General features: G+C 38.5%; 1 protein-coding gene across 7 annotated transcripts; it reads right to left on the bottom strand.

Annotated features, from left to right (window-relative positions):
* Positions 1-34891: 34891 nt before the first annotated feature.
* On the bottom strand, positions 34892-142890 carry KTN1 (kinectin 1). Of its 7 annotated transcripts, XM_045822464.1 has the most exons (45): positions 142761-142880; positions 128838-128953; positions 112161-112713; positions 110544-110693; positions 108797-108967; positions 104423-104553; positions 99129-99245; positions 97101-97241; positions 94263-94369; positions 90924-91056; positions 89205-89292; positions 86498-86664; positions 83923-83991; positions 82563-82600; positions 81804-81894; positions 81373-81441; positions 80835-80872; positions 80603-80684; positions 79583-79651; positions 73996-74030; positions 73490-73580; positions 72762-72830; positions 71722-71759; positions 70961-71051; positions 70746-70814; positions 69617-69654; positions 68917-69007; positions 68553-68621; positions 67619-67656; positions 65138-65228; positions 62652-62720; positions 61579-61616; positions 59835-59925; positions 57695-57781; positions 54261-54350; positions 48975-49055; positions 47918-48007; positions 47698-47790; positions 46839-46910; positions 46510-46593; positions 46268-46351; positions 43527-43610; positions 41525-41617; positions 40597-40717; positions 34892-35368 (listed from the first exon to the last, which is right to left on the bottom strand). In XM_045822464.1, the coding sequence occupies exons 3-45, from the start codon at positions 112681-112683 to the stop codon at positions 35364-35366; spliced, it is 4086 nt and encodes a 1361-aa protein (XP_045678420.1). In that variant the 5' UTR covers positions 112684-112713; positions 128838-128953; positions 142761-142880; the 3' UTR covers positions 34892-35363. The 7 variants fall into 7 exon arrangements, with proteins under 7 accessions (XP_045678420.1, XP_045678421.1, XP_045678423.1 ...); XM_045822465.1 differs by lacking the exon at positions 128838-128953 and having other exon boundaries at positions 142761-142890; XM_045822467.1 differs by lacking the exon at positions 46268-46351.
* Positions 142891-144179: the final 1289 nt, after the last annotated feature.

Raw genomic sequence — 144179 nt, 5'->3', positions numbered from 1 at the left:
TACATGCATTATCCACACAATGGAATTATACAAACTTTTATAATAATGTTGTATAAAAGAATATAATGTACAGCTCTATGCTGATTAATCTGAAAACCTGGTTGAAATGAAAAATTTTCTAGGAAAAAATATATCAAAATTCACTAAAGCAATGATATAAGAAAAAATGGTCAATAAGTTTGACAACAAGCCTGATAACAATTGTAACACTTGCCAAGATTGCCCCTGGGGCGGGGAGGGGGGCACACCTGGCCTGAACGGCTCCCTACGTGAATTCTCTTCACTGTTCAAGGAACTGATCATCTGAGGGCTGCCCAAGCCTGTTCCAAAGCATAGAGCTTCCCACTTCTATTCAAAAATCTGAATACTGCTGACTTCAGAACCTAACAAAACCTTGACAAGGAGACCTCAGCAATACATTAAAAGAATAATGTACCAGGCAATTTTACCCCCCAAATAATTCAGTATTAAGAAATCTGTTCACATGAATCTCTGTATTAACAGCTCAAAGGAGAACAACCATGTGATGATACAAATACATGCCTAAAAAAGAAATTTGGTAAAATTTAATACTCGTTCCTCATAAAAATTTTTAATAAGGTGGAACTGAGAGAAGGAGAAATATGCAATTATATCTGTAACATAATAAACACTTTATATGTATTTAGAGAGATCTGGACAAAAAGATAAATATGTAGATCTCAAGAAAGCCGACTTAATACTTAATGATGAATAGCTATAGAAATATTTGCTTAAATCAGAATGACGGAAAGTTGTCCACTCTCTCTGCTACAGTCTAGCAACAGCCTGGTGATTAATGCAATTAGATGGAGACAAATAGGGGTTTGAGCAACTCAAAGCTCCCTACAAGCACTCGTGGACCCCTCTGCACGAGAGCACTGCTCTCGTGGACCCCTCTGCGAAATCAGCAGAGTGCCGACCCAAGTCCTCAGTCAGCAGGGCTTCTTCCAGACCCGCACCCCTGCCCACACCCGCCGCAGCCTGTCCGTCAGCAGGACCACGAAATCATGAATGCTGACTCGCATCCCCTTTCCCCTGTCCTTACGCCCCGATACCAGCTCCTCAGGTTTTCTTGGGATGTCTATAGCTCCCCAAGACCAACCTGTCCTTTGCAATAATAATTCCAAGCTTCTGCTCGATCTCCTAAGGACTAGGCTCTTAGAGAAACACACCCCCGCTGTGACCTTAATGAGGACCAGGGGGTTGAGCTCTGACTCTTCACTGTAGCATGTTTTCTTCGTAACACAGCAGCTTTCTAGAGACCGAATATCTTCCCTGACAGGAGGGACTGGATAGGGGGCATTTCAGGTAACAGTGGCAGATGCGTGGTGCCCGAGAAGGAATTTCTGTCCTACCTGAGCCTTTCAAAGTGTTACAGTTACTGCTTCTACCTAAAGACCTCCCTGCATGTGACTGGGCTTTTGTTGTTGTTATTGTTCATTCTTTAATATTACATTTTGTGCCTGCTTTCAAAATGGAAGTCACTTACAATAAAAAAAGAATAAAAATCACCACAAGTAAACACCAGGTGAGGACTGGGCTCCCTGGAAGCCAAGGCAGAAAAGGAAATGCAGCACATTCCATACCTCTCGCTCCTCTGCAAACTGCACTGTCGACTTCTCAAAGCAAAGCTCTTCCTGGCATCACATTCCCACGTGCACACACATGTGCACTTGCACATGGGCACACACATGCATTGCACCTCCACGCACACATGCATTGCACCTCCAGGTGCTCCTTCACAACCGCCCTTCCAGAACAAAATGATCTGATAAAAATTCTGCGACAGAGATAAAAGCCTTTGCTCATAGATTTAAGTCCTTTTATTGGAAGATACCTCCTGGGGGAGGCGGGTGCTGGCATTGTGCAAAGGCAAAATCTGGAGGAAGATTAAAAAAAGTTTAGCTTGTCCTGATCGCAAATGTGAAAGTAGGCTTAATTGGTTCCTATGTGAAACACACTCTCGAGTCTGGAAAAAAGCTCTCCACAAAGTATTCTTCATTATTATTATTCATCAGTGTCAATGTGTGGCTTGTTTTCAATTCTTCCACATTGAAGCTAGTGAGACATGATGGTAAAGGTTCAAGACAACGTGGAATTACAAGTGCCTCTTATTAGAAAGCAGCATTTTTCTTTTCAGGGTTATGCACCGCCATTTTTCTTATTCATTACTGATGCCACATCAAGCTGTGAACTTCTGCAGGGCTGAAAATAATTCATGCAACCAATCTTCTTGAACAAACTAATCATCTCTCCCCTTCAGGAAGTACAAGATATGGAATGCTGGTGATGATTATGAAGAATAACAGTATTTATATAAACCCACTAGGCTCTGTGGTATTTCTATACAGCCAAGGAAACTCTAACTGTGTTTAAGCATCTTTCCCCTGAAACTCTCACTGAGACGTCATTTGGACGGAAGTTTCCAAACACTGTTCTCAGACTCCCGTTACTCTCTCACCAAAATTAGTAAGTACCCCAAAGGGCTATCATTTACATATATTACAACCATCAATATTTGCTATATTAGAAATCAAACCTGAAAACTTTTTTAATGTATTTATTAATCTTATTTTTAAAAACCTTTTACATGTTAACATTTTTATAAAACACAACCATATTTTCTAAAACAAAACCATGAGTGAAAAAAGTGGCATTGATACACATTTTTGCACATCTCTTTAACGCCTGGCTTCAGAGAAGGTGACTGGATCCTCCCACCTGCTCCTGACCCAGTACCACGTGTCAGGTACCCCACCATCCACTCGTGAGAGAAAGAGAGCAAAAAAGGAGGCACCAAGTTACTTTTATTGCTAAAATTGTTGAGAGCCCGTAACCCCCCTGAGAGTCTCTGAGGGACCTTGAGGGTCCCGTCGACACATTTCGGTAACTGCTGATTGTGGATGAGACTGATTCCCATTAGTACGAGCTTAAGCTTAACCATCTAGAGCTAGACAAATTAAAGCTAAACAGAAGTAGAAAACACAGCATCTATTGCAAGGAGGGTTAAAATTTATTTTGCAATAGAGTAGTGGGTTATATCACATGATTCTTCAAAATATCCACAGCTCCTCTCCCCAGCTTCTCCTAAAAGGGCCCTCCCAACAGAAGCTCTCCCTGAGGGATGATTATACTCGCCAGCCAGTTGTGTTCATGCCTGGCCATCTGACTCACTTTGGCCAATGAAATGTGAGTGGAAGTGACATGTGCTACTTCTGTACAGAAGCTGTAAGGGCTATTGCATGATTCCTTCATCCCTCATCTCTCCATGGAACTCGCAAGGCAGCATGAAGCAGAGTAGCAGTCAACTCATGAAATCCACATAACAAAGTAACTACCCACTGAGATTTATGGACTTGTTCATTACTGCAGCATAATTTAGCCTATGGTGACCGATAAAGGTGGGATAGATTACAGCAAATACAGAGAAATTTACATATTAAATAAAGTATCAGAGTAATTATTCCCACATATTAAAGAATATGAAGCCAGGGGTTATCAACATCAGCATCCTCAATTTTTTCAGCAAATATTTAATTAAATGTAACAAGCACTATGGAGTCAGGACCTATGCTAGACACTGAATATTTAGGGATGAGTAAGACATGGTCTCGGCATGGAAGGCGAGTGGCAGGTAGCAAGTGTGGCTTTAACATTAGATCTGGATGGGAAGCCTAACTACGAGTCACTACTCTATGACCTCAGCAAGTTTCTCTGAGTTTTTTTATTTTCCTCTGTAAAGTGGGGATAATAATACCTACTACAGATGACTGGGAGAATTCAATGATATGATTATTTAAAATATGTAGCATATAGCCTAGCACAATGTATATTTTCTTTTTTTTTAAGTCACCTGTGTTTTTATTTTTTATAAAGATTTTATTTAGTTTTAGAGAGAGGGGAAGGGAGGGAGAGAAACATCCATCAGCTGCCTCTCACACGTCCCCAACTTGAAACCTGGCCTGCAACCCAGACATGTGCCCTGGCTGGGAATCGAACCAGCAACATTTAGGTTCACAGGCTGGCACTCAATCCACTGAGCCACACCAGCCAGGGCTGTATTTTCAATAAGGACTACTTTCTTTTCACCTTCGTTCCCCCATCTCCCACCCTCCACTCCCAGATGAGGGTCTTGGGATTCTAAACCGGGTTTCTCAGTTACTTTTCTAAATTTTAGTCTTTCCAAAAATAAAAAATTTTATATGTACAACACATACACACACACATATATATATTCATTTAAGTCTGTCATTCAAGTAATAGTTATTAAATACTATACCCATTTTACAAGTGAGAAACCGCAAGCAGTAAGAGGTTGAATAACCTCCCCAAGGTCATATGTCAGCACCACATTTTTTAACTGGCTGACAATATTCCACACTATTGATAGATTGGTTTCCTTAAACATTCCCGTTTTGATGGACATTTTCAACTTGTGTTGTGTGTCTGTAATCACAACAAAGGAACATCCTTATACAAGTACCTTTTTATACATATATAATAACATTTGTAGGATAAATTCTTAGAATTGGATGGTTAGATAAATAGAAATTTAAATTCTGATAGATAACTCAAATTGCCTTTCAGAAAGTCTTTGCCAGTTTATACCCTGCCTCTGGGGTTTGAACTTGACTTTTCCCCAGACGTTCCTCTGTGCTATCCCCTTAATCTTCCACGGTGTGTGCCTCCAGGTCAGTGTGTACCAAACATGTTCCCAACCCTCTCCTTGGGCACTGCCGAGGACAGGCTGCTGCACCGAGAGCACACCTCTTTTGTGACCCTGGTGGGTTAATGCCTCCTTTCTCTGCTTTCACCCACAATGCACTTGGGGCGTCTGGCTGGAAATGGGCTTTGTTCTGCTCTGAACTACACAAGAATAATTCATCTATCTGAAAGGTAACTTGTATATTGATCCAGAAACATTGCAGGAGTGTAGCTTTTTCATTGATTATTTCATAATGGGTCATTTCATTTCTATCTACTTCTGACTTCCCTATCTAACTCAGAAAAAAAAAAAACAAACAGGTAACCCTGAGCACATAACTCATCTCAGTGGAGAGCATTTTGCCTGCATTCACATTAGCTCGAAAAGTGACCCTGCAGACCTCCAAACCATTCAGAACAATGCGGAGATGGCTCCTCCGGCTGGCCTTCTTCTTGTTTCATACTTGGGCAAGAAACTAAAGGAGCATTTAGTTTGAAGCAAATTACATCTCATATTTTCCTGGAATGAGACAAAAACAAATCTAAAACATCTTTCAAAGGACTGAGCCCACATTGGCAAGAGCACTTGCAATCACTTCCATTGTGTGTTCTTAGCCAATTCACAACTACATTCATTGAATTAATAACGATCAGCTAGAACTCGCAAAAGCCTGATACCCAGGGCCCCATTCGAGGGCAGCTGCCCTGACATTGAAATATTTATTGATGATAACTGGATGACAGACAGGGGTGGGCTCAGCCAGAAGTAAATTCAACCTGCTTGCACAAGCACCCTAGCCAAGAGTCCTCCTCAGGCCACAGAGACACAGTACCAAAAGAAATGGGGTGAAAAGAATTTGGAGGATATGTGAAACCTAAAAAATTGAGTCCTGTAATTGTTTTGTTTCATTAAAGGTAAAAGCAAACTTCTTAAACATCATTTTTAACTAAGTTGCCAACAAAAGAGAATTTGGCATTCAACACTTTGATTTCTGAATTCTGAATTCCCCCCCACCTTTTCAAAAAATATTTGAGTGCAACCGGGCATTAGGCATTCAATCTGTTTAGAGACTAAAAGGAGCCCAGAGTGAGGAATAGAAGAGGTGGAAGGTAGAGAAAAAAAAGCAAGAGAAGGAGAAGAAATTGATCACAAAGAAAACACCAAAAAAAATTATCATATAAGATCCTTTTCAGCTCATGGCCTACCTTGTCAGCACTTAGAAATATTTAATCATTGCTTCCCCCAAGAGATTCAGCCTGTTGCTTCTACCTGACATACAGGAAAATTATAAAGCTAATCTAGCTAGCCGGGTTAATCACCTTACTGGAGCATTTATTAGTCAAGATATGCCAGGTTAAGCTGCAGTAAGAAAGAACCCCAAAATCTTAATGACCAGAAACCACAGAGGTTTGTTTTGTGCTTACACCGCTTGTCCATCTCAGGCTGCAGGGCATCCTGCTTACCATAGTCACCCAAGAACGCAGGCCAGCAGAGCAGCCAATTGCCCTTGAGGAGGCTCTTGCATCTGTAACTTAATGTTCTGGCCTGGAAGTCAATGGCACTCATGACTACCATGGATGCCATACTTAAGACAGGTCTGGCTTTGAACCCCTTCTCTGCTTCTCACTAACCATGTGAACTTAAAATGTTACTTATATACTTGGAGGCTCAGATTCCTTACCTGAAAACTGGGATAATATAATTGTAGAACCTAGCACACACCTGGGGCTGAGTAAATGAGGGGCTTTTGTCTTTTTACCACATGAAAAGATTTCCAAAGAGCGCAGTGGGTTCACACAGATGTGTGCTTTTGCTCACCTGTACCACATTATACACAAAATTCTTTAAAGTACGTATTGAACCACAATGCTGGCATGACTCCAGACTCTCGCTGCCACCTACTGTGGTTTCTAACAGTTCGACAGCTCAATTCTGTACATGGTGAAAGGTCATCTGAAGGTGACTGAAGAATTGAGTCAAGGCTGTTCCATAGTCAAGAAGATGTAACATCCGACTTTATAAGTCCTGATTCCCACTACAATCCTCTCTCTCATTGCTGTGCCCTACCCTTTATGCTCGGGGACGAGAAGGGAGAATGACATACTGCACCCCAGGACGGCATCTTCAGCAGCAAGCTTTTAGACCAGGGTCAGGTAAGTCCAAACATTATTGTCCCTATTCATATGCAATGATTACCCATCCCAACTATATCTCCCATAATAACTAAGAAAAATTAAAGAGATCCAAAAAATGGTTACTACTATAATAATCATAATAATGGCTAACATTTGCTAAGGAGTTGCCCCATGCTAGGTTCTATTCTGTAAACATTTAGAGAATTGCCTCATTTAATCCTCACACAGGCCCTAGAAGGTAGAAAGGTGATACTACCCCATCTGGCAGGGGAGAGAGCCGAGGCACCATGAGGTAGAGTACCTTGCCTAAGGTCTCCTGAGCAGTATGTGGCAGAGTCGGGAGCCAGGCCCAGACCATTTATTCTGAAGCCAGTGTCCTTAACCTCCTCACTATGGCTCTAGGTACTGTACAGTCATTGTGTTGAAATCCTGCTTATCCAAAGGAGGGAATAGCTGCTGGTGCGCTTGTTCCACAGGTCTGAGGGCTGCGCTAAGAAGCGCAGGTTCATTCAGGCACACTCTTACTCCTGTCTGTGAGAATACTCAGCATTGCCCTGACCAACAAAGACCTTAAGCATGTAAAGAAAAAGCAAAAGACAAGGGGCAGATCAGAGCCAACAGAAGAGGACCCATCGATGTTTACTGAATGAGTAAAGGGCAAATTCATCGTCACTAATTGGAGAAAACTCAGGTGGATGCTCTTCCTGTCGTAGGTAGTCAACGTCATCCCTGTCAAAATGAAGTTCATTATTTCTACTTTGTCAGCCCCTTAACACAGACATGCATGCCAGGTTCTAGAGAGTGAGGCTCACTGCACCACTGCCTGTTCATAAGCCAAGGAGGACCGTTCACGGAGCAGGTGTTAGGGAAGTGTCATGGGGCAGAGGCCGGAGAGGGAACTCATGCCTCTCTCCAGGGGGAGAAGGGAGACCCCCTGGGTGGAGCAGGTGAGCTCCATCGGGCCCGACAGGTACTATTTCCATGTTATGGAACCAATACATTGGAGAGAGAATTTAGTACCTATATTTTACTACTCACCTAAGGACATTTTTAAAATTCTGTATCTATGAATTTTCAGGGAGGGCCAAGTAGTTTGTGTTAACCCCCAAGATGTTATGGTTAATGCTCTGTCAAACAAAACAAATCACTTTCCAGATGAAGACGATAACATTAAATATAATTTTCTGAGTGTTTTTAAATGTATAACCAATTAGCAATCACTGAGTCATGAACTAATAGAACTTACTAAGTTCCCCGTCCTGATTTCTCAGAAATATTTGGAAATTAGCAGGATGTGATTAATCAGACTAAGCCCATAAGCTGCCTCTAAGTCCTTGTTCCTTTTTTCTTTAGTGTGACAAAGTGGGCTGCAGTCAACCATTTCTGCAATCACAGCGTACGATCGCTGTTGCTAAGTGGAAGTGCAGGGGTAACGGCAGTTGGCCAGAGTCGGTCAGGATCACACACAGGCCTTGTCACTCAGAGACCCTCGGGTCGCACATGTCCACTGCTGTCCACATCTCCTTAGCTGCGCTTGCTGAGAAAGACTCAGCCCCAGAAGGTTGGCGAGTGTTCCATGGTATGTTCCAGCGATGGGGCCCAGAGACACAGGACACTAAAAACTTGTAGGGGAGGCAGAGGTCGATCCTAACACACCGACCCTGAAACAATTATGTGACAATCACTAAAGTTATAACTTACTATCAGTGACCCTGCAGCCCAGTGGAAGGGAACAGCTTCACTGCACCAGCAGAGAGTCGGGATAGCCCTTCCCCTTCTTGACTGTTAATGAGCCTTGATTTAGAAACTGCGGATGAACCTCTTCAGCTTGAGTCCCGAGCAGACTTGTAGCTCTCAAGACGACAAGTGGCCGCCCTCACATCTCCATGTTTTTCTGGGCTAGGTCATGGTAGCCGCTTGGGAAATGGGCACTCAGCACTGCCATCCTACACACACCTACATGCCTGTTACAGGAACTCAGTTGTTACTGCCCTCTGGGCGGGAACTACCTGTCATATGGCCTTGTATAGTAGCCACAATACCTGTACCACTCATACCCTAAAATGCTTTTGTCAAACTAATGACACATGCACATATTGTCTTTAATGGTGTCACGGCCCTGCCAGTAAGAACCAAAATGTATCAGCCCTCACTTCCTGTGAGCATAGTGGTTTCTCATTGTTCCGCAGAGTGCTCGGGTCCCGTGGAGGGGTTGTGGACTGCTCCGAGGGAGGCAGGGGGAGGAGAAGGTCAAGAGGGTAGTTTGTCTACCCCCACCTCCACAACCAAAGCTTCTGTGTTATCTGTCCAATACATCAGGGCTGTGGTTTTTCACCAGAAGAGGGGTTTGGTTCTTTAAAAAGTTTGAAAATCAAGGAGATACTGCAATTAGAAAAATAAAGTCGGTATTTACTGTGCCTCATCAAAGAGAAGCAGCTCACCCCACTGGGTAGCTCAGCTGGTCAGAGCATCATCCCAACACACCACGGTTGCGGCTTCAATCCCCAGCCAGGGCACCTACAAGAGGCAACCAATGAATGTGTAAAAAAAGTGGAACAACAAACCGATGTAGCTCTCTCTTTTTCTCTCCCCCGTCCTCCCTCTCTAAAATCATTTAAAAAAAATTTTTTTTAAACATAAAAGCAGCTTTGTGCATAGCAGTGTCCTGGGTTTCCAGAGTAAGGTATAGGTATTTTTCTTTCTCGACAGTGAACATTAGTTACCTCCCAGTGCTCCAAAAAAAACCAGCAACCCTGAGTGCCTCAACAGCCTAAAAAAGGAGTTATGTAAAAAAGAAGAGGTATGAACAAAACAAGTAGAAAAACAGCAGCACTGTGCCACCATGGAAATGCTACCCCGTTACCTTGCTTCACGGGAATCTACCCAGCTGTCGTTACAGGGGCCGTCAGACCCAGCTATCGAAAGCTCCACACAGTCTGAAGGACATGGAGGGGCGAAAGGCTGAGTCGAGTCTGCTTTCAGAGGGCCCGTGGTGACCTGCCCACTGGCAGTCTTGCTGAGTCTACAGACAGAGAGAAACTAGACCCCAGACTGAATCATCCCTAGTCAATTCTGGATGCATCTCCAGACAAAACAGCAGTCAGACACCCTGGCACCAAAGACACGACCAAAAACACTAGCAAAAGATCTGTTTACTTGTCTGCGACCCCAACAGAGTCCACAGCAAAAAGTCTCTGACTTTAGTGCATCAGACCGTTTTCGTCTTGGCTTTCCCTGCAACACACACAGCCCGAAGTGAAACAGACTTGTGCTGTTTTAATGTTCACCCGTCAGGCGACAAATGCTATCCAAGGTGGTGGAGCAGGACCATCTTCCCAGAGCAACCCTGACTCCAAGATCCGAGGACTCATGTTAATCCTAGAAGCCCCTGGGTGGGGACCCTTCTGTCTATGAAGCCCTCCTAATCTGTTCAGCCTCCTGGGGACCAGACAAAGGTAGGGAGGGGGTCTCACTAGCCATAGAGCAGAATGGGAAACAGAGTTGATTATGGGTGGAGAAAGTGATCCCAGGCTTGGGTAAGGGGGTCTCAGAGCTCTCAGTCTGCTTCTGGCTCGTGAGCCAGAGCAGCTTTTCCATGCAGAAACTCTGATGCTTGCTCTCTGGACGTCCTGGGACATCTCCCTGCCTTACCTTTCCTTGAGTTCCCTGCCATTCCTCACCCCGAGCACTTCTCCACTGAGGAGCTCCCTTCGGAGCAAGCCCAGGTGACTACTGCTGCTGAGGCCATAGCCCCACGACACCAATTGCCCCAAGGAGCTTCTTTGAAGGGCTCAGGGAAGGCCAGTTCACATGATCTTTACTCCAAGCAGCAACTCAGGAGAAGCTTCAGGCCGTGGTTTCCCCAGCGTCCCTCTGCCGCAGAGCCGTCTACCGGAGGACCTTGTGGTGGGAAAGGGCCACGCTGTGTGGACTGTGCACAGTGTTTCTTTCTCTGGTGCTCAGAGAACTTCCCCAGTCTGACCCAGCCTCCGGGACACTGAAGTCATGAATTAATCCTTTCTCCCCACAAATAAGGCAGCTCCCCGATATCACCCAGGCAGCCCCTTATCTTTATCTCGGAAGGAGGTTCAGCAGCTTTGCTAGGGGGCGGCTTTGCTCTTGTATTTGTATCTTATCTACAGAAAATGTAGGGACACTTTATAAACCCTAAAGGCTTAAACTGGATTTTTAGAGATTCATTAGCTCATGACATCCTAGGTTATGTCATTGTTGAGTGAGGGCCAACAGAAAAGGATCTGGAGTACGTGTCTCTGGCGAGCACGTGGTGTAGCACAGTGAGAATTCTCTGCAGCCAGGGGCCCACCGATGACCAAGTGGGGAAAACTGTTCTAGTTCTCATTTCTCCCTTTGCCAGCAAGTTGCTCAGCTGTCCAGAATTCATCTGGGAGGAGTCCCACAGGAACCCAGCAGTCACATCAGAGCAAGGGAATCTGTTCAGAGTCATTAGAATGGAAAGTCACAGCAGGAACTTTCTCATATCACTAATTCATGCCAGAGATTTGCAGCCCTTGGGGGCTGAGCCATCGTTTAGTTTACTAGGAAGGAAGGCATAAGGCTCCGTCAGAGGAATTCGGGTCCTCTCCGTACCGCAGGATTTCAAGGCTGAAGGCGTGCGGACCAGTGTGGAGACAAAAAAACAGGGACCGTCAGGGCAGGGGCAGGTAACAGCAAGGCCGTGAAAGACAGGTGGTAGTTGTCATCACCCTCTGGCTCTGTGTCCCCGTCCCAATCAGATGTGCCCTGGAGATGCTGGAAGTGACTCCCTCCACAGGGCCCCCACCCTTCACACAGCTGCGACTTCTTGGACAGTCTGGTCCATGGACAGAGTCATTTTCCCTTAAAACTGGATGGCATGGGACAGTGACCTAGAGGGGAAGCTCAGAAGGAACTTCACTTTGAACTCCAGTGCTCATGTTGGATTATCCTTAGCCCACATTCCTTAGGCAAGAACTGAAGGTCAATGCTTTAGTTTGAAAGTACAAAATGAAGGGAAAGGAGGGTGAGCCAGGGAGGCTGGGAAGTAAATGCGGATTAATGTCTTACTGTGCGGGCCACTGTGCCCCACTAGTCTTGATGAGATGCAGCCACTGTCCAATAGGTGTGCCTTCTTGGCCACACAGGACATCTCTGGTCAGGCTTACAGAGAAAAAAAATGTACCTCAGAATTGCCCATCAAAAGGAAAAATAAAGAGAATTTATCTACCCATCTCCAGTCTCATCGGCTGAAACGTCACCCATGGGCTTCGCTTCCCTGCAATTCTGAGTTGCATCAAATGGCACCCCCGCCCCTGAGGAAGCCAGCCCCTTACCCCGTGCTGGATGCTCATTCACATCCAGAACTGCTGGGAGGAAGCAGAGACTCTGGGCCTCGGAACCGCCCAGAGGCTTGCTGGTCGATCCCCAGCACAGCAGGTCAGATGGAGTGAGCTGCTGCGTCTAGGAGACAGGTGAGGCCGAGAGACCACGGCACACCTGAGATGCATCAGATAACATGACATGATATTTGACTAAAGGAAATCGTTACCCCTTACTCCTAATTTTCGACATAGCCATGGTCAATTCTGAATCCATCACTGGGACTGACAGAAGCTGAAGGTTAGGAAGCCTAATGTGGAGCAAGGGGCCCTCTGCCTCTCCCAGTGACCTTCGGGAGTGGAAGACACCTGCTGTCTCATTGCACCTGCTCTGAGACAGGCTTTCTATTCTCCTTCCACAGTCGCTGGCCTACTGGGCAATTGCGGGACTCCTCACTGGTTCTTGGTTTGACAGTGCATGTCAAGAAGACAAAAAGAACTATACACCCCCTTCTCCATATACTGAAACAGCATAGCATGAGGCTGAGGAATTAAAGAGGGGATCTGAAACCCAACTGCCTGATGTCACTGGCGCCACCACTTCCCATGTATGTGACCCCCCTCACCCCATTCTCTCATATGTAAAAACGGGCATAGCATTAGGGCCTCCTCATGGAGCTGTTGTGAGAATGAAAGACATTCCCTGTTCCTAAGCTTGGTACCTAGAAGTGATGAAATATTAGCTATTAGCAGTAGTAAATGGAAATTCTCTTGCCATTATTATACTAAATTTTTTGTCCTAGGTGCCAAAAAGTCAGGAGGCAAATTTTGATGGCACTGTTTCGGAACTTGGTTATTTCTCCTAATTTCTCACTCTACTGTCTTTGCACTGTTGTGTGAACATCCTTTGTAATAGCTGCACCTTTCACCTCCGTGTCCATCACGTTTTCCTCCTTTAACCAGCCCCACCCCATTCCTAGTTTTCTGGACAAAGAAATGGGCATCTGGCTTGTGTCCTGCCCCTAACACCCTTTCCAGGGCGGTGCCTGGCGGAGTGCTGACGCTTCCATGGTTTGTGCCTGGAAAGGGCCTCACCCTCCATTAAAAAGGTGAGTGTAGCCAGCCAGGTAGGATCCAGCTGTCACCTTCTGGAGTGTCAGGGACAGGGGGTGCTGAGGAGGAGGAGCTCAAGGAAGAGCCCTTAAATATGCACAAATCACTCATCAGGCCCCTGCAACCTCCAAAAGCCCATGACCACCCCCAAGCTATTTAGTAGCGGCCAACACTCCAGCAGGGTGGGAGGCACCCCCCGCCATCTTATCCTCCTCTGCATTCTGTCTCCTAGAACAGTGAGTCTCCAGTGATGGAAAGTTCATTACCTGAGATCCAACACTCAAAGCCTCAGGGTACAAACCATTGCAGTTTCCTCACGGCTCTTTGGGGTCCCCAAAGGTCACACTCACCTGCATGATCCCTTAACAACTATCAGAAGGTCCCCACCACCTGCAGTGCTTTCCCCGAGCTGACAGCTTGCTGGAGTGGCCTTTCCTACTGTAGAGAGGGCTTGTACCAGGTGCTGGGAGAAGAGGAGGGAGCTTGTAGCTGCAGGGCGTGCCTCTTAGCCCTGTGTGCTCCATGTTCTCCAAAACTCATCCCAGCTGTCCTCAAGTCTGACCACCTGGTCAGCCAGGAAGGTGTGTGGGCGCAGAAAGAGAAGTAGCAGCAAGGCCCCTGCCCTATGGAGTGGAAGAAAAGTGCCCTGCTCCTTAGGAACTGCTGATGGGCTTCTCCTGCAGGGGGGGTGGGGGGTCCCCATGTCCTCAGGGCCTGTATAGTCACCTCCTTCCTCACAGGCTGCAGGTGCAGACTGAAGGTGGGAGGTGAGCCCCAGAAAGATGACAGGAGACTCACTGCAGACCACCCAGAGCCCTTTGAGTCAGGACTTCCAGGAGGACCAGGAGAACTGAACTAAAAAAAGGGCCTGGTCTCGAGGCCCTGAGAAACCATGATCCAAAACAAAACAAGCAAAGAAAATTCCAGTACTGTCCTCCAGAACCAGGCCCACTCACTTGTTCAGGCCTCAGCTAAGCACAACCGTTCCAATTTTATAACCTCTGACTCGGACTGCCAACGTTTAACATTAATTTTATATAAATCAATTTGATTTCTGTATCTGAGCCCCCGTTCTGCTGATGGTAGCGAACTTAATGTGGGCAAATTTAAGTAAGTGTCCATGCACGCTGCATCTGCCCCAGCCCCACTCCGGGCCTCTCTCAGCCCCTCCTTGCCCCTCCCTTCAGGGGGCACAGGAACTTTGGGGATTCTTTTTATACCCAGACCGGCGCCAGGGCTCCAGCAGGCTCCCTCGGAGACCCTGGCTGTCCCCCAGTCACCTGTGACTTCTCCACCTCCATGGACACCACAAACAGGGAACAGAGTCTCCCACGGTCTGGGGTCGCCCATGCTCTGGGGTCGCCCACGCTTATCTGAGGTTTCCATCAACATCTTGCCAAGCTGGTGCCTGGCTCTGATGGTTTGATCCTTTCTCCAAAATACTCCCGACATCAAATTCAATTTATCTCCTTTTCTAACTCAAAAAAAAACAAAACAAAAACAAAGCCAAAGACACTCTCCAAAGCCAAGAAAAAGTTTGTATTTGGCAGGAAAGACTGTTCTTATTTAATTATTTATTCTTTCCAATTCTATTATTTATGAAGGCAACCTTATGCTCCTTCAGGTTTTTTGACTTGGGGAACTCAATAACAGCAATAACAACGATGATAATGATAATGATAATTTTTAAATAGCAACAGCCTTCCTCTGGTTGGCAAGGGGCCGTGGGCTTCCTGCCCCTGGTGTAGCCCCAAAAGATGCACAACTACATGGCCACTGGCCACCGACTCAGCCTCCCCTGTCCCAGGTGTCTGCCCTGGGGGCTGAGCTAGAAAGAGCAAAGAAGAGAAGTGTTGTGTTTTACAAATAAGCGACCTTTTAGGACCCAGAGGAAATAAAAATGTCTTGCCCCAAGCCAGCCCTGTACAAGCATTGGTCCAACAGAAATGAACAGCCCAGCCCTCAGAGGCTGTGCCGGTCCCCCCCCCCCCCGCCCCACACCCACCCAGTCCCCCGCGCCCAGAAAACACCAGCTAATAACGCTGCCCTTCAACGGCCATGTCTTCATTACTTTCCCTCTTCCTGGGGAGATCTCTCTAACTGAAAAAATGAAGGAAAGGAAATCAAAAGAAGATCAGAAAAAGAGCAAGTAAGTGTCACAAGACTATTCAGTAGCCCATAAAATTTGGAAACTTCTAGAAAAATGTAGAGATTATTTTTTTCTCAAATACACATGCATCCATAATAAATTATATTTAATTTTATTTCTAATGTCATTTTACTTTTTCCTTTACTATACAAACTAGGGTTTCTTTTAAAATTACTTATCTATTTTTAGAAAGAGGGGAAAGGAGGGAGAGAGGGAGAGAAACATCCATGTGTGACAGATACATAGATCAGTTTCCTCTTCCACACCCCCAACTGGGGACCAGACCTGCCACCCAGGCATGTGCCCTGACCGGGAATCAAACCAGCAACCTTTCAGTTCTCAGGCCGGTACTCAATCCACTGAGCCACAGCAGCCAGGGCCAAACTACAATTTCTAATATTGATGTAATGCTATTACCATCAATATTAAAATTTCCTCCGTTGTCCTTATGCTGTCCTGTAGAGCCTGATTTTCCCCCAATATGCAGGAACCAATCAAGGACCACACATTGCATTTGGTTGAAATGTCTTATTAATTTCCTTTACTCTGGGACAGTTTCCATAAATTGTGTCCCATAAATGACATTGAGTTTTTTAAGAATCCAGGCCAGTTGTTTTGCAGATTGTCCCCACATTTGGATGTGTTTAATTGTTTCTTCTTGATTAGATTCAGGCTCCACAGTCCTGGCAAGACTCCCACACAGGTGGTGCTGTGTCCTCCCATGTCCCGCCAAGGCCGGCGTGCCGATCGCCCGTTCTCAGTGATGTTCTCCATCACTCGGTTAAGGCAGTGCCTGCCAGAGCTCTCCATCATAAAGGTATCCTTTCCCCTTTTTAACTCATAAGTAATCTAGGAAATGATACTTTGAGACTGAATGAATATTCTCTTTCCCCAAAACCCTTCACTCAGTGGTTTCAGCATCCATTAATAATTCTTACCTGAATTAATTATTCTAATGGTTTTGTATCATTCCTCTGTGTTTACTAATTGGCATTCTTCTACCAAAAAAAAAAAAAAAAAGGCTTTTCCTTCTCCCCTCCCTTTTATATTTAGTATAAATGTAGACTGGTAGGTTCTTTTTCAATGCAATGTGTTACTATCATTACTCTTATTAACTTTGATGCTCAAGTTGGCCCAAATTTGGTTAGGGGAGCCCCTTTACACAAAGCCTGTGTCCTTTTGACATGTCCCCTTCGCTTTGGAACACATCGTGATGGTATTCCAGGGGAAAGAAGGCAGTCAAGGGAAATGTGGAAGAAGGAAAAACCACGGAGGACTAGATAAGAGGGTCATCATGGTGACAGGGGCGATTTTTTCACCTAAAACGAAGATCTCATTTTCAACGAGCACTTCCCATTGTCCGCCACTGAGGTCCAGACTCATTCGGAAGACACAGCGAAAGGCCTGACAGTGGTGTATGTGCAAGGAAAATCTCTGGGGAAGAACTCAGGACTTGCCCCCTGATGGGTTAAAACTTTTTGTTGTGCTTTTCAAATAAGCCTTTTTCGGAAGAGTGTGGAAAGGTAGGCTCGTCCTGAAAGAGGGGGAGGCCCACACAACACGTTGGTCCCGGTTGTTGGAGGAGAACAGGGACGGAAGTGTGGGGCCTGTTCTGTGAACCCATCCAGCACGTCCTGAGCACGGGAGAGAGGCAGCTGGGGTGGCTGCGGGACCTGCCACACACACGGGAGCTCGAACAACACGCCTCCGGGAGCCGTGCAGCAAGCGACAACACCACGGGAAGGGAGCCGCCCTTCCCACCGGCAGCGCAGCCCCAGGCGGCTCTGTTTTCTCGGCCCAGCGGACCGTCTGTACCTGGCGTGACGGGGCAGCCCCTGCGGGCGGAGACTTCTTCAGGAGTACCTGGAAACTGACCCCAGAAATACTTCCCATGGTAGAGAAGACAAACCATTGAGATGATTCTGCATGCACAGAAGTGGCAAACACCAGATTAATATACAAAAGAAATATACCTGGGTGGTAAACATGACAATGATAATTTCCCCTGAAAACAAAGGCTCAGAGAGGTCCTGCTATGTCTCAAGGTCCACTATCTAGTCAGCGCTATTGGTAAGGCTGGACTTCCTCGTCCAACGTTCTTTGGAGCCAGCAAAAAGGAAAATGAAGAACTCTAGAAAAATGGAAAGAGAACAAATCACCATAGGAAAAAAATGGGGATGAAAACAACCTAGAAATAGCCATGGAAGGATCTGTGTATACAACAGCCAGAGGCCGGCTCCGGAGAACACCGTGAAAGGGACAGGAAGGGTCAGGACATGCTGTACTCACTCTGCCTCCGGGGAACAATGAACGTGGTCTACAGAAAACAGAGTGGGAAGAATAAAGGAGAAACTGGACCTTGAACAACACAGAAATGACCACAAGGCAAGCAGGAGGCAACAAGAACAATGAGAAAGCGTGCTTAGCCTCAAGTGCCTTCCATTCATTCGCTGGGCATCACTCGCTATCCCACCTACCCATGATCGGCCGAGACGCCTCCACAGAGACACTTCAACAATGCACAGCCTCAACCCTCGATGAGAACAGCAGCCAGTCCCCAATTCACTCCTCTGCTTTTCTATTTTAAACCCCTGAGCATCACTTAGGAAAAAAAAAAAAAAAAACACTTTCGTTCAAAGACCAAGTTTGCTTATATGCATTGTCTGTTGCCTCCCCCTAGTGACTGTGTAGGTGAGGTGCACTGAGAGTTCATTGGTGCAGCTGGAAAATGGAGCGACCCACTGAAAAGGGTAATAATGCCTCCTTACACTTGCATGGCACCGAACGATCCTCAGAGCGCTTTCACACGTGTAACCTCTGTGTCCTGACAACAACCCCGTGAAACGCTGACATTGCTTCAGAGCCTGCCGATCAAAACTGGAGAAAGGGGACAACCTAGAGTTTTGGAGTCAGACCTGCATTTGAAGCCTGCTGCCACCAGGCCACCCTTGGTGATTTCCAGCCAGCGGCTTAAAATCTGTACCTCCCGGTCCGCAGGTGGGCCGAGGGCTTGAGACTGCAGGAAGGACTCGGTGAACACGAGCCTGAGCTCTGTGCCTGGGGCCAGGTGAGGCCGGTGGGGATGTGAGGGCCAGCGCTGCCACCGCTGCTGTTGTGGTTCTCGGCGTCAATGTCAACGAGAAGGGCTGTGCACCTCCTCAGAAATCCATTCATGCTTTCTGGGCCCGCGAGGAGGCATTTCTTCCACGGATCTAGCTGAAAATCGTGTCTCTGTAACTGCTTAAACCTACTTTCTTTTGTTCCGTTTTCCTTATCTTCCAGGTATTTCTCCCTGTCGGCCTGGCTTCTGACCAGTCAGCTGCTCAAGGAGAACCTTGGCATTACAAGAGTCCCATCCAGCCCTCCCTCAGCTTTGGTCTCGGCCCAGAGCCACGTGCAAACCCCACAGGGTGCCCTTCCCTGGGGCGCCCCGGATCCTATGAGAATCTCTGTCCACCGGCCAAAACCTAGGGAGCTGAGCACAACCAGAAGAGCCCCTTTGCATCAGGCTTTGTTCAGAATGAATTCTCTTCCTCAGAGACATTATCCCCTGGCGGATAAAGAGGAACAAGCAGTTATAAGAAAGGGCAGAAAAATCCATAGGGAGCTCCTTAAGCCTCTAAATCAGACTTATTACCACTGAGCAAGCTTATAAAATGCGTGTGTGCACACACACGAACCCACAGAGGTGCAGAGCAATTACAGGCTCGTGAGATTTGCTTGGGGGAGGTGGGCAGGAACTCCTGTAGTCAGCCACCAAAAATAGCTCCGACACCTGGCCCGGGCAGATGTCAGGACAAAGAGCAAGCAGCTTGTTCCCGAGCAAACACCTTTGACATGACAGGAGTCTCCCGGGCCGCCCTCATCGCCTGCGCTGGCCTCAGCCTCCACTTCAGGGAGGAGTCAAGAATCAAGACTCTGCCAGGTCCCCATGGGGTCTTTACAGAGCACTCAGGGGCAGGGGTGGGGGTGGGGCAAAAAGGGAAGTCAGAGACTGTAGAAACACCACCCCTGCCGACTCCAAGGTGCGGAGGGCTGGAATCCCTGCAGTGTGGTTGTGGTTAGAGAACTCGGACCCCCGTCCCCAGAAGGGCCATCTCCATTCCTCCATCAGCCCTGCAGGCCCACACCAAGGGCCAACAGGACATAGCAAACCAGGGACCCGCTCTGCAGACCCACCCCCAGGGGCCAGGGGCCCCTGGGGGTCAGAGATCATCCTATTTGCACTCAACAATTATCTGTTCAATTGTACTGAAGGGTCCTAGTCACATGTATTAAAAAAAACCTAAGACGCCTCCAAGTGTTAGGTAATGATGGATTAAGGATGCACGACCAAGAAGTTGCAGCTCTTGCCTGGGAGATGAACACCCACTGAGCACCTTCTCAGTGCTAGGCACGGTTAGACGTCTGACCCATGGTTACTCTTAGTCCTCACGATGTCCTGTGATGGGGTAGGGTTCCTGCTTGACACGAGATGCAGAGACTGGAGCTCTGAACCTGCAGATCACTTACCCATAACTGCTAGCTTGAGAGACAGAATAAGGATTTGAAACCAAAGCCTGGTTACTTTAAAGTGATATAATTACAATGCTGACCTCCTAAGAAGCAGTAAATGTCGCTATTGCTGAGAATTGTCACCTAACAAGATGGTACAGCCAGTCAGGGACAAGCTTGGTTAAGGCAGCCTTTGACAGGCCAGCTGTGCACCAGGTCCGCCCAGTCAGGACACAGAAATCTTGGCTGCAGTTAGCTGGGCAACCAACCACACCACTCAGGCCCTCGGAAGGGATCTTTCACTCAGAGAAGCCAGGCAAAAGAGCCAGATCGACCGCATTCACGCTGGGGGGTGGGGCTGAGCACTTCAGCTCCTCCTCACACTGCCTGGCCAAAACCCTGGCTGGGCCCCTCAGGAGCTGTGTGGTCCTGGGGAAGTCAACCAGTCTCTCAGAGTCTCACCCCCCTCATCCGTAGAAGATTATAATAGAACCAACTTCACTTGGTGTGAAAGTTAAATGAGATAGTCTACTTAAAGTGTTTAGCACAGCAGCTGGAACATAGCCATCACTCAGTAAATTTTCACCACTACTATTACCATCATTCAGTGAGCAATCAGAATTATACACAACAAAACATAAGTGGTCTGCAGTGGGGCGGACACTGGCAGTAACCTCCGACCCTCCTTGCTGGGAACTGGCGGACAGCTCCAGTCAGGGACAGCCAAAGGAAGCGTCTGCCTTCTCGTCAGTTCTGCCTTTCACAAAGATTCTGTTTCATGTGACACGTGCCCTCCTCTCTTCCTCATGCTGTGCCGGACGGAAGGCCAGGGTCCAGGCTGCCAGTGACCGCCAGCATGACCCCTGGAGCACTCCCAGGGGCTGCCGTGGAGCCTGGTGTCAGTGCCCCTGGGGTCTGAGCGAGAGAGCCGCCAGCTGCCCTGCTAAGTCTCGTCCTGGACTCCGTCCTGAACACTAACGCAGGGAATCACTGATATGGGCTCCACGTCCACGTGCAGCTACGCGTGACTGTAAATATAGCTTCTCTCTACTGCATTTTGAAAGGGAAAATAGTTTCTTTCTTTAGCACCACTTGTTAATATGTACGTGGAGGGCACTACAGTGTCTTCATCAGGGGTCTCCAGAGAAACAGAACAAATAGGGTGTGTGTGTGCGTGTGCATGTAATGAGGGAGAGATAGTATAAGGAATCGGCTCACATGATTACGGGCACCAGCAAGTCCTAAGAGTCAGCAAGCTGGAGACTCGGGAGTGCTGGTGGCATAGTTCCAGCTCTAAGTTCAGCAGGCTGAGACCCAGGAAGAGCTGGTGTTTCGGTCCAGGCTCAAAGACAGAAAAAACCCGTGCCCCAGGTCAAAGACAGTAGGGCAGGAGGAACTGCCTCTTTCCCTGGGGAGGGCCAGACTGGCTGCTCTATTCCGGCCTCCGGCTGATTGAAGGAGGCCCAGCCACATTAGGAAGAGAAATCTGCTTTCCTCAGTTCGAGGATTCAGTTGTTAATCTCACCCAGAAACACACTCCCAGACGCAGCCTGAACTCTGTTTGATCACACACCTGGCACCCGTGGCCCGGTCATGCTGGCCCAACCTCGGCCATCGCGTGGGAGGTAAAGGCTCCCTTCTCTGAGTGGTGGCTGTGTCTCCCCCGACTGCTCCGTTTCCTGGCCACGACTCAGCCGTGATAAAGGGTTTATACTCTGCTTTTTCTGGCAGCATGTTAACTTCCAGACTACGAGCCGAAAAGCACCCCTGTTAAGGGGCAGCAAAACCCCCAGGAAATGAAATTCCCAGAGCAACATGGTCTGAGCTGCAGCAATGCAGTGAAAAGGAAACAGCCAAACCTCAGTGTCCAGACCCAGTTTGAATCCTGGTTCTATCTCTTCCCTGTTGGTGGATCTTGGAAATGCTACTTCTTCTCTTCAATCCTCAGTTTTCTCATCCTTAGAATGGGTGTTATAGTAGCCCCTGCTTGGTGGGAAACCAAGATGATAAAATAACATGGGAAAGACTTGACCCTGTGAGGCAAGTAGTTAGTGGGGCTTTGTCCTTGTTCCCATGTAACCGCATCAGAGTTCCTGGGACACAGCAGCTGGCCTGCGGTTTCTGCCCTGCATCCCACCCGGCTTGACCGCTCGGGGTCCTCTGACGCCCCGTGGGCCGGCAGTCCTCCCATGGTGCCCCACTGGGCTTCATTAACCATTTCGGAAATCGCTATGACACAACACTTCTGAGGCTCCTGCTGTGTCCCAGAGAGCTTACAATTCTTCTCATTAAGAGATGAGCATCCCCAAGTCTCCGTTTCCTACAGCCAGTCCCCGGGACACACTCAGGACCATCACCAAAGAGGTGTGACCCGTTGGCTCCGACTTGAATGAAGCAAGCTGTCCCCAGCCCCATTCCTCTCGAGCTCCCTAAATGACTTTCAGTCCCACTGTAAATCAAGTCTTGCTTTCCAGGAGGGTGTGAGGCTGAGAGCGTGTTTAGCTCCCTGAAGTCACTCTGCTGCTTCTTGTTCCTCCTGAACTCCCCTCCGGTTCATCCACACCCCCTGTCTCTCAAACACCCTCCCAAGTTTCTTACTCTCCTGCCCCAACGTTGATATGATGGTGACAACTGACAGCGTGTATGGGACACTCACTGTGTGCCGGGCATGGCTGTAAGCAACTTACACGTGCAGAGGTACTGTTTCCCACCACAAACCTGACAGGTGCACCTGGCTGCTATTCCTGTCTTTCACATGAGGTGCCTAAGGCACCAGCACGTCTGAGTGAGCAGCCTAACCAGGACCAGAGAACTAGTGGGTGCCCACACACAGCACGCAGTAAGGGCCTTTCGGCCACCCTCGAGCCCTTCTTCTCCCCGCATCTCCTCCCAAGTCCTTCCCAGGTTCTACCCCTCCTGCCTCCTAAATGGCCCCTCAGTCCATTCCCTCCTCTCATCTGCACGGTCCTGCTTGAGCGCAGGCTCCCACGGCCTCTGGCCTGGATCCTCACCCCTGCAACCTCTCTGCTGCTCTCAGTGCCACTAACTAACGTCTCCTCCCAGCACCACCCTGCATGCAGCCACGTGACTCATTCAGCCCTTCACTCATTTAATCTCATTTAATAAAGTAGCACTAAGCAGCTATTATGTGCCAGGCACCATAGTCACTTTTGGGGTCAAAAAAGAGTAAGATAGTCCCTGTCCCCAAGGAGCTCACAGTACTCGGGAAGTCAGACAGACAAACCAGAATAAATAAATGTTTGATGATAATGGAGTGGGGGACAGGGCAAAATGTAAGACAGAAACTCAGAGGAAGGATTGTAAGTTTCTGTCCAGCGTGGTGTACCCATTAGGATTTATTTAGGCTGCAAATCACCATAGAGGTCTAAACAAAATCATGGGTTGTTTTTTTGTTTTGTTTTTGTCTGTTTTACATAATCAGAAGTTTGGAGGTGGAAGTTGCAGGGGTAGGTCAAAGTTTCAGTGCCTATTTTGGGGCCTATTCTTCAGCAATTCCTTTGGCTTATCCTGCATGGCCACAGGGTGGCTGCTGCATCTCCGCTATCATGTCTCTGTTCAAGGCAAGAAAAAGAGGAAAAGCAAAAGGGCTAGAGCAGCTCATGCATTTTTTTTGCTTTCTTTCTTTCTTTTTAATCAAGAGAGATTTCACTTTCCCAGAAGCCTCTCCTGTTCACTTCTGCTTGGGGCTCATAGCCCAGATCTGAGTTACATAGCCATCCTTTGCTGCAAAGGAAATTGAAAAAGTGTTTGACTTTTCAGGTCTAATAGTGGGAGACAGCAAAGGAGGAGGCTGGGTATGGCTTTTGGTAGCCAGGTCACACATGGTCAGGACATTTTCAAAGCAGATATGATGCTTGCTATGGCTCTCCACGGAGAACACACAGAGGGAGGGCCTGCAGACACATGAAAAAAAGCTCAGCATCAGCAGCCATCAGAGATGCAAATTAAAACCACCATGAGATACCACTTCACACCTGTCAGAACGGCCACCATTAACAAATCAACAAACAAGTGCTGGCAAGTTTGTGGAGAAAAGGGAACCTTAGTGCACTGTTGGTGGGAATGCAGACTGGTGCAGCCACCATGGAAAACAGTATGGGATTTCCTCAGAAAACTAAAGATGGGCCCTGGCTGGTGTGGCCCAGTGGTTTGAGCCCTGGCCTGTGAACTGAAGGGTCACCAGTTGGTCACCAGTCAGGGCACATGCCTGGGTTGCCAGCTGGGTCCCAGTGGGGGTGCGCAAAGGCAACCACACATTGATGTTTCTCTTCCTCTCTTTCTCCCGCCCTTCTCCTCTGTATAAAAATAAATAAATGAAATCTTTTTAAAAAAAATGACCCAAAAGTACATGGTTAATTTGTTCTGTTATATGGGCATCAGTCAATATCTAGTTAAAAGTTGAGTGAGATATTCTAAGTAAGTGTGATTGTAGGATGTTGCGTGAGACATTCTAAGGCGGTGAAACTGTTCATACTGCACTCCTGAGCCATTCTGAGAACAATTACAGTGAAGCCAGTTGTCTGTTAAGGCTACTTACAACATTCGAACCAGGTGCTCGGCCCATGAAAGAAAGTTTTGTATATCTTATGCAAGCAGCGTGAAAATGCAGTTGGCTTATTCAAAACAGGTATCCAGTTATGGGTTAAAAGCTACCAAGATTGGTTGCTAGAAAAACCCTGTTCCACCTGACTGGACATGTTCCTCTAACAGAGGAACAAGTCTGCAGAGGCTGTCAACTTAAGGGAACATCAAGGCAAAGACCCTGGAAGAATCTTTATACCTGAGTCTTCCTATGGTCCTCACACTGCTGAGTGCAGATGCTGTCCTGTCCAGGGAGAGCAAAGTAGTGACAAAGTTGGTCAGCGGGAGAACCACGCTCATACACCTGGGGGTGGGGGCACAAAGAAATCCAGCAAAGAGGGGAAAACTAAAGATAACTTGTTTAAAAAGCACTCCTCATGTGCACAACAGGAAATATTAAGAAACACAAAGAATACCAAGAAAACCACATGTTAGCACTGGACATTTTTTTTTTGTCTTATTTTGGGAGAATTCAGTTTTCAAGGTGGTTTACTGAGCACGTCTCTCTCTCCTTTAGAAATGATGTAAAATAATTAGTGCACATCAAGCAATGTTTGAAAACAAGAACTGTTATTTGACAAGAAACTGTGAAGAAATTGCCGAAGACAAACAGCAAATTGCAAACCATAAGGCATGGTTTTCACAGTGTGGTCCTCAAACCAGCATCAGCATCACTTGGAGCTTGTTTGAAATGAGGATTCTGAAGCCCCACCCCAGACCTAAGGGACCTGAAGCACAGTTTGGGAACTGTGGGAATGTATCACTGACAAATTTGAATTAAATATATAATATCCATTCTTTTTTAATTGCTTGGAATATTTAAAATATTGGCCATGTATGTACTTGGCAAACAAAAAATTGCTGAAGAAAACTCATTATTGTATTTGGGTTGGAATTACTAGAGCCACATTCTTATTTTACTGGAACAGCTAGCAAGGGGAAAAACTACATGCAGGGGTCAGAAGAGCCTGCACAATTTAGGTGCAGAAGGAACTAACACAATTCATCAAAATCAGTAAGTGACTTTCCATTTTCTATAACTATAGTGAGTGGATTGAATCAATAGTACTATATTTCTGCATTTCAGATCATTTTAAATGAATACTACATTCAGCAGATAAACGGAAAACTTGTACTTGGCATTGAATGCAAATGCAAGAATTTTGCATTGAAAAATCGCTCAAGAAGAACCTGCTCTTACCTCAAATACTCTTAACTTCCTGAAGCTTCATAGCAAAAGAAAGACACATGCATTAATGTAAATAAATGTACATGACACCTTTCCCCACCTGTTTACTCTTCTTCCTGTGTTCCTTAGATCATCAAAAATATTCCCCAATTCTTTCTCATTTTCTACCTGAAGAGTATAATAGCCAGCCTAATAAAGTAACTTGAAAATTCAAACTATTTCACATAACAATTCACTTCTTTCCAAAACGTAGCATTCTTGCTGATAACCTCTTTTATTCTAAACTGAGACTACATTACTTTTTTCTTTTCTGGTTTATAGTTTTTCTTTCTTTTCAAGTCTCTTCACAATTCAGACCATTGCTGCCATATAGGTTATGTTCACTGACCCAAATGCAATAATACTAGAAAACAACATTTAAAAATCCATGATGTGAAAAATACACACTCCAAAAATATCTCTTAGCTTAAAGGAAATCAAAATAAAAGTTACATAAAATTTTATAAGTTGGTGACAACTTAAATGTCCCTTAGTAGAGAAATGTACAAATAAATCGTGGCATCTCCACAGTTAAAAATGAATGAATAGAAGCTACAAGCTGATATTGAGTAAATAAAACAAGTGGCAAAATGAGTTATGAACCACTTGAAACATACAGAATACTATGACACGTTGTTTCTGGATAGTGCCTATGCATTAACTGTGCAACAACACAAAATTAAGTGCTAAAATAAACAAATAAACAGCATCGTCAGCACAGGGACCACATATGGAGAGGAAGGGATGGAATCAGGAGAGTATATGCAAGATGCTTCAACTGCACCTAATTTTTATTACTAAAAATAACTCAAGAAAATATGAAAATGTTAATATTTAATGTTGTACACTACAATTTTCCCATTTTTCCATTATTTTCTGGATGTTTGAAATATTCATGATTTTTTAAGTTAAGAAATGAAGGACAACAAAAACCCCTACATAATAAAATCTGTGGGATACAAAGAATCCACAGGTAAACTTATAGCCTCAAGTGAATTCATCAAAAAAAATAAGAATGGAAAATATATGAATTAGCTTTGGGTACCACTCAGCCTTGGCACATGTAGCGTCTGGAGTAAGAAAATGTCTTTGGACTTCAGTCAGCTACCTGTGGGGGACACAGTTAGAAACTCTTGATGAGACTTTGACTGGAATGTCATGTATGACAGACACATGCACAGATTCTGAATACTGCCAGGAAAGCTCTAAGGAATTAAGGTTGACTTTGGAGGTCAATAGAAGCCTCTTTGAAAAATGACCTGGTGCCTTGCTTACATGGTTCACAGCAGTCTTTCCAGGTAGGGAATGAAGGTTGCTTTTCTGGGAAATGGCAAAGAAAGAACCTCAAGACATTTGAGGGGACCTCAGGAACCTGAGTAAGTCAACCAAATCTGTAGGTATTGCAGGCAAAGATGTATGTAGTTTGACTTCTTAGTCCTGAGAGGCTAATTAAAGCTCAGTCTGGAGATTCCTAATGAAATTACAGCAGAGCAGATTTAAAAGAGTTTATATGCTCAATTGCTATTCTTGTCATATGCAAATAACAGACCAAATTTATTGAAACTGAACTTATGCAATGAATTAGTCTTAATTGGGCTTTTTTTTGATAAAATGAGGGGGTTTTAAAGAGAAAAAAATTGTTTCAATAGAAACTAATGTGCAATTGGATATTATTAGATTCTAGTTTGGTGATTGCCTTTGAAGTTTTCTTTTTCACCAGTGGACTGGACTGGATCCTGAACTATTCTAGTGACAGCGTTTGGCTGCAACCCTCTGGACTAGCATTTCATTTTTTCCCCCCATCCTTTGCCTTGGAGTTATTCAGAACTAAAACTTTTTCCTGAGCCTTGCAATTGTAGGCTGCAGTTAGATGATATAACATAAACTTCAGAGAAATGATTAGAACAGCTCATACTTGGGAGTTTTCAGAGACTGATGCTAAGCCACTCAGAGAGCTTGCTTGAGCACCTGATGACATCATCAGGGACAGCTGGGCTGCAGCCATGGGTCATCCTGTCAGATTATCACTGCCTGCCTTCCTACCAGCAAAAATGATGTTCTGAGCCTTTCACCTGGAGGTCTTCTTGACTGACAGCCTGACAGGCTCAGAGACTGGCATAAGGTTTGCTGTGGTCATTACTTAGGTACAGGCATGCTGGTCTACTGCTTGTTCCACCACGGCTGTGGTCTCTGCTTATAAACTGAACAAGTGAAATGCCCTGAGGGTCAGGGACCATCATGAAAGAGGTGGGCATGTGAGATTGTAAAATCCAATTGCCTTATTTCCCTCAAGATTGAGGGATGAACAAAAAGGGGGAAATTTTAACAGAGAAATGCTCCCTCTATCTGATGGCCTGCGGGCCAAGAGCTCTGCTATGGATATGCTAATTAACTAGAGGAATTCTGCTTAAGGCTTGAGTAGCCACTTTGTCAGAAGAGGTAGGGAAACACGCACAAAGAACTACAGAGCTGGAGATCAGCAAGGTCAACCAGGAACAAAAGGGTTTAGAAGTTTTATGCTTCACCTTAGACTATTTTTTGGTGCCTGGCTGTCTACACGCTGCATCCACCTCTCTGCCTCACCCATCCTCCTGTCATCAGTGGAAGACAAGTTCTTGTGGTATCACCAGAAAAAGAATTGCCTGAGGCCCGCGTGGGAGGATGGGGCTTCGAGGTAAACTTTATTGATGTGTAAAGTTAAGAGGGTTCTCCTCCCGACTTCCAAATGCCCCATCCAAATGCCCCATCTCCATCCATCTCGCCATGGAGAAACTCCAGTCTTAGCTCAGTAGGACCAGTATAAAGGCCGCTGCCCAGAGTTTCTGCTCCATATTACAGTCCGGTCCAGCCCAGCATCTGGCTAGCTTAGTGCTGTTTCCAGCTGCAGTCCACTGCTGTGCTGTGGTGTTCAGGCCCCCTCCTGGCGCCTGCATGTGGTGTCCGAATGGCATCAGCCACACAGCTACTAAGGCCACATGGTCATGGAGAGAACAGGCACATGCTCCAAGTGAACACAGGTCCCCCGGGCAGGAGAGAGAGAGAAAGAGAGAGGTGTTTCTTTGTTCCCCTGGGATTATGTTACCTTGAGTTTGGGACGAACCAGGTGCTTTTTCAAAAGAACCAATCAACTTCCCAAGCTTTTCACAGGCTTTTGGTAGGTTTACACCCACTACTTAGACTGACAGGCCTCTATGGTCTAGCACCTCCCCCTGCACTACCCCTCCCCCCAGAATCTGTACCAGAGCAGGGAAGGGAGGAGCGGTAATCCCCTTGGCAGAGCACAATGCTGGGGTCCCCTGGAGAGTGAAAACCCATAGTTTCCTGGTGAAGCAAACAGGCTTGAGCTCCCCAGTTCATAAAACTCAGTGTCTAGTTCCCCTTTCTTAGCAATTAATAATTAGCTAAATACTGAGAGTAACACTCCCTTCCTGTGATATATAAAATGCCTGAATTTTCAGCTCTCTTAATACGGATTTGAGTGTTAGTTCTCCCATCTTCCCCATCAATAAACCTTACCTTACTCCAAAACTCTAATGTGTTGAATAATGGCCTTTCTTTTGAAGCACCAGGCACACAAATGTTGTACCTGTAACAATTTTAGTAATCAAGGCAACTTTAAAATTATGCATGCATCACTAGTTCATGAAAATGTCAAGTCTGGAAATGCTATGATTTGAAAATGAGATAAACTCAGAAGGGTATATGAAACTATTGTTGATAAGTTAGCTTCTTTATATTCAGGAATGTTAAAAGATAATAAATTTTTTGCCTATAAATAAAATATTGACATTTAAATAATGCCATGATATTTAAAAAATGAAAAAGAAAAATAAATAAATTTGAAGACAAGAAATTGGCAAAGTAACAAAATAAATCCAAAGAAAAAGATAAAAATGATAAAAACATAAGCAAATTAAACATGAAACAAAATATGACCATAAAAAGTGCTGACAGTGTTGCCCAGTATATTAAAAACTGTTGAAATAAACACTCTAGACCAGTACCTCCCAAAGTTTTTTATCTCAGAACTCCTTTCACCTTTTTTAAGTTGAAGTATCGTTGTCATACAATATTTTATTAGCTTCATGTGTGCAACACAGGACTTGACATGTGTACACCTACAAAACGACCCTCATAAGTCTAGCACTTCCTGTCACCATGGTTACTACAATATCAATGACTACACTCCCTGTGCTGCACACAGCAGCCCTGCGACTGCCTTACTTCGTAACCTGAAGTTTGTACGTCTCAGTAACCTTCTCCTATTTCACCCATCCCTCCAACGCCCCTCTGACGATCACCGGTTTGTTCTCCGTATCTACGAGTCTGCTTGTTCATTTGTTTTCTAGAATCCACATGAGTAAAATCATATGGTATGTCCTTACCTAACTTATTTTTATTAGCACAATATCATCAAGGTCCGTCCATGTTGGAACAAATGTAAGATTTCATTCTTATGGCTGAGTAATATTCCATTGTACTATTATATTCCCTTACACTTTTACACATAGTAATATTCCTTCACACTTTTACAAAGCTTTTATCTTTGTTATTTCTTTGTAATTTCAATGTACAAGAAATTAAAATCAAGAAAAACATTAAATGTTCATTTCTTAACTTATTTTAAAATACCAACACAATGCAGTCTACCCCACCATTTCTTGACATGGTTTCTGCAAATGCTGACAGGCTAACACGGAGCTCGCAGAGAAACAGCAGCATGTTTTTATAAGCATTCTAGGAGCAAACTTTGAAAGCAGCAGACTCTGACCTTCAGGCGTCCCGGCTCTGGGACGTTCGCTGTAAAGCCAAAATGACACACACGAGACCATCGCTTGCCCAGTTTCAAGATCCCCATCAGAACAGACTGTGCTGGTCTGCACGTAGAGACCTTTCCAACCCCTCCCCCTCCTCATAAAAACCTCTGCCTGCACTGAGATGCTAAAATGGGCTTTGGGCCAAGAGTCCCCCATCTTCTCAGGTGGCCAGCACTGGAACAAACCCTTTCCTTACACCAGCACCTGTTTGCATGCATTGCCTTTGGAAGAGGCAGGCAGCTAAACCTGCATTTTATTTTGACTTTCAGCACAAATATGTTTTTGTGAAACATAACATTTTTCCAAACAAATTAACCAAAAAGATGTAGTGAGAAGAATGGCACTGCCTTACATGTTTGCAAATTTCTTTAATATCTGGCTTAATAGGAGATAACTGCTCTGCAGTCCGTCTGTTGTAATAAGTTGTTCTGGTTAAAGTACATGCAGAAAATTTGGCCTCATTCAGATATGTCATTAGAAAACACAAAAGCAGCCATTTCAGGTGATTGTGGATATTCTTTGATACTACAGCAAAACTCAACATGTGGCAATTTCTTAAAAATTAATTTTACAACATGGAATCAGAATCCTTATCAGTAATTTTTTTGCATGAGGTACATTAAATTTCATTAGTTTACCTTGATCTTCTTTCAGTGGATCTTTTTTTAAAATTACATTTTATTGATTATGCTATTACAGTTGTCCCAGCACCCCCCACTCCCTCAGGCAATCCCCATACTTTTGTTCATACCCATGGTTCACACACATGAGTTCTTTGGCTTCTCCCTTTTTATACTAATCTACATACCCATGGCTATTCTGTTAACTACCAATTTGTACTTCTTTTCAATGGATCTTTTACCCATGCATGATTCTTTAACATTGTAACATTGACATATTGGTTCACTGAGTTATCCAGATCTTCCAAATGTGGACACATTTCATTATACATACCCCAAACTCATTTTAATATCACGATTGATCTCATCACAAGACATTCTTAAGTGAATCCCATATTGTTTTCACTGCAAGTGAATAGTAGTGAAAATGCAGTTAACTACTAATACAGTTTGGAACCACTGTTTTGATTTTTGTTGAAGCACCAGTGATTTTACCCACACTGCTTTAGCTCCATCAGCAAAAAAGGCAAACAACATAGTATTGTGAGTAGTTTTGACCTTGCTGACTCCTCTAATGGGATCTTGGGGATGCTCAGGGCACAGAGGACCGTACTTTGAGAACCACTGAGGTTGACAATCACTTGGAAAGTATGACTAGGAGAAAATGAGAAGTTACACTAACATCTCGAACAACTGCAGGTAAAGAAAACTATACAGCCCTAGCCACGTAGCTCAGTTGGTTAGAGCATTTTCCTAATACACCCAGGTTATGGGTTCGATCCTCAGGGAACATACGAGCAGCAACCAAAGAATGCATAAGTAAGTGGAACAACAAAGTGATGTTTCTCTCTCACATGTCCACTCCTTCCTCTCTAAAATGAAACAAAAAAAAATTTTAACTCTAGTTTTTTAAAATTATAAGCCTATACATATATAATTATGTGACTGTGTATTCAATATATGAATGTGAGTCAAGCCAGGAAGCTTACGTTGAAAACTGGAATCCTCTTTCCTCTTGGTAGCTATGAGACCTTGGACAATGTAATTACTTCCCTGTGCCTGTGTCCTTAAGCTATACAATGGAGATGATGCTAAAAGCACTCCCAATCAATTCTGGTGAGAACTAGTTAATATAAGTAAAGTGCTTAAAAAATATCTGGCATGTGGTAAGTTATATAAGTGATATGTGTTAGCTTATAGAATTCCACCAGTGAATGTGAAATGGCCTAATTTTCAATGAAAACATGACAAAAAATCAAGTCAATAAGAAATAGAAAAACCTGCCAACCAGTCTGTAGAACAGCCTGGACTTGGTCTCATTTTACCCACAATGGTCTTTGACCGCACTCCAGCCACCTCCCTCTTAAGTACCGCCCCCCACCCCCAGCAGATCCCACAGTTACCCTGTAACTTTGGTTACTATCAGTCCAGCCCAGTTTTAGAACCCATCTCCTACCTCCCCCCGGTTCGGGCTTACCCTCCCTTCTCTGGTGACCCAGATAATGAAGGGAGAAAGGGACAAAGATCTCTTTATTCAACTGAGGATGCAACTATAGCCCTTTCCTGGCGGTCACTTCTTTTCCTATACATGTCATCTAGGGAAGACCCAATGAGTGACAGGTGTCCATATGCAGTCTGTCCCTGGGTGCAAGGCACATGGAACAAATCTGGCCCTGGTTCAAACTGGACAACACAGCTACTACCCACTGGGGCACATCCTACCACCTCCTGCTGCTGGGTGAACACCTGCAAGCCGCTCAAGCCTGGCTGCTTTACACAATGTCACTGACCCCCAGAGAACTTGCCGGTTTTGCCACACTAAGGTTATAGCTTGCTTCATAGGCATCCCCTCACCGCCCCACTCCAGGTCTCTCCATTCTGTTTTGGGGGAGCAACAAGTCTGCTTCCAACTGCACTGGTCACTTTCCTCCCGGTAGGTTCTCCCCAATTTATTTTCTTAGGGCTTCCTGCCTCCACTGGCTGCAATAGTGGCAAGGAGAGCCACTGGGGATCGAAGACACATGGGTCCCTCCTGGGTTTGACGCTCCATTTCTCCCCAGTGATCCTGTAGCATGCTGGGCAGAGGTGGCCAGTTGGGGATGAATGGGGCAAGTGGGCTCGTGTGGCCTTTCATCACTCGGAGCAACTAAGAAACTAGAATTCTTAAGCTAGAGCAGAATGGACTTTGAGGGAACATGGAGCTATCTGGACATATATGAATAACCGAACAGGAGTGTGACAGGCTTCTCCCATGTGTCTGGAGTAAGGAAGCAGAACAAACTGATGCAAATAACAGGAACAGAGTTTTAATATAACTAATAACCATTAACTATTACGACTGTCCCCTGTCGGAACAGGGATGTTGTGAACTTCCAGCTACTCTAGAGGCAGAAAGATGAATGCGTATTTGGTTGGGAGGTTGAGGAAGGGGACACAAATTAATGACACTGGACTGAGTCCTCTGAGTCGCTTGCAAATACTTTATTTTCTTAAAAAAGTCCAACATAGAGGGAGATTGAAAATATACAACTATACAATTCTTAGGAATTAAGCTCTGAAGGGAAAGAAGAGTAGCAAGAAAAGGTTGTAAAATAGAAGACAGGATTTCTGTTTGTTTTTTCAGGTGGCAGAGACACTTATAAGTATCTTTACAGGCAGAGAGAAGGAAAAAGAGAGAGAAGACCCGATACGGTGTCTGGCCTGCAGCTCCATTTCCCCGGCGGCTTGCTGAAAGCAGCCAGCGCAGGCCGGGAGGCCCGAGGCCCAGGCAGTCCTCCCTGGCTGACAGCAGCCTCTCCGCTCTAGCTCCACACACCTTAGAAATCCTACTTAATACGTGTGCTGTGAGGTGAAACGGTTGGGAAACAATACTTTAGAAAATCTCCAAGCTATAAAATAAATTTCACCCATTCACTCATTTAACTACTTGAGCACAATTAAGTACCAGGCACTTTTTCAGAGCAGGGATAAAGCTAAGAACAAAAGAGAGGACGCCTGCCCTCACAGAGCTTCCTCTCTGGTGGGGGGCTGGGGAGTGGCCAAGTATATATGGGAAGACGATAAATGCCACAGAGAGCAACAGGTAGGGGCACAGGGAGACAGGGGGATACTGGGCGATCAAGAAGGATGTGATGAGAAAGGTGCCATTTAAGCAGATCTCCAGATGGTGAGGGAGCAAGTCAAGAATGATGTCCAAGGAAGGAAAGTTTTACGCGGAGAACAGAGAGCAGGAAGGCGGAAGTGCGACGGCAGGAGCAGGGAGGCCAGGCGCTAGAACGCTCCAATACTCAAGGGCACGGGATATTGGTCAGTGGTTTTGTAGCATCTGAATTTTCATCCAATTATTTTTTTTTCAAAAAAACTTTCTTCAGCAACAAAAAAGATAACACATGTAAACTGTAACATAGTGCCGGGCAAGAAGGAAACTAAAAAATCAACTCTTATTACTTAAAATAATAGTGATGTAGTACAAATAAAGTAGAGCTCCTCAGACTGAAGCGGGTGCTCAGCCCGCAGCCCCTGCGGACTGGGCGACGTCACACAGAACCACAGGGGGATGAGCTCCAGCAGAGAGCTGTGTAAGCAGCAACGCCTGCCTTACCTTGTCGGAAGGCTGAAACTACTGTGTTCTAAATTACATTGTCTGTAGACCTAATAAAATCTGTTAAAGCTCAATGAAATTAGAACAAGTCTGAATAATAAGCATCCCTTTATTTGCTGGCGCCATTACAAAAACTGATTACATTAGCAACAAAAAGTGTTTTCTTGAGTTGAAGTCAGAGGCAGTTACTCCCCAAAATGTTAAGTAAAACAGTGTACAATATCAGTATTAAAATGTTAAATTTTACATTGTCTTTACCACTTTTGATCTTCTGAACAATTTTATTGAGCAAAATAAGATAAAAGATTACATGTTTATTTTATCTTCAGGAATGTAAAGGTCTAATTATTCAAAGAGTTTTTATTATAAAACTAAACTCTGAAGGTGTCTACAGAGTTGGCTTTTTATCTTTAAATCAGTAGTCTAACAAGGATTAGAAAAGACAAAACTCTGTTCAGTGTTTCTGACGAAGTAGAAAGGGTGAAACATAAATAAGGCTTTAATTTGGCAAAATATAATACAATGCCTTCTGCTATCCTTGAATGAGCAGTTTCCCAATTACTTCACTCTGCAAAAGATCAGAAAGAAATAAATTCATTTTAAAACAAAGAAACAAAATGCAATCAGAAACATCTGTCAAGCAGTAAAAGCACACATTCCATTTGATCTAGCAAGGTCCTTTCTACTAGGATCAAAGCAATTAAGATTAATTATAATCAAAAACAAGAGAAAAATCTCAGAATTCAGAAGAAGTTTTTACTTAGATTTTAAAATATGTGAGACAAAACCTCAGATTAAACTGACAATAATGTAAGAATTTTAAAGTCCTATTAAAATCCATTTAAGAGAAACACTGAGAATCCATTTTTATTGGTTCTATGCCAGGGAAATGTAAAGCTGTTGAGGTGAGCAGCACTGAAAAGAGGCTGAAATTACAGCTTTGCACCCATGCGCACACAGGTCCAGACAGAGATTTTCTGAAATCATATGAAGCTTTCAAAGTTAGGTAAAATGACTAAACAGATTAAACTTCAAAGGACTTAAGCAAATCATGTGAATTTTGATTGGATTTGGGGGAAAAATTTAAAATAATATATGATATTTGGGGTATAATTGAAGAAACTAAATATGGGTTTAATCCTGGATGATGTTACAGAACTAGTGTTTTATTGTTTTGGATGTGATGATGATATTATGGATTTGTAAAGGAATGACTCTGTTCTGAGGAGATACATACAGAAATGCTTAGGGACAAAATGTCATCATGATACCCAAATGTTACTTTCAAATGGTTCGATACCAACAAAACACACATACAGGCAGAGAGAGATGAAGCAGGTTCAGGTGTGTAAACATACTATTCTCTCACTACTTCTTTATATGTGAAATTTTTCAAAGTAAAAAGTTGAGGGGAAAAGAAGCAATTAGAAAGTTAACAGCCAAGTTATCCCGGCTGTCACACTCTCTGAAACAAGACGAGCCACTGGTCAGGAAGTCCACGTCGCCCACCAGCACTACACCTGGAAGCACTACGCTCACACACCACACACAGTGGGAACCTGGCCCAGACGACAGGTGTGCAGGGGTAAAAGCTAGTTTTCATCCATTAACTCTGTACATCAGCAGCACCACAAAAACCTTTTTTCTTTCAGCAGCATCATGTAAAAATCTCCCTGTCAGTGGGAGAAGGGAAAGCACATACACAGAGAACACATGCACAACACTGCACCTCGGTTTTGTTCCGGATGACACTGAGAGCCTCTCCAATTCACTATTGATAAAACAAGTACCAACTTTAGGAAAAAGTCGGAATTGACCGAAGAAACCCTAAGAAGCTGATAACAAAGGATTAGACAGAATGAGGAGAAAAGAAAGAAGAGACAACAGCAATCAAAGCACACAGTGCCTACATAATGGCCCTGGCCTGTGTGGCTCGGTTGGTTGGAGTGCCACCCCAAACACCAAATAGGTTGTGGGTTCTCTTCCCGGTCAGGGAACATGCCTGGGTTGTGGGTTTGATCCCCAGTTGGGGCACGTATGAGAGACAACAATCGATGTTTCTGACATTGATGCCTCTCCAAAAGCAATGAAAAAAATGTCCTTGGGTACGGATTTTAAAAAAAGGAGGGTACACATCCTGGGCCCAGACCATCTTGATTTAAATCCCAGCTCACACAGCTACTAGCTGTGCGACATTGGGCAAGTTACAGAACCAATTCTGGGTCTGTTGTAAAATGAGAATTGAAAACTTAACAATACCTACCTACCCACCTACCTACTACCTACTGTGCTGGGTTGCTGTGAAGAGGAAATGAATGACAAGTGACTGTGTGTTAGAAGCATGCTCATGCTCAGAGGCGAACTCATGAAGTGTCATACATAAACGATCATCCTCCCTCCACACGATTTCCACAAACTGGTTCCCAAGTAAGGAAACCTGAGTGCTACAGTCTGAACGTTTGCGTACCTCCAGAGCCCCTATGCGGCAACTCTAACCCCCAGTGTAAATGGTATGTGGAAGTGGGCCTTTGGAAGACCCACTGTCATGAGTGGAATTAGTGTCCTTATAAACAGAGCCCCAGAGGCCTCCCTCCCCCGTTCTGCCACGTGAGCACACAAGGGGGAGATGCTCGTCTGCAAACCCGGAAGCAGGCTTCACCAGACACGGACCCCGCTGGTGCCTTGATCTTGGACTCCCCGGCCTCCTGCGAGAAATACGCTGCTGTGTAAGCCACTAGTCTACGGGATTTTTGTCATAGTATTCCAACCAGATCAAAACACCAGGGTGACGACAGGTACGCAACACTCAGACCGCTAAGAAGGCAGCAAGTATGAAACACAACAGAAAAGTAGGCATCTGGGAACAAAAAGTACACTATAAAACACTAGTGGTTATCCATCCAAAGCTATAAGCAATTATCTTAATTACAAAAAAACCCCACAAAAAAACAGAAAACAGGGATGACAGCCTTCTTTTTTGAGGGGAGGGGGCTATGGGAAGAGGGAGAAGAAATAGGAGATGGGTAGGAAGACTTATTTATACAAAAGAAAGGCAAGGTTAAAGTTTTACAAAATAAAGATACATGATAAATACACTCCCCACACACAGAAATGCTAAGTACTGTGTACTGGGATTTAGAAAACTAAATTACTGCATATCACCTCTCTCATTTTCATCTTTTAAAAATAAGTTTTCCCTTACTGATAATGGACAGCATTATCTTAAACAATTCCCATGTCCTTAGAGTATATACTAAAAAATAAAAGTTTCTTCATATCAGATATTAACCTATTACCTACATTCTCATAATCAAAACATTTATGTTTATAACTTAATCATCCAGTAGCAATTTTAAAAGAGTTTATAAAAGGGAGGATACACTGAGCAAAAGTGAAGGCTTAAGTTAAAACCTGAGAGTAACACAAACACTTCACACAGAGCTGTGGGCACCAAGGGGTCCGTGCGGAGGAGTCGGCGTCGTCGGTGCGGGTGGAGTGCACGGAAGGAGGTTCTCGAGTGCCTGGTGCACCTGCACCTTCACACACCCACCCTCATCCTCCACGACATACTGCTCTCACTCAGCCACCCCTTTCACTTGCCAAATTTGGACTTACACTCATCAGCTGACAAAAGAATGCTAAGTTATCACTTATGGGAGCTGCCTGGCAAACAGTTCTGTTATAGCTGTGTTGCTAGAGTATACATATATTAATTTTAACAAATTACTACAATTTTATAAATCAGGATAAAAAAATCTGAAAATAAAATTGTTATTACCAATGATCAGTACAGGTGTCAAATGTAAGCTGATTCTGAGCAAAAGTGGAAATAGGCAGGTCACAAATGGTTCATAAGATGTGTACGAGCAGCCCACGTGTTTGGGGAAAAGGGAAACATTAAAAAACACCTCGAGATGCTGGAGAGAAACTACTGACAAGGTATAAAGACAAGCGGTAACAGGTGATCTCAAAATTAGTTAAGCTCTTGGAAAGAAAGCCCTTCCTTTACAACACAAAGGCCCCTGGACTGACATCTGCATATTACGCACATTGCAAAAACATTTTCAGTACCTTACATGCAAAAGAAGGACTTGTATTACATCCAGCAATTAGGAAATCAGTGATGGCCTCAGCAAAAACAGGTTTCATTGGAATGGAGGGAAGAGAAGTCATTCTAGAGTAGGTACATGAGTTAGTGTCAAGCAGATGCTATAAGAATAGTTTCTTATTTAAGAATCTTTGTTAAACAGTATAGTTAAAAAAAAAAAAAAGAGTGGTAACCTAAAGGAAGTGCATGGTTAACATAAGACATCCGCACATGTTTTCAGGACTGAACAGAAGGAGAGTGTGGAGAGAAGACAGGAGGGCTAAGGACACGGGAAGGAGAGTTTCTCTGTGAAGCAGGATGCAAAGGTATTTCCTAATTTGGGGAACACAGTAATGTGGCAGACATGTAACTCCAGGCAACTGAAAGGGCAGCTTACTAAGGCTAAAAGACTATAGTATAATTATTTTTGCTGACAGGTTAAAAAAATTAGCTGGGTTTATTTGGAAAGTGTTCTTAAAGGTAACTGACCTGAAATAAATAGCATTTTAAAGGAGAGTGTATCCTAAAGGCAGGCCAGAAGACAGCCATTCTGTAAATGTGAGACAGAATGCCCTTTGTAACAGACACAGCAGTCCATCCCAGCTTTTGCAGGACACCTAACCTACCCTGAGGCCTCTGTCTAGACTTCAGAGCCTTAAGTATGGGTTCTGAAAGGGAAAATTCAGTGATGAGTTGCCCTTTTGAGTTGCACAGGCCACTCACTAATCTGCAGAATACCATGATTATTTTAGAATCAGCAGCTTTGAAAGAATATCTGAAGTATTCAGTGCATATTGAAATATCTTAATTACCCAAGGCAGTGTGACTTAAGTCATTCTTAAAACAGGTAAATCCCAGGAAATAACCTATCAATGAATTTAATTCACCAGCTGAAAGACAGGTCATTTTTAAAATATGTATAGTTTAAATTTATTTCTTAATTATAGCTGGCATATATTATTAGCTTCAGGTATACAACAGTGATTCAACATTTACACACCTCACAAAGTGGTGACCATAGCAAGTCCAGCAGCCACAGGTCAGTGAGTAGTTATTCTGCTCATGACCTTACCCTCTATGCTGCATATACAGCCCTGAAAGTCATTTTAAAGTGCCAACAAATCTGAGCTCTACCAGGTAATATAGGCAATAAAACTTCATAACATGGTTTGTTAGTGATGGGTTTATTTATCTTCAATTAAGACCACCACTTCAGAATTTTAAAAAATGGATCTGATTAGCTATAAACAAACAACCCCCCAGCTTCCAATTTAAAGAAATTGTGACGACCTAATTTTCAGTTAAGAATCTTAACTTAGCAAAAACATTATAGTCACTTTATTTACCAAGTCATTAAAAAAAAATACTGCGCAGATAGTTCATCAGATCTTAGAAGGGGCTACAGACATTTGACAAGGAACAAAACCTAGGTATACAAGTTACAAGAGCATGTGTTATGCAGGGGGCAAAGGAGGCAAAAATAAAGCCCTCCCCCCTTCAAGGTAAAAGACCGAAATATGGACAAAATGGAAATACAACTCCAAGACAGCTGCCGCTGCCATCTGGAGGTTCTGAAAGAGATAAAGAGGAAGTATTTCCACTAGGGCAACGACAGCTCCTGCATTCATGATAAGCACACCCCACACACACACTTACACTATGTCCATCACCCGCAGACAGACAGTAAGTAGGACTTCAGTTACTCTTACCTAATACAGGGTAGTGTTCTTTCTCCTTTGTGAGCTGTTGGTTTATTGCCTGAAGCAACTGTTGCAACTGTGTTACAGTCTGATATAGACTTAGAGACATTGTCTCCTTCTCAGAAGACTCCTAAAACAAAAGGTGGAAGTAGTGAAAAACTCCAAACACAAGAAAAGGACATTTGCCAACAAAACTTGAAAATTTTTATTTTAAATACAACATGAATAATCTGAAAAATGACGTAAAAATCAACAATAAAAACCACATAAAGAAGGAGTGTTTGCTACCTAGTGATGCAAATTAGCTTGAGCCAAAGAAAGCTGTCATAAATGTTGTCACTGGGCCACAAAGGGAAAAATCTAGAATCTACGAGCATCACATATAAATTTATTTCTCCTCTCATAAAAAAAATTTCAGGGCACCAAAGAAGAGAACCTTCATAACAACAGTAAAAATATACTGAGCTCTTATGAGTGCTAATAAGCACTGCTGTGTCTTGTGTTACCAACTATGTTGTCATATGGTAACCCACTTATTCCTTTCAACAACCTTACAACATCGGCACTATTATCATTGCCTTTTACGAATGGGGCAACTCAAGCACAGAGAGGCTAAGGAATCTGCCCAAAGTCACACAGCTACTAGTGGCAGAGCGGGGACCCTGACACAGGTGGTCTGAGAGAGTCGACACTCGTAAGCGGCAGACCACAGCACTTCCCAGCACAAACCTAACGTCAACCTATCTCACTAAGCTAAAGTGAAAACAAGCATTAATAAAAACACTGCATTTCGGAGATAGCATATCAGTTAAGAAAACAACATAACTGATGAAAGCACATTACAAAGGCATTTTTTAAGTTATAGATGGATCTTGTACATTTTTTCCTGCATATCATTCATATACCCCAGAGATGTGAAGTTAAAGAAAATGCATACCGTCTCTGGAGAAACATCACTATTCTCAATAATGGTAGTGTCTCCAGCGGCTTTTACTATTTTTGACTGGATAAGATCCACTGACTGTTGAGCCTGTAAAAAGAGCAACAGTGGTTTCCAAATATTACAACTGATAATTAAATACATACAAGACAAAAAAAATGCGTAATTTTCTTACATCTTTCGTACAAGATTAAAGCTCTTCTAAAAAAACACAATGTAAAGCCAACCTCCTGAGTTTTTTCTACACAATGAAAACAGCTTCCTCTCTCACCCAGATTATAAAACACATGGCTCACTGTCTTAAACAGTTCAAACAACACGCGGTAGACATGTGGGTTAACATGAGTCTAGATCAGGGGTCAGCAATTTTGAAACAATTTTATTAGATTATACTGTGACAGCTGTCATATCAGCGTGCATTTTAAAACAAACTTATCAAAACTGGTGAATTTTTGTGTAGCTAACTTAATGTTGAAGATGGAAAAAAATAAGCAACACTTTTGGTGTATTATGCTTGATTTTTTCAAAAAAGGTAAAAACACAACTGAAACACACACAAAAAAAGATCTGTGCAGTGTATGGAGAAGGCGCTGAGACTGACCAAATGTGTCAAAAGTCATTTGTGAAGTTTCTTGGTACTACTGACATTTTGGCCAAACAGTTCTTTGTTGTGGGGCTCTCTTATGCACTGGAGGATGTTCAACAGCACCCCTGGCCTCTCCTCACTAGAATCTGATAGTGGGAGATAGTCGCATACTCAAGATATCCAAATCAATAAAGGTATTGGTGAAAATGAAAACTGTGTCTTTTATTTTACAGAAAAAACCATACAGAGTTTCTGACCAACCCAATTATTTCTTTCAACTTTTGAAAAAGCGACATACTTGTTTTACTAATGACTATATAACCCATGAACACAACTGTAATTCTAAAGCACCTTTCATAATAAACACATGAATTACACTTTGAAAAATACCTCAAAATTACAAATAATATGTCAACCAACCTAATGCAAAAGATAAAAAATGTAGTACTAAAAACTGCCTATTTATATGACATTAAGGGAAATATATTTCTACAAAGAAATAAATGAAAGGAACAAACTTCTAAAACATAAGGCCTATACACATCTTTTAGATCCATGAAGATAAACTACTACATTGCCCCCACTAACTTAATTGCCCCCATATGGATGTAACCAATTTTTTTAAAAAAAGAATAACTTTAATTAAATTTAAGTTCATTCTATACTTTATAAAGCAATTAATTACACAAATGTGATGAAATGATAAAGCAAGTTAAGTTGAAAAAACATCCAGTGATCCCACTTCTGGAAATATGTTTGAAGAAACGCAAAACACTAATTCCAAAGAAGATAAGCACCCCTATGTTCACTGCAGCATTACTTACAATCGTCAAGATATGGAAGTGGCCCAAGTGTCCATCAGTAGATGAGAGGATAAAATAACTATGTACATTTACACAATGGAACACTACTCAGCCGTGAAAAAGAAGTTTTACCTTTTGTGATAGTATAGATGGACATGGAGAACATTATGCTACATGAAATACGCCAGTCAGAGAAAGACAAGTACCATGTGATTTCACTGATATGTGGAATCTATGAACAGATGGAACTAACAAGCGAAACAGAGACAGACTTACGGATAGAGAGCAGGATGGCAGCTAATGGGGGAGGGTGGAGAGTAGAGGGATGGAGCAAAAAGGAAAAAGGACTCACAGACATGGACAACAGTGTGGTGATTGCAGGAGGTAGGGGAGTATAAGGGCACTAAATGGTAATGGAAAATTAAAACTTAAAAAAAAATTTTTAATAAAAAATAAAAAAAAACAAGCCAAAAGATTCAGTCCCAAAAAGTGTGTAACAGTTTAAATTTATAAACAAATTAAATAATGCAAAACAATAAATGCAGAATTAGCAGTATGTCTACTTAAGATTCAAGGCACAACACAGCATGATGATGTAACATCTTCTTACCTTATGCAAGTCACCAGCTACCTTCTGTCTTTCGTTTTGTTCAGTTCTAAGTTTTGTGTGTGTTTCATTTAACTGTGCTTTCAACTGTAAAAATAAAGGAACACCATAATTAACTTTATTTTAGTCCTCCTTTGATTATGCTTAGACCTCTAAGACTGAAGAATGAATGAGAAAGAATGGAATCTCTAACAGTTATTATGCACAGTGGATTAGCCAATATGCTGTACCAGATGTATAGAAAAGCTAAGCAGTGGAGGTTGCCATCTGGTAAAGCTAAACATAAGAAAAGCTATAGAAACAAACTTGAGTTTAGAGTAGAAAGCTGCAAATGTAAAAACAAAACCATCAAATTCTAGTAAAATGCCTTTAAAAACTGTTACTATTCACTATTCATAAAGTAGTTCATTCATATTTAAATTACTCCAAATTAAAATACAAGTACTCAGGAAACTTTACTAATTGGTGTTTAAAGACTTTCTTGACCTATACGGTTAAGAAAATGCAATTGTGTAATGCTTTAAAAGACAATGAACAGAAGATTACAAATCCAGTAAATTGAAAACTTCAAAAATTTCAATGTCGATCACCCTTTAAGACGTCACTGAGGAGATCAGGGTGAGACCATGCTGGCCCAGTAACACTAACAAGAAACATCTTAGGGATACACTTCTTAACAACCAGCTGTCAAAATAGTAACGAAGCTCTTTAATTAAAACTCTAGTGACAATATACAATGCCTCCAGTCTTGGTAACTGTTCGGATTTAAACATGAATAAGAGGAATGGGCTACACATTGACGAAAAAAGTAATTTTCTTATTCAAACTCACCAAGCTAATTGATTTAGCCTCCCACCCACAGGCACCGGCACGACACTGCAAACAGGCCTGGAGACCCCAAGGGGGAAATACAAGATGCTGACACACTGAACTGGAGGGAGAATTATGGGTGGCATTCCATTTGGAAACTTTATTTTTAGAACTCTATTTAAATACCCAACTTCTTCAGTTTTTGCTCCTTTACTTAACTTTGATTACATATACCAGAGACTATTCCTTTGGCCCAAGAACACATACTATATGTATAGGCAAAAAAATTATTTTATCTTAAAATGTGACAACAGTTTCCCTGATCAAACAAACAAAAACTAAAATAAAGGTTACAACCTCAAAGCAACTAAAAAAAAAACAAACCCCTCAAAATAAGCTCTAAACAGAAGTTGAGCAACAAAAAATACAAAGAGACCTGGCTGAATCAAGACTCAACCATAACCCTGTGGATTTGATGACACTGTTGGAGTCAGCCACAAAGCACCAAAGTTAAAAGTAGTATCTCCAAGAACTGCGGGAGAAATCGTTTTCTGAAGCTGCATCCATTGTAAGGCGTGTAACTGTGGCATCACACAGTCCTGATCTGTACAGTGTGTAGTGAACATATGTGTAAAACCAGTCTCACACTGCAGTGGAAATGATTCAGTTAAGGTAATACATAGGTAAATAAAACAAAAATTTTATTTCAAAAATAAGGAGGTGGGTGTGGGGTGGGGCCTCTATGTGTACGTCCCATAGAGCCCTATTCTGAAAACGTATTCCCACAAATCACTACCATAACACAGAAGACCAACCACACATGAATGCGTTAAGATGTTTTCTTTGGTATGAACAGCAGTACTAATAAGAAAATTGCATACTGGGCAGGACAAACTTGGAGTAAGAAGAAAACTTACTATAATCTTCCTAGACTTTATTCAGGTACTTTACAAAAATCTAATCACATCCTATAACAATTTTTAAGTCACAGCAGGACATGATGATTGTTTCTGAAACATACTACATGATAGTTATAATTATCTAACAACTCACTCTGTCACAATCCATACCAATTTCCAGAAATTTAAGAATGGGAATAGAGAGTACTCTATGTCTTTACAAGACATTTAGCTAAGTTTAGCTAAATCTTTAAGTCTATAGTTTTATGATTGCTATTCCCTAAAGGAAATGGTGATGATAAGGAATTTCACAAGCTGCCCTGGCTGGTGTAGCTCGGTGGATTGAGCAAGGGCTGCGAACCAAAGGGTTGCCAGTTCGATTCCCAATCAGGGCACATGCCTGGGTTGCAGGCCAGGTCCAGGTCCCTGGTGGTGGCCACATGAGAGGCAATGACACACTGATACTTCTCTCCCTCTCTTTCTCCCTCCCTTCCCTTCTTTCTAAAAATAAATAAAATAAATAATAATTTCACAAGCTTTTTGTTATCTATGATCTATAGAAAGACCATTTAAAATAAGAATCTGGGTGAACTATTGCCCTTGAATACAGAGGATAGGATGCATCTACAACCTTTGATAATCTCCCTTGTTATTAAAAAAATAAAAGGTCTAGTTAACTATAGAACTTTGAGAAGACAATCTTCAGAAGTCAGTCAGTGTTTACCAGTTTATTTTATTTCTTTATTCATTTAGCTGTCCAAGAAATTAGGTTTTTATAAAAAGTGGGAAAATTTCTTCAGAAAGAGTTGCAAGCCAAACATGCTATTGTTAGGAGCTAAGAAAGAAAGATCATCTTAGAAACCAAGAAAAGGAAGATCATCTTAGGAGTCATCAGAATATGAAGATTATCTTAAACTTACAAAAATGCCAAGCTAAAGATGTTAGCAAGGAGAATAGGTTTGGATGGTTTCTCCACCTCTCAACAAAAGTGCTTCCAGAGCTTACTGGATACCCAGTGGAGAACAAGCTTCTTACCAAATTTAGCTCTTCATTCTGTCTTACTGCTTCAGAATATGAATCATCAAGTTTTTTCTGCAACTCAGTCAACAGATCTTTCAGCTGCAATGAAGTTTAGAGTTTAAGATTGATCTCCTTATGGTAGCCCGTGTTATGTACACTACTTGGAAGCTTTGCCACAAACAACTAATACTGAAATATTTTATCACTGTTATAAACTTAAATTGAGAGCAAAGTTGAAAAAATTCTTCTATAAATACCTCTCTGACTTCTGTGACGTAGGTGGATCGTTCAATTTCTGCCTTCTCTAGTTCCATTTCCAAATTCTCTCGTTCTGTTCTCAGCTAGCAGTGCAACAAAGAAGGAAAAGTTAGCACATTTAAGATCTCCTTTCGTGACCCTTCCACATGATGGGGTTACGACACTCATGAATACAAAACTGTATCATCTCAAAACTTACAAAGAATATTCTTAAATGCCTAACAACTGCATCAATAGATCAAAGAAATCTTAAGACACAGATCTTAAGAAAAAGCTTAATGGTTAAAATGAGTCCCTAGGTTATAAATCAAACAATGAAATAACATACATTTTCAGTATCTTTATTTTCTCTTCTTAATCGCTCTAGCTCTTGTTCCAAAGCTGTGAATGACAACTCCATCTGAAATGTGAAACGATTATATGACCAAGTAAACCACCAAGGATATAGAGGCTTCTGTCTTCTTGAATTTTAATCCATTAGACACTGCAGGTCTTGAAATACATCTCATTTAAATCCATACTGAATTTTAAAAGACCTTAAAAATGAGAGCCTCACATTTCACTTGATTTAAATTGCGTTCAAACTCCCCCATCTGCATGCCATTATATTAGGCCCTTCTAGAAGAGCTTAATTTTTAAATAATTAACTGATAACTGGCTGTATTTAATCCCCAAATGCATTAACACAGAATACCATCAGCATCCCTAAATTCTGCACAGTTGGCCCAGGAAAACAGGCGAGCAACACATGCCACTCCAGCACACCCAAGTACATGGGAGAAAAACTAAGATTGCACAAGAACTGTCAGGTACATGAAGAAAAGGACTAACTTTTTCTTGAATACTGTATCATGAGTCACAATATGTTTTAAAACTCATTTTGAACCCCAAATTCTTTACCTCCTGTTATCACACAGTCATTCTGTAACTTTCAAAGCACTTTACATTCTTCATCATTACCCTTTAGCTGTACTCTAACCCAGCGATTCTCGATCTTGAGTGGGCATTATAATCACTTGAGGGGCTCCTTGAAACAAAGATTACTGGCCCCTCAGAGTGTCAGACTCAGTAAGTCCTGAGTGAGAGCCAAGCACGCATTTCTAACAAGTACCCAAGTGATGCTGATGCTAGTGGTCCAGGGCCCATACTTTGAGAATCACCGCTCTAAGCTCTTCCTTTTTAAATACCTGTTTAATAGTCTTTTGTGATTCATCAACCTTAACTTTCCATTTATTTTCTTCTTGCTCCACACTCCTCTGTAGCTTCTGTAAAATACCTTCCTATGGACAAAAGCATCAATGTTTTAAAAAACTCATGTTCTAATGCTAAAATAAACTTTAAGACACTAAGGGATAAGTTAATGATTTTAAAATGAAACCAAAATGTAGATTAAAAATCATTTCCTACTGTTTCCGCGAGGACAGACTTGTATTTTTCACACTCTAGCTGGAGCAGTGTGTGCGTTTCCTCAGCCTCTCTCAACCTGTGCTCCAGAACCTGCAGAGAACGGCACAGAGAAAGTCCCTCTCGTTTTCCCAGAAAGTTTTATGCTTCAAATTTGTTTCAGCACTTACCAGTATATTATGGCTAATGGTTTCTAACTGTTTTCTAATGAAACACTAACATTTCAATCTTCTTAAGGAGAAATAAAGTTCAGTGACCTTTTTGGTCTTTTGGTTTTTGATAATAAAACTCTCCAAGTATGCTTACTCCAAAATACGTTACACTATTTTATGATAAATAGGCTTGTCACTCTTTAGCAGGATGGAAAAATCAAAGCAGATCCACGTGTGAAGTAAAATCATAATACCTATGCTACACACATGGGAAAGGGGACTGTAATCATGCCACTTAACAAAGAGAAGCCAATCTCCCAAATTTCAGTAGTCGAGGAAAAAAGCACATCTAGGTTCGGAACACTTCAGGTGATGGACTGGGGGACACATTGGCAAACCAGTCAGTTTCTACCTGCCTACCCCAACTGAGCTCTACTCTTTAACTCAGGCTAAAAAGAGAGTAAGAGATAAACATTCAGTTTTGGAAATGAATTACACAAGAGTTAAAGAAATGGTAAACGTTAACTTTGTACACAAATCAAATGCATGCAAGGAAGACTTACAGCATTTTCGCCAAAATTTATACAAAATAAAATTGCCCTATAATTTCTCAAAAAGTCATTAGTTTACTCATAATATCGTCTTTTGCCATGTGCACCATGTACCCACGTTTCCGTGCGCACTACACACGGGATTTTTATGCCCATTACACCCATGGTATGTAATGATTACTTACACTCATGCATAGTGCTCGTGCTTATTTTCCCTCAAAATTTGGGCAAAAAAAGTACACATTATACATGGCAAAATACAGTAGTACATGTTTCTTCTTTCCCATGCTTATAAAAACAAATTCTGATTTACTTCTTTTTTGGTTAAAATATAGGTACTTCACGTCTTAAACTAACCTTAACCTCCTCTGAGCCAGAAGTTCCAGCCACACATTCTTTTGCCTTCTTTTCAAATCCATGCAACCATTCACTATAACTCTGTGGAGAAGAAAAGTATAAAAAGAACCAATTTTCAAAAATATCTAAATAAAATAGGCAAAAAATTTAAATAAACAAATTACATGGTTATAAAAGAAAGCTACACAAACACCAACCCTCTATAAATTTCAAAAAAGAATATAATGCATAAATTGTACATAACCAAGTCTTGAAAACAAACATCAAAAATGTACATATGCACTAACATCAAAATGAAATCTTATCGATCCAAACGAAGGCTATCTGCAACTTATAGGTAGATTATCCGGGCTCAAATCCAGCCGTGCCACTTACTAGTGCAAGGAGTAACTGATTCAATATTTAAAACAGAGAATATCTAGAATGCATAACTTTTCTAAACATTTTTTCAGGTAAACCATTTTCAAAAATCAAGTATTCTGAGATTATAAACTAAAAGTTAACTGAAGATAAACTATTCAGAGGATTACAAATTCTCTGAAGGTACTCTCAGGATTCTGAAAAAATTTCAAAATAAATATGTATTATGAAGGGCTTTTAAAATCATAATGAGAAATGATAAGCATACACCAACATTTACTTGTTTAAACCAACAAAAACTATTTGTGCTGACAGATTAGCTGATGCAAACATGAGGCATATATTATCGTTTTAGCCATTATTCTAAACTTCACAACAAATAATTCTACATTTTTGATGTTTATCTAAATTTTAAAGTTTGATATAGTATTTATTTGCTAGATATTTTAAGTCAAATTTCTTCTTAGTCCTCTTTTAAGGCTTTGATTTAGTTGAATCTAAGAAAAAAAAGAATACACGAAATTTATATTAACTGCTGTAATTTAAAGCTGCATTTACATGGCTGAATCAGGACTCTCTACACTGTATCAAATGAGAATAAGAAATTAAAAAAACTGGATGCTGAGATCACCCAATAGTACGATACAATTCTATAATACTGGCCACAGCACTAATTAGACAAAAAAAGCCTCTTCTTTTTATAAAAGAAAAAAATTGTATTCTCACATCATAAATTTGAACCAAGACTGAATGGATGTTATGAAAATCCTACTTAGCTTCAAATACTAACTAGCATTCAATATAACTACAAGTCAGCTGAAAAACTAAATTAAGTTGTTTCAAGTTTGTAAACCTCCCTCCAGGTCATAGAGTTTAGATCTCTCCCATGCTGATGAAGCGTACAACACTGCCTATGAAGTTGTCTTGTCTTCACCCCACCCTACTCCAGAAGTACTGAGCCTGGACCCAATCAGGCCTCTACTGACTACCAATTTAGGGAATACGCAGAGGACGGAGGAGCACAATGGCACTCACTACAGGGACTCAGACAGCTTAAAGTCAGACTGGAAACGGCATATAAAACCGCCAGTTGTCTTTTTTAAGGGGGTCGGGGTAGGGACTGCTAACAAATAGAAGGGAACCCATGGAATAAGAAAGATCTAAGCAATTATCTTAAACCAATCACTTATTGGCCCTTATTTGAGTCCTAACTGTAACGAACTACAATAAGTAGTTATTTCATTGAATTATAACTACACAGATGATTGACATGACAATTAGAGAAATGTGTTGACTAGATGTATGAAATTAAGGATTTTTTAAAAAATGTAATAGTATTTATTTAAGGCATCCTTATCTTTTAGACATACTTATAGAGGAAATGCTCTGATGTTTGGCTTTCTTCAAAATAATCTAGGAAGTGCAGAGTAGGAGGTAAAACAAGATGGTATGTATTGTGGATTCATGCTGTGTATTAAGAATGGCTAAAGCAGAATATTGGTTATATTAGGTTCATTATGCTACTCTATGTCTGAGTACGTATACAATTCTCCTCCATTAAAATAAAAGAAAGATCTACATCAGCATTTTAGGAAACTATACATACTCACTAGCTTTCTCTGGCCTCAAATATTCAATGTATTAATTGTCTGAATCAAAGCAACTCTTCTCTCCCACTTAAAACACACATAACCTCAAGTAAAAGAAGTTGTCCTATGTTATCCTCAAGACTCTTACTTGAAGACCTTAATAGATGACCAAAATCTTGAGTTTTGAAATGAAAAGAGCTTGCTTCCTGATATTACATATTTAACTAAAACGAAGTGTTCCTAAAACTAAGGAGCAATCACTTCAATTAAGTTTTATTTTGAATTAAGCCATTAAGAACATTATTGGCTTATTAACCACTAAGAAGTCATTCTTTCCCAAATATGGTATTTATTATCTTCTAAGTAATGTCTCATATTTAAAGTTCATTACGACTTCCCGTCAAGATGGCAGTGCAGACAGACACAGCTTGCCTCCTTGCACAACCACATCAGGATTACAACTAATATATAGAATAACCATCACCCAGAACAGTCAGAAATTGAGTTGAATGGAAGTCTGACAACTACAGACTTGAAGAAATCACATCCATCCAGACTGATAGGAGGGGCACAGATGTTGAACAGGTTGGTTCCACACCCACATGTGTGGCTAAAATTTGGCAGGGATTATCTCAGGAGAAAGGAGTCCTAGCCCCACACCAGACCCCCCCCCCGCCCCCCACCGAGGATTCCAGTGCCAGGAAGAAAAGTCCCCAAAACTTCTGGCTGTCATAACCAGCGGGGATTGAGTTGGTAGAGGAAACTGCTGAACCCCCAAGCAGTTCCTCTTAAAGACCCACACAGACTCACCTGCTGAGACTCACTCCCTCTGGTCTCCAGCACGTGGTGGCAGCCTGATGGGCACCAGTGGTATACAGGGAGAGGCTGAAGTGTCTGGCATCAAGTTGAACAGAGGCCACCGTTCCTTTTCTAAACCCTCCTCCCACAAAGCTGGCAGGCTGGTGCCATAGCTGAGACTCCATCAACCTGGCTAACACTGTTTGGTCTGCCTTGGAGCTCCCCAAAGTCTCTGCCCCACCCAATATGCCGCATACTCAAGCTACTTTTCCATGTGAATGGGTGGTGTTGGCTCATGCTTCATGACTCCCTAAATCTTATCAAACAAGCAACAGCTGGCGGCCTCAGTGAGCCCCAGGCCAAGCACTAGCAACAGCCAGCTTATATTCACAGCTTGGCTTCGCCCGGAACTCTCCAAGCCCAGCACAAGTAGCAGCCTATCGGACTGCTTTACAACTCAGGCAGGGTGCCCTGGGCAAAACACAGGTGGGGGCTGCCCTTGGCCTGCACCACCCAGGAAACCTCAGGGCCAGCATACTCACTGGACAGCTATAGACCTAGTCAGAGCATCACCATTCTGCCCCTACACAGCTGATCCTACATGGAGGGGAGAGGGTGGTGGTCAGTGGTCAGTCAGTCTTTATAGCTGACTAGTCGGGGAAAATCCCTCCCATTGATCTGCCAACAGCAACCAAGGCTCAACTACAAGAGGAGGGAGTACTCAGCCCACATATAGGGTGCACCAGCTTGGGTGATAGAGGAGGGTATGCCACTGGACCCAACAGAACACCCACTAAATTAGACCTCACTACCAAAACACAGAGTCAAAGCAGATCTACCTAATACATAGAAACAAACACAGGAAGGCTGCCAAAATGAGGCAAAGAAAGATGGCCCAAATGAAACGGATCAAAACTCCAGAAAAAGAGCTAAATAACATGGAGATAAGCAATCTATCAGATGCAGAGTTCAAAACACTAGTAAAAAAGTGAGGACATGAACAGCGTAAAAAAAAAACATCCAGTCACAAATGAAGGATACACTAATTGAAATGAAGAACACTTTACAGGGAAACCACTATAGAGTAGATGAAGATGACATTCATATCAATGATTTGGAACATAAGGAACCAAAAACAACTACATAGAACAATAAGAAGAAAAAAGAATCCAAAAAATGAGGGTAGTATATGCATCCTCTGGGACAACTTCAAGAAGTCCAACGTTCACATCATAGGGCTGCCAGAAGGAGAAGAGAAAGAGCAAGAAATTGGAAATCTATTTGAAAAAACGGTAAAAGAAAACTTCCCTAATTTGTTGAAGGAAATAGACATGCAAGTCCAGGAAGCACAGAGAGTACCAAACAAGATGAATGCAAAGAGGCCCACTCCAAGACACATCATAATTAAAATGCCAAAAGGAAAGATAAAGAGAGAATCTTAAAAGCAGCAAGAAAAAGGCCTGGCTGATGTGGCTCAGCAGACTAAGCACCAGCCTGGGAACCAAAGAGTCACCAGTTTGATTCTCATTCAGGGCACATTCCTGGGTTGCAGGCCAGGTCCCCAATAGGGAGCGTGTGAAAGGCGACCACACATTGATAATTCTCTCCCTCCCTTTCCCTCTGTCTAAAAATAAATAAATAAATAATCTTATTTTTAAAAAGCAGCAGGAGAAAAGAAGTTAGTCACCTACAGAGGAGTGCCCATAAGACTGTCAGCTGATTTCTCCAAAGAAACTTTGCAGGCTAGAAGGAACTGGCAAAAAATATTCAGTCATGAAGCAGGGGCCTACAGCCAAGATTGCTCTACCCAGCAAAGCTATCATTTAGAATCAAAGGGCAGATAAAGAGCTTCCCAGACAAGAAGAAACTAAAGGAGTTCATCATTACCAAACCATTATTATATGAACTGTTAAAAGGACTTATTCATAGTTTTAATCTTCTTCTTTTTCTTAAAATAACAAAATGGCAAAACATATGTATCTATCAATAATTGAATCTAAAAAACTAATTAAGCAAACAAGAATAGAGACAGAATCATAGATACAGGAACGTTTTGATGTTTGCTAGATGGGAAAAGGGTGGGGTGAATGGGTGAAGAGGTGAGGAGATTCAGAAGTACAAATCAGTAGTTATAGAATAGCCCTGGGGGTGTAAAGTACAGTATAGGAAAGGGAGTAGCCAAAGAACTCACAGGCATGATCTGTGGACATGAACAATGGTGGGAAGATTGCCTGAGGAAACAGGTGGTGCTGTGTGGAGGGGGACAAAGGGGGGAAAACCAGGACAACTGTAATAGCATAATCAATAAAATGTAATTTTAAAAACTTAAGTTTAGAGATACAACAAAAGTATTGGCTAAGTAAACACAAATAAGTTATTGACCTCCACTACCTAAAAGCACCCTAGGTTAAAAGTGAAAAAGAATAAGGAATTGATGCACTATTGAAACCAAGTGCAAAGTGCAAATTCAATTTCTTCACAACTTCCTTGAAGGGTGATTAAAATGCCATGTTTTGAAAAAGTAATAAATAAATCTTACCAAATTAGAAGGAATAGACACCTTTGGAAATAGTTTTTTGAGAACTTCTTTAGCTTCCAACTCAACAGCTTCCACATGTTGCTGTCTTTCCTAAAGCAGAAGATTGAATCAAACTTACAAGATTATAGAATTGAAAACAAAAAACAACAACAAAAAAAAACAAGGTAAAGTCTTTTAAGCTCTAGGGGAGGAGAAAGTCAAAATGTCTCCAAAACTCATCTTAATAGTGACAAATATCAAAATTTTCCCATTTTAAATGTCAAATGGCTTCCATAAAAAATCTACAAAATCTCTAGAGCCCCCTAAATAACAAATCATGTCTTACATTAATCAAATCAAGGCCATATCTGACTACACAGACATTTTCCTTGCCATTAGAAATTAAGTAATTTGTCCCTCCAGGAACACTTCGAAAACCAAATAAAACCCCAAACACAAAATACATTTCCTGCAGCTAAAACCTTAAACTGTATGTACAAAAACCACTTTCCACAGCTGCAACAAACTACATGTAGAAAGTATGCATCTGGGCAACAGAACTGAGGCTTACTGACTGGCAAATCTCTACGAAAACATGGGTCACTGACGGACTGTGATGCCAGGGGATTAAAATGGCAACTTTCATTGGTTCCAGCTTCAAGGCCAGGTGAAACTACTTAGGCTGAACAAAGAGAAAAATCATAATTTGATGGGTGGTGCACATGGGGAAAAAGGAGGAGAAACTGACGTCATATTACGTCACCAATGCCAAGCATCAATCAAGAGGACTAACTCTGACACTTGTGTATGGACTCTGTCAGCTATAGATTTAAAATTTAACTCTTACAAATGCAGGTCTAAATTTGGTGAATTTAAATCCAAATCCAAGTCTAATGGATATCAATTAACTCAAAACCATGGTTTGTCAAAATTAGGGTAATGGCTTGATCACATACAAAATAAAAATCCAATATTCAAACTATCTACAAGATAAAAAATGAGCGCTAAAAAAATGCACATCTAAACCAAGCCAAAAAAATCATGTCAAAACATTTGTTGAAGTTCACCAGATAGCAAAAGACAAGCAAGCTAGCAAGATCTCAACCCTATTCCCTCCCCATTTAAATGTGATCTTTGAAATCTATTACAAGTTTAAGATGTATACACTTCAAGAAAATCTAGTAACATGAAAATCTAAAGTCACACAATAAAAAACTAGAGATTAATCATATTTTCTACACACAAAAAGCTGTTAACTGTATTCAGGATTAGTGGCAGGATTTAAAAAGAGATCCTTTAATGGAGTATTTTAAATAAGTCAATAAAGTCTACTATTTCTCAGGAATATACTCACCTAACTGCACAAAATATGGTACACTCATTCAAGGACAATGCTTAACTGCCAATTCAGAGACAATTAAGAGGTCATTTTTTACCATCCGACCATAAAAATGGCAGAGCAGTATCTAAAGACAGTCACTTAGGAAAAGAGACCCTGTGAACAGAATGTTTTTCAAAAACTTCCCAAGGGAAAAAGAATCTAAGGAAAATAAGTGTCTAACTTTTAACCAAGAGGCACAAAGATGAGAAGTTACTTTTAGTTTGTATTAACTAATTTTAGCTAAAAAGTTTTCATTTGACAAAGTAGTTTGGTTGTGGATACAATTTCCTTTCCTCTGTAACATCTAGAAGAGGTCTGACAATTGAAAACTGAATCATTATAATTTCCTTATTATCTTAACCTAAGTGTAACATATGTAAAGTATCTTTCTTGCGAACCTAACATTTATAGTAGCTCCTCAAGAATATTTACTCTTTACAGCACAACTTGTGATTCTGGGTCAATCAGTACCACTATACACCTATGCTGAGGACCAGATTCCATTAAAATAGGGAAGGATTGTAAATTCTATTCTCTGTAGATCATTAGCTATGCAAGAAGCCATCATGCACTTGGTGGTAAGTTTTCAAATGCAGGTAAATTCTTATTCTCATCACCAAATACATGATGAAACATGGATACACTCTAGCTTTCTTTTGGAACCATAATATGCCAGGATGCCTATGACAGGCAGCAAGTAACTTCTTGCAGAGTGATTAAGAAATTAGTACTTCCTAGATATCCAGTCTAGATACCAAAGTACCTAGATAACAAAGTATCTACCTAGATACCAAAATAAAAGCCAATAGGTAGCCCTTAACCACGAAAAACAAAGTTTTAAAAACAACCAGAAACTATGCCAGGACCCCCAATGCTGACAGCACTGACTGCAACTGCTCCCAACGACACAATACCCCTTCCTGGACTAGGTTTTTCTATTCCTCGATCTAGATTTCTCTGCTCCCAACATCTGCCAGCTGTCTCAAGTTTAGGTTTTAGTGATAATTAGGGCCAGGTAGGTAAGTATATAAGTAAATTTCCATTACATGAAAGGAACTATAACTACAAACATATAATGATTAAAAAAATTATCAAAACCCTACTTAAAAAAAAAAGTCCTTCAGATGTCACTAAGACTTACGTTTAAAATTCAACAGATTACCTGGGCACACAAAATACTTACAGAATGCTGAACTGAATCACATAATTAATGAGCTTTATAAACCCATCTATAAAATTTACTACTACTATTCCACATTTATTTTTGGTAGGAATTTTCAAAACGCTTGGCTAATCTGGCACATTCAGTTCTTGCAATCTTTAAAAACAACTTCTTCTTATTTATAATTCATTAGAAATCTACAACCCATGGAACAACTTGAGCTCAGGGAGAATATCCTGTATCGCACTGAAGACAGGGAGAGATGCTTCGGACAGAGATACTCTGGTCAAGAGAATTACCCCTTATATTGATATTCTATACCAAACATAACACTTGTATCCTTACTGCCCAGCCACTTCCAAACCTAAAGTTTAATTTTATTTCCCTCTCTTGTAAGGAACCATCCCCAATAACATACCAAGAAGTGATCCTTTTCCTGTACTTTTAAGACTTGTATTATTTTCCACCTTGTGTGAGTATCTTGGGGTGCCCCAAAGAACCTAGGAGAGTTTACTGTGTTGTAGGTGCATCCTAGGCATTTGAATGTACTTCTTAATTCAGTGAGATATTTTTGGCTCAGGATTTTCATCAAAGTTTTAACAACCAACACAACAGGCACACACTGTCTATCTCACAGGAGCTTACATGGGAGGCACAGCTCTCCCGAGACTCTTCAGCTTAAAAGCAGTAATCACCAAAGCTTAAACAATCAGGTAATCACAACAAACCAGCATGCCCAAAATTAAAGCTTCAAGGAGTAGATGAAAAAAGCAGAGATGGCAGAGATGATAAATGTGGATGGATAAGATTTTATATTTAAATTGCAGTATAATTAAATGCTTTAGTCTGTTTTAAGACAAGCTGCAGATTTTCTCTGTTCGATGGATTGCTTCTAGGAGTTAGCATTACAACCTTGGAAGTCTTGTTCACTTTGTCCTGCAGCATTTTTTCAGTTGATGCCAATGCTTCCATTGCTTCCCAGTTTTTCTCCCGAAGGTCCTAATCATTTTTAGAAAGAATGATTTCAGTTTATCCATTATTGAAAGATTTTTGCTTTTTATTTCATCAGTATTTTGCACTGCATTTAAATGCTGGTTACTGCAAAATTATTTCAATGGAAAAATATGTATATTAGCAAAAAATAAAAAGCAATGTTTAGAAATTTGAATGAGAAAATAAAGATGCCCACTTCGCATGTTTTAGTATTCACGCCAAATATGCCAGCTTTAAAGTAGTTACTGTGCACATGTGACAAAGAAGAAAGCATTGAAAAATAAACACACATACCAAGATTACAAATATGATTTCAGATACACCGAGTATTAAAGGATTAAGGGCAAAGCAAATACAAAAGAATGCAAAAGGCTTTACATGTGACTTTTAAACAAGGCCGTGTATCACTCATAGGACTTTCCACTGCAGCTAAATATTTTTTTTCTGTAAATGTTTTATTGAATTAACACATTTCAAGTCTACCTAGGAATGACATAGTAACTCACAGTGCTTCTGTATCTTTCTTGGCATGGTCAAATGTGTATGTCATAAAGCAACCTGACATGAATTGTGTGAGCTACTTGATCCAGGCAAACCAGGAGGCAGGAAGGCTATAAAACGCATTCTCTTGGAAGAGAAACAGAGGTCATTGGAAACGGAACTCTGAAAGATCTAGTTTAACAGCATTTCATCAACAAATACAAGAAAAGACAACTGCTCTATGTCAGTCGTTCTCCAGATTTGGAAATCCAAACAGATTAAAAACAAAAAAATAAAAAGCCAATAACCACCATTTATTGAATACTTACTTATATGTTCCCAACACTGCACTTGGCACTTCACATAAATTCTCACTGATCCTCACAACAACCCTAAGAGGCTTTTATTCCCACTGTATAGATGGGGAATCCACAGCTCAGATAGTTAAAAAATTAGGTCAAGTGTACACAACAAATGAAGTGGCAAAACTAGCAATCTCCTTGCCTCCAGTGTCCTGGCTCCTTTCATACACATCAGTGCCTCCAGCGCTGCTGCTGCTGCTGCTGCTGCATTAGAATGGCATTTACTGTGCACTCTTTATCTCAGAATCCCAATAATAAAACACAGTTAGGATGTTAGCAGTATACTGGCAAAATCAATTCAGGTTTTGTGGCCAAGCGATACCATTAGTAACGATGCTATTAGTAATGTTACACGAATACATGAGGGCAATTCCCATACCTAATTTTGACAAACTCAGAGTTGCAGGGACATTTCAACTTGTTAAATTCATAAATTAATGCAAACTTTGAAAAATTTTACTTTCATTAGAAACACATCAATTTACTATCAATATCCCCTTAGATTTCATTAACATTTTTAACCTTCCTTAAATCTTAGCAATTATACTTTTTTGTGCAAAAAGTTCTTCTCTACCAAAAATGTTTGTATTTTACTCACAGGTGTCACCTTCTGGTCAGAGAGAACTGAAGAAATTCATCTTAATTCACTATTTAAATTTAGTAAGAGTATCAGGATTTATACTTCTTAGAACACTATCCATTCCCATTTCAGCATAAAAGTATTCAGGTCCTAACATGCTTAATTCCCCAAATTTGAACCACCTTAGTTTAAAAAAAAAAAAGGAGGTTCCAGAAAACTTTGAAAGATTTAATTACTGAAAATACTCTGTTTGAATACTGGCATTACTTTTAGTTTACAAAGAGGAAATACCTTGATTTTAAAATGTTGAACTGAAGGAATAATCTTCCCAAATAAAAGTTCAATAGAAAATCAACTATATTTTGATAAAAAATTAATCTGAAGCTGAAATAATTATAGCTTCAATATTTTAAATACTATTCAGAGTATGCAAATTGGTCTTTTCACTTATTCATTTTAAAAAATCTGTTCTCCAATAAAATTACCCCAATAATCCTCCCCCAAAAAGCTATACACAAAATAGTACTTACAAAGATTAAGAAAAATCTAAAGTAAAAGATTTTTTTAAAATTCTGAACCATGATACTTCGGTGAACAACTAAAAAGAAAAGCTTTATTCCAATAAAGATATGCTTACATTATTTTTCTTCCTCTGGTGTTCAACAGCATCCTTCAAAAAATCTAACTCATTCTGGAGACCAGTTATTTCCTTCTCCCTTTCTGAAATTCTAAACCAGAACATAAACACATAAAACAATATCTTAGGTAAATAGTGAATATAATATTTCTTACTACAAAATAAAAACAGCAAGTAAATGATGCTTTGAAAAATTCATTAACTTAATAAGCAAACTCTTTAAGCCTAGATACTATTACCATAGAAAGCCTATCCATGAATTCTTACTTTCAGAAATAATTTTTTTAAATAAATTTTTACAATAGGACATGCTGACATTTAAGTGAAATTTCATTAAAGTGAAATCATCCCCTAAAGAAATGGTTCATGAATACATGAACTACTGTAGTTGTAGTTATTTCTATTTTTATCTGAGGTAGTAAAGTAGCTATTCTCAGAAGAGTGAAATTGATGTAGAAGTACTCTCTTAAATAAATATTATTTTTTTCCAGAAGGTAATAAAATCAGTTGTGAATTTTTTAAAGTGGCTAACCCACAATAAAAGTACACTATGAATACAGGGTAGGTATTCCCTTGCTATTTTCCTAATGGTCACAAGGTTCTTGTTTTTCTGCTTCTGTTTAATGAGTTAGTTCCCAGAAATGAAGAAAGCAATGGCAAAGAGTCACAATTCAATTCTGTTATACTGGAGAGCAGCCTGAGTAACAGGTTAAAGTACACATGTTGAATAGCTCTTCCCTAAGAATAAGGTTCTATATAAGGGGTTGGCAAACTAATGCTCTGAGTCTGTTTTTGTATGGTCCTCCAGCCAAGAGCTGATTGTACATTTTTGAAAAATAATATACACATACATATACATGAAACAGACCTGTGTGGTCCACAAAGCCTAAAATAGTCCCCATTAGGACATTTATAGAAAAAGTTTGTCCACCCTTGCTCTTTATGGTCAAACCCAAGACTCAATTTTACAGTAAATAATTCTAAACTGGTAAACCACCAACTTTTTTTTTTAATCATTGTTCAAGTACAGTTTTTTCCCTTTTACTCCCAATCCAGCCCCTCTCCCAACCCTCCCCACTTCCCTCCCATTACCACCCTCCCCCTAGTTTTTGTCCATGTGTCCTTTAAGTTTGTTCCCGTGAACCCTTCCCATAAACCACCAACTTTATAAACAAGCCGTAATGAGAGAACATTTGGATACTTATATCATCTGTCAATTAATATGCTCGACATTTAACATGTTGAAACATACCTATCTGAAATGACCTTTAAATGTATGTAGCTTCTTACAGAAAAATACAGGCCAACAATAAAAAGTTTCAGTTAAAAAAAAAAAGTCTCCTTAAAAGAGAACAAGCAAAAAGATTATAAGATTTTTTTAATGCATTAAGTTAAGCCAAAATGTTCTTCATTTAATTCCACCATGATAAAAGAATAAATGTGAAAATTTAGGTTAAATAAGTAAAGCCTTCAAAAAGTATAATTTGTTTAATTTGATTCATGTTTTCTGAATACCAAAAAAATAAAATCTAAATAAAATGTTCAAAGAAATACAAATACCATAAAAAGGTACATTAGCTCAGCCAAAGGCATAGCTAAGCTCTACTGATCTGTAGTTCAAAAGCCAAACAGAAATGTAAAAACTGGGTGACCATTTGTAGCTATATTAAATTGCTTGTTTTAGAACTATATAGTACACAAAAAGTTACCACTTCCCAAATTATGAATCAAAATTATTACTTACATTTTTAATAGTTCTTCATGTGGGGAAAAAGAAGATGCCTATTAAAAGAGTTAAACGTTATTTCAAAACAAAGCTTTCTAGAAGACTTTAAAAACTTGCCTCTTCTAAGATATAAATTTATACAATGCCAAAGGTAGAAATTACATACATTCTATATGTCGGCAAGTAATTTTAATACAAACAAGTACAAATTTATAAAAAGTACTGAGTCCTAAATGAAATCTTCACCACTACTACATACTTAAACTCTTTGTTTAACAAATATTTATCAATTTCCCACAAGGCACAAAGGATGAGTGAATACCTTAAAATTTTCATACTGTGTATTTTCTATTTGACTACACTAAGCTTCTGAAAGTCAAATAATACCACAAATGAAGTCAAAAGAAAAATTACAGTTAACTTGCCTGTAACAAAAAGATTTTATATAATATATAAAGGTATACAGCCCTTCACACATATTTGTTCCTTAATGACTACAATATCTCAAATTAAACTACTATAATGCTTCTTTTCAACAGGAACTAATTTTTTTGCCCCTCAAAATGTTTTCTTATTCATATAGGTTATAATTTAAAGGACGTTTTGATAACACGTTTAAAAAATTTTTTATTTTAACCAAGCAGAATTATACCTCAAAAAAGTATGTGAAACAGTGGTAAACTATTACTTATAATATTACACATTTCTTCTTTTCTCTCCAATTATTGATGTTTCATTTGAGGTAAGGAGTTGCTGGGTATACACATAAGTTAAAACTGACCTCTATGGGATTTTAACTGACTTGCTTGAAAAAAATTCTAGAAGATCTGAAAACACACACACAGATACAGAGCAGATCTGGAATACAGATCAATTGTTATTTGTACATATTTTATAAATTATAGATTTTATCTTGGATATGGCACAGCAAATTGCTTTGGTTTTCAGGAAGCCTGATAAACACATACATAAAAATGACACATACTTTGTTCTCAATGAACAGCCAAAATGGTAAGAATACTTGTAAACCACCCTGCATTATACAATTTTTCACCATATAAATCAATGGCAAGTCACCTACCAGTACTTACCTGTTGGCAGTTCTGTTGTTTAAGCTGCTCAATTTGGGATTTAAACAATTTGTTTTCATCTTGTACCTCCTATTTAAACAAAAATTAAACATCAATACCTGAACAGAGCTTTTTATTTCCTGTATAAACTTTTGAAACATATCATGTAAGCCAGGAAAATTCTAAAATAGTAAAAATTTTAAGAGGGTATAATAATCCCTAATTATAAAATAATTAAATTATTTAGTACTAGCCTGAAAGTGGGTATGTCTCAATGGAAGAAAACAAAATCCAGAAACAGACCCAAATACCAGTAAGAATTTAGAACCGGTGGCATTTCGAACCGGTAGGACAACTTCTAGTGATACACTGGGCTAGATGCTACTTTGCCATGGGGGCGGTCCCGAGCACTGAGGATGTTTCACAGCACCCACGGTCTCCACCCATTAGGCACAACAGCAGCCTTCCACTGGCTGTGGTGACCCCGCATGTCTCCAATATTGCTCAAGGCCCCCTGGGGGGCAGAACTACTGAGGTAAAATAATCATATCGTGGATTATTCAATAATGTGGCTAGCCTTTGTTTTAAGTTAAAATGTTATTCTAATAACTTACTCAAAGTACCTAAGGATAAAACATCTAAATAAAAATAAATTGTGAATATATTAGAAATACGTGAAATGTTTTTATGATCATACCATGAGAAACACCTTTCATCCCAAGACTTAAAACTCAAAGAATTACCTACATTGATGTACATAAGATTAAGACAACACCAAAGGTAAAAATTATGTATATTCTATATGTCACCAAGCAATTTTAATAAAAACATGCACAAATTTATAAAAAGTACTGAGTGCTAAATAAAATCTTCACTGTTACTGTTACTTCACTGTTACTCTTTCACTACACACAAAAGTTTTAAATTTCCAAAAGGGAAAAAAAAACCCACAAACGAAGTCAAAAGAAAAACTTAAGCAAACAAATCACCTCACACATGCCAACATTAATTTCCCTTACATTAAAAAGGATCTTACAAATTAGTAAAAAAAGTTAACCTGGAGAAAAAATATGGGAAAAATTAAAGGCCAATTCATATAGAAAGGAGGAGTGCTTAACATCCCTCACAATCAATCAAACACTAATTAAAACAATCTGACCATCTACCAAGCATAATACCAAATGTTTTCATCTTTGTCAGTGCTGGAGAGGATGAAAAGGAAATGGCCCTCAACTGGTGGGAATGTAAATTAGTAAGAGTATTATCTAACAAATTTAAAACGAGCCTGCTTGGGAGGGAACGGGGATACGACAGAACCAACACTCAGAGTATGAATGTGAACATGAGTAGTCAGAGACAATGCAGGCTTCTAAATCTGGTATCACTTCAAATGAATGCTCTGTAAGTACTTTCAACATTAACTACATGAAGGTGAGGATGCACTAATTTTCTATTTTAACTACCTCTCTCAAAAAGGAAATTAAAAAACCTCTGCAGAAAACTCTGAACCATAATTTCACTTTTAGGAATTTTAGGTATAGATATACTAGCAAGAGTATTGAAAATTTGTGTGCAAGGATATTTGCTGTAGAAGTACTGTAACAAGAATCACAACTGTAAATAATCTAGGTATCCATAAACTAGGATGACACAACCATAAAACAAAATTCCATAAAGGCATTAAAAGTGAAAGATAGAAAAGTGTTTATGTGCAGCGAAGATCTCAAAAACATTAATGGGAGAGAGGGAGCAAAATACACATGTATGACTAAATATAAAAAACAATTAAGTATACATGTATCAGGGTGCAGAGCAGAGGTCCCCAAAAATAGCAGAGCATATTCCCCACAAACCTCAATTGGGGGAAGGGGGAGTGGATGATTCGCTACATCCGTAACAATGACAAGTAATAGCTGTGCTGCTGCCCCAGGGAAAAGGCACATGTTTCCCTGAACCACCACAAGGAGACTGAGGACAATGTACCCCAGGATCCTGAAGGAGAGAGCTGCTGCAGTGGATGGCAACTCTGAAACACACCAAGAGCATTTTCCAAAGAGGACAGAGATCTGCGTGAGCAACAGGCTTAAGAACAGATAAGGATATGGGAAACCTCTGGGCGCGATTTTGGCTTACAGCCTTTTGGGTAGCAAGGGAAGTGCTGGGTTTCGTGACAGAACAGGGCACTGAGGAGGAGTGCTCTCAGCACCGCCAAGTTTGGAAATCTGTAAATAAAAACCTGTTTTCTTCAACACTAATTGTTGGGTCCCGTATCAAGGTGCCACATGGCTGAGCCCCGGTTTGCTTGGTTACATACACACCCGTACATGGGCACTCTCTCAAAAGATATGCAAATAAATGATAATAAGTGATCTTTGAGGAATGAGACCCAGAGCTAGGTGGGAGGGAGAGTCATTCTGTATTCTGTTTTCTTTTATAGTAGTTAGAACTGTTTCAGGAACATCCAAAGACAATAATTCACACAATTAATTTTAAGTAAGCATATTCACCTGTAGCAGCTTCGTTTTGCTGGAAAGATCACTGTCCCTCTCATTTGGCATACTTTCTACTCTCTTCATTCCATTTTCCTTTTCCTTCAACCTAGAATTTTTACAAAAACCTTGTATTTAGTTATACACATAAAAAAGGATAACCAAACTCCATTATCATCTGTAAGATAAAAAAGATAGCAGAAACAATGCCTATCAGCTTTCTTCCCATATTACACCAACTTATGTTTTAAAAGACAATTATTTCCAGAATTATTCAACTCAAAGTCAAGTACATCCTAAAACTGCTACAATTTATTTCATACTTAATAGTTCTTAAGGAAGTACAGCTTTATCTATGAGGAAAATTTAAAATGAAAGCCATAATTAAATTAAATTTGGAATACAATTTCATTCCAAAGCCTTTGTACTGAAAAGATGCTACAAATAATTTAATCTGGTTGTCCCTAATCCATCATAGATACATCTCACTATATATACAGACCACGTAAATCCCAATTTCCTCTGTCACCTTAAACACAGACCTCTCTAGCACAACACTTAACAATATTAAATGATTTATTTAACTATATACTTCCTCAGGCAGAAACCCATTTTAGCTATTTCAGTATTCCTAGTGTCAGAAGGCACAAAATAGGCTCTGAAATATTTGCTGAGTTGAATATTATTTTTATCCCATCTTAATCTAGAATTTCAACATGTTTATTAGGTCTACTTGAAAAATCACAAAAAGCCTCCTGGCTGGTGTGGCTCAGTGGATTCAGCGCCAGCCTGTGAACCAAAGGGTCGCTAGTTAGATTCCCAGTCAGAGCCCATGCCTGGGTTGTGGGCCAGGTCCCCAGCTGGGGGTGTGTGAGAGGCAACCACACATTGATGTTTTTCTCCCTTTCTTTCTCCCTCCCTCCCTCTTTCTCTAAAAATAAATAAAATCTTAAAAAAAAAGGAAAATGAAAAATATGCATACACAAACAGTAAGAACTAAAAAGAAACAACAAATCTTAAATGCATATTACCACGTGAAGGAAGCTAATCTGAAAAGGCTACATACTGTGTGACTCAAATCATATGACATTTCTGGAAAAGGCAAAATTATGGGCAGTAAAAAGATCAGAGGCTGCCAAATAGCTGGGGGAGGGAAGGCAGGAAAGATGGGAAGGTAAAGAAGGGGAGGGATGGAGGAAGGGGTAGGTGGAGCACAGGAAGGAGACTTTTAGGACAGCAAAACTATTTTTTTATGATACTGTAAAAATGGATATATGTTATTATACATTCCTGAAAATCCATATAATGTACAAGACAAAGAATGAACCCTAATGGAAACTATGAACTTTAGTTAATAACAATATATCAATCTTGGTTCATCAATTGTAACCAATGTGCCACTAATACAAGATGTAAATAATAAGGGACATAGTGGAGGGAGGTATATGGGAAATCTATACTTTTCTCTCAATTTTTTACGTAAACCTACAACTGATTCCCCTACAGAATACTCTAGTAATTTAAAAAAATGTGAAGTAGAAATAAATCTAAAATTACATACTTTAAAGACCTATATACTTACTATAAATAGGCCACAATCATATTCTAATCTACTACCAAGCATGACAAAAGCACCTAGACAATTATACAATACCCACAAGATAAACAATTAGTTGTACAAATGAGCAATTTTAGTGCCAAGAATAGAGACATCTCCTTTGTCTTCCTGAAGGCAATGGCCTAATATAGATCCTCACTATCTTCTAAAGACACAGATTATTAGGCTACTTCTTAAACATCAATAAAGACTGATGACATCACATCAAAGCAAAAATCTCTTAAAAATAGTTCTAGAGGGGACCAAAAAGATGAACTCCAGGTACCCTTTTCACCACTGTAAACTGATTTACTTTAAGAGAACAGACTTTATAGGATAAAAAATTTTCCAAGGCAAACATCTACAAAGACTGATACCTCTTACGCTAATCACATACAATATTTTTACTACTCTGCACAGCATACCTACTATAACAGCAGATACCATTTTCCCCAATAAACAAATTACTTTTATAGAAAGAGTAAATATTTATTATCAAGATTATGGTTAAAATTAGCATCTAGTTAATTCAAAGATATTCTTTCAAATACTAAAATAATTTTAACTTGAAATAATTCTAACCTCTATTTACAAAAATTGCATACTTTGTTTTTTGGGGGAAAAAAACACAAAAACAAAACATAAAACTAGTCTATAGAAGCGGTAAGAATATTTCAGAAAACGATTTGAAGGGTTTGTAAAGGATAAAGTCTCCAGGTATCTGAAAGCACTTAAAAGGTCCATGTTTTATTATACCGAACAGAGACTTTGCTTATGTTCCTCTGGACTACAATTCCTACTTAATGAGAAAGTTAATAACATAGAAGAAACTCGTTAAAATATTCAAGCATGTTCTGAAAAATGAGAGCTTTCTCTTTAAAATGCTGGCTAAGTATACTTACACAGTCCCAAGTTCCTCAAATTGTGATGCAGAACATACCTAAGAAACAGATTCCCATTTTTAATTCTAACATTAAAAAGATCAGGTACTTTAACATATATACATATATAGAACACTTCACCAATATAAAAACGTAATTATATGTGATAAATTTATGACTGTGTCATTTATAAAACAGAAACAATGAATATTAATTTTTTGGAAGGTTTTGCTTTTTTATTTTTAGGTTTTGCTTTTTATTTTTTTAATTAACAGACTTTTTAGAGTGTTAAGTTTACAAAAAATTAATCGACTATTACAAAGTTTTAACTTAATTTTTAATATCCATTTTTTAAAATGATTACACATTAATACACCAATTAAATACAGATACTTAAGGATAAACTTAATAGTCTACATGAAAATGTAAGGACAGAAGTTGCTTTTAGGCTTAGGCTAACAAATCAAGAAAAAACCAACTTGACAGCGATAAAAGTTAACTTATTTTATCAACAACAAAGCTATGGTACAACAATAATCTTTTTAAAGGTAAAAAATACATCTTTATTAATCAATATTAAATTAAACAACTTTCTAATTCCTCATCAGTAATTTCAAGAAGCCTACGAACATTTTTAAATTAAATTTATTGGGGTAACACTGGTTAATAAGATTACATAGGTTTTGAGTATACAACCCTATGATACATCATCTGTATATTGCACTGTATACCCACTACCCAAAGCCAAATCTTCCATCACCATATATTTCACCCCCTTTACCCTTTATGACCCCCCACATTCCCTTCCTATACTATTGTCTGTGTCTATGAGTTTTACAATAATTTTAAAAGCAAAGAAACTCAGAAAACATATTACCTTCTTTGCTTTCTAATACAGTAAAATCAATATTTCTCATTTTTATTGTAATATGCTGGTAACCTGTTTATACTATACCTCTTTCAAGTTATGTTGTGTTACATCCTGAATATGAGCTTTCAAAGATTCATTTTCTTCTTGAAGATCCTAAAAAAGAATAGGTATGAATTAATATGACATTCCAGTATAAAAGAAGTTGTTTAGCCCTGGCTGGTGTGGTTCAGTGGATTGAGTGACAGCCTGCAAACTAAAGGGTCGTCGGTTCGATTCTCAGTCAAAGCGCATGCCTTGGTTGTGGGGCAGGTCCCTGATGGGGGATGTGTGACCGGCAACCAGGCATTGCTGTTTCTCTCCCTTTATTTCTCCTTTCCTTCCCCTGTCTAAAAATAAATAAATAAAATCTTTGAAAAAAAGTTGTTTACTTTTATTTTTATCTTCTCACCTGTAACCATTTCCCTCTATTGACTAGATCTTTCTCCTTCTCTTCTAAAACAGTCTTCATGATATTCATCTCCTCTTCCTTTCCTTTTAATCTGATAATAAGTTAAAAAGAACTATCAATGAAAATGTTATAGGACAATACAAAGCAAAAATACTATATACTGCAAAGTATATTTTAGGTTGTATTTATAGCCCAAACTAATTAAAATAAGTTAAAAAGTTAATATTTTAAGTGTAAGGACATACAGGATTTTAGAATATCAAAATAAGAAACATAAAATGATTAAACCCATCTATCACTATAGATCCAGATATTAAATAAATTAGGGTAACTCTACTCTCACCCCATACCAAGCTGTTTAAGTCAATACAAATTTAGACAGCTTATTATACCTGATTTGGGTATGAAATATATGGCCAGTTTCACAGTGGCCATTAAAATGGGCAAAAAGCATCATCTTAATTTAAAGTCATATTCAGATTCTAAATCATGAAAAATAAAACTTCCCACTCTATCCTTATTCCCATAAAAAAAAATTACAGGTTAAATCCTAATGTAAACTTAAGACCTTGAGGTTATAATTTGACATCCCCTAAAATATTACTTGAAATCAAACAAAAAGAAGCTATGACTTTCATTAGAATTGCATTGAACTTGCTGAAAAAAGATACTAATGAGAAATAAAAGAAATGGTACTTACAAGTTCTGAAGCTCCTGAACTTGAGAAGTGATACATAACTGAAATACAAAGAAGAAAGTAACTCATAATCCTTTCAACTTACCTTATTAAAGTTTTATGATAAACTTTAAAATACATTCCAAATTACAAAGATCCTAGCTGAATTATTCATGCCAAAATGAGATGTTTTAATTTTGTCATTTCTTGACTCCAATGACAATAAGAGCAACAAATTAAAAATGTAAGGTAGGAGGGCAGGTGGTGGTAAGGAATATAGTTATGAATAATGAGTCTAAATAATGTGATACTTCTGTGACTGTGAAAATTAAAACATTAAACTGCCCACATACCTCCCTACCATATCAGAGCTCGTTTTTCTGAGTCTTCAAGGCCAGCTACTCAGCAGCACTCTGTATTGCCCCCCTTTAATCTCCTATTCTTATCACACACAGTTTATAATAGAACTTTTCGTCCCCTATAGTCCCCCTTCAGATCTTGGCTTAGATGTCAATTCCTCAGGAGACTTTCCTCACCTCTCCATCTGTATTTAGAGGAGTCTTATCTTTTCATCATAATACCCCATTTCATTCAGCACATTATCTTCAATCACTAACATAATGCTTTGACAAGTAGAAGGAACTCCAATGTTGTTGAATGAATTTGTTGGATGAATGAATGAATCATCTCTTCCATGCAATCTCACCTTTTTTCAATGAAGCCTTATTAGATTAAATTCACCAAAACCCATTTCCACTAACCACTCCTACCTCTGAAATCCTCCAATGAAATCTGTACTTTGTCCCAAAGGCAAATATTGAGCAATACATATTCTATAACAAAACATTACAGTCCATGCAGTTAAAAAAAATGTTAAAAGATTTACCAAAGTGTTATGTGTTTTAAATTGGTAAACTAAAATGAAACAATACAGAAAATTTTCTAAAAAAGAATCTTTAAGAGTTCAAACATAGTGATTAAAATATCAAGAACATTTTCTCAAATCAGGCAAAAAAATAAAAAGTGAGTAACCCAATATACTTACATCACACTACTAAAAGTTTCTTTTCCCAAGTAACAAGAAAAAAACCAAAGAGCTCATAAATACACATACACTACCATATCTGTCATGCTATGGCTCTGGGATTTTTACCTGTTGAGCCTTTTCAAGCTGGACATTTCCTATTTCTTCTTTTAGAGCCTCTATTTCCTGTTTCAAATCCTTGACAATGACAAAACAGACAAGATTGGACAATGGAAACACAGAAATTGACATAAAATGCAATGTACAGACAAACACATGAAATTAAATGGTATTCACTAAAGTCGATAAACAAAAACAAACAACAGTTTTCTCTCTCACAATACCTGAATAGTTTTCTCCTTATTAGCAACTTTGAGAAGTTCAGCTTCCAGAAGTTCTTCCACTGACTTGATCTTTCCATCTTTCTCATGAATTCTTAAAGAAATGCAGTATTAAACTTGAATAGAACTAAGAACAGCACCGAATCATGAAAAAGCTCACCAAATGAATTCTCCCCATTTTAAGTAAAATAACAACATATCAGGCATAGTAGAAATACCTAAACCTTTTTCTAAATGAGAAATGATCAGTAACTACCAGGTGACTGAACCCTATGCACGCAAGGAGAAGCTGGTGACATGCTTCGAAAGTACACAAAAGAATAGAAGACTTGTACCCTAAAGAACAGTAGGGAGAATCAAGCTCCTCTCAACAATACTGGCTCTTAGGGCAACAAAAGCTGTGCCAGAACTTATACACAATTATGACATGAAACTTTACAGACATCTCAGAAAGAAGATACAAGCAAGGAACTTATCTCCCTATCCCATAAAGACTATTAATTAGTAGTTCCTACCACAGAAACAGAAAATTAACAATTCAATGTCACAAGTTAGGAAATTAAACGGAATCAATTATGGAAATAAATTTTTTCACAATCACATTGTACTGGGAAAAGCACAGCTTACTCCATCAATGAAAAATTCTAGAGTGAAAGGTAAACTAACACACATCAACTATTTCAACTGCACAATAAAACAAGATTCACCAGCACTAAGAAAACAGACCAAAAAAGGAAAACCAGTTTAATATTGTCATCACTTACACTTTTTTAAGTTCTTCAACTAGAGATGCAAAAGAGACCTGGAAATAGAAAGTAATCCTAGTTAATCATTTGGTCAAAATATAAATGGGTCAGAAATAGAAAATACGTTATCTTTAAATTTTCCATTACACCAAAATCCAAATGGGAAAAGTAAACCCAGGAATTAATTCTTACCAGATTTTAATGTCATAATTATGAAAATGAGAAGCACTTTCAAAGTAAGCAGCTTTAAGGCTACTTTGGGTAAATGTAGACTGAAGAAAAAACACATAAATGCTAAAATTATAGAATTAATAATTCTAACAAGATAAAGAGAAAATTCAACTAAAAAATTACATAATTTTTGCTCTTGTGTGACTCAGTGGATTGAGTGCCAGCCTGCAAACCATAGGGTCCATGGTTCAATTCCCAGTCAGGGAACATGCCTGCATTGCAAGCCAAGCTCCCCAGTAGGGGGCGCTCGAGAGGCGGTAACCACACATTGATGTTTCTCTCCCTCTGTCTTCTCCTCTCTAAAAATAAATAAAATCTTTTTTAAAAAAATTACCTAATTTTAAATGAGTTTTAAATTACCATTATTTAACCAAAGTGTCGCAGGTTCGATTCCTAGTCAGACCACAGATCTGGGTTGTAGGCCACGGCCCCCAGCAACCTGACATTGATGTTTCTCTCTCTCTCTCTCTCTCTTTCTCCCTCCCTTCCCTCTCTAAAAATAAATAAATAAAATCTTTTTTTTAAAAATTACCATTATTTAAATGAGTCTCACTTTCTATTCGTGTACTTAAAACCTTTTATCAGTCATAAGAAGCAATGACGCCCTATGTAGAGTACTCTACCTAGTGCTTGAGATACAGTCAGCATCCAATAAACTGCTGCCTCTACTACTGATAAACAAGTCACTAATCATTTACAGAGTAAAACTGTAATTGACAAATTCCACTTTGCAGAAAGCAGGAACAGACAAAACAATATATTCTTGCTATGTTTGAATATAACAGGTTTGTTCACTGTTTTAAAGAATATGGTTGCAGGATCATTACCTGATCATTTTGCTTAGCCTTTAAGTCTTGAACTTCTTTCATCAAAGATGAATTTTCTGTTCTTATTGCCTTTTTCAAAGACACATAAGCAGAACATACTTTAATTTTCTGAGGAAAAAATAGCTATTTCAAAATAAACAAGCTTCTTGTTTTCCTTTAGCCAACTCTCTCTCTGGAAGGCCCAAAAATCTCACTTCTACCAGTCTACAATCCTGTAACTTCTAGAGCTAACTGAATAGATTTTTAATTCAATTATCCCCACAAATATTTCTACTTATGTTTCCACAATCTTAACAACCACAAAGCACACCACTTGTCACACTAAACTCAAAATCATCTTTTTAAATTATTTCTTCCAGCACCCTATCTATCCTATTCAAGTCAGTTAATGATAATCATAAAAGAAAACTGCAGTATCTCCTTTCTCTGGCCTCTAATGCTATTTCATGAACTTATAAAGTCTGCTAGTTATCACTGATTATAATTTGAACATGGGTAGAAGTAGGGAAGCAAATTTTACAAACCATAACAACAGTATCTACATCATTAAAGCAGTGAATGCTATAATCAATTATGCATTTTTGTATTTCTAATAAAATCTTAAATCTAATGAAAAAAATATCATAAAATGTGGGTAACTCATATGCAGCTTAAAAGCTGTGGGAAAAATCTTACACAAAGTACAGTAAAATCCCTTCACAAGAAAAACAAATCTAAAAGTGCTTTACATTCAGTTCCTCTTCTTTAGTGGCCACCTGAATAAGTCCAGTTTCGAGTAATTCTTCCACAGTCTTCAACTTCTCATCTTTTTCTTGAATGCTGTAATTATAAATTTAAAACATACATATGAACTATTTTATAAGGGAAATGAATAACACCATTCTTAAATATTTTACATGGACTAACTCTTGTGTCCATCATTCCTTACAATACTTAATTCTAGAAACATTTCTGAGGATTACTGACTATAGTCTAAGGATACTTCTTTACCAATAAGTAAAATGTGTTCAAGTAATGCATGTTTACATGCTAACCTAAACAATAACTGTCACACACGACACCCACAAACCTAATACAATCCCAAATCAAATCGTTCAACAGCATGCCACTCTTGTCCATTATGAAGGACAAAAAGAATTTTAAGAATCTAGATTAATCCAGCTAATAATTCTGTTATCTCAAATTTGGTAAAAGTGAGTCGTTAAAATATAAAAAAAAAATTATAAACTCTTACCATTTTTCCATTTGTTCCACGACATTTTTATTAGGCTAAAATAAAAATCACCAAAAAGAGTTTAGTTTACCAACTCTGCATTGGGTAAAACTACTTTAGAAATAGAATTTTATGAAAATTGTTTAGTTTTAAATAAATCCAATATTTAGGAAAATGACCCATATTTGAAGACTGCTAATAATTAAAGAATTTACCAAACTTAAAACAGAAGAGAAGCAGCTACACAGGAGAAAATGATGAAGAACCAAATGGGCTAGTATGTTATGAATAATTTTTTAATCACTACAAAAGAAAATCTTAAGAAGAGAATTTGTCTGAAATCCTTTACATTAATAAATTCAGTTCTTCAAATATAAAAAAAATAAAAAGTTCTAAGGTCTCGAAGCCCAGGAAATGCTTTGTTCTTTCTTTGTATAAGTAGATTTTTTAACTTTTAAAACTAAGGTACATTTGTATAGGCAAATACGTAGATGTTATGACCACCACCCAGACCAATATTTAAAACTGATTATAAATTTCAGATGCAACACATGAACACATCCTCCTTGTAAAGAATTAAAACACGACATGTAAGTTGATCCCTGCAACTGGCCCCTCCTGCCATCCTCCCATACACACACAAGTCCCCACAGTCATAATTTATCATGTGTCCAAAAGCGGGGCTTCCCCTCAGCATCCCTAGGCCTTCAGGCAGCTAAGCACCCTGACAAAACAGGTTGAGGGTCTTTTTCCTGAAACACTGTCTGGCACCCATCCCTACCTGCTCTCTCCTAATTTTACTAGTTTCTCAATTTTTTTCCAATGTATTACAACCATTTTTAACATACATTATTATTTTTTCCATTTTAAATCCAAATCCTAAAATGCATCCACTTTTCTTCTACGCCCTAGGTTATGCTCTCAGCTTTAGTAATCTCAGCTAAGACAACACCCCAATTCTTCTCCCTGCCTCTAGTCCATAACGATTATTTTGTGAGGTATACCAGAAGAATTTCCAAACAGTAAAAATTTTTCCTACCATCAGAAAGGAGACAGGAGCTTTCAAGAGTACATTTAATCAGGTTTATAAACTGTGAAAAATAAATCATGCAATAAGTTAACAAATCTTTCATGAAGATGGTTTTTGCCCATCTTTATTTCTGATGAATACCATCTCACATAAAAGACAACACAAAATTTGTAACTACATATAGTGATGGATGCTAACTACACTTATAGTGATCACTTCACAATATTCAAAAATATCAAATCATTATGCTGTCTACCTGAAACTAATATGTCAATTAAAGCTCAATTTTAAAAAAAGACACTACTATTAAGGCCAGGCTAACCATTTAGATGTATCCTACTTTGAGTCCTACGTACTATGCCCCTACATAAATTCAAACACTGCATTGTCATCAGAGTAGTACTCTACCAGAAATGCTAGACGAAACACTTATTTATTCCTGCAGCACCCTTCTTCAGTGCCATACTTTCACACTAAATCAAGTTCATAGTCCTTACACAACGAAGTTCATGATTAGGCCCTAGTGACTTTCTACTCCTTACACTTCATACTCTGCACTTCTATAGTATGCTCTCAATATATACTTTTCTCATATACTACCAAGACATTTAACACTATATCCCCTCAGCCTGGATTGCCTCTTAGCTGTTTGACAAATTCAAAGCCATTTTTCAAAATCAGGTTTAGCTGTCTCTTCTCTGCCCACTTTCACCCTCACTCCCTTTCAAACAGAATTCATTATGTCTTCCTCCTAACCTATGCACACAGTTCAAGAATTTTATTCCTCACACTGTTCTGTGCTATATATATATCTATTCCCACACTAAACCATATTCTTGAGGACTGGAACCAAGTCTCATTCATCTCTGTAGCCTCAGCATGCAGCACAGTTCCTAACATACTCAATTAGTAAATATTTAATAAAGTGACAGTTCCTTTAATGAGGTCCCAGTTTAACAAGTATTCTTGGTTAACTGCTCATTCAGTATTCAAACCACAAAACTGACCCAGTTTAGCATCTATCCAATATTTTTACTTTATACATTATTTTAAATCCAACCCAATTTTTCTCCCTAGAAGATTTTCAAAACTACATCTTATATAATAATGAATTCTTCTGCAATAAAACACAACAGGAAAGCAGGGCAAAGAGAAAAAACTTCCTGTCCCCATAGTTTTATTACTTAATAATCTTAATCAATAAATTTTTTTAAAGATTTTATTTATTTTTAGAGAGAGGGCAAAGGGGGGGAGAGAGAAAGGGAGGGAAACATCAATGTGTGGTTGCTTCTCACACATCCCCCACTGGGGATCTGGCCCACAACCCAGGCATGTGCCCTGACTGGAAATCGAACCTGTGACCCTTTGGTTCACAGGTTGGCGCTCAATCCACTGAGCCATACCAGCCAGGGCTTAATCACTGAATCTTAACAATCTAATAGAATAAGAACAAAAAGTTGCCCTGGCTGGTGTGGCCCAGTAGAATGAGCACCATCCTGCACACCAAAAGGTCTCCAGTTTGATTCCTAGTCAGGGCACACGCCTGGGCTGTGGGCCAGGTCTCTGGTTGGGGGCATATGAAACACAACCAAGTGATGTTTCTCCCATACATCGATGGTTCTCACCTTCTCTTTCTCCCTCCCTTCTCTCTGAAAATAAATAAATTAAAAAAAAAAAGAATAAAAAGCCATGCTGCTCCTTTGCTAAAGTCAAGATGCTGAAAAACAAAAGGACTCCATGTCCTACCCACTTCTCTAGGCCCAGCTGGCTGAACTGTGAGCTCCCAGAGGGAAGGGCTGGGGCTGAGTGTCCCTGAGGCACTGGGCACACAGTGGGTGCTCAATAAATAGCGCGTGAACCAAAAACTAAAACGGACACCTAAGAACCCCCACCCCTAGAAAGTTTTATTTTATTCAGAATAAATGAGATTTCTAAAACTAATCTATTTGCATCATCTATCCACAGGCTGACATCCCAAATGGAGCTTTCTCTCCTTTAGTGCATCAACAGGTTGCCTTACCCGGTATTTGCTGCCTTTCTGCTTCCTACAGCTCAAGAAACAACAGCCTGGCATCACTGTTGGTTTCTGCTTCAGTAAACTTAATCTCCTCCTCCAGGATATAAATCCATGGGGCAAAAGAACTAAACTTTTTTTAGTCCTTTTGTCCTGTAGTCCTTCATAACTGAACTGTTCATCTCTCAACTGTCACTTGGAATTCTGACTACTGGGTAGCAAAGGGTTAAAGAAAGGTAGAAATGGAAAAAAATGAAAATTATACTAGTCTTTATCTTTTCTTTCATTACCACAGCAATAAAAATGACCAGAGAAAAGGTCCTAGAGATGGTTCTTGGTCTGCCAAGATGAGATAGGTAAGTCAGAACTACAACCAAAAGTCACATGATTATTATAATTTTTTTAAAAAGCGCTTTCACAACAAGAGAAAAAATCTAATTACCAAAGAGCTTAACTTAGTACCACAAAGTCAGTTTCCATTCTTATCAAATAATTTTTAAGCAAAAAAAAAAAAACAAACCCCAAAAAAACCCCCCAAACGACTATGAAATTTTGTTCTGTCTACTATTTATAAAACTTCATAAAACTTATCCATTAAAAAAATCAATCTCATGCTAAATGTTATTTTAACAATATTTAAAAGCACACAGAAACCTCACAGTAAATAAAAGGCTAAGAAAGAAATTAGAGGAGCTTAAAAATATTCATTTTTTTATTATTAACTGCTACATGTGATAGTTTACATAAGACACTAGAATAGCAAGTTTTAGGGCATCATATTACCTAATTTTAGGAAAAAGAAAAATTTAAAGCTAATGGTTTTACTCTTCTCTAATGATGGAGAATACCATTTTTGGTACAGAACAAAAGTTAAAATGTTTTTTAAAATTCAGTAGGGGTTACCAGCACCTCTACGAGTGGAATTTTAGGATACAGAAATTTCTAGGCATTTGCTTCTATCTTCCATGAACTTAATTTTAGAAAGTATGAACTTTATATATTAAAATACGTGTTCCAGAATCCCTGATAACCAACTTACAAAAAATACATTCTGCTTTTCTGGGTAAGAATTAACACAACAGAAAAGCACCTATCATGTTTAATCTAATCCAAGTCATTGATGTTGCACCTGACAGCCAGTATTTAGGTAGCACTCAAAATTTAAAAGGCTGCCAACTAAACTGAAACTAGAGACTGTAAGGTACAACCAGACTTCAGAGATGGATGATAAATTAAGTAGTAGAACTAAATGGTAATGGAAAACAAAACAGAATAAAGATTAAGTTAAAGAAGTAGAAAAGAGCTTACAATTAAAATATCATATCGCTTATAAACTATACCACAACAAAGTGAGATAAGATTAAGATTTAAAGTAAGATTTAACACCATTTTAGGATTATAGAGGCATGAAGTCATATGCCTGCACTAAATATCATCTGTTCAGAATTTTCTCACCTACTACCTTTAGTTTGCAAGGGTAAAGAAATACAAAGTAATAAAGATTAAGCAAAGCACTTAATATCAACTGAAGGGGGGGAGAAAAATAAGTGGATTACTTGACAAGTAAACAGATGTTAACAAAATACTTCCACAGTATTTGGCACTGCTACTTATACTATTCAATACCTACATAAATGTGAATTTTAAAATAAAAAAGGAAGCACACATTATGAAGGGAGAGCTATTGTTTGCAATAACTTACATTTCAGCTTCTCATAAAAGTACATTCTAAAAAGTTAATGGTATTACAAACACATGCAAAGCTTCTATTTTAATGTGTCAAGAATTTTTAGAATATTTTTAAAACCTGAAATTTGAAGAGTTGTACAGAAGAAGAGTATGAAGGCAAGTCTTAGAAAGGCATAAATTAAATATGGCCTGGGGCTCTAGTTCAGGTAGCCATGCTTATTCAGGGTACTAGAGTTCTGATGGTTTACTATAAACAGAAAAAAGTATTATGGTGGTAGGGGCTGGAAATGAGATGGAAAAAATAAATATTCTAAGGGAAAGATATTAAGCTTTAAGATATCTGCTATCTGCAAAGCACTAGCTTAAGCACATAAACTTGCCCATTTAAATCTACCAAGTTTACAATATAAATAAAATGTGAAAGACTTGGAGCAAGAGGTTTCAGAAAGGTTAAGCAGTTTGATCAATGTCACTCTGCTTAAAGTGCTGGGTTACGTTTCAAATCCATTCTCTTTTTTAAGAAACCATTCTGCCTCAGACAAAGTCAGGTTCCAAGTCCAAAGACTTTTATCCTGAGAGACAAGTATATCAAAATCACTTTAAAAATTCTATTTATGCATCCTTTTACACTTTTCTTTCTTTGAGGGGGGGGCGATGCTGATAAACATAACAGCAATAACTTCCACTCAGGAAGAAAAATTATATTTTACTTAATTTAGCTACTTGATAAGCACAGGAACAATAGAAATGCAATTAAAAAACATATCTATACTTAAGCAAAATTTCTCAAAATGAATGAGTTCGTTACTATTTAAGAAACAGCAGACCTTATAATACATTGGACATTCTACTTTGTAACTCATGAAGAGCCTTACCTGTTCAGAAATAAGAGTCTGTAGCTTCTGAACTTCTAATTGTAATGCTTTGTTTTGGTCACTTAAAATCTGGGAGACAGAATCTCAAATTACTGTTTTATTAAGAAAATGTTAACAAAGCAATCATCTGAATGGGTTCTTGAAAAATCAAGTCCATGTTATTAAGTACTAATAAAGAGATTGGTAAATTACATACTGATGTACATAAGAATGCAATATCTCACACGGCTCCATTTCTCAGTTTCAATGAATACATTCGAGACTACTAGTGTAAAGTACATGTCCAATAATCTCTAAAACCACAATTTCTACTGAGCCCCCTAATTCAGTCATGTGGTTTATCCCCAAATGGCGCTGAAACTGTTTTCACCTGTATTTCAAAGAGTTGAACAGTTTGTGCAAATGGAATTTGGGAAACCCTGCTTTCATTAAGTGAATACTTAGGGGTGTCTAACCCGCAGCCTGTGGCTGCATGCAGCTCAGGATGGCTGTGAACACGGCCCAATACAAAATTGCAAATTTAGTTAAAACATTATGAGATTTTTTTTTGTGATTATATGTCACAATGTAGTTAACGTGTGGCCCAAGACAATTCTCCTTCTTCCAGTGTGGCACATAGACGCCAAAAGGTTAGACACCCCTGACAGGATTCCTATTAAATAAAAGCAAAAAAAAAAGGAAATCATACTACATATGGAGATGCATCCTGGCAATCAGAAGCACTCAAGCTAGCTAACCATGAACCAGAAACTAGCACCACACCAACAATGGAAGCAGATGAAACCATCACAAACTACCAACTGAAACTGAAAACTGTGAGAAAAGGCTATGGCAAAGCAAGTTTCAAAAGTCTATTTAAGAGACAAGATAATCTAGGCAAAAAGTGTACAAAATTCACTATTTGTATAAGCCACCAAAAGGAACTATAGAAATACTGCTTCAGTAGTTCTAGATTCACTTCAACTGAAAACTATTACAAGGGTCTTCAAAAAAGCTGAGTTGACAAGCTTAATCACACACCTTAAATTCTTCCATTTTGTTTGAAATTTCACATTGTAGCTGCTCTTCAAGCAAACTTATTTTATCATCCTTAACGTGAATGCTATGGGGGAAAAAAATCAATTGAAATACTTCATATATTCAGAAAATTCACATAAATTATGCGCACAACTATCAGCTATAAGCAGAAATATTTTCTGTAATTACATTGGATATAAACACAGATCAGCCCCATGGACAATACATTACTCACCTTTTTTGCATTTTCTCCAGTTCATGTGCTGCAGCAGCCTGTTTAGAATGAGATGAGAATTATATCATTTCTCAGAAAACACTCTAAACTGTTCTTTTACTTATTTTTACATATTAAAAAGTTACATTTTCATATATGTGGACTAAAGTTAAAGCAGTATCATATATTGCTGTAATATTTTTGGCTGTCCAATATTTTGTACTTCTCAGTGACAAACTTTTATCCTAATAAAAAGAAATATCCCTTTTAAATTAAATGGCAAAAGGCCAAAACATATCAGCACAATAAGAGTGCTATCATTGTTCCTCAGGTATCTCAAAAGTAGTCAATTCACTGCATCGAATGTTGATCTAAGTGGGTCGTGAGAGTCGTGTAACAGAAGAGGATTTCAACAACACACCACGCAGCCGGACATGAGTAGCCAGTACCCTTATTCACTATCTACAGAATATAATGAGGGCTTGCAATACCAATAATAAATATAAGTATAAATGAACTGAAAACCTGAGGAAAATGCTGAAAAGCAATAAAGATCTACCTGTTCATTTGCCCGGGCCTGTAATTTTTGCACTTCAGCTTTTAATAAAAAATTCATATTTTGTATATCCTAGAACAAGAAGGAAAAATGGAATTAGAAATATTTAATATAACTGACTTTGAAGTTGTAAATCTCTTTTCTATTTAAGCAAAAGTCTCAAAGTCTCTAATTACAATTTCTTAAATTAGAAAGAGAAACCATCAGTACGTTGTTTAGCATATTTCCCCAATTATTGTAAATTAGATTATATGAGAAAAACCCTTTAAACTTTTCCTCTTAGATGGCTAAAAAGGATTATGTAATTTAGAAAAACACTTTTCAAATGAATTCTGGAGTATTTTCCCATTCTTCACAGACACGTATATTGGTTACAAGATCAGGGTAATTCAATGCCTGTAAAATACTGCAGCCATTTATAATAATTACTATACCTTAAGTTCCTCCTCTTTACTTGTTAAATGATCATGTTCATTTGCTAAGGAATCTTCAGTCTGCTTTATCTGCTTATCCTTTTCTGCAATCCTTTAACGAGAAACACATTTGTACATTCAATAAACATTTATAAGTCAAATCACAAACCAAAGGGTTAAAAAAAGCCTTAAACATAATCATCCTCACTTTAGTAGTTTCTCAGTAAATGTACATTCCATTTTTCAGCTCCTTTGTTTAGGAATGACTCATATGCATTACTACAGCTCCCTAAAATACCTATCCCTATTTTAAAACTTGAGATCAAAGGATTATTTTTTTTTAAACTACAAACATGACAATGTCAAAACTGTATTTTAGGCCTTTGAACTCAATTACATAATACAAAAAACACCCAGAACTTTGTTTTGGGCACCACCATACAATTAAGACACAGAGTACCTACAACTACTTATTAGACACAAAAATAATTTACTTCCACTGATTTCAAATCACAATTACCTTTCCCACATAACTGCTCAAGCCCACATGAAAAAAAATTTCCCCAACTTTTTTTACAAGGAAGACATAAAAACACCTTTCCAGGAAATAAATCATTAGGGGGGAACTGGGGTAGCAAGGAGCAAAAGTTGTTCAAAATCTACTTGAGAGTGTTTTCTGAACAAGATACAATACCAAATTAATCCTAAGTGTTGAATCTAACAGGTATCTGTTCATGGTGACTAAGCAATTGTAAAAGAAATGTAGAAAGGCAGGCTTACACTTTATGTAATTCTTCTGCTAGAACTGAAGCAGAGGTCTAAGAAAGAAAAACAGGTGTCAAAATAAAAGCATATAAGACAAAGTTTAGAAGTTGTACAATAATCATAACAGAATTAAAACTTAAATTAATGTATATAAAATTTTTAAGGTAGCCATCTAGCTCATGATGAGTGTGCAATAAATAGCAGCTATTATTTTGAAGGCAAATGTGATCACAATAACCAACAAAGGAACAAAACAGGAAAAACAGCCACAATTGTTTTTCATCTCTGTGCTTCTGTTCCTAACTAACAATTTCCAATAAGGAAATGATACAATTCATGATTAAGGTAAGAACTAAATATTTTGGCATTATCTATGCTCATTTTTACTTTTTAAAAGGTACTGACAACATCCTGTAAGTATTGAATTCCCAATAAATTTTCTAGAGCTATCTTTTAACTAGTACCTTAAGACTTCGATCCAATTTGAATTGATAATTTACATATATATATAAACATCCATAAACACACAAACATCCTTTCCTATGCTAAATAATTCTCCCCAATTAATTTTAAACTATAGTTTCTACAAGGAAAGCAATTGGAAAAGAAAATATTTTCTATCTCAAAATTTTGACACTTCAAACTTGCCTGCTTAAAAAATATAAGTTTAAAATGTTAAAATTACTTTTTATACAGAAAGGTGACTTGTATCCTAAGCTAATACTTTTTCTACAACCAATTTTTAGAATGATAAAGTTGAAGAATTAAAATTCACAGTATGTGTATTACGGAAACAAGTACTCAGGAATCTTTTCAATTTTTTCCAGAATGTTCTATTATTTATATTCTAAAGACTATACCTATATCTACCTACCTATCATGTTCCATAAAAATGCTGCCAAAGAAAAACAGGTCTTGTAATGCCACTTGCAAAATTTTGGAAGGTTTCCCCACTTACTATACTGAAACATAAATCTTAAAATGATCCTTTTGCATATGTAACATGAGAGTCACACCCTGAGGGCATATAAAATTTGCCCTATGGCTAGTCAATATTAGTGAGCACTTCTAACACATAAAATACTATCTTGACACCATCTGACCAATTCCTCCTATTTAATGACAGAATTGTGGACATTTTTTCTTCCCAAACAAAAACTCTCTAACCCACCTCTCAATTAGCTGGATTTGAATTGTTTTCCCTCAGCACTATATATAATTATCAGAATGTTCGGCACTCAGGATTATCAATGTTAATTCACTGACTAGTCTCCTGATTACTAGTCCAGTACTCAGAACTCAATAGGCACTGAGATGATTATTTACACAGCTAGGAAGCTATCAGTAATGATAAGCAGTAAGAAAGCACCATTACCTGGGCTGCTATCTGGGAATGGAATTGTTGAATTTGAGCTTTCAAAGCTTCATTCTGTTCCAAAATATCCTTTCACAAATAGGAGCCAAAAAGGAGAGGGAAAAAAGTGTACTGTTAATAAATATACCAATACACATGAACTAAGGTACATACATGTGTTTATCTTTAAAAAGACATTCTTTGATTCTAAAAGACATCATGTAATTTTTTTGAAAATTATGTTATAATTCTACTATGATTGTCCCAATTTTTCCCCCTTTGACCCCCTCCACGCAGTACCCCCAACTCCCTCAGGCAATCCCCACACCACAGTTATGTCCATGGGCCATGCATATAGGTTCTTTGGCTACTCCATTTCCTATAACTGTACTTTATATCCACATGGCTATTCTGTAACTACCTATTTGCATGTTTTAATGCCCTTTCACCCACTTTCCCACATCCCTCCCATGTGGCAACCATCAAAACATTTTCCATATCCATGATTCTGTCTCTGTTCTTATTTGCTCAGTTTGTTTTTTAGATTCAGTTGTTGACAGATAAATGTTTATTGCCATTTTATTGTTCCTAGTTTTGATCTTTTTCTTAAATAAGTTCCTTTCATATAATAATGGTTTTGTGATGGTGAACTCCTTTAGTTTTTTTCTTGTCTGTAAAACTCTTTATCTGCCCTTCAATTCTAAATGATATCTTTGCTGGATACAGCAATCTTGGCTGTAGGTCTCTGCTTTTCATGACTTCGAATATTTCTTGCCAATCCCTTCTAACCTGCAGTTTCTTTTGAGAAATCAGCTGACAGTCTTATGGGCTCTCCTCTGTAGGTAACTAACTGCTTTTCTCTTGCTGCTTTTAAGATTCTCTTTAACAATTAGGATTTTAATTATGATGTGTCTTGGAGTGGGCCTCTTTACAGCCATCTTGTTTGAGACTCTGTGATTCCTGGACTTGCATGTCTATTTCCTTCACCAAATTAGGGAAGTTTTCTTTCATTATTTTTTCAAGTAGATTTCCAATTTCTTGCTCTTTCTCTTCTCCTGCTGGCACCCCTATGAGGCGAATGTTGGACTTAAAGTTGTCCCAAAAGCTGCTTACTCTATCCTTGTTTTATTGATTCGTTTTTTTTCTTGTAATTCTGATTGCTTGCTTTTTGCTTCCTTATATTCCAAATCGCTGATTTGATTCTCAGCTTCATCTGTTGGCAGATCAATGGGAGGGATTTACCCAGGCCAGTCAGTTTCAAGGACTGGCTATGACCCCTGACCACAAATCTCCACCCTCTATGGATTAGCTGTGCACAGGCAGAGTGGTGGTGCTCTGATGTGGTCTGTAACTGTCCACTGGGTGTGCTGGCCCTGAGGTTTCCCTGGTGGTACAGGCCAAGGTCCACCGCTACCTGTGTTATGCCTGGGGCCACCATGCCTGAGCTATAAAGCAATCTGAGATGGGTGCTACTTGTGCTGGGCTTGGAGATTCCCAGGTGAAGCCAAGCCGAACTAGGCTTGCTGCTGCTAGTGCCAGTTTGGGGCCATTCACCAAGAGGTACAAGTGCTGGGGGCTCACTGCGGATGGCCGTGGATTTAAGAGGATTTAGGAAATTGTGAAGTATGAGCCAAGACCAGCCATTCATGTAGAAAAGTCTGTTAACTGCTTGGGTGGGCCCATAAATTGAGTGGGAGGGAGCCTCAAGGGATCTCCAAGGTGGGGCAAACAGTGTTAGCCAGGTTGATAGAGGCTCAGATATGGCACCTGCCTGGTGGTTCTTTGGCTCCTTGGGCAAAGAGCTCCCCCCTTAATGCCAGGCACTCTGGTTCCTCCATGTATGCCACTGGTACTTTTCAAGCTGCTAACCCAGTGCTAGAGTTCAGAGGGAGTGAATCTGAGTAAGTCCTTCTGTCGGTTCTTTAAAAGCAACTGCTTAGGACTCCAGAAGTTTCTTTCACCGACTCAATCCCTGCTGGGTTTTGCAGGCAGAAGTTATGGGGATTTCTCTTCCTGGCACTGGAATCCTAAGCTGGGGGGTTTGGTGTGAGACTAGGACTCCTCACTCCTGAGACATCCCTCCCAAAATTTTATCCACCATACATGGGTGTGGAACCAGCCAGTTCTGTGTCTCCAAACCTCCTACCTCTCTGGATGGATATGGTTTCTTTAATTCTGCCATTGTCAGACTTCTATTCAGCTTGATTTCTAAGTGATGGTTGTTGCATACTTCAGTTGCAATTCTGATGTGGTTGTACAAGGAGGACAGCCATATTTACCTATGCTATCATCTTGACCAGAAGTCAAGCATCATTTTAAAACATCAGTAATTAGGCATTCTTTTTGGAGAGTTAATTTGTAAAGTAGAAAATAAGAATGTGTTGTGCTATTCCTAATCCAATACAAAATGCCTAAAACTGTGGTTAAGAACAGCTTCAAGTACATATTCAAGCATACTATATCATGTCAACTGCTCAAAGATTAATTTAAATTATTCATCACCACTCCAGAATTAAGGTAGAGTCTCCTCTCTCTTCTACATAGGTACATCCCACAACTGCCCACCTTTATTTTTTAAAAGAGAAAAATTAGATACCTGAACTTGTATTTGTAGAGACTCTTCTTTGTTCACCCATTTTTGCTCTGATTCCATTAACTGCATTAGTCTTTGCTCCAGTTGTTGTTTTGATACCAAGGTGTCTGTGAGCTTACTATGCAGACTCTGTACTTCACTTTCTTTGGCCACAAATTTACTCTGTAAATCTGTAACAAAGCATTGCATTTTACAAAGGTCTCTTCCTTTCCTGGTTACTGCTACTCACCTTTAGTATAGGCATTATCTCCTCTAGAAAACCCTCCTGAATCTCTCCTCTGCTCTCTCCCTCCTGCATATAGCTCCCCTGAACAGCCTGTGCTTACTTCTAATCACAGTACCTGCCACATGGTACTAATTCAGCTCCTGTCCCGGCTTTCTGAAATCAGAAACTGCCTTTTCTGAATGCAGAGCTGGGACCAAGGCTTGGAACACAGTACATACTTAATAATGTGTTAACTGAATAGTATGTGGATGTTTAAAACTGTTACACCATTTCTCGAAAGTATTCTTTATTTTGCCAACGACAGTTTAGTGAGTACTTTAAGTGATTTGCTTATAAATTATTTGTACTCTATCTAGAAAACAGAGAATGATGCTGAAAGTTGACAAACATCCTGTATAAGATGAAGTAAAACTTTTCTGTATGCTTCTCGTCTTAATGATAACCTGGAAACAAGAAAGAGAGGGAGGTGGAGAAAGAGAAAAAAGAGAGAGAGAACACAAAGTATTTATGCAATCAGAAACAAATACAACTCCAAATCACAAGAAATTAAGACAAAATGAAGAGATTATCACTGACTTGGCAGAGATAAGGAAAGGGAAGTGTTCCAGAATCCTAGAAAGACTCAGGAAATCGAGATACAAGGCACTATGAGAGCTGCCTCCTGGCCTGGTAACACAATCAAGTCCGAAACAGAGAAGGGGAATGACAGGGACAGAACATGGAGGACTACCACCAAGGATAGAGAGGTAAACAGAGGGAAGAGGAGAAAATGTGTGTATATATTAGATATGTTTTAAGAAAAGATGTTTCTTCCATAAGACACTAATACCAGAATGAAACACAATTCATTAAAGAGCTCCTGAAAATTAAACTAACAGTAATGTCCAGGTTTAGAACTCAGAAGACTATATTTCTTTCCAAGACCACTGTAAATTAAATCTGTGAGGAAGATTATTTCCAACCCAGAACTCTCCATCCAGTCAAAGCATGAAATTGAAAAGAAAAACATTTTCAGATATACAAAGTCTCAGCAAATACACATCAAGGCATACTCTTTGAAGCCACTAAAAAGTATGCTATTAAATGAGGGGAGATAGCAAAAAAGATGGCAGTGACACGGGATCCAGGAAACAGCAGAGAGAGACAGAAGGAAGTCTGAGGATAACAGCTATGAAGCAAACCTAGGAAGTAACGAGCACTCAAACAGGAAGACTGTGGACTCCAGAGGGATATCTGCAGGAAAAACTAAGAGGTCCTCCAGCATCTAACATGTTCAGAGGCTAGGGGAGGGCAAAACATTAAAGGGAGTTTCACCATAGGTAAAAATTTAAATGATAAAAAGAGATCAAGCAACTTAAAAACATAAAGCAATAATTAGCTCCAGAAAATTTAAAAAACATTGTTCAAGAATTGCCGTTTTAATTTTTATGTTGGCTCAGCATTGAGTAGAGTCATGATATAAATGATGAATAATGACATAATCAAAAAGTATGCATGACAATATCAGGAGTATGGGGGAGAAAAGGGGGGAATAGTGTGAGGGTATTAAGCCCTCATTTTCTGTGATAGAAAGTTAACAGATGCCTATTGAAAGATAGCAGTGAAAGTACAAATAATATGCATATTTAGAAATATGACACAAAACACCAAAAGCAAAAGTAACTGCTTCTGGTCAGAGTGAGGTTTTACTGTTCACAGTTATATAGTTTGTAATTATAATTCTTTTGGAAAAACTCATGTGTGCTTTGTTGATAAAATATAAAATACTGTCTTTAAAATTAAACTAATGTATCTTAACATAAACTTTACATATAAGGAAAAAGGCCTTCCATATCTTGAGTATGTAATGGGAAATAAATACTTAGGGGAGGAAAAAAAAAACAAAAAACAGAGGAAACCAAAGGTCTGAAGAGCCAAATTCTACGTGACCTACCCTATTGTTTAAAACTTTATTAGCTCACCGCCTCTTTCATAAGAGAAAGGGAGTAGTGGAAACACAGTAACACACACAATACAAGCTCCATTATCTCACAGATGGAGTCATCAAATTAAGAGTAAATTATAAAAGTTAGTGTTTAAATAGTAGGTAGTTTTAAGTCAACTACTTGGAATAGCAACGCACTTGCTGTTTTTCTCTTCACAATATAAGAGGTGAGTCCTTCCTTAGAAACAAAAAACAAATGAAGAGTTGACCAGGGAACCCAAGAGAATAAGTAACTACAGAAAGGGCACTTGCACAGCTAGGCTCCCATTACTCTATTGTGGACTATAATTTCTCTGCAACTTAATGCTTCACACAAAGCTATTCGAGTTCTCATTTTTAAAACCCTACAAAATATTAAAGAAAAAAAGGTACTCTGAAAATGTAAAAACTATTTTTATTGAGCTGTAACCAAAATGCAAAATTATACTTTCTCCATGGAAAGGGGAGGAAATATTACCTGGAATTACATACTAAATTTACATAAATACCTTTCCCCTTACCTTGCTGTGTTGCTTCATGTTCTGCTGTTCTCTTCCTGATATAACTCTGGACTTCTTCCCACCTTCTCTCAGCTTCTTGCAGTTGAACCTGAAGAACGGATAAATCAGCACAAACACAGAATTGCAATTATTTTTTTAAAAAGTATCCTCTATCTTTACTGTTGTATCATAAATCTGCTTATTCCAATAATTACTCTCCTACATTCTAATAAGACAGGCAGATGTGCCTAGCCTGATACCATGCACAGATACTACAAGCCACAGCCATTCTACCCCAATATACAGGGTTTACAGATTGGAAATTATTTCAGAAATAATATTTGTGCTGGTGGATCAATATACCTACTACTATGTATATACCTGATCCACTTAGCTATGATCTGTTTTCCATTAATCTTCCATCAGCTGATTAGGTTTTCAAAGGTAGGATGGTATCTTTATTGCTAAATTTAAATAGGTACCCTTAATTTATCATTTGAGGTATAGCAGAACACACCTTAATCTTTAATGCCGTTATCTACTTATCTAGAGAACAAACTTTCATATTTAAAAATGCCAGTGGTGAACACACCTGCAAAACAAGTACTAAATGAAAGAAAGGACCATTACATCAGTCTTCCACAGGGATCCAAGAAAACAAAAACTACACTATTTTCTACATTTTGTTTATTCCCAAAGGCCTTTTAATCCCTACTATTCTGTAACGAGTATCAAGGTATGCCTGCATCAAATACCTAGGTAGGAAATTAAATGAAATGTATACAAATTAAACTATACACTCAACAAATTCTGTCCCCAGTAAAAGGAGGAAATGACCATTCTATCCATCATTCTACTCAATGTACATATGCTATGAAGTTTTTGTAACTGACTTTATAGAGGGGTGGGAGACTAGGGGAAGGGAGGGAGAGACGGACAGACAGACAGACATCAATGTGAGGAACATCAATTGGATCCCTCTCGTACACACCCCAACCAGTGATCTAACCCACAACCTAGATGATATGTGCCCTGACCAAGAATCAAACCTGCAACCTTTTGGTGTACAGGATGATGCTCCAACCTAGTGAGCTACCCAACTAGGGCTACATATGCTATAAAATTTACGAGAAATGAATCTATTCCTCTTTCAGTCAGCCACACCAAACCTATGCATCTCTTCTCAGTATGAGCTTATCCCCTTATCAAGTGACTGAAGATAAATTCTGGTGTCTTAAGGAAATCGTGTGTGATTTTTGTATACTATGGTTCAAGGAAAAGCTATTGGAGCATTCCTTGGTCTTATGCTCAGGCAAGAAAATCAAAATCTATTCTAATGCTGAAGAAAAGTGGGTTTTACTGAACTTAACTAAAAAATCCAAGTTATGGATAAGTGATGTTGAAGATCATTTTAACTACATGATCTTTGCCTTACATAGGTGGACCCTAACCTCTACATATAAGATGAAATTCCACTGTTTACACCTATCAATCAGCTAATTTCATTTTCCCTATCTTTAAACAGTCTTTAACTTCAAACTTAAGCCTTAATATAAGGCTTAAACTTAATTCTTAATCTAAGAAAATTCAATTCTTACATTAGTGCACACACTTCTATATAGGCAGAGAAGTCCCATTAAGTCTCAAACTACATTTCTAAAACCTATGTAAACATTTAGATCATTTAATTGAGTATTTATATTATTTATGAAATGGTAAATAAAGGTGGACATATATCACCTTCAGCTGAGTAACTGCTTGCTCAGCATTCTTCTTTTGGACTTCCTCTTGCTGCAGTTTTCCGGTTTTCTCAGTCAGCTCATTCACCAATCTAGCATAATCCTGGCGCAATTTATTTAGTTCAGCAGACTGCCTGAAAATAGTATCTGGATTAGGAACCTTCCATTACTACAAACCCACAAAAAGAAACATATTTTATATTAGTGTTGCTGAGACAGTAATTCCACCTACAGCCAACTGAAAAGGCTGTGACTACTAAAAGTCTGTTTGAGTGTACCTTCAGAATAATTCTGAAGATAATTACAAAAATTCTAAAATCACTATAATTAAGAAAATGAATGACCACATTCACACTCATAAGCAGAATCAGCAGTGTCACCCTCAAACTGATGTTCTAAAAATCTATGAAAATCAACGTTAGTATTTAGTCTGTGGAAGCAAGTCTTCTCTAGTGCACTACTTCTCAAAGTACAACCCAGAGCCATATAACTATCAAAGGAATATCTTTTCTTTTCCTCCTTTTTACTGAATTTATTGGCGTGACACTGGTTAACAAAATTATAGGTTTCAGGTTCACCACTCCATAACACATCACCTGTACACTGCATTGTGTGTTCACCATCACAAGTCAAGTCTTCCATGACCATTTATCCCCACACACACCCTCCTCCACCTTCCACCACACTCCCCCTACCCTAGCAATCAGCACACTGTTGTCCTTGTCCGTGAGTTTTTCCTTTCTGCTTAATCCCTACCCCAGAACCACACCCCCCGACAGCTGTCAGCCTGCTCTCTCTCTATGGATCTGTTTAGTTTGTTAGTTCATTTTGTTCATAAGATTCCACATGAGTGAAATCATGGTACTTATCTTTCTCTGACTGGCTTATTTCATTTAGCACAATGCTCTCGAGGTCTATCCATGCTGTTCCAAAAGGTAAGATTTCCTTCCTTTTTACCTCCCAGTAGTATTCCATTGTGTAAATATACATTTACACAATATCCATTTACACAATGGAATACTACTGGACATCTCATCTACTTACCTACTGATGGACATGTGGGCAATAATGCTGCCGTGAACACAGGAGTGCACGTATTCTTCTGCATTAGTATTCCAGGTTTTTTCAGATAAACTCCCAGAAGCCGAATCACTCAGTTGTAAGGCAGATCCATTTCTAATTTTTTGAGGCAACTCCATACTGCTTTCACAAGGGCTGCACCAATCTACATTTCCACCAACAACGCACAAAGATTCCCCTTTCCCCACATCCTCACCAGTACTTTTTGTAGATTTATTGATAAAAGCCATTCTGATAGGTGTGAAGTGACATCTCATTGTAGTTTTAATTTGCATTTCTCTAGCGATTAATGATATTGAGCATATTTTCATGTCTAGCCATCTGTATGTCCTCTTTGGAGAAGTGTCTATTCAGATCCTTTGCCCATTTTTTAATTAGATTGTTTTTTCATTTTTGAGGTTTTTATTTTATTTTATTTATTTATTTTTGGAGAGGGAAAGGAAGGGAGGTAGAGCGGGACAGAAACATCAATGTGTGGTTACTTCTCACATGCCCTCTATGGGGGACCTGGCCAGCAACCAGCATGTGCCCTAGACTGGGAATCGAACCAGCAACCCATTGGTTCAGAGACCAGCACTCAATCCACTGAGCCACACCAGCAAGGGCTGCCGCTGAGTTTTATAAATTCTTTATAAATTCTGGATATTAATACCTCATCACGTATCTCAGCAAATATGTTCTCCCATTCAATGGGTTGCCTTTCATTTTCTTGATAATTTCCTTTGCTGTACAAAAACTTTTAGTTTGATATAGTCCCATGTCAAACTAAACTAAATGAACTATAGTTCATCTTTTTCTTTCGGTTGCTTTGCCTGAAGTGATATATGAGAAAACATACTGCTACAAGAAATGTCTGAGATTTTACTGCCTATGTTTTCTTCTAGGATTTTTATGGTTTCCAGTCTAAGATTTAAGCCTTTAATCCACTATGAGTTTATTCTTGTGTATGGTGCCAAGGGTATCCAACCTTTTCGTATCTCTGAGCCATACTGGAAGAAGAAGAGTTATCTTGGGCCACACATTAAATATACAAACACTAGTGACAACTGATGAGCAAAAAAAAGGGTTTTAAGGAAATTTACGATTTTGTATTGGGCCACATTCATAGCCATCCTGGGCTGCATGTAGCTCATGGGCCACAGGTTGGACACCCAAAGTAAACAGTGGCCTAGTTTCACTTTTTTACATGTATCTGTCCAATTTTTCTAACATCATTTATTGACTAGACTATCTTTACCCCATTGTATGTTTTTGCCTCCTTTGTCAAATACTAATTGACTATAAAGGTGTGGGTTTACTTCTGGGCTCTCTAGTCTGTTTCACTGATCTGTATGTCTGTTTTTATGTCAGCACCATGCTGTTTTGATTACTATGGCCTTATAGTATAGTTTGATATCAAGAAGCATGATTCCTCCACCTTTGTTCTTTCTTCAGATTGCTGTGAATATTCGAAGTCTTCTGTGGTTCCATATAAATTTTTAGAATATTTGTCCTAGTTCTGTGAAATATGCCATTGTTTTCTTGATAGGAATTGTGTTGGATCTATAGGTTGCTTTGGGTAGTATGGACATTTTAATGATGTTAATTCTTCCTATCCATGAACAGAGTGCATGTTTCCACTTATTTGTATCTTCTTCCATTTCCTTCTTCAGTGTGTTATAATTTTCCAAGTACAGGTCTTGTTTTTAGTTTCCCTTTCTGATAGTTCATTATTGATGTATAAAAATGCAACTGATTTCTGGGTATTTATTTTGTATCCTGCTACTTTATTGAATTCATTTATCAGTAATTTCAGTTAGGTCCAAGGAGGAGGTGAGTATAGCTTCCACCTACTCTGCCACCAGAGATCTTGGATCTCTCCAGGAATGTGTCTTAATGTGTCCATTCCTGGACTTCACCTCAGAGCCACTGAATCATAATCTTTTAGGAATAGGACTTAAGAATATGCTTTTTAAACTAACATGCTAGATGCTCTTCAGAATAATCAAATTTGAAAACTACTGTTAAAGGGGATAGGCGGTTTTAAACTTGTAAATTCAGTCTCATAAATTTGTAAACTATTCAACTGGTGGTACAGTATTTATCATATAGTTCAGCTAATGAGGTTCTTTATACAGCCAGAGAACTGGTTTTGAAAATTAACTCATTTTAGAAACAAATGTGAAAAATGAAAGTCTAACCAATTACTATCAAAGATCATTTTGATGATAAAAGAAAATACTCTGCCATTCAATTAAAACTAAAGCATTTGGAAACATACTTGCTTTCTAGTTGGTTTGTAGTGTTGCTGACAGCATCTCTCAATATGCCATTTTCCTGCTTCAAATGAGCTATCTCTGCTTCCATCTGCTCACGGAGTTGCTGGAACTAAAATTATTTCACAAACATAAGATTTAGAAAACAATGACTACCAAAGCTAATGTTTAAAAGACACTTTATTATGATAAGAATGTAAAAGCATCAAGAGAATGAAGTTTGCATGATTCTTAAATATAAACAAATTTAAAAGATGAATTATTTTGATAATGATGGATGCAATCAAATACCAGCTGTCAGAATTCAAGAATGCAAGTAGATGCTAGCTGCTATCATATCTGAAATGCAAAATAGGGATGTTGTTTCAGAGCTAATAATTTAGAATTTCTTTCCTACCCAATATACTCATATAGAATTAAGCCTATGTTGATCTTATGTCAGTTTTATATAAGCATATTTTAAAAGATTTCAGTAATCAAGTGTTAAAGTTTAAATTATGTTCAATACATTTATATAAAATTACAAATTGAGCTATAACCAAATAGATGGCAAATTCGTTACACAAAAATCTTTTTGCTGAAATATTCTGGCATCTAATTTTTTACTTCAGAATTAGAGAATCAAAAAATAAAAAATATTGAACATTTTATCTCTATAAGGGTATGTCTTACTTTAATATGTGAAATAATCTTAATTTTTAATAAACCTATTCAATTAAGAGAAATTAAAGTATATGTTTCTATTTCTCAGAGAACTTATCATATGGAATCTGCCATATTTTTTCAGACTATAAGACGCACTCCCCCAACCCCCATTTAAGAGGAATGGTTGTTAATGCTGCTGTTGAATTCTGTTTACATTTATGTTGGTGAAATATTATGTTATTAAATATTGTGCCACATTTTTTACTCAAAATTTTTTTCCTATTTTCCTCCTCTAAAACCTAGGCGTGTCTTATAGTCCAAAAATACAGTACATATTATGGCCTCTATAGGCAATCAAGTAAAAAAAAAAAAAGATGAATCACTTCAATACCTTTCACCCTCAATTAAAGATATTGCTACAAGTACCTGACTAATTTTCAAATGAATAATAAGTAGGAATTAAGAAGAAAATATCACTTGAGGTTGGAAAAATCAGTTCTTTGATAACTTGATTTATGGGAAAAAAACATTTCAAATTACTGGGGGTTGTGAAAATGGAGGATTGGGTCAAAAGAAAGCACAAAAGCAGCAGTGGATGGGTAAAACCCTGACAATAGTCATTCACTTCTTTTTCACTATTAGTGTAATTCCATGGAAAACATTTGGACATTGACAGCAGTGAAGAATTTAAAATTTTTCAGCAGACTAGCAATGAGATCAAAATAGTATTTTACAAACGTAAATCTGGTACTAACCATGTTAGAATAGAAAGGAGAGACCTGTTAAGGTGCTATAATTATGTTAGTATGAAATAATAAACTAATATCTAAGAATTAAATGTAAGAGTAGCCATATATAAATTATCTTTGAGATTTCAGAATAAATTATAGACTGGGTAAGGGAGAGAAAAGTCAAAGGATTGAAGTATAATAATAATAGTGCCTCAAAATATTAGAAAATAAAAACAACCTGAACAAAAGCCAAGAGAATGATTTTCGACATTTGTTAAATTTGAAGTGATAACGAGAGCTTCCAAAGTGAAACATCAACCAGCAATGGAAGTAATTTCAAAAAATTTCCTGGTCCAGAAAGTTCAACTAGGGAGAGTATCATAAGCCCCTTTAACAAACAGACCCAAACTATATTCTCCAAAGACCTACCTGTCAGTAATAAAGAGAACATTTAATCTCAAAAAAAAAAAGAAAAATCACTGGGCTAGACCCACTGATTATGAAACTGTAATTATGAAAATGAATGATACAGAGAAAAGACAGATAGTAAGAACTGAACCTTCTGAAATGCTAGAAAACAGATGAAAGAAGAACAGAAGACAGAACCAAAACCTTATGAGTCATCCTTCATTATCACTTCTCTCTTCCACTCTTCCACTCTATCACCAAGCTCTCTCTACAACCTCTTTTTGAATCACTCAAAATCATCTTCTCATTGTCAACATCTGATTTCAGGCCTTTATTCTCTTGGATTCCTGCAAAGGCCTTCCAAACAGTCTATCCTTTGTTCCATTCTCCACAGTGCTACCAGCGTAATAATTTAAAATACTACTATAACCACACTGCTGCGTTGCTTAAATTTCACTGGCTCCCCTGTGTTCAGTTATACAAGGCCCTTTACGACAGTACCTCTATTTACTTCTCTAGATCTTCTCTTCTACACTGCAGCCCTGATTCTCAAATACTACAAGTCTTACTGTATTTCTAACAAATTGCAATCTCTAAACAACCTATATTAGAAACACTTCAGGTGCAGTCATTAAAAGGCTCAATCCTGGGCCCCAAAATAGACCCAATGAACCATCATTTCTAGGGAGAGGACCAAGGAATCCCACCAAGTAAAAACCTCTTGTACCCAGTGCCCACTCTTTCCTGACAATACCTGTTTCAAAAGATTCAACATAGTCTGCGTATCATTTCTAACAAGTCTTCCCTATCAATCCTTCTCTTTCTCATCTCCCATCTGCACTGTTCCAAAGTACCCAATGCTTACACCACTATTATAATGATTTACTTGTCAGCGTCCAGCCTCCCCACCTAGAAAAGCCGTATACTTAAGAAGGCAGCCAGTTAACTAGCCATTGTACCATGGCCCAGCACAGGGCCTTGCACATATTAGGCACTGAAAACTTTGCTAATTAAATGAATGCAAACATCTCACATTGTTTACAAAGAATGAAAATATACCTTCATCTTCATCTGTTGAGTCTCTTGATAACTGACATGCATTTTGTTCTGAAATACATTATGTTCCTTTTCTAATGTTCCAATTCGATCTTTCATCCTTGCTATAACCACACTGTTTCTTTCTTTCTCTGTCATCATTTCCTAAAAGGGTAAACCAGAAAAAAAATTATGAAAAACTTGTTCTTAAGTACGTAAGACTATAATAGTAAGAAAACCTTTTTAACATCAGCAAAAATAGTCAGTAAAATAATCATGAATTCTGAAATAAGTACTTACTTAAAAACCAATGTCAAATGTTTAAAAAAAACCACTGTCTTCTGCATCTTAACATCTCTACACCAACTCCCTTCACAAACACTGCTGTTCTGTTAACTCTTATTCCAAATGTACTTTCTGGTCTAAGAGTTAGAGTTAAACCTGGAATAAATCCTACCTTCTACCTTGGTAAGAACGAACATTTTAAAAGCAAAAGTTAATTCTCTGTAACTTGTAGGTACTGGCTCTCTTTTAGGGTACAAAAACTAAGGCCTGAAAAAAATAGTGTAGAAGAGGAAAAAAAGAAGTCTCTTTCCTAGAGAAAGAGATTAAGGATAAGATATGTTTAAAACAGAATGGAAGTTTGGAATAAAGGAAAAGTAAAAATTGGAAAGCAAAAGTTTATTATCCTCCCAAGTCAAATCTTAAAAGGGTGATTTCATTTTGTGTTGCAAGTATTATGAACTTCTAGAATATAATTATCAAAGTAAAAGAAAGCCAAGCAACTTTAAAATTATATGCAGGTATGATAGATCAGCCCATGCCCCCTGCTGTAAGAAACTGACAAAATTTTAGATGTGTATGTAATTTATGGTTTCCCATAAGAGTCATTCATTTAGATTTGCAAATCATTCTATTGATGTATATAAATGCACTTAAGAAGTATACAAATCTTAAGTGTACAGCTCAATGAATTACCACAAAGTATTAATAATCAACTTTAAAAAATTTTTAAATACAGTCAGAACACTTTAGCAACATAAAACTAAAGTTTCTAATCTTAAGGAAATATGCTTATTTTAGTAACAAGTTTGATTAATCTTAATATGACCAAGTTTTTCCAATGACATATTTATTTACTTCAAATTCACATAAAGGATTTTATATGCAAATGAGGCCAGTCTCATAATGTCATGAAGTACTAATGTGAATGATGCAGATATAAACCAAGTTTACAGTATTTAATTCCTAAAAGAGAGACAAGTACTTTAGGAGGAATTAGACCACATTTTTTATAGAATGTCAATTATGTTCACAGTCTACATGATTTTTTTTGAGATTGACAAACATTATATTAGTATACAACATAATGATTTGATATTTACAAATATATCAAAAAATAAAACCATATAGTTGTAAATTTTTTCTTATAATAAGAACTTTTACTATCTACTCTCCTAGCAACTTTCAAACACACAATACAGTATTATTTACTATAGTCACCATGCTGTATATTACATCCCAGAACTTATTTTATAACTGAAAGTTTATATTGTTTGAAAAGACTTTTACGTGATTTTTTAAAGACCTGTCTTTACCTCTGAGTAAAATTTCCAGGGCTTGAATAACTCCAATGATTAAAAATTATAAATATTTATCACAAAAACCTTCACTAATAAATTACTCATACAAAACTTTTAATTTACCCTATAAATTGGATTTAAACAAGATCACACTGAGTTTTGTGCTTCTATAGAGCATAATTCCAAGTCAGATCCAACTGAACAATGTTCCAATTGTCCAAATGCTTGTTATTCTGAAATTAGGATATGTATAAGTACAGCTATTTTAAAATGGTAATTCAACTGTAGACTATAAATGACATAAGAGAGTAAGACCCCACCACCACCACCAAAACTCTAAAAGAAAATGACTTATACAGGATATTACTTTTTTATACAAATAATTAACTCAGAAATGTGAACAATTTCTAAAATCCTTCATTGCTTCCGATTCACAAAGCATATCCTTCAAATAAAAGAATGTCTTCACCTGGGTTAAATGCTTACACCGATCCTTCATCGCAGCAGCATCTTCCTTCACGGCAGCAAGTAACTTATCTTTTTCTTGAAGCTGATGTACAAGTGCAGTCAACTCTCCTTTACTTGACTATACAATTGAGAAATCAATACAGTATTAGTAATTAACAAAGGCTAATGAAACTTATGAATTACCTAGTATCATGTGTTCTTAGACCAATGCAGAGCTTACTATGACAATATAAAGCAGAATGACTGCCAACTACTTATCAGTAAAATGTCATTCAGAAAAGTCACTATATCATTATATAATCCGATGCATATAATTGAGTACATATAATAAAAAAAACAGTTTACAAAGAATTATAGGTCTTCCAGTTTAAACCCTGAGTCAAAATAGCAATCTCCCCCTTTTCCTCCTAAAAAATCAAATGAACAGTATGAAACCAAAATGCAAAATGAACCAAAATGAAACAAACAGTCATCTGTAAAGTCAAAGCATACTATCAGGAGAGGCTGCCAAAAGTAGCAGAGATCACACAGAGATGCTTGACAACCCTGTCAGAATACAATCAAAACTGCAGAGGTGCCATAGATGCACAGTTCTCTGAAGTTTTCAGGCATATTCTGAGAAGTAAAACCAACAATGCTCCATTTGACATCAGGAACAAGTGCAAAGACAGAAGGTAGAAATTTTCTTGGAAGAAGGTCTCAAGAAGCAAAACAAATAAAAAATGAAGAAATCATACAGGCAAACTTTACTCAGAGAGAGCAGCTAGTCAGTGATGCAGAGTCAAGGGAGAGTCTCTAGTGAAACACTCTATAGTGAAGCTTTTATCAAGGAAGAAGGAAAGGCTAAGAGAACTCAACTACACACACAGCCCTGCAAGAACACCAGTTGGCCTTGTTTGCCACTCCCAGGTGGTCTAATGGTAAGGATTCAAAGCTCTCACTAGCTAGCCTTGGTCCTTCATTATCAATCTCCAAGCAGAGATGACTTAAGATATATACCCCTCAGTGGAAGAAGAGCACTGATCAAAAAGAAATAAAACAGGGTCTATGAAAGATACAAGAAAATAAGAAAGGAAAATAATAAGAAAAAACAAATGACAAGTAAAGAAAAAGACTGGCAAAGGGTAGACAAAAGCTTTAATTTTAAAAAATCACCATGATTTTTAGAAATCTAACATAGCAGTCATTTCTGGAAAAACAAGAGCAAAGAAGAGAGCTCACAGAAAGAGCTCAAAGAGAAGGTAAGACCATAGAATGAGATAAAATATGAGCTAGCAAAACCCAAAGTAGGAGTAAAAGCAACACCATCCCAGAAATATCCAAATAGAAACAACAAACAGAAAAGGCCAAATGCTAAGAGACATAGAGTACAGAGTGAAGAAAATAAAAAGCAGAAATAAAACAAAAGCTTTATTTTTTTAGGACCAAAATATGAACAATAAAGAACAGGCAAAGAAGATCCAATATATGCTTAATTGATACTCATTATTCCAATTATTTTAGGGAACACTGAATCTCATTATTGAAAAGACATGCTTTATCCCAAGTAATATTAATAGAGAAGCCAAAAAGACACAGTATAGTAAAATTACTGCTGAACTCTAAAGAAGCTGAATCCCTCGATGTTTGTACAGTACGGTGGACAGTAGAAAGGTCCAATGAATAATAAACACTTGGTTGATAGCCCAAAGGATGTTGTTATTGTGAGTGTACTTTGACAAAAATAACATGAAAAGAGTGCATAATTCAGGCTGGCCTCAGACTTCTATCCAGCAATATGAATACAGAATATATGAATATATATTCATATGTACTATATGAATATATAGTAAAGCAAGTATGAAAATTTCTCAAAGAAAGTGACATCCAGAAACATTATCCCCGCTAAATTATCATTCAAGTATAAAGATGACAAAGAAGCATTTTAACTTGCCAGAATTTGGGAAATATAGTTTCCATGAGCCCTTCTTGAAGAAATTCCAGGAAAAACAACTTCAGCCAACCGAGAGATGAATACAGAAGCTATGGTAAAAGAACTGGTATCAAACTCTGAACCCACCTTAAACTGTAGAATCAAGACTAAAACAAACATGAAAATGATAGTCACAAAACACATATTAAATATTAAAAGTATCTGATAAACAAATGCTATAATTAACAAAAGGTGAAAAGGAAGAAAGAGAGAAGGTAGGAAAAAATTTAAGCAAGCACACTTCCTCCTATTATTATATAGCATGGAGCCAAAACAGTCAATAATTTAAAGTTGAAAGATCACATAATTGAGGCAAGTATATTTGAAGTCCAACACTAAGAAATTAATAATCAATCAACTAAAATAATCAGATAAATCTTAACATTTTTCTTAATCACATTAAGAGTTAACATTTTTGAGCAATTACTGTATGCTAGGAACTCTAAGTACCTACTATGTACTGTCTCATTTAATTCTCACAACCTGATTATCATTCCCATTCCAGCGATGGGAAAACTGAGGAACCGAGGTTAAGTAACCTAAGGTCACAAAGCTCAAAGTGGCACAGTCCAGATTTGAATGCAAGAAATATGACTCCAGAGCCCAAGATCTTAACCTACACTCTAAATATAAAAGCACACATCTTGTAGCTCAAACACAAGGCATGTGCATGGACACAAACAACATTAACATCTAAATATGAAAACCCTGTAGCTTTCACTTTATTTCCCCTTTCCAATTTAAGCTTATTACTGTCACCTTTCCTAATCATTTGTCACTTATTTATAGTCCAGTACTCCAATGAAACTGCTTTCCATAAGAATATCAAATCTAGTTTTTCAATCCTTATCCTCCTTGATCTCTCTAAAGCATGTCTCTGTTAACCTTCCAGCCAAGCCCTGAGCTCTCAACCCCTCTAAGCATCTGTCATTCCACTGTCTCCTGCTTTTTCTCCTCCTCCTGCTTTGTAGTGGCTTTCCCTGCCCTTTAAATGTTGGTGGCTTTCCCTGCCCTACTACAACTATGCTTCTCAGGGTTCATTCTTTAACTTTCTTGCCACTCTCCACATCCTCTCTGATCTAATATATATCCACCCCATGTATTGGTGATAGTAGATTACTTGCCTAAATCACTCCCATTGCAATCTTTTTCAACTCCATAAAAACATACATAGCCTTGACTGTGACATGATTATATCCACTAATAATGGAACCTAAAACAACTTCCTAAAATTTTCAGTCCTCTACACTCTCTTCTTCGGCAAAGTGTTCAAAAATACCATTACACCACATCTATTCAGTTACTCAAGAGCAAAAACAAGGATTCATTCTAGACTCTTGCATAGCTATCATATGTAATTAGCTGGAAAATCCTCCACCTCCGTCTCTGCCCTGTGCCTATGCTGCTGCTCCTGCATTTATCTTTCCCCTTTCTCTCAAGTGGTCTTTATTAGATTTGAGATTCATTTACATCTGAGACTTTAAAATCTAAAAGGTCCGACCAAGACTCAGTTTCTCTCACAGAAAAAGGGATAAATTAAACTTACCTAGTCTTTCCCAAATACAGGGAACCTATAGGACACTGAATCCCTTCTGACGAGAACAGAACCACTCCATGAGAAACCCAGAACAGGAAGATTTTAGTCTAAAGCTCAACAATCCAAGGAAAGAGAAAAAATGTAAAGTTTCAAAATACTCTATTGCAAAATGCTATCTTTAGCAGTCCCCAATTTCTTCTTGGCCTACCTACACTACCTATCAAGGGGAGCTTCATTTCCCAACCCGTCGCTACAGTTCAAAGCTGTCTCAGACAATAAAATGACTACTCTCTTTTAATATACTTACTCAATTAAAGTACATAAAATGACAAATTCTTCAACTAAGAATTTCAAGAACATTCTTTGCAACAGAATAATCTGACTTTGTACCCAATTACCCTCAAACACCTTGTTCACTTTGGGCCATTGCTGGCACCACATAGACTGTCCAATAAGCATATACACTGTAAAATGCACAGATTTATAAAACACATTGTCAACAGACACTTGAAAGTATGGACAGACTTAAAATGCTATGATGAATGTTATGACAAAACAGTCCAGACAGTTATGAGAAACAACCGCAGGGAGAACAATTTAGACTGAGGAGTAAAATTAGCTTTATATGGGGAAAGGATTTTTAAGTACAGACATTAAAGAGGAATTAGCCAAGGGAGGAAACCAAGCATTTGGAGGGGTTAGGGGAGTGGGGTGAGTGGGGGGTTGGGACAGTCCAAACAGAAGAAAAGGCTTGGTATGCTCTAGAGGAACCAGAAAAGACCTAGAATGGGTGAAATGTAGTTGAGGGGATGGGGAAGGTTACAGAGAAAGACAGGCATACACCTGCTAAGGAATTTGATTATATTCTAAGTGCAAGGAGAAAGGCACCAAAGGGTTTTAATAATAATTTAACCTGACTGACCTCCTAAAGGTCACCTTGCAGTTGTATGGAAAAATAAATTAGAGGGTGAAGATAGAAAGCAGAAATATCACCTAGGAAGCTACAGAAGGTAACCGGGTAAGAGGTGATGGCTTGAACTAAAGGGGTCTTTAAGGAAATATGGAAGCCGATCAATGTTTTAAAACAGGTTAATTGGTTGTGGGGGGTTGGGGTGAGTGTGTGCATGTGTATGTGTATGCGTGTTTAAACAATTAAGGCCACCATCTAAGAAGCAATACCAGGTATTGTGTCATCTTATATTACACAAGTAACATTTGAAAACTTGTTACCTTTACCAATAAGACATAGTACACATAATATAGTGAGCATGACTCATGAGACATTAAATATTAACTCGAAAAATATTTTTTCTTTTACAAATTTTGTCAGAGCAATGATTCTGCTATCAAAATCACTTATTTTATAAGGGTAACACTACATATACACACAAAAAAACAGATTCCCAGGTTCTTGGAATGGTACTACCTTCAGTCACAAAAACATTCCAAACTTGCTATCTGACCTTGCTTTCAATACTTCCAATCAAAGGGCAACAAGGTATAACTTAGCTAACAGCCAAAGTGAAATAAACCATCTTACTTATGAGCAATTTGCTTTTGTCAAAACATCAAATGACTCAGACACCGAACTAAACTAAGTAAATGTAATGATTAGTATGGGTATATGAAATAACTTCCGAGGGCATTCTAGAACTTTTGAATGTGACCATATGCTTTGGGGTATGAAGGATGAAAGTAGTGATAATTTATTGCTCTAGCAGAAGTCTTGCTTGGGGAACTTCTAATCATTGCTCCCACATACGCCCATAACCAAAACTAGGCGCACCTTCTTTACAGCCTCCTGTATCACACCTGACTTCTCCTTTAGCAGGTCTACAACACACAGGGCCTCGTCTTCAGAAAATATCATCGTCTTCAAGGACAGGAGAAAATCTTTAAATTTCATTTCTGCATTTTCTTAAAAAAAAAAAAAAAGAGTTGACACTTAAAAGACAAAATAACTTCAGCAAAGGTAAGCATCGAGAATTCCCAATCCAGAAAATCAATAACCAATACAAAACAGAGTTACACTGCAGGTTAACAAAAAGAAATACTCCAGTCAAGAGAGAAAGAAGTGTTTAACATCTTTAATGGAATATGGAATAATTACATTAACTGAGAACTTGCTCAAACTCTAAAATACTAGTGTCAATATACCATCACTTTAAAAATAAAAAATTGCTCAAATGTCTAGTATGTGCTAGTATCTGCACTACAAATACTCAAATATTCTTATGTAACCTTAATACTCACAACATATAATCCAACTTTACAGATGAGAAAATAAGCTTGAAAAATAATTACTAAAAGAAAATCTGATTTTTCAAAGATCATCAAATACATACAAGTAACCCCAACATTTAAAAAAATAAATCTACGTATCAAACATCTGATTCATCCACTTCAACTTCTCGAATGCTCTCATATTGGGCATCAACTTATTCTTCCCAAAAGCAACTACCACCCATTAGACCGAAAACTCCCAACACGTTCAATAATTCAGCTACACTGTAAGTTTAAAAAAGCACTGTGTGCATGTGTGGGGACAAGGGGTATGTGAGAACTCTGTAGTGCTGTGAACCTAAAACTGCTATAAAAAAATTACTCTATTAAAAAATAATAATAAAAGGTGGTTATGAATCAACATAGAAATCTTGCAAAGGACAATTGTAGAAAGGAAAAGATTACCAGAGAGCACAATAGCTGTGAGCCCTTGGGCAATTCAAAGCCAGTGTCCAGCTCTACGAAACTGAAAAGGTTGGACTAGAAAACTGCCAATAAATCCTTTACTACAGGGGTCCCCAACCACCAGGCCACAGACCAGTATCACACAGCAGGAGGCGTGCCAGCAAAGCTTCATCTATATTAACAGCTGCTCCCCATTGCTCGCATTCAGCCTGAGCTCCATCTGCTGTGAGACACCTCCGGTCAGATCAACAACAGCATCTGATTCTCATAGGAGCAAAAACCCTACTGTGAATTGTGCATGTGAGGGATTCTAGGTTGTACACTCCTCGTAAGTATCTAATGCATGATGATCTGAGGTGGAGCTGAGAGAGTGATGCTAGTGCTGGGGAGCGGCTGCAAGTACAGAGAGTACCATTAGCAGAGAGGACTGACTACACAGAGACCATAATAAATCAACCGCCTGCAGACTCATATCAAACCCTATCAGTGAGTACCACGTAACAATTAAGCTGCATCTGGTGACAGGCTTTACAGTGGCAAGTGAGTTGATGTACTTCAATTGTACAGCTGCATCTGGTAGCAGCAGGCTTTAAGTCAGAACCTGACCACTTATTTTAGTCTTTGCGGGGCCTGTCCATTATTTTATTTACCACTTCCATCAGCAACTCTTTCCCACACTGCGCACTTATCTCAGTCACAGTTTTGGTAAGCCCACACGCTAACCCTAGCTAAAATTAGTAAAAGAAAAAGTCACTGGAGAGCTTTTCTGAAAAGGGGGAAAAGACCCAATGACGAGACATCAGAAGAGTCTAAGACTGCTAACAAAAAGAAAGCTAAATTTAAAAGAAAATACCAAGAGTACTACTTAAATTATGGGTTCATTACAACAGGTGGTTCACATTCTCCAAGCCCACTTTGTATAATATATAGTGACCGGCTATCCAACAAAGCCATGAAAGCTTTAAAACTGTGTTGTCACATGGATACCAAGCCCCTGCATTAAAAGACAACCCTTTGGAGTTTTTGAAAAGAAAAAAAACATGAACATGAATAACAGAAGCAATTACTGAAGGCCACCACTTCCTCATAATGTGTCTGTACTGAGTGCATCATTCTTAGTAACTAACCGCATTGATAAAACTAAGAAGCCCTTTACTACTGGTAAAAAGTTGATCCTGCCTGCTGCTAAGGACATTTGCTGTGCACTTTTAAGAGAGGCTAGAGTTCCAAAGGTGGCATGTGTTCCTCTTTTGGCTAGCATTGTAACTAGGCAAACTGATGAAATAGCAGAGGATACTGAGGCACAATCGTTAGAGAGAATTAATAAGTCACCTTGGTACACAATCCAAGTTGATGAGTCTGTCAATGCTGACACCAAGGCAACAATGCCTATTTTTGTGTGATATATTTTTCAGGAGGATGTGCACAAGGGTATGTTATGTGCACTTTAGTTGCCAACCTAACACCACAGCTGCAGAACTCTTCAAGTCTTTGAATGATTACATATCAAGAAAACTCAACTGGTCAAACTATGTTGGTACATGCATGTGTGGAGCGGCTGCCATGACTGGACAGCTTTCTGGTTTCACAACTCAGGTCAAAGAGGTCGCTTCTGAATGTGAGTCTGAGCACTGTTTCATCCATAGAGAAATGCTGGCTAGCTGAAAAATGTCACCTGAACTTAACAATGTTTTGCAGGATGTGATTTAAATTATCAACCACATTAAAGTACATGCCCTTAACTCATGTCTATTCGCGCAGCTCTGTGAGGAGATGGATGCAGAGCACACACGTCCTCTTACACACAGAAGTGAGATGGCTTTCCAAAGGTCGATCACTGGCTAGAGTTTCTGAGTTACAAGAGCCACTCCAAAGATTTCTTTTAGGAAAACAGTCACCACTGGCAGCACATTTCAGTGACACAGAATGGGTCGCAAAACTTGCTTACTTGTGTGACACATTCAACTTGACCAATGAACTCAATCTGTCACTTCACGGGAAAACGACAACTGTGTTCAAGTCAGCAGATAAAGTGACTGCATTCAAAGCCACACTGAAATTATGGGGGCAACGAGTGAACATTAGGATTTTTGGCATGTTTCAAACATTAGCAGAGATTTTGAGCCAGAGACTGAGCCAGTTCCTTCTTTCTCCCAGCTGGTGCATGTTCACCTATCTCGCTTTCAAAAGAGTCTGGGCATTAGTTCCCAACCACAAAAGACCCCCTGGACCGGGAAGGAATGGATCTGTAATCCATTTGTGAATAAGCCAGGTGAATTGACTTTGTCTATGATGGAAGAGGATCAACTGCTTAAAATCACAAATGATGGTGACCTTGAAAGAATGTTTGAGACAACTTCAAATCTCCGTACATTCATATTAAAGTCAAGGCAGAATATCCTGAGATTGCCACAAAAGCAGTGAAAAGCCCGTTTCCATTTCCAACATCCTATCTTTGTGAAGGTGGGTTTTCTGCAGTGACAGCCACCAAAACGAGATGATAGAGTAGACTGGACATAAACAACACACTTCATGTGTCACTGTCTCCTGTCACCCCTGGGTGGGACCTTCTAGTTGCAAGCAAACAAGCTCGGGGCTCCCACTGATTCTGCATTATGGTGAGTTGTATAATTATTTCACTATATAGTACAATGTAGTAATACAGAAATAAAATGCACAATAAATGTAATACGCTGGAATCATCCTGAAACCATCCCCTGCCCCACCCCCTACCCCCGAATCCATGAAAAAAGTGTCTTCCTTGAAACCAGTCCCTAGTGCCTAAAAGGCTAGGGACCACTGATTTACTACAGTGTTATTGGGTTGTCCAAAAAGTCTGCTTAGTTTTTTCCATGAAATAAAAGACACACTTTTCATTTTCACCAATAACTTCATTGATTTAGATATTTAGAGTATGCCAACTATCTCCCACATGGTATAATACTGATCTTAACTAATGTCTTGATTTGATCACTATCAACTTCAACTGGTCTACCCTACCACAGAGCATCATCCAGAAAGAAATCTCTAGCACGAAACTTCACAAACCACTTTTGACACATTCCATCAGTCACAGCACCTTCTCCAAATACAGCATAAATCTTTTTTTGCATTTCAGTTGTGTTTTTACCCTTCTTGAAATAATAAAGCATAATATGTGGAAAATGTTGAGTATTTTTTTCCATCTTCGATATTAAAATGGCTATACAAAAATCCACCAATTTTGATAAGTTTTTTTCATGCATGCTGATATGACAGCTGTCACAATACAATCTAACAAAATTGTTTCAAATGAAGTTAAAGACAGCTAAGCACTACTAGAACCATCTTACAGAAAAGCCAAACTTTTTTGGTCAACTCAATATATTAGTCTTTTGCAATTCATTGTTTCTATGAGAAAATGTGCTCAACTCCATCAGAACTCAAAAATGTGTTTTTTCAGTACAACAGATTATCACAGTCTATGTATTACCTTTGTCAGTTTCCGTCTTCAGTTTTTTAGCTGCCACTTTCTGGATTCCTTCTACTTGGTCAGGTTTAATCAGGTCAATAACCTCTCTCTTATCTACCCCAGGACTTGAGTCTACATTATCCATCAAAGGAATGTAAGTAGTTGCATGAATAAGAGGTTCATCCACCAAGACTGCAATTTAAATTCAAAGAATTACAATTACTCAGTGCTTTTATAACAGTAACTAAATAACATGCAAATATATTCAAGTTTAATGATAAATGCAGTTATTTTCAAACCTCTAATACTACCTAAACTTGGCTTTAAAACCGTTTATCATTTAACAAATCAAAGCACAGTCCTAGTTCAGTATTATTTCAAAGTATAGTAAATATTTAAATCACTTAAAAATTTGCAGCCTATCTCCTTTCTGATAGTACCTGAAAATTTCTTCTTATAAATCCATTACATTTTAGTCAGTTCTGTTTTTTCTCCTATTTTAACTAACAATTCATTCACATTTAATTAGTGCTCAGGAAAAACTTAATTTTTTTTATGTTGGTTCTTTACTGAATTCTTACTGCAACTGGTAATTTTTAATTTAGTTCCTTTCACTTGCTGTATCCCTTACAGATATATTCTCGCTTCTAACAGTTAAGCCTCTAATTTCTGTGGCACATCTTACTATACTGGTTAAAACTTCCAGAACATTAAAAGTGGAGGAAGGAAGCCTCTTTATTTTGTACCTAATTTTAATGGAAAGAATTCTATGCGTGTGAACAAAATCTGATGTCTGTTGGAGATATAAACTTCCATATTTACATGGCAATCTCTCTATATTCCTTTTTGAAAAGACTTCTGGGCATGTATAATTCTTTTATTTGAAACATAATAAATATTTACTGTTATCAAATATTTTGGGGTAACATTTTTCTGTATGTACTTATTTGCTATAATTTTAATGCAAATAACAGAATTTCATTTCTTCCCTATCCAATTTTACTATTTTGTAGCACTAGTTGATACCACAGCCCAGTATTACTTGATAATCTGTTTAAACGACATAAATTTCATAGCTAAATTTTTCCTGTGTAATCCTGAACATATAAAAATTGCACCCTCATTTTTAATCGGCTATTTCCCATGTATACACGCAAATTATATTCAGGAAATAATTGGGAATGTAAAGTAATGAGAGATAAAGCTAATGTCCTCAAGCATAACACTTAAGTGATCTGGTGTAGCCCAGTGGATTGAGTACGGGGCCTGGAAACCAAAGAGTTGCCAGTTCAATTCCCAGTCAGGGCACATGCCTGGGTTGCAGGCCAGGTCTCCAGCTGGGGCGTGGGAGAGGCAACCACACATTAATGTTTCTCTCCCTCTCTTTCTCCATCCCTTCTCCTCTCTCTAGAAATAAATAAAATATATTTTTTTAAAGTATAAGTATTTCAGGAATATTTTTCTTCTATAAAGTTTGTATGCTATTTACATTATTTTTAAAACTTAGTTAAGAATGAGAGAGTATTTATAAATGTTTTAACGTACTTAAAATTCCAATACTTCTTGATTACAAACTTATACCCTGCCCACCTGTCAAAGCACTACAAAGCCACAAAGCTAAAGAGAACCCAGGACTTGCATTAACACTAAAACTATTACAGTACATATTAAGCTGGGGATTAAAGAGCACATGAGGGCTCTAGGGTCCTTATCAGAGTGTACTTCTCTAGAATTAGTGTTTATAAAATAACATATCAACACATTTCACCATTTTCTGTCTTCTGCTTCTTTGACGAAACTTTCTTCTTTCCTCTTTCTTCTTTGATTAAACCTTCTTGTTTAGTCTCTTGGGGGAGGGGTAATGATTCTTGTTTTTTTGAAGGCGTCAAAAGAGTTTCCACCTTTTTATCCTGATCATCTTTATGAAAAATAAATGAAAAAGCATATTAAAAATAAATCAAAACAATGACCACACCAGAAAAGACACAACTGTTAATGAAAATTCCCAGAATGCTTTACCACTCAAATTTTAAACTCTGATATATAATTCTTCCACTAATAACTTGTCATTCTAGCTTTCTTACTCTGCTACACCTATTCTTTAACTTGCTCCTTCTTTTATATACCATATCTCAGCCACTCCTACTATTTATTCTGACTACCATAGTTTAGAATTCAACTTAACTTCAGAAAACAATAACCTTGTAACTAGTCTGTATCAAATACTATCCCATGTAATTTGTACTCCCGAATTCTGCCAAAGTATCTTTCTAAAACATAAATCTGACCATGTAAACTAACCTGCTTGAAAATCTTCAACAATGACTAAAATATATCCCAGCTCTTTAGCACTGTATACAAAAACCATCATGATCTAACCACTGCATCTGTTCAGCTGTTTCCTAACACTCCCTACTTTCTATTTCATGGTTCAACAATACACTATACTCTTGTAACTTTGTGTCTTTACATACAATATTCTGCCAGTGTGGAATGAGACCCCATTATTTGCTTGGTGACATGATTCACTTTGGAAGACCCAGCTTAGGCACTCTCTCCTTTATAAAGCTTTCGGGCCCTGGTCCCCATAAGTAGTAGCTGTTTGGGCTTCTGTGCTTCTTCTATACTTTATACATCTCTTCTATGTCACATTTTATTATTGGTTTACATGTTCTTTACCCCTCTTCTTGGAATACCCACCCTATTCCCACCCCTTCCCAGACACCCAAATAAACTAGCTAGTGTTTACTCAATCTTTTAGACTGATTTTAGTCATTATATGATCTAAGTGGCCAATACAGAACTCTTATACTGGTTTAGATATACCTAGATCATTATATAAAACATTTTATTTTATAATATTTATGTCTGTGTCTACAGCTAGCATGTGAATACCTTGAAAATACACTATTCATCTCTGTAGTCCTAGAACTTAGTATAATGCCTACCATAAAACAGATGTATACTAACTGTTTGCAAAATCAGTCAAGGGTGAAAAGGGGTATCTGATTTATCTCTTCATCTTTAATTCCTATCACAGTGATTAGAGAGTACTGGCTGAAGTAACTGTAAACGTTTCTAACTGTTGGCACTTACAGGTCCTTAGTGGTGTTAGTAAAAGAGTTAATTTTGTACATTTCTACTAAAGGTCTTTCCAATATTTGTAATATGAATTTTAATTATAAATGCAGTTTTATAATCAATACTAATTATTTCTACTGGCACTAAATGTTAATGAAAGCAACCACACAGTAAAAAGGATAATGACCTTGGCTTCAGGCTAAATATTTAACATTCTGTGCACATACCTAATAAAATATCAGAATTTCAAAATATAAAATTATTAAAACAAAATCAGCCAATAAAGTTAAATAGATTATAATACCGCTTCCATTTTTAGACTTCTTCTGCCCTGGTTTCTTCTTTGAAGCAACTGCTTCAGAGGGGGGGGTGGGCTGTACAGTAACTGGGACAGGTTCTACTTTTTTGCCTGGAATCTTTGATACATCACTTTCTTTGGTGACCTGCTCTTCAAGTACAGGCTTGTGTTTCTTTTCCTTCTTTTTTCTTTCTCTAACACTACTTGAAGTTTCAGCCACGTTCAGTGCAACAGGCACAAGTTGCTCATCTTCTACAGCCAAGGCATCAGATAACTTAAAGTCCCGGGGTACGTTTTCAGAATCGGATTCGTGGAGGTTCCCATTCTGGATTTCTTTCTTTTTATTCTTTTTCTTTTCTGCTTTCTTTTTATCTGTTTTGGTAGGAATAAGTTTTTGTTCTCTTTTCTGTTTTTCAAGAACTTCATCATATAATGTTTCTTTCATGAAAAGCCAGAAGAAGAGGAAAATTACTGTAATAACTACTGAAGGAATAAGAACAATAAAATATGTTGACTCATAAAACTCCATCGTGCTTTTGTTGATGTGATTCTATAAAACCTAAAAGGGGAAAGGAAAAAAAACTAACTTAGTCTTGTAAAACTTAAATACACAACACATCTGCTATTTCAAGTAGTATTTTAAGATCTAAACTAATCTACAAATTTAAGCAGGTTAGTAGTTTAAATCACATACTTTATCAAATACACTATGAAGAAAAATGTATAACTAGAAAGGATGTAACATATCCTATTTTTCAATCACGTGAGAAAAATAACTGACATTTCCCCCCCAAATATCCACTTTTGACAATTAGTATTTAGCTTTTATCATGAAATGTTGATAAATACTATTATATGTGAAAATAAAGAAGCATTAACTATTACCAACACACTGGATATTCACTAAAAGTATCACACTCCTAATGGAAAAAAAAAATAGAGGTGGTTCGTTTAGAAAGTTGAGTCCATTTGCAAACTGCTAGCACCTTTATTCCAGTGACTAACAGCTTCATGATGTGGTGGCATACATCAAGAATATGAAAATATATTAAGCCAAAATCTAAATGTTAGAATGGCTCTGGCCTGTGTTGCTCAGTTGGTTGTAATGTCATCCCATTAACCAAAAGGTCACGGGTTTGATTCCCAGTGAAGGCACATGCCTAGGCTGGGGTTCAGTCCAGGTTGGGAGTGTGTGTGAGAGTGGACCGATGGATGATGTATCTCAGATCGATGTTTCTCTTCCTCTCTCTCCCCCTTCCCCTTTCTCCAAAATCAATAAGCATGCCTTCTGGTGAGGGTTAAAAAAAATATTACAGTATATCATTTGGCATTAAAATAAATTATAAATTAGATGCTTTGCTTTTCTTGATTTTTTCAAGGTACTCCTTACTGAAAACAAGTTGTATTGCAAAAGCAAAACTGGCTATGACCATCCATCCCAACCATTAAGAGAGGCTTCACTTCATCAACGGAATATGGATCCTGCTTTTAGATTAACCCAATAAATAGCTTCAGGAAATAAAAGTGTGATCTGAATCTGCCTACCCAGATCTGCCTTGAATTATATCCCTCATATGACGGGTAGTTTCAGCTAAAATTAAACCTCAAAGTAAGAATGATTCTGATGTTTATAGTTTAGATATCAATATTCCTATAAACATGTATAAGCCACAGAAAGTGGCTTGTATTCTTGTAATTCATCTCAAATTTATTGTGGAAAAAGGCAAGGTACGTAACACAGATGAAATTAAATCCCATAATTAAAGTTAACTTTTGAAACTTTAATGTACAAGTAAATCTGAGAGTTTTAAAAGTTTTTAAGTCCTGACTGGTGTGGCTAAAGCAAAAGGTCGCTGATTCCATTCCTGGTCAGGGCCCATGTCTGGGTTGCAGGTTCAGTCCCCAGTCAGGGCACATTCAAGAGGCAATAAATTGATGTTTCTCTCTTTTCCCTTTCTCCCTCCCTTCCTCTCTCTCTAAAAATAAATAAACAAAAATCTTTTTTTAGGTTTAATTTTTGATCTAAAGACTTAAAAACAGATAATGATTAGATAAAGAAACCAAATTCCACCTAAACAGAAGAATCATTATTCTAAGTATTTCAGAATTACTTATCTCCTTTAAAGTTGGATAAATTTGAGTTTATCCAAAATAAGACTTCATCAGAACTATTTTAATAAGACTCATGAATTTTCCAAGATAAAATAAAGCTAGTCACCATTGTGTAACTGCTGTATATTGATAACATAATAAACTTAAGCTTATTAAGTTTAACTTTGTCTTTCAACGTATATGTCATTTTAAAATGCAGATACACTTTATTCAAGTTACAGCAGGAATAGTCTAAGTCTGAAAATAGCAAGAAATGTAACCTGAGAAAACAGATGTTTATTAGGCACATTATTAACCTTTGTGATTGAAACAGCATTTGTTAACATCTTGCACTTGCATAAGCAATTTTTTAATTGGTATTAACACAATCCTGGGCTTCTTAAGAAAAGTTTTTAACAAGTTGAAGGAGAATAGCAATCACGTGCTAACAAAATACTAAAACAGAGTTTATACAGAACTGTTATTTCCTGATAGTTCATGAACTATCTAAGTTTTTAACTGATTAGACATATTTTACTTACGAGTGCTTTTAGGGAGCAGAAACCATGTTTTATTTTGTTTTCTTACTTGTCTGTTTGTTTTAATACTACTGAGTTCCAGCCAAGATGGAGGCATGGGTAGATACGCTTTACTTCCTTGCACAACCAAAAGAAAGTTAACAACCAACTTAAAAACAAAAAACAACCACAACAGCCAGAAAATCAAACTGGATTAAAGTCCAACAACCAAGAAGTCAAAGAAGAAACGTATGCAGACTGGTAGAAGGGGCACAGACGGGAAGCCTGGGTGGATAGGACGCACGATGGCTGGCAGACCTCAGTGGGCCAGGCAGTGGCTGGTGGACCAGAATATCTGACATTCAGGTGCAGATAAGCCAGGATGAACAACAGGAGAGCAAGACAAACCACACAAACGAGGGTTCCAGTGCAGGAAAAGAAAGTCTTAAAAAACCTCTGGCTGTAAATTTCTGTGGGGGTTGTGGCAGCAGAAGAAACTCCCAGTCTCACAGGAGATCCTTTAGAGAGGCTCATGGGATCCTACAAAGTACACAAGCCCGCCCACCTGGGAATCAGCACCTGAAAGGACACAATCTGCTTGTGGGAAGCGAGGAAAGTAACGGAGAGAGGAGCAAAAGCCAAGAATGTGGCATTGTTCCCTCTCTGACCCCTCCCCCACAAACAGTGCCACAACACAGTGACATGGGTTACCTTGCCCTGCCCTGGCAAATACCTAAGGCTCCACCCCTTACAACATTACAGGAACTCAGAGACAAAGAAATATGGTCCAAATGATGAATAGACCAAAACTTCAGAAAAGGGACTAAGCAAGGAGGAGAAAAGACCACCTATCAAATGCAGAGTTCAAAACACTGGTAATCAGGATGCTCACAGAAATGTTTAAGTATGGTCACCAAACAAAGGAATAAATGAAGGCTATACAAAGTGAAATAACAGGAAATATACAGGGAACCAAGAGTGAAGAGATGGAAACCAGGACCCCAATCAGCAATTTGGAACAAAAGGAAGAAATAAACATCCAAGTGAAACATAATGAAGAAACAAGAATTCAAAAAAAAATGCAGAGTCTAAAGAATCTCTGGGACAATTTTAAATGTTCCAACTTCCAAATCTCCTTCTGGGATCCCAGAAGGAGAAGAGGAAAAGCAAGAAATTGAAAAACATACTTGAAAAAATAATGAAGGAAAACTTCCGCAATCTTCACTTAAATTTAAAATTTTGAATTGAAAATGCAATATGCTTAGTAGTGTTCCACAAATAGATTCACGTATAATCTAGCTGAGGAAGCAAGTACATAGTATCTATAAACCAGAAGGGAAAAAAAAAAAACAACCCTAACCTAAGCCTCAATGTGGTCCTGATCTTCCAGCTCAAGTACCAATCCCTATAGCTAGTCCTCCTCCTCCTAAAATTCTAAAGCCCTTATTCTCTCCATACACATTCACAGAATTCCGAGACAGGAGACAGTCTAACCATTATTGGGAAGTACTGAAGTGTAATAAAGATAAAAGAACAGACAATAATGGTACTCAAAATCTAAAATGGATCCAAATAGATTTTTAAAATTTAGTTAATTGTAAGTTAGTTCAAATCAGCAGAGGAAAGGCTGAATCATTCAAATCAAAGAAAAACACCCACAGGGATTAAAGTTTTAGGCATAAAAAAACATATAAAGTACTTGAAGAAAACACTAAGTAGACTCTTCTTATTTTGTGCAGTTACATATGCTTAAAAGTTTACAAGCATATTACATCTGCAATAAGAATTTTTAAAAATGTGATTCTGTAAGTCAATAAGAAAAAGACACTGATGAGAAAGTCAGACAAAGCATTAATCAATTTCTTTAAATAACCATCAAAATATAAACACTCATCTAAATTCCCACTCTCTAGTCAGTATAATGGCCCCTGGGTCCACAATACAATTATAAAATTATCTTTTAAAATGAGAGGGAAAAGATTCAAAGTAATCAAAAGACAAGATGATCTAATAAATCAAATATTGAGGTACCTGACATGGTAATTCCATTTATAACAGCTTTCCTAAAATTAACTTTAGAGGTTATACTGAAATCTCGAAGCTGTGGTGCAATTGCACCTTTTAAACTGCAACACATAGTTATTTCTATGACTCACAGCTTATTACCACACTCCTTAAGATATTTCAGCAACAGTCATTCTGAAGTACTACTACTATTACCAAAATCTGAAACGAATCCAACTAATGCCAGAATGACTAATTTAATTTCTCCATTAGGTAGTAGATCACAACACATTTTATTTTTTAATCGAATTTATTTATCCTTTAAATTCAATAGATAAATCAGTTTGAACAGGTTCTCCAAGAAACTGGCAAGGTAGCTGCTGAAAGTTACACCAATATCTTTCACACTTTTGTTTACTCATCCATCAAGCCCAAACTAGTCCTTTTTCTCAGGAAAAGACATTACTCATTTAAAAACACCTCCACAGAAGTCTTATTAACCAATGTCACTCCAATAAATTTAATTAAGAAAAACAACTCCACAAGACAATGTAGTTAAAAACTTATTTTGTAAGGAAACCAACTTATAATTAGACAAAAATTTGTTTTTTAAATTATTCATTATATTTTATTGATTATGCTATTACAGTTTTACCAATTTTGTCCCTTTTGTCCCCCCATTCCCTCAGGCAATCCCCATACCACTGTCCACGTCCATGAGTCATGTGTATGTTCTTTGGCTACTATGTGTCTTACACTGTACTTTATATCCCCATATTCTGTAACTAGTAATTTGTGCACCTTAATACCTTCACCTGTTTACCCAACCCTGCAACTCCCCTCTCATCTGGCAACCATCAAAATGTTCCCTGTATTTCTCATTCAGTTTCTGTTCTGCTTATTTTGTTTTTTAGATTCAATTGTTGATAGATATGTATTTATTGCCATTCTATTGTTCATAGTTTTGAACTTCTTAAAAACCCTTTTAACATTTCATATAATGTTGGTCTGTTTGTGCTGAACTCCTTTAGTTCTGTCTTATCTGGGAAGCGCTTTATCTGCCCTTCAATTCTAAATGATAGATTTGCTCAATAGAGTAATCTAAGTTGTAGGCCCTTGCTTTTATCACACTGAATACTTCTTGCCAGTCTCTTCTAGCCTGCAAAGTTCCTTTTGAAAAGTCAGCTGACAGAGCACCAACGACGTAGGTTAACTAACTGCTTTTTTCTTGCTGCTTTTAAGATTCTCCCTATCTTTAACCTTTTGCATTTTAATTATGATGTGTCTTGCTGTGGGTCTGAGTTCACCTTGTTCGGGACTCCCAGCACTTCCTGGACTTGTATGTCTATTTTTTCCACCAAGTTATTAAAGTTTTGTCATTATTATTTGAATAGGTTTCCAATTTCTCTCCTCTCCCTCCAGCACCCCCATGCTGCAAATGTTGTCCCAGAGACTCCATACACTATCCAATCCTCATTTTTTTTTATTCTTTTCTTTTTCCTATTCTGAATGGTTGTTTTTTGCTTCCCTATATTCCAAATCGCTGTTTTGATTCTTGACTTTATCCACTCTATTGATGATTCCCTGTAAATTAATCTTCAATTGGTGTCCTTCATTTCTGACTGGATCTTTCGTATGCTGTTAAGGGTCTCACTAAGTTCCTTGAGCACCCTTATAACCAGTGTTTTGAACTCTGCCTCTAGTAATTTGCCTGTCTCCATTTATTACTTTTTCTGGAGTTCCGTTCTTTCATTTAGGGCCTATTTCTTGGTCTCCTCATTTTGGCAGCCTCCCTCTGTTTGTTTCTATGTATTAGATACCATGCCTGGTAGAGTGTCCTAATGTAGTAGGTGTCTTGTAGGGTCCAGTGGCACAACCTCTCCTATTACCCAATATGAGTACTTGAGATGAAGCCACTGTGTAAGCTATGTACACCCTCCTGCTGTAGTTGAACCTTGACTGCTATTGGCACATCCAAGATCAGCCACCACCTGCATTCTCTCTAGGACCATACAGCATAAGATACAAGGCAACCTGCGAATAGCTGCTACTTGTGCTGGGCTTGGAGGTACCCAGGCAAGGCCAAGCCGTGAACCAATACTGGCTGTTCCTAGTGCCAGGCCTGAGAGCAACTGAGCAAGAGGTTGGGGCTCACTGAAGCCAGATCTGCTTGTTTAGAGAGAATTTAGGAAAATCTGAAGCATGTGCCCATATAAGCCATATGCATGGAAAAGCCACTCAAAACAGCTTGGGTGGGCCTGAAAGTTGGGTGGAGTGGGGCCTCAGAAAATCACCAGGGGCAAACAGTGTAAGCCAGGTTGATGGACACTTATAAATAGCACCCCCTGCTGGCTCTGTGGCTCTGTTGGGGGAGGGCTCAGAAAAGAAACAGTGGCCTCTGCCAGCACTTCTGTCTGGGAGAAAGCTGCACCCCAGCTCTCACCTTGATGCTGAACAGTTCACTTCCTCCCCATATGTTTCTAATGCCTTTCAATCTGCTGCCCCTGCACTAGAGCTCAGAGGGAGTGAGTCTGAGTGTGAGCATGGGCCCTTTAAGAAGAACTGCCAGGGAGTCCAGCAGTTTTCATCTTCCACAGCCTCAATCCCCACTGGTTTTTATAGCCAAAAGTTATGGAGACTTCTCTTCCTGGCACTGGAACCCTTAGCTGGGGGACCTAGTGTAGGACCAGGACCCTCTGCTCCTGAGATATCCCTCCCAGTTTTTATCTGCTACCCATGGGTGTGAAACCAGCCCATTCTGCATATCTGCCCTTCCCACCAGTCTAGTTGTAGTTTCTTCTTTAATTCCTCAGTTGTCAGACTTCCATTCAGCTCGATTTCTTATGGTTCTGAATGATAGTTGTTTTATAGTTTAGTTGTAATTTTGATGTGGTTGTGCAAAGAGGCAAGCCATGTCTACCTACATTGCCATCTTGACCAGAAGTCCAAAGTTAGTTTTAAAACCAAAAACTGAAGACATTTTAAATACCCAGTATTTCAAATCAATACATAAGTTTCCAATGATAAGAACATAAATCATATAAATTATTCAAAAATTAACATCAGAACATGAAACTTACACCAATAATGCGGTAGCTGTAAAACAGCTATACCATATACAGAAGACTCTCTCCCCCTAAAATCTGTAATCTTGACCTACCTTTACTTTTTATAATAGTAGGTTGCAAAGGGCCAACTACTCCTACTAGCCATCCCAGGATTGGACCCAATGGTCAGTGAGCCTATGCCTGAAATCCAGGAATGTGCACCTTCCATAAGTCCCTTTTATATCTTTAGAAAAGATGTCAGAACATTCTAGTTTTGATCTAAAATCTTACCTCTCTATAACTTCTCCCTGTAGCCCTATATCTAGCTTAACCTCATCAAGTAGGTCTAGTCCCACTACATGAGGTAGTCCTAATAAGTGGTGTCTGTTATCTGTTAAATTTTCCAGAAACAGAAAACCTATTTCAAAATCTGTTATCCCTTAGGAAAGTTTGGCTTGGATGTTAAAGTTGAACATAACAGGCTGATAAAATAACTCTTAGATGCATCACCTTAAGTCACTCAACAATGAAAGTATTAAAATGATAAAATGTTATATATTTATTCTTTTTTATTTCCAGAAAAGACACCATACTTAAAAACATCATTCACATACTAAACATAAAATGGGAATAACAAGCCAAGAATGTCAAATACTATCCAAAAGTCCTTAAGGGAACTAATGAAAAAACTTCACTTATGAAACAAGAATTTAAAAAACTTGCCCAAGAACAATCAAACACAAACAGAAATAGCCACAAATACCTAGGAAAGTTTCATATATCATCAATGGCCCATTTCAAATCAACAGAAAAAAAAAATAACAGATTATTTAAGAAGTAGTACTGGCACAAATGACAGCCATTTGGGGGTAGGGGGGGATTAAGCCCCTACTTCAGCTCTATATGGATCAAAGTTTTATTTTAGGCAAAAAATAAGTAATTAATCTAAAAAAATGACAAATGTAGTTGCCTTTACTTACAAATATGTTATAATGTGAAAGATGAACCTAAAAGGAAAATGGTTGAAGGACATATGTAAAAGTTTCCCAGAAAAAAAAAAAATAAGATAATCTGTATGTACTTTTTAGTGAAAATTCAGTCACATTAAAGAAATTAAAACAGTATGCCACCTCTCTCCACTTAGTCTTGGCAGAACAAGAACACATGCAAATGAGATTACAAGGGACAGGAGAAAAGACTGGAGATGATACACATGTTCATTATCTTGACTGTGATAGTTTCACCAGTGTACAGGTGTGCCAAAATTTATCATGTATACTTCAATATGTCAATCACACCTCAATAAAGCTATCTGAAAAAAAAAAATCAGGCCTAGGCCAGAGTGAAAATCAGTCTTCTCCTACAGTGTTACTTTGATTATAATAACTGCAATCCATTTAGAAAATTGGACAAATCTTAAAGTATAAAAATACTGAACACTACTTTTCTGGTAGTTTATTCCACAGATATAATCACACAAATACAAAGATATAATCAAAATTTTTTTACCCCTGGCCAGTGCAGCTCAGTTGGTTGAAGCATTGTCCCATAACCAAAAGTTCATGGGTTCAATTCCCCATCAGGGAACATGCCTAGGTTGCAGGTTCAATCCCCAGTCTGGGCACATTCGATCCCCAGTCCCAGTGTATATGGGAAGGCAACCAATCAATGGTTCTCTCTCACATCAATTTCTCTCTCCCTTCTCTCTCTCTAAAGCATTAAAAAAAAATGCCCACTTTTAGCATTGTAACTTTATAAAACTAGCAAGAGCCCTGTCCAGTGCGGTTCAGTTCGTTGAACGTTCTCCCGCAGAGTAAAGATCACTGGTTCCTCTGCCAGTCAGGGCACATGCCTGGGTTGCCAGTTCAGTGCCCCGTTGGGACACATATGAGAGGCAACCAATCAATGTTTTTCTCTCGCATTAATGTTTCTCTCCCTTTCTGTCCCCCTTCCCTGCCATCTCCCTAAAAAATAAATGAAATCTTTTTTAAAATAAAATAAACAAATAAAACTAGAAAGAGCCATGTCCGACATTAGGAAAATGACTAGTTAAGCTTGCTGTAGAACTTTACATGTAATATGGGAAACATTAAAAAAATGTCGTAAATAAACCAAAATATATAAAAAGCAAGTTGCAAAACAGTATAAAGAGAAAATTTTGCTTTAAGTGACAGTCATGGTCATATATACTTAATAAACTCCTGGAAGACACAGTAGAAACCATTAACTACATGGTGACGTCTAGGTACTCTTCCTAGTAACTTTTTACCTTATGTATTTCAGAATGTTTACACAGTCCCACCATGCACACGTATTACTAAATCATGAATTTTAAAAACTAACTTGAGAAATCCACTTCTAGCAAAAATTCTTCCAAATAAAGAGAAATGGAGATCACACAGAGGGTTATCAGTGGGGAGGAGAATGGAGGGAAAGGCACAAGGATTAAGAAGCACAAATTGGTAGGTACAAAATAGAGAGGGGGAGGTTAAGAATAGTATAGGAAATGGAGAAGCCAAAGAACTTTTATGTACACCCATGGACATGAACTAAGGCACAGGGGGAATGCAGGTGGGAGGGAGGGTACAGGGCAGAGGGGAATTGGGGGGAGGGGGAGGAATGGCACAATTGTAATAGCATAATCAATAAAACATTTTTTAAAAGACAGAAACAAAACAAAAGCAAACTTAGAGAGGCATACAGCAGATAGGTGATTACCGACGAGGAATGGGGGGGTAGAGGGAGGATGAAACAGGTAAAGGGGGCTCAACTGTATGGTAACGAATGGAAACTAGACCTTTGATGGTGAACATGATGTAGTACATACAGATGTTAATTTATAATGCTGTACACCTTAACCTTATACAGTATTATAAACCAACGTTACCTCAACAAAAAATAAGATAAAAAAAGTAACAAAGACTGTTTTGCTTTAAAAGAGGTGAGTTTTCTGAAAATTAAAGTGTTAATGGCCATTTAAGGCTAAGACAGGAAACACTGGGCTGCAAGCTGAGGAAGTGGAAATGAGACAGGTACATAAAACTGCGACTGTTCAAGGGGTCCTCAGTCAGCAAAGGATAAACTAAGGGAAAAGAAGCCCCCATACTGACACAAAGAAAAGCAAATGCCTGTCTGCTTTTCCTACCAGCCAAAAGCTAGACAAAAATTTTCATTAAGATTTTATCACAGATTCTGAGATTGGCATCTATAACAGATTCTGCCAGTACAGAATACCCCAACCCCTTCTATCAAAAATATTAACACAAGCTTTGAGACCTATAATTTTATTAACCAATGTCAACCCAATAAATGCAATAAAAAATAAAGATAAGCAATATAAAAAAATATTAACACAAAAACAGCTCCAAGTCATATATACTTATATACCATATAAGTCTCTGGAGGAAAATTCCTTCTACCCAGTCTAGCCTGCACAGTACAGTATTTGCAGACTCACTCTTGCTAAAGGTGAATTTACAACAAAAAATGAAAAAAGCAAACAACCCAAATAGATACCAACAGGGACTACATCCCCAAGAAAGCCAAAAAGAATAATGTAAGAGACAAAAAAATTTTTTTCAGCTATTAGAAGCATAAAAGAAATCACACACATAAAAAAAGAATACAGACACTCATATAAATATAAGACCAAAACAACTAAGAGTTGAAGAAACTAAGTTGTGTGTGAGCATCCACCACACATATGCACATACACAAACATGCAGATATTAAAAACTAAATGGACTGATTATCATATACAGTTGAAGAATTACCAGAGAGATCTGATTAAAAACTGACACTTCAGCACAACAGAATATATTAAGGAAACATGAGAGAAAAATTAATAGATATGAAGGAGAGAATTAAATGGTTCAATTAAGTCAAATGGAAATCTGAGGAGAGAAAAGAACCATGAAAGATAATATCTGATGAGATAACAGCTGAGAATTTTCAAAAAATTGATGAAAGATACAAATCTTCTAATTCCAGAAGGGTGACAAAATCTGGACATAATAAATGAAAAGAAAAATACCTAAATTTATGTGTAGTAAAACTGTGTAACTCAAAAGATAACAATGCAGTTCTTAAAAGAAAACAGAAAAAATTACCTATAAAGGAATGAAATTACACTTACATATTACTCAGCAATAGAAGCCCAAAGATAATGGAATAAAATCTCCATAGAAACAATGACCATTAACACAAAATTCCAAAACCAGCTAAACATTGGAATATGCACTTTTCAGAAGCAAATAATGTCTGTCAGCTATGTGTAACAAACCTAATTGATAAGGTTAGCAAATAATAAAAAATACTTTATCTGAAATTTAATAATCTAGAATGTAGCTTTTGTAAATGAGGATTAGTTTTTCCAAACAGAATAGGACTGATTGATTGTATTATAAAACTCTTTTATTAGGGATTAGAGCTGACCTTTTTCCTAAGAAACTTCTCAAGAACCAAGGGGCAAAAATTCTAGCAAAGTATTTTCTCCTTCTGGCTTTCAATTACAGTGTTCAGAACTTCCAAGCACAAAGCCACATAAAATTAGGACAAAACTGCACGGTATTTTACAGTCAAGTACACAAACAACAGTAAAAGCCTTATTTTTTTCTAAAACTGTGCAATCTATTCTACTGTCTATATTTCAATTTCTACACTTCTACAGTCTACATTTTAATTTTTATTTTAATGTCAATCCACAAATTCTTACCTCTGCTTTTTAAGAGAAAGCAAAGAGTCTACACAAACAGCAAAACTGTGAATAGCAAAATCTTACATATACTCAAAACTCCAAGTACATACAAATGAAAGAATTAAAATAGGGCAACATACAAAATGGTAGTTACAAAACAGTCACAAGGAGTAAGGGACAGCACAGAAAATATAGTCAATAGTGTTGCAGTAGCTCTCAGTGGTACAAGGAGGGTACTTGAGTTATTGGGGGAACACTTTGTAACAAGGTATATGATTGTCAAGCCATGTGTTGTACACCTGAAAGTAATACAAAATAATATTGATTATAAACTGTAAGTGAAAAATAAGACAAAGAAACTACTTATGCATTTTCATTTTTATATTTTTCCTAGAGAATTACTTCTTAATAAATTGATTATTAACCCATAGTGCAGTTAAAGAATCTTCTTCCAGTTACAGAAATTGATTAAAGACTTAAATGTAAGACCAGAAACCATAAACTCCTGTAAGAAAAAGAAAAGTCAATTAGCTGTTTGACAATGGTCTTGGAGAGATGTTTTGCTTATGATGTGAAAAGTACAAGCAACAAAAATAAAAATCAGCAACGACTATATCAAACTAGAAAGTTTCTGCATGGCAAAACAAAAAAACCCAAAAAAGTGAAAAGGTAATTCACAGACTGAGAGAAAAATATTTGCAAAATACATATCAAGTAAGGCATTAGTATTCAAAATATATAAGGAAGGCACATAACTCAATAGTAAATAATAATAATAATCTGATTTAAAAAAGGGCAAAGGACTTCCAAAGGAAATACACAAATGGCCAACAGGTACGTGAAAAGGCGCTTGACATTGCCAATCATCAGGAAAATGCAAATCCAAACTACAAATATATATGACCTTACACCTCTCAGAACGGCTATTACCAAAAAGACAAGATGTAACAAGTACTGGCTGTGTGTGTGTGTGTGTGTGTGTGTGTGTGTGTGTGTGTGTGTGTGTGTGTGTGTACTGGCTACACATACGATATTTTGCCATGAAAAAGGAGATCCTACCATTTGCAACAACAAGGATGGTACTTGAGGGTATTGTACTTTGTGAAATAAATCAGAGAAAGACAAATACATACACTCTCACTTATAGGTGTAATCTAATATCCAAACTCACAGAGAGGAAACTGGTGGGCACAGGAGGATAGGGTGGGGGAGAATTGGTGAAGGTGGTCAAAGAGCACAAGCTTCCAGTTACAATATGAGTAAGTTCCACAGCTACTGTAGAAAACAGTAAGGAGGTTCCTCAAAAAAAAAAAAAAAAAGAAAATTGAACTACCATATAATCCAGCAATCCACTTCTGGGTATATATCCAATGGAAATGAAATCACTATCTCGAAAAGATATCTACACCCCCACTCCCACCCTGTTGAATTAAGCATTATTTATATGTACTTATAATAGCCAAGACATTGAAACAAAGTGTCTGTCAACAGACAAATAAAGAAAACATGATATATATATACACATATATATGAAAAATAGTCTATCCAGAAAAACTCCAGCCACTGTTAACATAACAAGAACCCTTTTCATGACATTCACATGACCTGGCAGCCAAGGAGAGTGGACTGGAATGTGCACACATGAACAATGACTTCAATCACTGTGGTAGTCAGTGGGAGCAGTAGACACCATTGAGTGAGCACGTGTACTGTGTCACTGTCACATTCAAAACCACTGAGCAAGTAGAACAACAAATCTGAATCACATTTTGTGTTAAGCTTGAACATTCCTTCACAGAAACTACTCAAACATTTCACAAGGTTTTTGGGGACACTGCAATGAGTGCAGCACAAATAAATGCTTCAAAGGTGGTCAAGCATCTACTGAAAGTGATCCACATTCCAGAAGGCCTGCAACAAGCAGAACCCCTGAAAATGTTGAACGTGTACAGGCTGGAAACAACAAAGATCAGCAACTGATACCTGCAAGACTAACTAGAAGCTGATGTGGGGATTCCAAAAATTACTATGTCTGAGATTTTGACACAGGATCTTGCCATGAAACGTGTCGTGGCAAAATTCATGCTGCAGCTTCTACTACCAAAGCAGAAGGAACATCATGATGTAATTACTAATGACTTGATTACTAATTACTAATTACTAATTGTAATTACTAATTACTAATGACTTGAGTCAAACCACTACTGATGAACCAGGTTTCTTCAAAAAAGTCATAACCAGAGATAGATCATGGGTGCCTACTTTGAAGGAGACTGAGGTGTCATTGTCCTATGTACAATGTTTTTTGTATCTTGTATCTTTTTTAATAAATGTCTCTATTTTTCATATTGTATGGCTGTATACTTTCTGGACTGACTACATACACATACATCATATTCTCTTTATATTCTTACATATACACACGCACACATAGGATATTTTGCCATGAAAAAGAAGATCCTGCCATTTGCAACAACAAGGATGGTACTTGAGGGTATTGTACCTAGTGAAATAAATCAGAGAAAGACAAATACATACACTCTCACTTATAGGTGTAATCTAATATCCAAACTCACAGAGAGGAGACTGGTGGGCAGAGGATAGGGTAGGGGAGAATTGGTGAAGGTGTCAAAGAGTACAAGCTTCCAGTTATAATATGAGTAAGTTCTGAGGATATCATGTACAGCATGGTCACTATAGTTAACATTACTGTACTATACAATTGAAATTTGTTAAGAATATTAAAGGTTCTCACCACAAAAGATAAAAAAATAAAAACAGTAAATATATGGGTTGATGAATGTGTTAACTCACCTTATTGTAGTAATCATTTTGCAATATATACCCATATCAAATCATCACACTGTACAACTTAAACTTACACAATTTTATATGTTAATTATATCTCAATAAAGCTGGAAAAAATAAAATAAAATATAGCCACAAGTAGAGGTCCCTACCCTATGGCCATCCTGCCCCGGAGACTGTGCTTAGAAACCATGTTTACACAATAACCTCAAGAGCCACATAAAAATAGGTACTACCTTTAACAGACAGTGCACAGATGCCATGATCCTACATTTCAAGATCCATGAAAAGCCTCTGCTTTCCCCACTATAGAAGATGCCTTCTATAGAAGAGTTTTAAAATAAAACAAGAGCTGTCATGTACTAAAAATAGCAGAAAATAGTTAAACTAAAATTTGTGAATTCAGCCCTGGCTGGTGTGGCTCAGTGGATTGAGTGCTGGCCTATGAACCAAAAGGTCACTGGTTCGATTCCCAGTCAAGGCACATCCTTGGGTTGCAGGCGAGGTCTCTAGTCTGGGGAGTATAGAAGGTAACCAACTGATGTATCTCTCACAAACCAGTGTTTCTCTCCCTCTCTTTCTCCTTCCCTCCCCTTCTCTCTAAATATAAATAAATAAAACCTTTCAAAAAATAAAAACAAATTGGTAAATTCATTGTGGGTAAATTTAGAAAGTGTCACTAACTAAAAAATATAAGAGCATCAGCCCCAACTGGTGTGGTTCAATTGGCTGGGTGCTGACCCACAAAGCAAAAGGTCACTGGATTGACTTCCAGTCAAGGCGCATACCTGGTTTGCCAGTTCAGTCCCTGGATGTAGGTTTTTTAAGTTTATTTTTAGGGAGATGGGAAAGGAGGAAGAAAGACATGGAGAGAAACATGGATGGGCTGCCTTACATGCCCCAGGACTTACACGTATAGTGTGATGATTTGATATAGGTATGTGCCCTGGGCGGGAATCAAACCAGCAAACTTTCACTTTGCAGGATGCCGCCCAACCAACTGAGCCGCACTGGTCAGAGCCTAATTCCACTCTTTGTTTTGTTTTGTTTTGTTTTGTTAATAAAAAGGCTTACTAAGTCAGGAACACCCAATATACACTGCAATGTCTGATTTGGGCAGAACACTTGATAAAACAGATAAGCTATACAAGGAGATAAGTACTAAACATGGCTGAACAGTAGTAGAAATCAGGGAATATTTAAAAGGCTAAATGATCACATCCCAGAGTTGCCCATTAATGGTTTACAAAGTATCTTAATCAGTATCAAATGACTCTGCTCTTTCCCTGACCTTACTAACATTTTAATCAGTTACCTGGATAAGACAAGCTTGCCACTTTATAATTTGTTGAACCCAAGGATATCTCAAAAGAGAACAAAGAACAAACCAACTAAATAATGCTTCATAAAATAAGATTTTTATTGTATCCTTTGCTGCCAGACCCTTTCAGTTCCATAACTGGAACAGCAGGAATTCCAATACAAAGGGATACTGTGTTACTTCCGTCTACAGACTTACCTCACTGATTCAGTTAACTGGTTTTCATCAAAGTGACTCTTGAAAAGTACTACTTTTCCAACAATGGCCTTTTCTGGGATTAGTGACTGTTCACACAAACACATAAAATAAATATCCTATAAAGAATGAAATTCAACATTATTTCAACCAAAGACACACTCAATTTATTCAATACAGTGGTTTCCACTTGAAATACATCATGTGTATTGAAGTACTACACACATCTGGATAAACCCAGAACATTTTGCTTTGTCAACATATGCCAAGCAAGAGGAATACAGAGCTATTATCACCTACTACTCTTCAGGTTTTTCTGCCTATGTTCTATTTCCACATTGCTTAAAGGACTTGTGTTTGGCTCTTATTCCCACAAAGGTGCCACATCTGTGCCACAATGTGACTTTTAAGTGCAGATTGAATGCAACATAACCCTCCAATAATGTTGAAATTGGTGAGGAAAATGGTAGAAAAAAAAGACTTTGCAAAGAATGACACCTCACCAACCATCACCAAGTTTTCTCCTCCTCCTTTGGCAAGTACAGTACACCTTCATTTTATCACATCACATGTTAACAGTGCATTTATTTACTTTCAAATTGTGTTTATACCTATACAAACCAGTCTTCATTGCTAGATTAGTATATCCCTATGTGTGAAAATTGGTTGGTTGGTATGGAATGCAGCATTAAGTTCCCATTAATATCAATGAAAATGACCCTGGCTGGCATAGCTCAGTGGAATGAGCGCGGGCTGCAAACCAAAGTGTCGCAGGTTCGATTCCCAGGCAGGGTACATGCCTGGGTTGCAGGCCATGGCCCCCCAGCAACTGCACATTGATGTTTCTCTCTCTCTTTCTCCTTCCCTTCCCTCTCTAAAAATAAATAAAATAAAATCTTTTTTAAAAATCTATGAAAATGTATTTTCATATAGCAGCTTTTCATGACTTAGAAGCAAGGTTTCAAGAATGAAACCAGCTATGGCTGGTCTGGCTCAGGGGATTGGAGCATCATTCCATAGACCAAAAGGTCACAGGTTTGATTCCCAGACAAGGCATATATATGCCCAGATTGCAGGAGGTCGTGGGGTTCGATCCCTGGTTGGGACACATATCCTGGTTGGGCACATGAGAGAAGGCAACCAATTAATGTTTCAGTTATTCATATTCTCTCTCTCTCTCTCCCCCCCCCTTTCCCTCCCTCGAAGAATTTCAAAAAATGTTCACAGTGGGTAAAAAAAAAACATTTTTAACAATGAATTCAAGTCAGTGAACAAATGCTAGGTACATTTAATCCCCAAGTTTTAGACAAGTGACAGAGTTCAGATAGCAGGGGATACCAGTCCACCTCAAAAAAGAACAATGTCTTCAGCCCCAACTGGACAGATTTGAGCAAAAGGAGGGAACAGATCACTGAACTAGAATACTCAGGATACATTCAGCTGAACTTCAACTAAAAAAATAAAGATTATAACAGGTAAAAATAAAGAATTTCAATAAGGATGCTTCTATTTCAAATACTTTAAATGATAGATGAAACATGAAAGATTGTCAGGAAGACATGGCTAAACTCAAAACAAAGATAAACATCTCCCTGAGACAGAAAAAATAAAAATTCCAAACAGTAACCCATACCTAAGATGGAGTATAGGAAAAAAAGAAGGGGGGGCAGATAAGATAGCTGGATAATGGTTCTACAGCAAGCAAAGGTCATAGTCCTGCAGGTAACAGCAACAGAACAAAACCAGGTTTGACACCAAGGGGTGGGGATGAGAATAAAATTTGCAGCTTGGGGAGGCGGGGGGAAGGAGAAAGTTGGGATGAGGAGAGGAGAGGAAGGAGGAAAGATGTACAAAAAATAATTAGGCTGCAAATCTACTACCTAGAACTATAGCTTTATAGAAGCTGAGCCTGGAGAAGAAAACATCTAGTCCAACAGCAAATTTAAAGTTAACAATTATTCCTGAATATCACATATCAAGCCAGCATTCATACTTCCCCAACTGTTTTTGTAAATATTTTTTCAGTTATTCTGTTGATTTATTTATTTCTTGTCTCCTTTCATACATCATCCCTGTTCTCTCTTATTATTTGGTTTCTTACAATTCTTAGAATTCTGGGTTGGAAAACCCAGGTAGTTGGGTCCTCTGGAGATTCCAAGTATGAATTTTGTTGATGGCATCCCCACAGTATTAAATAAGTTTGTTGTCTTTTCAATTTCCTATGAATTGGTAAATTTAAAGGCCAGATCAGATTCAGGATTATAACTTTAATGCAAGACTACCAACATAGGTCTATCAAAAGAGAATAAAAGAGAAGATAAAAGAAAAATATGCAAAAAGCTAAAAATTTTCCAAAATTGAAGATCTGATTCCTCAGATTAAATGTAATTACACCAAGTACTAGCTGGATACACAGTTTGCCCACACAGTGCGCTGTGGTAAAACTGCAAAATGCCCAGTACAAAAAGATACTACTTTGTGGCAGTAACTAAAACTAGTAACTCAAAGAATTATTTTTTAAAATCTACTAAATTCACACGTTAGCCCATTAAAAAATGAAATGCTATACAGCAGAACTTTGGAGAAAACAGTATCATAAAAAGGAAGATAACTCCAGAGGAAAAGCTGTGCAAGACCACATAAAACTTCCAAAGACTGCATGCAAGAATATCTTACAACCTTGAGTTAAGAAAGGATTTCTTAAGACACAAAGCACAAATCATAAAAGGAAAATAATGATAAATTCAACTAACTTTAAAACATTTAACTTTTATTAACAGAGATACCATACGAAAGCAAGACAAGCCACAAAGTGAAAGACATTTGTGATACATAATCAGCAAAGAATCAGTATTCAGAACATTTGAAGAAATATAAATCAAAAAGAAAAACCCAACAGAAAAATAAACAGCCATTCCAGAGAAAAGGGAACAAAGATGGCCAGCAAATATTTGAAAAGATGTTTCCTCTCCCTAAGCAGAAATGCAAAACTTACAAGATATCAATTCATACCTAATAGGCTGTCTGACTTTAGTATCTGCCAATATCAAGCACAGGCAAGAATGTGGAGCCTTCATACATATATATTAATAAGAGGAATAAACTAATACAATACACTGGAAAATAATATGGCAACAGTAGTAGGGCTGGAAATGTACCTCTCCTACAATTCAGTAATTGTACTCCTGTCTAGATATAATATCCAAAACAATTTATTCAAACTGCAAATCTCAGCTCATTAGTAGATAGAAAAAACCAACTTTGCTAAGGGATAGCAAACCCTTAGCAGTGTTTGATTAACAGCTTTGTTCTTAATGAAATGAACTAGCATCACAGATTTTTTTGCCCAAGAAACTTGTTATATAAACTTGTTATATATATGATAATGTACTAAGTCTCATAATGCAAAATTTCTTTTTTACTGCAATTGATTACAAAAGTTTTTAAAAACTCTACACTAAAAACATGGATGGGTGTAAGTACACCAATAGACCTATGCAAGGTGTTCATAGCAACATTGTTTACAACAGCAAAAGAAAACCAGAAACTATCTAAATGCCTACTGTCAGTCTTTTAAAAGAAAAAGGTAAGCAATTCAGCCAGCAAAATCAAGTTTATTCAAGAACAGCAGAGAAATTGCAATTCGGGACAAGCAAGCTATGGCAAACCACAGGCAAGTCCAGAAAATGCAAGGAACATTCTTTCATAGAGGAAAGGAGGAAGCTGTGAGGGGCTCTTTTGAACAAGAGTTCATTGGAGAAGATTAGGGGTTCAGAGTTATGACAGCTTCTCACAGGTTAGGCCATTGCTGGGGAAAGAGAAAAGTCTTCCTTCTTCTTGCTGGGGTATGTAAAGTAAGTTTCAATGAGTAGTACATGTGTGAGAGCACTCTCTTCATTGTTTCCCAACTCCAATTTGGATTAATTTCACACAATCAACAGGTAATAAATAAACTGAAAAATATTCATACAATGAAAGTTTATACATCAGTGAACATGCGTGAATTATAACTACACACAACATGATGAAAGAATATCAAAACCATAAAGTTGAGGGAAGAAAGGAAGTTGCAAACAAACTCATATAGAAGGATCCCATTTACAGAGTTCAAAAACAAAAAAAAAAGTAATTTAGAAATACAAATAGATGTGGCAAAACTTTTTTAAAAAACAAATGTAATGAAGACAGTAGTTACCTCTGGCAGGGAAGAGCATATAAAGAAATGAAAAGTTAGGACAATGTTCTTGAACTGGGTATTAGGTATAAGACTATTCATTGTGCCTTTATTCTTTACCTTATACATATTTTATAAGTATTATTTCAAATGTACTTTAAAGAAAAAATTTTTAGCACTTCCGGCAAGATGGAGGCATAGGTGGACACATCGTACCTCCACGCACAACCAAGATTAGAACAACAACAATTTAGAGGCAGAATAACACCCACAAATGACAGAGAATTTATCTGAATGGAAGTCAGACAGCCAAGCAGTTGAAGTAGACCCATTCACCCAGACCAGTAGGAAGGGCAGAGAGGAGCAGCCGGGTGCAGAGCGGGGTGCAGCAAATAGGGAGAACTGGGCACATAAGGCAACCAGGAGCACGTAAGGCATCCAGGGAGCACAAAATCGCAGCAGGTGGACCCTGAGTATGCAAGCAGCAGCTGGCGGACCCAGTGAGGCCGCGATTGTGGACCAGGGCAGAGCGCGCAACCCAGGATCCCAGGGAAGGGACTGAAGTCCCACAGAGAACGGAGCTACCGCCATTGTTCCCACCCGCCCCCGCCCCCACATACAATGTCACAATCTAGCAACTGGGGTGCCCAGCCCCAGTGAACACCTAAGGCTCCGCCCCTCACCATAACAGGAGCAACCAGACCAAAAAAAAAAAAAAAGAGAGAGAGAGAGAGAGAGAAAGACATGTCTCAAACAGAAGAACAGATCAATGCCCCAGGACTAATCCTTTTGAGCAACTGAGAGACAGCCAACCTATCAGATGCACAGTTCAAAACACTGGTGATCAGGAAGCTCACAGAATTGGTTGATTTTGGGCACAAATTACATGAAAAAAATGCAGGTTACCATAAAAGAGATGAAGGAAGATGCACGGAGAACCAATAGTGATGGGAAGGAAACTGGGACTCAAAACAATAGAGTGGACCAGGAGGAAGAAAAAAGCCACCGAACTGGAAAGAATGGAGAAATAAGAATTAAAAAATCGAGGAGAAGCTTAGGAACCTCCAGGACATCTTTAAACGTTCCAATATCCAAATTATAGGGGTACCAGAAGGGGAAGAGGAAAAGCAACAGATTGAACACGTATTTGAACAAATAATAAAGGAGAACTTCCCCATTCTGGCAAAGGAAATAGGCTTCCAGGAAATCCAGGAAGCTCAGAGAGCCTCAAAGAAGTTGGACCCAAGAAGAGACACACCAAGGCACATCATAATTACATTAGCCAAGGTGAAAATGAAGGAGAGAATCCTAGAAGCAGCAAGAGATAAGGGGACAGTCACCTACAAAGGAGTTCCCATCAGACTGTCAGCAAAGAGACCTTACCGGCAAGAAGGGGCTGGAAAGAAGTATTCCAAGTCATGAAAGACAAGGACCTATATCCCAGATTACTCTATCCAGCAAAGCTTTCATTTAAAATGGAAGGGCAGATAAAGTGCTTCTCAGATAAGGTCAAGTTAAAGGAGTTCATCATCACCAAGCCCTTATTTTATGAAATGTTAAAGGGATTTATCTAAGAAAAGAAGATAAAGAAAAGACATGTATAGTAAAAGGACAGCAAACTCACAATTATTAACAACCACATCTAAAGCAAAACCAAAAGAAACTAAGCAAACAACTAGAACAGGAACAGAACCACAGAAATGGAGATCACATGGAGGGTTAGCAACAGGGGAGTGGGAGGAGGAGAGAGGAGGAAAAGGTACAGAGAATAAGTAGCATAGATTGTAGGTTGAAAAATAGATAGGGGGAGGGTAAGAATAGTATGGGAAATGTAGAAGCTAAAGAACTTATAAGTATGACACATGGACATGACTAAAGGGGGGGATGTGGGTGGGAGAGGGTGTACAGGGTGGAGGGGAGTGAAGGGGGAAAATGGGACAACTGTAATAGCATAATAATAAAATATATTTTTTAAAAAATTTTAGAATGCTGAAGGAAAGGTAAACAGGTATTTGGAACACAGGTATTCATTTTATATTTAATCTTTAAACTGTACAGACACATCCTATATGCTATTGTACACTTGAATCATTCAAAATTCATTTTAATGTTCAACAAAAAGATAAGTAGGAAGAGGTAAATGTAAATTAAAAAGACAAGCAAACAGGCATATAGTTCCCTGCCTCTTAAATTTACATAATTACAATTATGAACAGTGCCAAATACCTCAAGAAAGTTGTACTTTGGAATAACCCCTCCCCCCCAAAATTAAAAGCAAATGTTTTAAAATAAGAAACTACTAAAATTTTACAGAAAACACTCAGGGCTTTCTTGACTTAACACAACCCTTAAGAAAAACCTTAAGAAATCAGACATAGTATCCAAGAGTAATCACTAAAATTTCTCTTTACACCAATAGTATGTTACTTTTAAATGCTGCTGGGACTTTTTGCTTAAATTAAGGTTACACAGAACTAAAAGTATATGGAATATGATTCCCTAATTATGTCAGGTAAATAATGCTAGAAGAGTAGACAAGAATTCAGCCTTTCTCATTTTACAACTAATTTGTATTTATAAACTATTTCTTTTCTCCCCTTCTCCCAACAGACAAGGTAATTACACGTACTTCCAGGGCTAATCTTAAGTATATTTTACTTGAAAACTGCTCCAAAAATGTCAAGCTCAGAAATATGTACTTTGTTACATTAAATTATATTCTAATTTTACATCCCCCCCCCAAAAAAAAATAACTAGGGAGCAAAAGAACTAGGCCACTTTAACAAAGGATCCAATTTAAACTTAAAATCACAATTAACATCTAAGTAAAAGTGGAAGCCATTTAAGAAATTATTCCCAATCATCAAAGTGTGCCAACCACAAAGATTAATACACCACAATACCTGAAAATGTACTCTAAAGTAAGAATATGAAATGACATGACCAGCTTGAGAAATCAGGAATCACGACATTCAGCCAACCTCAGACATCCAGATTATGAAAACTATGTAAAATAATCATGAAGAATGTTTCAAAGGAACATGACTTCCCAATAAACAAAGGATGTATAGGTCATAAGCACACAAATGAATTCAACCTGTGTGTGCATATATTAAAGACTGATGGAAACATTTTATATGTTCAGCAACATAGTATTCAGAACATTGGGGAGCTTTCAGTGTCCATCTTTGCTTGTTCAGATTTATCTCAAACATAATTAGATCTAAACACACGCGATCACTGAATTATTTACGTACATATTTCACTCAGAACACTTACATTATTAATCAACAAGATTAACTGGTACTAATCACAGAAATATTTTTGCTGAAATTCACATATTAAATTTTGTTTTACATTCCACTTTCAGTAATAAACTTGAAATACTTATTCTTGAAATCTCACTTTACATGTCATTCCATATAAATCACCTAGACATGCTAACGGAGGAGGAGGATGGCACAAATGACAAGTAAAGCAGAAGGCGCACTGAGCCCTATTTTCAAACAGCGGGCAATTCACTATTCATCAAATTCAGCACGACCTAAGTGCCAGAAATATAGTTCACAGTGATGAACGAAATTCCCGCCTCACAGTGCTAATATTCTTTATAGGTAAGACATAGAGCAAGCATACAAATAAAGAGGCATATATAATAATGTTAGGTAGTGATCCATAGTGCAATGAAGAAAAATAAGGCTAAGACAAAAAACAGAGAGGACATGCTTTTTAAGTAGGGTGAACTGGGTTGGCCTTTCTCAGACAGCCACTAAGCAATGTCTAAAAGATCACCGGGCAGTAACCCATATTGCATATACACAAGGACTGAGACTGAAAAAATTACTTCTTGGAAACTGAAAGAATCATAGCCTACCTATTGCTTACTATATAAAACATTTTATAGTATTTGATTTTAAGTGGCTTTTACCATTTTCTCCATTTGGAAAATTTGAAGTCTTCAAAAGTGTGTCGGAGCCCTGGCTGGCGTAGCTCAGTGGATTGAGCACGGTCTGGGAACCAAAGGGTCCCAGGTTCAATTCCCAGCCAGGGTACATTCCTGGGTTGCAAGCCATAACCACCAGCAACCGCACATTGATGTTTCTCTCTCTCTCTCTCTCTCTCTATCTCCCTTCCCTCTCTAAAAATAAATAAATACAATCTTTAAAAAAAAAAAAAAAGTGTGTCGGGGTGGGGGGGGATGTTAATAACCTTAATGTAGCTTTCCAGCCCCTAACATCAGGTAACTGTACATGGACAGTGTTTATTTTTTCAGAAAGCATTCTTACAAAATAGCTCAATGGGTGAAAAGGAGCTCTAGAGAATTTGAACTACCTCAGTTCAAATTCAGATTCTTCCTCTTAATTACTCTACCCCTTGAACAAATTACTTAGCCTGCCTCGCTAGTTTCCACCAAAAGTACCTATCTCATAAGGCTGAATTAAATGATACTGTAAAGTATTTACAGAGCCTTGCAGCAAATAAGCATTCTATTAGCTATCACTTATGCAGCAGCTACTAAGATAACATAAGCAAGGCAAATGAGTCTCAGGCCCGTTAAGTAAGATAGGTGGTTTACACAATAGTAGATGGTAATAACTAGCAAAGCCAAATTCAAACCCAAGCTCTTTAGACTCCTTAGCACCCATGCTCTTTTCACTACATCACACGTTCTATAATGGAAGAACTGAGCAGTAAGAAACTTGCATAAAAACCTTAGAGTTAATAAGATCTAAGACCTTAGGTCTCCTAACTAATGACTTCCAACTTATTATGCCATATCAGACTGTTCCCTTGACAATTTAAATGACTCATGTGCAAGAATAAATAATAACTGCCCCACATTTTCCAGTGAACATGTAACAGAACATCAGGTCTCTTGATAATGTATATGAAAATCATAAATTCTGATAATTATAGATCTTACTCAGAGTAAAAATAAAGAAATGTAGATAAATGACATTCTCCTCTAGTAACGATAGGCAGCTGGGAACTTAAGGCCCCTACAAAACTTATTTAACATGGAAGCCATTTAAAGGACCTCTCACTGAATTTTCCCCTTGGTAAAAATACATGGAATAGTGTCTACAGAAAGCTGATGATTCTGGCTAGTAGTCTCCTATGTACTTTTATTCCTATAAATCCATTAAATATGAGAATATGAAGATGAAAGCTGTTATTGTTATGAAAATTTAGTTGAATCCTACTAAAGGCCTTAATGAAGTAATGGAAAAATCTAGAACAACTTTGAACTTGGAAAGTTTCCAGTGCCTACATTTTGATTCCACTGTAAAGAAACCAATAGTAATCATCAGCAATGTTTTTAGGGTATTATTTACAGAAAAAAGATCAGTCCACCCACCCCCCACCAAGACAAGAGACTGATCCACATAATAAAACAGATAAGTGTTTTCAATTAAAATAAAACACTTAAGGTGTGCAGATATTTTCAGTTCTTGATTTAATCAACTTTTCCAATTACCTAACCAATGGTCCTAATCACATGGGCCTGGCAAAGTCTCCACCACACTCTAACATCACTCCTTCCACCGAGGGCTCCAGCGCCACTTTTCTTCTTCTCTCTCACTGTTCCTACAAAAGGAGCAAACTACATGTGTCTAAGAATGAGATATCCACCACAGTAAGGAACTGCAGGGTAAGGATTTCATTCATTTGTCATTAATAAGCCTTTATTGAGCACATAGTATGTGCCAACCATTGTCCTAAACCCTCAATAAACAACAGACAAAAAGCCCTGGCCTCAGAGAGATTACAGTATAGTGTGAGTCTGGGGGCAGAGAAAAGAAACAATAAATACAATCAACACAGAATTTATATTGTTTGTTAGAAGGTGACAGGTGCCATGGAAAAACCAAGTATGGTACAGATTGTAAGTAGGGGAGTGCAGCTTGAAATAAAACAGTAAAGTAAGACAGACCTTTTGAAAAACATTTCAAAAGCAAAGATTTGAAGGAGACATGAGAGTCAGCCATGCAAACATCTTAAGGAAAATGATCTAAGGAGGGGCAACAACCAATGTCAAGGCCCTAGACAGCCACTGGGGGCTGAAGGAAAATAAGCAGGGGAACAGAGTAGCTGCTAAATAGAGAGGTGAAGGGTAATGGGGAAAGTAGGAGTACCCAACTTTTGGAAGGCCTTGTAGGTCATAAGGACTTCGACTTTTACTCAGCATATGGAAAGTCACTGCAGGGTTTTGAAGAGACAAGTGATATGATCTGGTTGCTATGCTGAAAAAGACTGTAGGGAGAGAAGCAGTAAGACCAGTTAGGAGACTCACTGCAGAAATCTAAGCAAGAGATAAGAATGGCTTGGTCCAGCCTAGCGAGCAGTGGAGGTGGTAAGAAGTGATTTAATTCTGGATATATTTTCAAGATGATACAGAGTCAAGAATGCCAAGTGAGAAAGAGATAAGTCAGGGATGACTCAAACAGGTTTTTTGCCTGAATGTTGGATGGAGAGGCCATCAAATGAGACAAATTAGCCTGTATCTAAGGCAGGTTTAAAGAGGAATGTAGAAGTTTAGCTTGAGTTGACTACCTAACATCCAAGTGGAAAGGTGGGGTGCAGCAGGAAAGTTTGGACTGGAGATATAAACATGACAGCCATCAGCATATAGGTATTTAAAGCCATGACAAGGGATGAGATCACCAGGGACATATAAAAAGAAAAGTGAACCAAGGACTAAACACTCCAACCTCAAGAGTAGAAGACAAATCATAAAGACAGTATAAGCAAAGCAATTCGTAAGAAGAGAAATCCAAAAAGCAGTATCTTGAAAGGAGGGGCGTATAAACAGTTTCACTTAGTATAAAAATCGCTTTGCTGAAACAAGATTTAACTTCAAGTTAAAAGTTCTTAATCAGCCAGTAATAGTTGAGGTGATATGTAAAATAACTAAATTATAACTTTTTAAAAAAAAGAGTTGAACATTTCTTACAGAGTTCCTAGGAATACTGTATTTCCCTCTGGAGTCTCTACTAAAAGTATTCTTAGTATTAAAAGTATATTTTGCCTATTTTATCTTTTTAACAGAAAACCAATTAAAAAGCTGTATCATTAAAAAGCCTGAATGTTCACACTGCCATCTTTCTCAAAGACTGAAAAAACATTTAAGCACCAATTCAAAAGCCTGGCATGCAAACAGTTACAAACTGTCACTACTTTGCCTTTTCAAGAGCTCAGATACAAAGGCTAAATTAATCAAGCTCCTTAGTTCATGGCACTTAAGGTTTTTCCCCTTAGTTTAAGGCACTGCTTATAGGACAAATAGCTTATATTCTTATCTACACCAACATTCTTACTGTGATTTGCACATACACTTCATTTTTAAGATCATAACACCCAAAGTCATGTTCACAAAACTGAAAGGATGTAATGAAACTCCAATCTATTAATGCATAAGTGTGATCATCAATGTCATTTCTAAAGAAACAGCTACTTGCTTCTAGCCTCTACATATACTCTGAGTTTATTTTCAAAAAAACAGTTTACACAGAACCAGTTTATAAAACGTTATCCTCCAATATTTCAGTGTTTTTTAAAGCATGGTCTCACTATATTACCTTATATCATATTAGATCAGATTCCTAGGAAACCCAAACCTTCCTGAAGCAAGCAAGATTAACTTTTATTAAAAGTTAAATTTTTTTACAAAGTCCTGCGAAATATTTTAGGCTAAAATTTCCTTTGCTATAAGAAATAATATACATGAGATTAAAAATATATCTTCAATATATTTCAAGTAAAATTCAAGAATTTACTGATAGTAACAACTCTAAAACACGTCCTTTAGAAGTTAAGCCTCAAAAAAAAAAAATCCTTCATTTAAGTCCTTTAGAAACGCCATAGACTGTTATTTACCATCTAATTACTGAAATGTTCTCCCCACTAAAAAGTTTAAAGCCTATAAACTAGAAGGAGGCTTGGGGTGAAAGACCCAAGAAAACACATCAAGCAGGAAACACTGCTGATATTAAGGGAAGATACAAGAAAAATTAAATTGGAAACAAAATCATGTATTAATGGCTCTTCATAACCCTGAATCATCAAGGTTAAATAATACTCAATATCCTTTATAATTTTAAAGTGCTTAATACATTTAAGAAAATTTTTCATTAGGCTTTTTTATATTTTAAGTTTCAGTATGAGCCCCAGAAAAGTAAATTAGAACAAGTCATTCTCTAAGCTCACGTGATGGAGTAGTACTGCTATCACTGTCCACGCTACCAAATTGGAAAGGAGATTTCTAATTTAACCTGGGGGAGGGAGTGATAAATGAATTTATCCTAGTACCTACACACAGTAAGTCCAGCTATTTCTTGCTAAATCCTTGAACTAAAGGGGTTGGGTGGAGCCTTTTTTTCCGTCAGAGAACACAATATGAAAATCTATACTAAGGCATGTAGACCCAAAATTCAGATCAACTAAAGAATGCTCCAGTGTCATTCTTGGGAGGATCATTCCAGTTTCATCAACAACACCTTAGCCAAACTGGAGAGTGTTGCGAAGTGCCTACTAGGTGACAGGTAGGGAGAAAAGGTGCAATGTTATTAGCCAGAACTCAAACTCTAGGTCAATTTCCACACAATTCAGAGTGTTTAGTCCGCCCCAAGGTGTTTATCTGTAGCAGGCTACGGGTGTCTACACTTTTCAAAGGATCTTAAAGAACTCACAACTTAGAAGTTAACTTCAACTATTAAGGCAGTGCTTGCTAAGGAATCCTTTTCTGGTATAGGCCCAACTACGAATTTAGACTCCTCCTTCCTCCTAGAAATAACGTCTAAGATTAAACAGCCCAGTCTTTAACCTAATCAAGGGCAGCTGGACGAGGTCAAGATGCCGCTAACCGCTTCTAGGGAAGCCGGTCTCTAGTGCAAACATGCTTCTTCACGACCAACGTGCGGGGCTGCAGAGCCCACACCAGGTGTCTGATTACCGAAAGCCTTTTCTAGACTGCCAGCTTGGTTTTCTCCCTAAGTCCCCAACGCCAAAAATCTCATTGTTGGAAACTGAAGGGGGAGGGGGAATCAGTAAGGAAGACACACCCCTCAGGGAGAGGAAGGGATAACTTCCCCCGTCTCGAGGGCGGTCCACCTATTTTCCAAACTCTCCCTTCATGCTGCTTTCCCGTCCCCAACCGCCCCCAACCTAGAACCGGGGGCACGTACAGTGCGAAGGGACGGGGCAATAGGAAGGGGGCGAGAGCAGGTTGGCTAAGTATCAGGGGAAGCGGCGAGGACTGGAATTCCAGCATGGCGTAAGCATGGCCCAGCTCCGGCCGAGGGACGCCGCCGGAGACGCGCTCCCTCCATCCACCAGGCGAAGAGGCAGTAATCCGTCTTCCCTCCCGGGGGCCCTTAGGCCCGGCTAAAAATAGGCGCCTCGGTCACCCCAGGGCCCTCTTCCGCCGACCTCGCCCTCGGGAGATGTCCCCGGGGGAGTCCTCTACCGCGCTCCGAGGCGCCGCGGCAAGGCTGGGGTCGGGCCCTGGGCGGCCCAGGGAGGCCGAGCGACCCTTGGAGCCCGCCCGCCCCGGAGTCCCTTCCGGAGCAGGAATCCAGTGGTACAGACAGAGCGCCCGCGGCCTATCCCGCGGGCGGTGTCCGGGCCCCGCGGCCGCGCCCCCCAACCGGTGCTGCCCTCCGGCCCGCCCTGGGACCCCGCGGTCGGAGCCTCGCCTGCCCGGCGGTCCCTGGGGCCAGCGCCCGGGGCCGACGCGGCGGGGTTTCCCTTACCCTGCGCGACGGGGAAAGGAGATGGGGCAGACACAACGGCACACGCACTTCTGCCCGAGCCACCCGCTCCGAGGCACCGCCGCCGCCGCAGTTACTCAGGTGCCGTCGCGCCGCCCGGCACGGGGCGGGGCGGCCCCGGCACGTCCTGGCGTCTGGGCCGGCGGAGCCCGGAGACCAGCCCCTTAAAGAGACAGGCGCCCTCAGCCTTGACTTCTGCGCACTCTGGTTTGTCCCCGCGTCCGCCTGGCCGGGGATTCTGGAGTTTTCCTCCCAAGATAACGTTGGGCACCTAAGTGGTGTGGGAGCTTCGGAGTTGGAGGCTCTGCGGAACTCCATTCATTAGGATCTCTATATCTCTTCTCTTATCTTCTCTCCTCTTTTCTCTTCTCTTCCCTCTCCTGTCTCTCTTCTTTCTTACCCCCAAACTGATTTCGTCTTGCACCTCCCTCCTGCCGAAACACCACCTGGCCCTCCACACTGGATGAGGTGTGTGTGTGTACATATATATATATACACCTTAAGCAAACGGTATTCCATTTCACCCTGTCCCAGATTCTTCCCCAGAAATCACTGGAAAACGAACCATTTCGTTCCTCCGTCTCCAGAGTTTCTCTCTGAATTCTCCTTCAGGCGACTGTAGCTTCAAACAGAGAGAAAAATTAAAAACCGACCCAAATAAATTGTGTGCAAATATGAAGCTGTGTGTGTCTGCCAGCTGGTGGGCATTCATTAAGCCGGAATAAATTACTAGAAGCTGCAGCAGAAAGGACAGGTTGGCCAGAATCCCTGCTTATAAGTTTGCTCTTCACTAAAAGGTTGGCAGTGGTCTTTGGTCCACTGGCAAATAAGATGTGTTGCTTATCATTACTTATTACTTATCAATTTCGCGCAGAATTCCTGGCACTGCCAAGAACATATACAAAACATGACAAGTTCTCCTCAAAATTTATGACAGCTCAAAATGATTCCAATGCATTGAGGGTGTGAATAAGAAATACATAAAATCAGGCCTCATCACTAACATCTCCTGTGACATCCTAAGACGTAATGAAAGTAAATCTTTACCGGATGAAGAGCAAAGCACTTTCTACACCAACTGAGAACTTCCTTTAAATGGGCTGGCTAAAAGCATACTATATACAGTTGTATTCTAATTGTTGTTGTCTTAGCTTTCCAGAGCACCTCCAAAGCACAAATGAAAACTGAAGGGTTTGTGGTAGCCTGAGATGTTGAGAATTCTACCAGTCTTCAGCCATTATGTTCAAACATGAATTCTGTCTTATTTTAACTCCAGAAGCGTCCTCTTTTTCCTTTCTCAGTAGGGTTACTCAGCAGCTCAGTGGTTCCAATACCCTCAAAGCAATTTATCTCTAAACCACTGTCTGTCTCCTGAGTGTGTGCCAGAGGATCCAGCTTTAT

Source organism: Phyllostomus hastatus, unplaced genomic scaffold, assembly GCF_019186645.2.
Source record: "Phyllostomus hastatus isolate PE091 unplaced genomic scaffold, TTU_PhHast_1.1 phas_scaffold_501, whole genome shotgun sequence".
NCBI lineage: Eukaryota > Metazoa > Chordata > Mammalia > Chiroptera > Phyllostomidae > Phyllostomus > Phyllostomus hastatus.
This window is presented reverse-complemented; position numbering and strand designations above follow the sequence as displayed.

Excerpts from the sequence above, each read along its gene's own strand:
- KTN1 (XM_045822465.1), bottom strand. The coding sequence starts at position 112,683 with ATGGAGTTTTATGAGTCAACATATTTTATTGTTCTTATTCCTTCAGTA. Across the intron at positions 67,657-68,552 it reads CACAACATAACTTGAAAGAG|GTATGTTCTGCATCACAATT; the intron begins GTATAGTATAAA and ends TCTGTTTCTTAG. Across the intron at positions 43,611-46,267 it reads AGAATGAAGAGCTAAATTTG|TTGAAAGCACAGTTAAATGA; the intron begins GTAAGAAGCTTG and ends TTATTTTTACAG.